The sequence below is a fragment of the Oenanthe melanoleuca genome, chromosome 4 (assembly GCF_029582105.1).
Source record: "Oenanthe melanoleuca isolate GR-GAL-2019-014 chromosome 4, OMel1.0, whole genome shotgun sequence".
Lineage (NCBI taxonomy): Eukaryota > Metazoa > Chordata > Aves > Passeriformes > Muscicapidae > Oenanthe > Oenanthe melanoleuca.
The window spans coordinates 45,692,266-45,836,444 of NC_079337.1; the positions used below are offsets into that span (position 1 = coordinate 45,692,266).

Below are 144,179 nucleotides of genomic sequence, written 5' to 3' on the forward strand. Positions count from 1 at the left end.
TTAGTGCACTTTGCACATTGTCAAAACTGTGTAGGATTAACTGTGGAGTAATTCTGTTTGAGTGCATTGCATGTGAAAAATTCATTGCTAGGTAGGACTGGGATGCTATTTCTAACTCATTGATTCCATCTTGTTGTTATTATAACCATGATTTAATTCTGGCCACAAACAGCAGTTGTTTCAATCCATTTATGTTTTGCATAAGTATTTACACCACCTCAAGCAGGTTAGCAACAGAAGGAGGGCAGACAAATATCTTGATTACCAAGTCCTCTCCCATTCAAGATCAGACATTTTGACAGTTGCGTATTTAAAATATTATTTGGAATTCCTTAGTGAAATCTGTGGAATAGCTATATTAGAAGAAATAGCAATAAAACTAAAATTTTGGAAAGCAGTAAAACTTGTTGCAGAAAAGAAAGAGAACTGGGAAAAAAAACCTTCCAAAAGTTGCATTAGTGGAAGATCTTCAAGGTAGTGAAGTTTGACCTGATTTTTAAAATGGTTATTTGAATATATCTGGCAAGGAGTTAAAAAGGCATTAAAAGGTACTTAAACATATAGCAATTGATGGAAAAATAGTGTCACCAAGACCTGGTGGCAGAACACTCCCCTGGTATTCTGAGAAATCAGCTCCAAAAAGTCAACCCTTCTTCAGACCTTCAGGCACCAATCATCAATTCTCTTAGTCCAGCAACCAAATATCCAGGGAGCTATTAAAACCTAAAATTCAAATTGAAATCCACATTGCAAATTGATCCCTAAACCAACATACCTCATCTCCTAACTCCTGTAGCTCTTTGTTGAACAAGTTCTAAGTGCTCTTTGCTTTCAACTTGTCTGTTTGACAAATACAACCATGGTAAATCCAAAGCAAGTGCACTTAATCTCTGCTTTGCTTGGAATTTTTCACAATTTTTCAGTCATGTTGAAGACATGGTGTACTTGCAAACTTTCTCCAGCTATTTCAGCTGCTCTAATAGACTATCTTACATTTGTTTCCCTCCAAAAAGACATAAGTTGATACAACAGATGTGTTTCTGCTGTCCTGTCTGTTAGAACTGTATGGGGATAAGGATGAAGAATCTGCATGCAGCACAAGATTCCAGGCCTGCAAGCCTGGGCAATAGTTTGGAATCCCACACAAAAGCAGAAATGTGAAATTTCGAACAAGACTAGAAGCTACTGGAAAGTCACCATTATCTAGAGATATGAGGGCCATAAATGGCTCTGTAGCCAAGGATAAAGGACTGAAATGGAAGACTTGCATGACTGAAGTGCTGCAATGATGGCTATGTGCTCTTCAGAAGGGGCAGGCAGAGAGAGAGAGAACTCTTGGAGTACCTTGTGTGTTAGGAAGTGTTTTAATTGTGTGCTATTGCAGTGGTGGTGAGGATAGAATTGTGTGTTTATGGGAAAGGATCAGGGCAAGTCTGTTATAAGCTACCAGGGTGAAGAGGCAGGTGAAGTATTTTGTGAGTGGCTGGCTGATATTTCGTGATTGCTAGCTCTAGTTCTTGTGGGAGGCTTTAACATGCTGGAAAAGTGGTCAGCATAACCTCTACAATGAACTTCCACAGGGTGGTCATTGGCCTGCTTAGGACTCTGGTTCAGAAAATCCCTTGGGAAACAGACCTTAACAAAAAAAGAGATTCAAGAAGGTGGGACATACTCTCAAAAGGAAATATTAAAGGTGCAGGAGCAGGCTGTCCCTATGTGCTGAAACACAAACCATCATGGAAGAAGACTGGCCTGGTTGAACAGAGGGCTTTTGCAGGAACTCAATGGGAAAAAAGAGAATTTATGACCTTTGGAAGAAGGGGCAGGCAACCTAGGAAGAGTTGTTGCATCTTGTTGCAAGGATCTTGCTAGGTCATGTAGAGAGAAAGTTAGAAAGACAAAAGCTCAACTAGAAGTCAATCTGGCTACTGCTGTGAAAGATAATAAAAACTGGTTTTGTAAATATATTAATAGCAAAAGAAGGGAAAAGGAATATCTGTATCTTTTATTGGATGTGGAGGGCAACACTGTCACCAAGGAAAAGGAAAAGGCATGAAGTACTTAGGTATTATACTTATATATATATATATATATATATATATATATATATATACATAGCTGTCATCAGGGATGAGGTGCTTAATGCCTTCTTTACCTCAGGCTTTAGCAGAAAGGCCAGTTATCCTCAGGACAGACAGCCTTCAGTTGGTACACTGGGACAAGGATCTCTGCAGCCCAGGAGGAAGTTGTTAGTGACCTGTTCTACTCAGACAAAAATCTATTTTTTCTGCCCCATTCATTCCAGAAGCACTCCAGCAATGCAGTTATCACTCTTTACTTACAGCTGAGACAACAGGACCTCTGCAATGGAGTGCTAAGGCATATGTGTTAACAAAGAAATGTGGTACCTTCAATAATTTAGGATAATACATCTGCATTATGTATCACATCAAAAATAATGTGTAATTTTAGATTAGCACTTGGTGACTGAAAAAAATTAGCCTGTTCTCAGGAGCAACTCTCAGTTTGTAGACATTGATATTACTGAGGTCAAGCTGTGTTGGCCTGAAGATAATCTATAATTTGGACTTGAGCACATTGCTTTCCCAACACACATACCAGTAAACCATACAGATGACTTTTAAAAACTTTGCTTGTTTTTCTTTCCTAGATATGGATGAAAAACCAAGATTGTTTCAATACAGTGGGTTTTTTTGTACCAGAATGTTTCTCCATGGAAAATTTGACATTATTTCAGGGAGCATTCTTACAGGATAAAAGCTTATTGTGCTATCATGAAACACCTCTAAACAATAAAAAAACCCAAACATTAACAGATCTAAGGTAAGATGACATTAGGTACATCTAATAACACACCCTGCCATTTTATGTTATCCAAACTCTATTTAGATGCTATTTTATCTTCAGGTTTATTTTCAATGCATTCTTAATCATCAAGAGCTTGAACAGGATTATGAACTCATGTGTCCTCAACAGATGTAGTGTGTCAGGTCACAAGATGTCACAAGTCTTGAAGAGTTGTGTGCTTTAGAATAGGCAGCTTATTCTGAGTCCAAACAAGAAATATGTGCTCCTGGCTAACACATTCACCTAAGGTTCCAGCCAGAACACTTGCTGCTAGCAAAAGTCTCCATCAACCTGAAAATGCAAATTGCTTTCTTAAAGACAATTAGTGTTTACTCACCATGACAAAACTGTTCCATGACAGCCAGTTTGACTGGGGACTACACCACTGCTATTCAAGGGTATCTTGCATTTGCAGTAGGCTCTGGCTATCCCTGTCTTTTGTACAGCTATGATTCATTCTATCTATCTACATATGGACTACTGCTTGGCACAATGTGACTGAGAGCCAAAGCCAAGAGACAGCAGGAATGTGTCTTTTCCACTGGTGTGACATTCATGCCTTGATTCTGGACAGGATGGGGTCAATTTTTTGCAGTAGCTGGGAGAGGGTGCCCATACCAGGGGAAAGGGACTCTCTCTCTTCCCAGGAGATGGGGATCCTACCATTTGAGTAAACAGTGTGGAGGATGGATTGGTCTGGTGTTTATTTTAGGGAGCTTTCCATGCAAATTGTTTATTTCTCTGATACCTTTTGTTATTATTATTGTTGCTGTTAGTGTTTTCTCATCTCATTGCTGTTTCCAGCAAATTGTTCTTATCTCAGCCCATGAGGGGGGTGGGAAGGGAAGCAGTATGTGGATTTAGTGAGAATGTTGAATTGGAAAGCACCATTCCTAAGCAGCAATCATTTATTACAAGGGGCAGATCCTACTTTGTTATAGACCCAGCATGTGGAGCTACAACAAAGATAAGAAAAAGAAAAGTCTCCTGTTCTTGCCATGATTTCCCAAGAGAGCACAGCTGGAGTTCAGGCAATGCTCACAGCCAGGCTATTAATGCCAAAACCTGGAGGCAGGACTTAATCAGATGACAACTAACATTCTACTGGAAGCAATTTGTGGAATGAGAAAAGCCAAGCAAGGTTCATGATGGACACAGGCTCTGCAGAATGACAACACTGAAAAGAGTGACTGTCTTCATATCTTCCCTTATTTTTTTGTCTTTTCATAAGATTTTCCATTCAAACCCTACACTTTTGACTAAGTGGACTTTGTGCAACTAGCTCAGAAATTTAATGAGGTAGTTTAAAAAATTATACAAAGTCTCTGATACTTCAATGGCTACTTTGAAAAATGTCTAGGGTGAAAAATATTCAAGTTGGAAAAATGGAAGCAGGGGTATAGTCCTCTGAAAAGAGTCTTTTCATAGCAGAAACGGTGATGCAGGAAGAGCTGCAAATTCTGCTGGAAATAGGCATCCAGATTCCAGTATTGATCTGCAAAGAAATAGGAACTGTCAGAGAATATTATGAGTTGGAAGGGACCAACAGAAGCCAACTCCAGTGCCTGCCCCTGCTCTTCCTCTCGTGAGGAAGCTGTAACTGCAGTGGGGTCTCCCCTCAGTCTCCTCTCCTCCACACTGAGCAGAGCAAGTGACCTCAGCCACTCCTCCTACAGCTTCCTCCCCAGACCCTTCATCATCCTCATGGACGTGTTCTGATCCTGTCCAATGGCTTTATGTCTTTTTTACATTGTGGTGCCCAAAACTGCATGCTGTGATAAAGATAAATGGAAGACAGATCAGGGAAATTCCTCAGCTCTGGGACACTGCAGAACTGCACAAATGGCAGCTTCTGCTCAACACCTGTCATAAACCTGTGGCACACTGAGACTGGCAGCTATTAACACACTGCAGCCTCTGCAATACTTCCTAAAAAGTAAAGGTAAGTCTCTGGTGGACAACGTTTTTCCAGGAGCTAATGAGAATTTAACAGAAAAGAAAAAGATTAGTAGTTTAGAAGAAATATTTTAAAGCAAAAGAGATATGAAACAAAATAGATGAGAAAATTAAATTAAATCAGACTAAATTATAATTTATCAGACTAAGTAAAGCTGTTTTACATGGTTAATACTGTGTGATCACTAAGGTAAAACTTCAAAAAAGCATTCAATGCTTTTAACAGCTACTAGGGAAATCAGAGACTCTGACATAGAGAGTATCATTTGCAACACAGCTGAAGCAGAAGATAAGTATCACCAATCTTGTCAGTGGTATTATTTTAGAAGATACTTTCAAGAGAATGGTTGATTTACTCCAGAGAAGGATCATTCTTAAGAATAGTCATCAATGCTGCAAACCAAAGCAGCTGTTTCATCAGTCTCCAATCAAAAGAGTGAATTGGTATTGATAATCATAACTGATAATGGCCTTGCTCAGAGCATATGATAAACCATAGGATAATTTTTCCACTTTCAAGAATAGTTGATTTCTCTGTTATTCACTAGAATTATCTCTGCACAGCAACATTTTTTTGTCATGCTAGAATGATGAATTTTCATCATATGCAAATGCTAGAATATGCAAGTTGGTGATTAAAGACAGCCACAGAAAAAGAGTTTGTCTAGGAGCAACAGACCTAAGACTAAAGGTCTTCTAGTCCTATTTTCTGGTATTGTTTGAGAGGGAAAATTATTCTTCTCTGGGACATGTTTAAAAATATAAAAATCAAAGCACTTTCATACTGATGATGCAATTAACTGGTTTTGAAAACATACCAAGAAATATGTATTTAAAATATTGGCAGAGTTGTGCATTTTGACACGGTGGAATATGCATATATTATTTAACCTCCATGCTATCTCAATGCTGTTAAATGTTTATATGTTTGATATTATCCACAAATTAGTTTTGATAATCAATGGTATTTACCTTACCTGTCTAGTGAGAACCTGTCATAATAGTCTACTTTTCTCTCAATGATTAAACTAGGTAGCAATGCTGGTTTTAAATGATGTATTCTGATCCACTCCTACAAATGTAAATAAATCTATTGACTTGACAGCTGAGTTTACAACAAGGTATATTGTAGGATAGTTCTATCTGACTATGTAGTAAATATTCAATAACAATTAAAATAATTTGAAGCTCAGCCAGATCTCTGTTTATTTCTCTTGTGAGCACAGGAGATATTTATGAGTGTGATGTATTCAATTGGGTTATTAAACATTTGTTTCATATGTAGTATAGTAACCAATAATCGGAAGATGGAAAAGGAATCTTATGAAAAATGGAGATGCAAAAGGATAAATTTAGTGCAACTTTAGAGAATGTAAAAAGAAGAAAAATACAGTCTAATATGCCAAAAAGCAATCTCTAAATATCTGAGACTTTTGTTACAATTGAGAGACCTAGAGGTCAATTAGTAGCAATTGTAGAAGTTCAGCAAGTGTCATAATATATTGCAGACAGAGTGTTAATGTTCTGGATAGAATTATTTCACCCTTCCTTTGGATTTGCTATGGGATACTGTTGCCAAAAGTTTAAATTGTCATTCTGGAGAAAATGTTTTCCAATTATCAGACAGACCAGTCTTCTGAAGAGACCTTTTTATCTCTTGTGCTTTGCAGATTAAAAAACTTATACTCTAAGGAGGATTGCTCAGGATAGGGTATACTGAAAAGCCACTTTCAACTTTCAACAAAGGCTGAGCCAAGTATCAACCGAATCCTTTTGAAACTGGAAAAAGTACAGACCACAGTCTTTGCCTGCCCCATTATTTTTCATTTTCACATGTCTTTGTCCTCCTGATCTGGCTGGAACAGTAAGTGCTCACAGTAGTCAGGTAGAACAGCTGCCCTGTTAGCCTCTAACAAAATAAGACCAGATAGATAATCAAATAGTATTCTCCTGAGAGCATCCTATAAGCTGTGAAATTATTCTTATTCTTAACCACTTGAAGGGAATTTTCATCCTAGCTGCAGACAAGAGGAATCAGCAAAAAGAAAATATTTCTTTGCTATGGGATTTCAAACTATGGGTGAACATACATTGGCACACTGTGTTGCCATGATTCATACCAGGGTCCTAGTCCTCTAATAATTCACAGTGGCTTTGGCTACATTGGTCCACAACAGCAATAGACCAAGGGAATGTTTGTAGTTTGAAGTTATCTTTCTGTACCTAAGCACTCCAGCCTACTCACCATAGATCTGTCTATACTTCAATTTATTTTTCATTTAATCCTAGCTTAAATGGAGAAGGAGTGTAACACGCTAAATATAAAAGAATATCATCTTACATGCTGGAGCACTTCCCTTTCCCCTGGATGCAAAGATAGGTATAGTCTTTCTTCATCAGTTTTTCTCTACTTGAGATTACTTCCCTTGCTTAGTTTTTAAGTGCAGCTGAAGATGTGTGTGTGTTAGTAATCATTTTAATGAGTAATGTGAGTGAGCAGTTAAATCAATGTATTGGAGATTAAATCCTAATTAAAATAGTGTTTAGTTATGGAAAGTGAGAATTTTATCATTTATTTTCTATTAAGATGTTGACTGTTTCACTGAAAGCAATTATTTTGTGGTTCAAATCACAATATAAAAGTTGTACTGAAGTTAGCATTTCTGCATCTTTCTGTTTTCCTCCCATGGATATCCATCACCTTTTAAAGGCCCCTTTTAAAAAGGTCAATATAAAAATGTTTACATTAGTTTTCTTTATTTTTGAGGTGCTTTTTAAATTCTAGCATTAGGCTACTATGCTGTTTAAGATAGTTTTAAAAATTTATATTAGAGTAAATATTCAGGTAGGATTAACCATGATTATGTATATTTAAAACCACATTTTCTGAACTTCCCTAAGAAGAATGGAACCGTTTTCATTTGGGTTGCAGGTTCTAAATACCATGCATGTGGTTGTTCTTATGTTTGTGCTTACTCAAATGGAAGCACACAAAAGATATGTGTGTACTCTTTGAAATTGTCCCTGTCCATGACAGAGAGATTGGACTAGATTACCTTTAAAGGTCTCTTCCAACCTAAAGTATTTTCTGATTCCATAAATCTAAGATTTGAGGTTCACACAGGAAACTATTTTGTGAATACACAGTTAAGGTCTACATACGCAATTTTGTCAAAATATTGTTTTGCAAACCTACCCTTTTGAAGACATGACAGCAGTGGTCCTTGAGCTCTTGCTGTTCTATATGTTTTTTTTTGGTGAAGGACAGAACACAATAATAATTTGTTCTTCCATCTCCACATGCTGGATAACTTTGCTCTCTGCAGGGTAAGTGCTCCTTACAGAACCACATGAGAGCAATTAACTTCCCTCAAGCACAGTGAATGAAGATGGGCCATCCACTAAGTCTAGGTTTTCAAAGCTCTTATGCACTCAAAATGTATGCAGGCATACAAATCTGGAATCAATTCTCATATGTTCCTGTCAGGGAAATAGCTATAACCAAGAGAAATACAGCAGATGTGGGATGTCAGCTATGGAAAATTACATATGAGTGTTTTTAAGTTCCTCTATGGTCCTGAGCAATTGAATTGTGAAAAATCAAAATGCCCTTCAATACTAAGTATGAAGACTCCCAGGTGAAAAATACAGTGGTATTTACTGTTTATAGATTAATGTGGCAGGTCTTTTCCTCCTTCTTCTGTTGGACTTCATCTTTAAGCATGAAAATTCTTTCTCATGTCCTTTTAGATGAATCACAGTTCTTAGGTACCTTGTGATTGAATAGGTGGTTTCCAGACTGGAAATCAAGAGCTTGTGCTAAGTGCCTTTGCTCCTTTTAGAGTGCATGAGGTTAGATGTATTCTTATGGAATCCAAATCAATGATTAACACTTTTAAGAAATTAGGGAACTGGTGATCTAGTGATTTGGAGATCTTTTACTTTGGATTATCCTATCTTGCACTCAAATCTGAAGAGTAGAGAAAGTTTTCCAGTGAGCTTGGGCAGCATTTAAGTGCTGAGCTGCTCAAATTAGAGCTCCACTTGTTTCTATGGGTATTCCTCTACAGTCCTGGAGAATTTTCAGTTAAGTCTGAATATATGTCTTTGGATTTTCCACTCCTAGGTAGCAGAGCTTACAGCTTGGATGTGATTTTACATTTAGGTGCTTACAATCTTTACCCAAAATTCAGCCCATGAATTATTTTTCTTTTTCCATTTGTTAGCATGTTATCACACCAGATTTTATAATTGATAATCTACACTGTGATGATTTAACAATATGTTCACTTTTTTCTATAGACTCCACCAGTCTGAAACTTTAGTCTGCAAATTTTTGTATTTCTTCTCTTTGAAACCATTAGTTTAGTGAGCAATCAGTTAAATGCAATAATCTCAAGAGCAGATTTATAAGAACTCTACTTTTTAACATGGAAAGCTAATTGCTGACAGTATTCTCAAGCAGTTTCTGAAAGATGGCCTTATTTTCTTTCCTACTGATTCCAGAGCTACACAGCTTCTTTAACAAATTCCTGATAGACTCAAAATGGTTTTGGAAGACAGTGAATTATGAAGCTCTGTTCTCCTATTGATAGACTCATTAAATATGACTGAAGGAGATAAAGACATGGTTTTCCTTTGCAGAAGCCATTCTGGTTTTTTCCTCCTTAGTAATAGTAGTGATGTGAATCCTACAGTTTTGCTTAACTTTGGTCAAGTTGATGTTTCTGAAATGATGCCTAGCAGCTCTGAAGTGACAGGATTAACTCCTTTCTTCACCTCCAAAGTTTTTTATTTTTAAGATGGCCATCTTACTTCCAGCATCAGAAGGTGTTTTTAACTGAGAATTTAAATACTGTTGTTAGGTTTAGCTGTGCCAGTACCAAGCAGATGAGAAATATCTGCAGGCCTCAGTGACTAACTCACTATCTTTTAATGTATTGTCCTGTATCAATATCTCCTTTTGACACCCAGCTGGGTGATTTCCCCAGCTTTTCTTTGACAGTCTCTTTTCTATTTTTCAGTTTTTATTTCTTCATTTCATATTTTCTTCTGATGAATTTTTATGTTATTTTCTGTTCCCTGTTGGCTTTTCAAAACTTTTATACCTATTTCTCATCTAGTTTTTACTTAATCATGGAATAATTTATTCTCTAGTTTTTAGTGGGATGCATTTCTATTGTTTACATGAATGTGCAAGAAAAAATCAGATTTGGGACTACCTGAAATCAGCTTGTCCAGATGTCATCCTTAGTTTTGCATCATTTGAGAAATATTACTGTTGTTGCTTTTAATTTTTTTAACAGTACTTCTATGTACCTTAGTGTTCTCAACCCTGAAATCAAACGAAAAATTCCATTTTCTCACTATTCATGCTACATGTTATTCTAGCTGTAATTTTCCACCTCTTTCACTGGTAGCAAGCTTCTGGATCTACACAGGGGTGAAATTAAGGTTTTACATAGATGCTCCAAACTGTTCAGGTAGAGAGAAGATATCATGGAATCCTGTAAGTATGTTTAAACTTCTTATGCCAAATTTTTGCAGTAGTTACTTTAATTGCAAATCTTTTAGAGACACGGTGGAATTTTATAGACTGGCAAAGAGCATTAATGATTCTGTAAACATCATAATGCAAAGACATAAGCATTCATTGCTTATTTTACAAAATACAGTCAATTTGACAGATCAATTTATAATAAACCTAAGAACCATGGCCATTTTCAGGGCAGAAGGACTTCCCAGAGAGAAAGAGACTTGGGGGTGTGTTGTATTGCACTAAGTTATGGGTTTGGGAGGGCTGTGTTCATTGTTTTGCTGAGGGGGACAGCAATCCTGTTCTTGGAGCTAGTGCCACCAGCTGCAGCAGAGGAGCTGCTTCTGCACTTACTCTGTAATAAATAAATGCATATGCTCTCCTCTGAGCTCATGCCTCTGCCATCATGCTAGGATGCTGCCTGCTGTGTTAATCCACCAGTAAAGAGACCTCAGGTCATTCAATAATATGTGCCTTTACCGTCTGCCAGTACCCCCAGGACTGGCTATTAATTTTCAAGTCGTTGAATTTTCATTTAATGTACTGCAGCTCTCTGAAGCATGGTGAGTTTCTTTAACCATTAAAGCAGCAAGCTGTATATATAAAATAATAACCAGATGATGATGTGTAAAGAAGACAAAACACTGCCTTTAATCGGAGTAACCAGTGGATGGGGGGTTATTTGCATTTCTGTGCAGTGACAACTTGACTCGAAGGATGATGATGATGATGATGACTGTAAACCGGTTTGCTACTTGCACCGAGAGCTCGGTGCACAGGTTACTCCGTAAGTGCCCTATAGAGAGCTGCGAACAAGGGCATAGCCAGGGGTTTGGGTTGGTGCCAGCCTGAAGCCCAGAGAATGAATAAGCGTTGTCTAAGCGCTGGTTCCTCCGGGACGTGCCCACCCGCTCGAAGGCTGCGGGCGCGGAACCCCTGCAGTCCGTCCCTGCCGCGGGTGCGGGCTGTGTGCGGGGCTGCTGGGCACGTCTGGCTGCTTTCCTGGAGAGACCAGCAGGAGGGAGCCGCCGGGAAGAGACAAGAAGGATAAAAGAAACAAACCCCCCATCCCCTTGCGTTTTGCATGCGCATTTCCCAGCGCAGAGCCGCCCGCAGCCGCCCAGCCTGCGCCGCTCGGGGCGCGCAATTCCCGCGGCGGCCCCTGCGCGTCCGGCTGCTGCCTCGGCACGGCTGCGGGGACTGCGGCTGCAGGCTGTGCTCCCGCTCCTGGGGACGAAAGAGCGGATGGAGGATGCTCCTTCCCCGCGGCTGGGGCCGCCTCCCTCGAAATCTCGGTGCCCGCGGGTGTCCGTGCGCATCCCCGGGCGCTTCTGCTCCTGGCTGCGCGTCTCCGCTTGGCAGGGCGGACCTGCTGCCTCTCGGAGAGTCGCCCTCTGAATAGCTTCAAAAATATAAATATTTGAATGTACATGTATAGCTTTATAGCTTTAAAAGTGTATGTACCATTTTTTACATTTTGCCTATATATATATATATATATATATATATATATGGTCCATTTCGTTTCCCTCTTAGGAGAAAAATACCAAATCAATGCCATTCTTTCTCCCAGGCATGTTTCCCTTCTAGTAAAGGAGGCTCCACCTCTGCTAGGGATTGATTCGCCCAGCAGTTTTTAGGATAATTTATGAAGCAACCTGATGAGCCTATTGGGCGAGTTGCTCGGTCCTTGCAGAGTGGTTTTCTACCTGTTTGGGTGTTTTATTTTATTTTTTTCCCCCTTCCCCTCCCCTCCTCTCCCCTCCCTCTCCCTGCCGTGCGCCGGGGGGTGGTGGGATTGGTAGGGTCGCTATTTCCCAGCCTCTCCGGAGAAAACTCGGGCAAGGGAGAGCGCCTGCACGCTCATGGATGCGTGGGGGGGCCCCGCGCCCCGCTGGATCCGCCGCCGCGGGGCCCGGCTGCTGCTGCTGCTGCTGACCGTGCGCCTGGGGAGCGGGTGAGTGCGGCGGGAGCGCCCGCCCGCCGGGGCTCCGCACCTGCGGATCGCTGAGCTGAGCTGGGGCAGGGGAGGGGCAGGGGTAGGGACAGGGACAGGGGCAGGGGAGGCGGCGTGTTGCGCCGCCAAACTTCAACCAACAAAACCTGTCGGTGCTGCCGCTGTGGCTCCTGCGGGCGGCTGCAGCGGGAGCCGGCACCGCCAAAGTTAAACTTCAGCCGCATCCCACTAGTTCTCCGGGCTGGTTGGCGAGTCCAGGCTCGGCTCAGTGCTGGGAAAAGCCCCCCCTGCCGAGGGCGCCCCGAGCTCCCGGGCGGTGCTGCCCGTCCCCGCCGGCGGGGCTGGCAGCGGGGCAGGAGCGCGGCTGGCGCGGCCGCTGCTGCTGCTGCTGTGCGGGGCATCGCTCCATCCCCGCTGCGGGACCTGCCCGGGGCTCCTGCTGCTGCTGCTGTGCGGGGCATCGCTCCATCCCCGCTGCGGGACCTGCCCGGGGCTCCTGCTGCTGCTGCTGTGCGGGGCATCGCTCCATCCCCGCTGCGGGACCTGCCCGGGGCTCCTGCTGCTGCTGCAGCTGCTGCGGGGCACCCATCCATCCTCGCCTCGGGACCTGTGCGGGGTCCTGCTGCTGCTGCTGCTGCGGGGCACCCCACCATCCCCCCTGTGGGACAGGCGGGATCCTGCTGCTGCTGCAGCTGCTGCGGGGCACCCCTCCATCCCCGCTGCGAGGCATCCCTCCATCCCCACCGACGTGCAGCCCTTCATCCCTGCAGCGGGGCACCCCCTCCATTCCCGCAGCAGGGCACCCCTCCATCCCGGCTGCGGGGCACTCCTCCATCCCGGCTGCGGGGCACTCCTCCATCCACGCTGCGGGGCATCCCTCCATCCCTTCAGCAGGGCATCCCTCCATCCCCGCTGACGTGCACCCCTCCATCCCCGCAGCCGGACCTGCCCGGGGTCCTGCTGCTGCAGCGCTCCGGAGGGCATCGGGCTCACTCTCAGCTGCTCAAGTCCCAGAAGTTGGAAACGTGCGTTTTAAGGGAGAGTTAGAAAATTGAGCTCGAGACCTCTGAAGAAACAACAGTTTGGTGCAGCTGTGTACATGTGTTGTTAGTACCCGTAACAACGAAAAGCAGTGTGACGATTCAACTTCAGTAATGCGGAGCTAATGTGAACCATTCCACAGGTTATACTCATAAAAATCACAAAGCAGCACTTTAGGTGTAAATAAAGGGTATTTGACTGTTGCTCAGTGTGTGTTTCTTTTAAATGAAAGACAAAGTTATAATTCTAGAGAATACAAAAATGTGTAGTGTAAGGCTGGCAAAAAAAAAAAAAAAAAAAAGAAAAGAAATGGAAAAAAATCTATTACACATTTTTTTAAAGTCTGTTGTACTGTAGACATGATGATTTATCAGTCTGTGTGAGGTATGTTGATCTCATCACATCTCTCATCTTCAGATGACTGCTGTTATCCTAGTAGAAACACCACTGATTTTTCTTTTCTTAACCTGTATCTTTTAAAACCTTGATAAATTACGGAAATATTTTTCAAAGGCATTGATGAAAATGATACCAGTGCAGCTGTGCATCTTCAGAATGTTTCTTAATGATCATAGTGTACCTCAGGTGTGAAAGAAATTATCAGGTGGTTTGAGAGAAAAGAATATGCATGCTAATTTATGAGTTCAAAGACACAGTTACAAAGGAGGAAGATTAGCTAAAAAAATAATTTATTTTGCTTTGTTTGTCAGACTGTGGTTGGGATTATAAAACTAGGTGTAGATTATTATGTATGCATCTCATTAACGTTGACATTTATAAATAAGTTGATAAGAAGTAAGAAAAAGAGGTGACTTACATGCATTCTTTTGTTCTGTGTTCCAGGACATCTCAAATAAAAGGGAACCTTTGGTATGAATATCCATGTATGTGAATCAACTATTTTCAGCCTTGACTTTTTTGCAGAGACTACATGGAAAAATGGTGTTTAAAAGATTCCCCCTTCCCTCCTTTTTTTTTTTTTTTTTTTTTTTTTTAAGTGACCTCAAATGGACATGTGTTGCAGATCATGATTCTCTGGTATGTAGTGCATTGCAATTCATGGGTGTTTGCAGGGAGCTCAGGACCTCTGGTGCTCTTTAACAGTCTGCCACAAAGTAGGATGGAAACACTATTTTTCTGTTCTTTGGATGTCACTCTATAGTTCCAGCCCAAGGTTCTCCTTGAAGCTCAAACTAAAATACAGGAGTAATGCTTTTTCTTAAGAATAGACCAGGCTGCACCAACTCTGTCAGTTTTTCTAAAACCATTTTGCATGAGCCAGTCTGCCTTTTCAAAACATGCTTTTAAAAGGATGCAAATTGCATCATTTTTAGTATGCATGTATACACAAAGTACTTTGTGCTGAGTATGAGTAAAGTTGCTTCAGCTGTAACAAATTGAGCTGAAGCCTAAGCAAGGACACTGGAAGTTGAGCCCAACCAAGAGTTTATTCTCTTAAGATACTGCCCCAAAAGCTGTTCCATAACATTGCACCAACTCTTTCCTGTAAAGCAGTTATTTACCCTCAGTTCTTCACCTTCAGCACTAACAGATCAGAATGCCCAATGCACTTGATTTAATTTCATGGGTCAGTATTTTGAAGGACTACTTTTGTCAATAGCAGATTTCTGTAGCAGAAATTGGGCTGTGAGCCTTTCTGCAGGATGTGTGCAGGGAAAGAAAACTTACCCAGCACTCACTGCAGTCCTAAATGTTCAGCAAACCCATTATTCTTGTCGAATTCAAATAAACAGATAATTGATAGGCAGTGCATAAGAACTGACAATATAATTAACGTCGTTTTCTTAGTTCCAACCATACAGGTGCGCCATAACTGTAACATTTCTTCTAATTATACTTCTTTAAATGGTACATTTTGCTCAGCATGCCTAAAACTATATTGTAAGCTTAATTTTGGCCATATCTTCTTTTTAGTTTTCTAAGATGATGATTTAAAAGCAATTATAAATGCTCTATTGAAATGCAATTGTCAGCAGTACAAATGCCAACTAATATTTTCTTTTCAAAGTATCTGTTAGGAAAATATATAATACAGCCTACGTTTTCTTCTCATATGAATTCCTGGATCAGAGTTAAGCCTGTCATAACAATATTGGTTTCTTAGTGTTTGATAATAGTGATTTACTGTTTCATTTGAACATCTGTGATGTTTATTCATTATCATCCTCACTGTTATGTGCTTTGTTCATGATGTGACAACAAAGAAGTTGTTGTTCGGCAGTCCCAGTGGCTTAAAATACAGTTTATTTTATTGAAAGTTTGTTAATATTTTCTTTTGTTGGTATAAAGTTTAAAGATACATAAATATTGAGAAATACTTATATTCTTTGCACATAATCTTCTTACAGTGGTTTCAAGGAAACATTCAAACTGTCGATTCGTTAAATAAAAAAAGGCTCTCAGCAAATTGAAACAAATTTTCATTTACTTTTAGCTTCCTGTTTGTTAAATATGCCTGAAGTTAAAAAAAAAAAAAAAAAAAGCACTTTGCTACAAATTCAAGCCTTTTTGAGCTGGACAAAAAAAGTTACGGGTTAGCACTTGTTGAGCTTGTTCAAGTTCTTTTTCTGAACACATAAGTCCGTCTACAAAGTAGATGACAAGGGGATCAGGGGAATAGGTGCTTTTTCTTTGAAGCTCTAGAATAATTGTATTAATCTCTGTCAAACAGAACACCTAGTAGGTAGGACCACTTAAATGGACTGGGTATATGCACTGTTTGAAAGTGAGATGCTTTGGTTTGGGCTATCATATATATAAACTAAAAGAGTCATGTGTGTTGAATTCACAGAAAACCAAAAGTGATCATCTCAAACCCCATTTTTGTAGTACCACTTATGACAGAAGAGAGTAGCACTTTTTGAATTACCTGTATAACTCTTTCTTGCATGCATCCTAAATTGATCATGTGCACAAGTAAAATAATGGTATCATAACTTACTTGGTAAAGAGCAGCAGAGAAAAGTACTAATTATAAATGACTGTAACACACTGACAGGAACCTTTCAAAGGGTGGTGGGAGACAAGGACACTAACTTTTATTTCTTAACTAGTAATAATTTGTACAGAGTAATTCAGATGCAATTGAATTAATCTGAAGGTGACACAGAAGTCCTGATTTTGCATTTTTACACATGCAAACATTTTTTTAAGACTGAAAATAGTGTGGTGAGTTCAGCGGCCTACAGGTCTATGCAAAAAAATTGATTCTATATATATAAACTTAAATAGTAAATGATGGAGCAATGCTGAACAAATAGAGGTAACTAGAGAGACTAGGAAGGTCATCAAGAGTTCATGAGAACAAAGAAGAGGGCAATTTCAGTGATATGGATATGATGGAAATAAATATTTTCTAAAATATGCTTTAACTGGGGATTTTCCAGTCAGTAGGATCTGTTGAGATAATCTGGTCTTATATAAGAATATATAAGAGGCTAAACAAAACTGGAGAATTTACCCTGGCTTCTCTAACAGGTTTGCTCCTTGAGTTTAACTAAGTCCCTGCATACAGATTTGATGAGGAGGAATCTGATGAAATATGATACAGTATTTCTAGTCTAAGGTTTCTCTGGCTTCCAGCCAGTGGATCTCCCATTCCCAGTGTAACCTGCTGCATCTGACTCAGCCACTGGATTCCCATGTCCATCTCTTTGTGGGGAAATCCAGGTCTTCCTTAATATTCCTGGTGCTGCAGGTGCAGGTGCAGACCAATGGAGAAGTGTGGTCTGCATCCATCTGCTTTTCAACAAGAAACCAAAATCAACCAGTCATCAAAACCCTTCCTTGTTCTGATTGTCTCTGCCAAGTTTTGCCCTGACAAGAACTCGGAGCATCTCAAGTGAATCCTGAAAATTCTTCAAGTGAATCCTTAAAATTCTTAAAGGAATCAGCATTTTAGTCAGAAAACAACCTGGTGCCTTTCTCTTTCCAGCCTAGTCTTTCACAACATGTTGTAGAAACCTCCTCATGTCTGGGTGACAGGAAACTCTGGTGGGTTAAATTCCAAGCAGTTGTTGCAGGATGGGTGATCTAGTCCAAAATGAAAGTTCTATACAAATGTGTCACACTTGGAGACACTCTATATGGAAATTACCTCTGAATTGGATTTACCCATTCTACAGTCATGCAAACTAATCTTCAAAGCACATCCCTCGTATATGGAATTTAAGAGACAACTTGATGGCTGCTACATTTTCCTCTCACATAAGTGATCTGAGATACCTACATTTCTTCAGAAAATATTTAATTATTGTTAGTTATATTTTACCACTTTATAGCCCTATCCTTTTTTTATTTTTTTTTCTGAAGAAGAGATACACACAGAATATTGCTTCACTATTACTTCATACCTCTCAGATACCCTCTCACATGATTAGCTCTGGTACTGTTCAGGTTTAACTCATGTTCTTTTTGCTTTCTCCCTTGGTTGTCAAATCCTTTTCTGTGTCACTACATTCATGTCTGATAAGGTGTGAATGGCTAATTCTGTGTTTCTAAATTTATATGCTGCATTTTTTCTTTGTTTTCAGGAAGACAACAGACATAGTGGATAGGAGAAATATGAGGTAGAAGGAGATACATCTCCTTTGGATTAAATTATTTGATGTCTCAAATAGATTGCTGGTCCTTTCCTTTAATATGGTTTTCTTCTTGTCTAAGGCAGTGTACCATGAGATGTTAAGTATTATTATTATTAATATGGTATTATTGCCCAATTTTTCTTTCTGAATAAAGTTCGACTGGATAAAATTTGTATTGGTAAAAATTATAGCATCAACTGTCCATTTAGGTGACACACTGTCAATTTAATCATGCAACTTTTTTTATTTCATTGTCCAATGTTAAATTTGCATGACAGATTAAATTATGTAGATGTTTTCTAAAATAAGGTGCCCTCAGTGTTTTCTCTGGAGAGCAGTTCTTTATATCATCACCATCCAGCCATTGGATATGTATTTGGGTTGGGTTCTTGCTTTGCCAGTGAGGGCACCCAGCTGACAGCCTGTGGGCTGTGGCCAGCAGGCAACAACTCTGACTACCATACATTTCAGTCACCATCTAACAAGAGGTGTAATTCTCCCGTTTTAAAGATATGTGTTGCATGTAATGCACAATAAGTTACATCAAAAAAGACATAAATTTGTGCATAGGGAGAAACAGGAAGCTTTTGATTACATGGTTTAGATATTTCCATTAGTCCTTACAGAGTATATTCACCTTCCTATGCAATTCATTAACTTAATTGACCTTTGGATTAGTTCATAATTGCCTAATTTTACACTAAAATTTCTGTAGAACCTATTTATTGTATTTCTATTGGGATCATGTTGTCATTGCCTAGTTATTGTAGTTGTATGGTTTTTTATGTGATTTCAAGCCAGATTTACTTATATGCAGCAATTACAGTGTGCAATTCAAAGCAAATCTCTGGTCCTGCTGCTGCTTCAGTCCATGCATATTTCTTTGGCTCTTGTGGGAGGAGGATGGTACCTGCTCACATGTGTACCAGAATTTGGAACTATTTCAAATAAGTTTGGTTTTGTGAAAGGTTGTAGTAGATTTCTTGTCACCTGAAGATTTTGCAGGAAATAGGTGATGAGCTGTGTTAGAACAAATGTTCAAATGGATATGTTGAAATACATTCAGCTTGAATAACTGAAAATGCCTTATTAAGGTTTGATAGATCCTCTGAGATGATGGTGATATTTTAAGGTAGAAAAATTGACTATGCAATTTGGTGAATTTTGTAGTTAGTGTGGGATGGCATTTAATTAGGTTAACTGCTTTTTATTGAGGTTATAGTTCTCAGCATACATTTATCAAAGGTTTGTTTTAAGTCTAATTTCACTGTGGAAAGTGTATCTTTGATCAAAGCACTTAGCCCATCAACAGTGTATCTATTCATTTTGGACTTGATGGCAATTAACCTTTCATCAGTCAAGTGCAGATAGTGTGTATTCACACACATGGATTTATGTGAGCCTGCCTTTGTGTCTTGGAGTGATGATCAGTCTGAAACTCCCAGGAGATCTGGTTCTGCCATGGCTAGTGCATGTTTCACATATCCAGAGAAGTTACCTCTGAAGAACACTGTGTGAAGAACACTTCCTTAGCAGTTTGGGGATATTTTGACCTTTATTCTTTATTTACTACCTGTGTTCCTCTTCAGTTATATCTACTTAAGTTCTATAATTTGCTTTGGTTATCCTCTTACTATCTGTTCAAGTCTTCATTTGTTTCCTGCTGTTTGGTCTAGATGAACAGTGGATTATGGCTGTTTACATTTTAATTATTTGATTGCATAGTATGGCCAAAACCCACAAAGAAGATAAAACTTACCAACTGAGAAAATAAGATTGCACCTCAAGTCCTGTGTTCACTTTTGGGCCCCTCATTACAAGAAAAACATTTAGGTGTTGAGTGTGTCCAAAGAAGGGCAATGGAGCTGGTGAAAGGTCTAGAGGTTCAGTCCTGTGAGGGAGAGGGGGTGTTTCTCCTGGAGAAAAGGAGGCTCAGGGGGGCCCTTATCACTCTCTACAACTGCCTGAAAGGAGATTCTAAAGGTGGGTGTCAGCCTCTTGTCTCAGGCAACTAGAGACAGGACAAGAGGAAATGGCCCCAAACGATGCCAGGGGAGGTTCAGGAGGAATTTGTTCTCAGAAGGATTGTTAAGCATAGGAAGGGTCTGTGATGGCAGGTGGTAGGGTCACCATCCCTGGAGGTGTTCAAGAAACAATTCTGTGGCATTTGGTGCCATGGTCTAGTAGACAAGGTGGTGATCAGTCAAAGGTTGGACTTGATGATCTCAGAGGTCTTTTCTAAACTAAATTCTGTGAAAAGACATCATACAACATGTACTGCAAGTTTGTAATCAGAAGATGGAATAATTGCTGCAAGGAAAGAGAAGTGAGAAGTGTATCCTATTTCCTCCCTTGTCTGGGATAGAGTGAGAACTGCTCAGAGCATCAGGAATAAAAATTTTAGCTTAATTTTTCTTGAAGAAAATTTTTTTCCATCTTGAAATATTACTTTTTTACCAAGTTCATATGTTTGCAGACAGGGCTGCTGTTCTGAGGGAGCAGAAGAGCCTAGGGCAATGGGCTGACAGGAACATTATGAAATTAATCAAGGGTGTGCTAAAGTGCTCCGCCTGAAAGGAAAGTCCCCCTCAGCAGGACTGGAGCTGGCTGGCTGGGGAGCAGCAGAGAGACCAGCAGCCTGTGGGATCAGGTACAGATTCAGGAAAGTGACTGTCTCCTCCTGCTCAACCCCTGTGAAACTGCAGGTAGATGCTCATCCAGTTTGGGGTGTAAACTGGAGGGAGCCCAGGAGAGGGATGCCAAGCTGGTCAAGCAGGAGCACCTGTCCTAAGGGACAAGGCTGATCTGGCTGGAGAAAAGATGGCTTTGTGTGGAATCAGTCCCCAGCATTTACAGGGAAGATGGTCCAGGAAACACAGGCAGGCACTTCCTAGCAGTGCATAGTAAGAGAGTGAGAAACAATGGTGTTGCATGCTGCAGGGAAATCTCAACCAGATATAAAGAAAAGAATTGCTAGGACGATAATTAAACAGCAGAACAAGATGTCCAGTGAAGTTTTGGGATGTCTTTCCATGGAATTTTGTATACCAGCTGGATTAGGCAAGCACCCTGGTCAGTATTGATCTTTCTTTGAAACAGAAGTAAACTTCTCAAGATCCCTTCGAAATTTTATGTGAAAACTAATAATTTCTCTGGAAAATTGCAGTAATCAGCTTGTATTTTTTTGTTTTGTTTTGTTGCTTGTTCAAAGTGCTTGCTCTCTATTGTGTAGCACAAAAAGGGGGTTGCAGAAATAGGTAGTTTTCTGCCTCAGGTCTACAAAACTGAATATTTTTGTCATTGCATATGGAGGTAAAGACATGGTCAAAGTAAGATTGTTATACTAATCAAGCTGTATATGTTTGAGAATCCAGCAGCTGTGAAGTGGTGCAGAGAATTACCTGTACTTGGCTAGAAAAATTGTCAATTGATTTCTGGATTGCAGCTTGATAGGAGTAGAAGCAGCAGTTATCTGGTCTGACCACATCAGTGTTCGGATGAACTTTCAAGGAGAGAATAAACTTTGTATTATTTTGTGAGAAGGCTGATGGCTAAAGTATATCTGAGATGCTTTGAGTCTTTATGGTAATTTTGTGAGATCTGTAAAATCCATTTGAATTAATAGCGTTTGACCAGTGTAATTTCAAACAGTATGCAACATTATGTGAAAATTGACTTGGAGAAGAACAATTTGTGTGGATTTCAGAACAAAATTGTTCTCCTAGAAGATAGGTTTAATAGTATCTGTTGTTCTTCTTGTTAAAAAAACACATTTCTATAAATATTCTTTGCAGTCAGATTGTGCCTTTATTAAGCATTCAGAGTTAAGTCTGGTTTTATTGTTCAGTAATCTTGGATTAGCTTTTAGCATATAAATATCACAAAGAAGTTGAAGATTTTAGGAGAAATGTCATAATGCTTTTAAGTGAAGGCATTTCTGGGATTAAATTTAGTTGGACTGAAGTTATTGTGTGTTGTAGAAAATGTTTCATATTTTTCAGAGATGTACTTCAAAGATCTAATGACACAAAAGATCTTAATCCCCTGATGCTTGTGATATGTGTTAAGTTATCACAAGGTTAATTGTCTAAACACTCAGATACATAGGCAACACTTTTTGTCACAGGGAGTCAACACCACAGGTACATGTTTTAATTCTGTTATTTCTGTATTGCTCAGGTTTTTTTGCAACAAAGCTTATTTAATACCAAGTAAACTTCCCTAGGTAGCTGATTCTTCTAATCTAGTGTTCAAATGTTTCTGTGTAGGAACTCTTAATATTTTTTCTGCACTTTTCCTGATAATTAATGTCCAAATCAATCCTTTCACTAAACACTAAGGAAAAAGAAGGGAAAGAAGAAGCAAGGCAGGAAATTATAAACAGCCAAATATGAAATAAGACAATGAGCACCAGGCACTATGTGTGTTCAGAAGAAAAATCAACCTAACAGTATGTGGTAGGTGTACTGTAAAAAGGATATGGGGAATAGGTAAAACATACTGCAGTGGGAGAGAGGAATACACTTTGACACACAAAAGAATATGTCCAAGTCTGGCAAGGCAGAAAGAGTGGGAAACTGATGGAAACATCAGAGATGGAACGGATGGGGGGAAAAGAGATTTTTGTCAAGAGAATATCTAAACCAGTTTAGGAAGGATAAAGAGGAAGGACTACAACATCAGTGGCTCTATATCCCACAGGATTAAGAGAAGTAATGTTTTTTGGAGACATTTTCAGTAGCTGTATTTTTTTGCTTGCACTTACATTTATTTTCCAAAAAAGTTTTCTGCGGCACATAAAGCATATCAGTGAAGACACTGACGATGAAATGCAAAAGAGTTCATGTCCACAGAATTGTAACAGAACTGCTGGCTATGAAGTCAGTCTTGAGAGAAGAAGATAAGTCTTGAGAGATGTTTAAACCGTTCACTACTGACAGCTTGCAGTGATAGTGAGCTTTCAAGAAAGTCTTTTGTGGAAAAATGGAATTGAGTTCTATTTCAGCAGTCATGACTATGTGGTCCTAGGTTTTTTTTGCTATTTGAGAGTAGTATTTGCACACTTGAAGGAGTCCCAGTAATTTCTCAGCTTCTGGGGATACTACAAGTCTATTTGAAGTCTGTGTTTTATCTTAAGAAGATTCAAGAACATATGCAAATATGTTATTTAAATTGCTGACATGAGAGTAATTACTCATTCCTTCCATGTTGAAGTTGCATTTTTCTCTGTATTTAAGGGATTTTGCTCAGTCACAGGCATTTCTTAAACTTATCATCCTGCTAGATGATACATCCTGCTACATCTGGTCCTATGCCTTGGTCATCCACGTGACACATGACTAAGTACCTGCATTTTTATCTTCTGGGCTAGAATCATCACCAGCCTCTGTACAGATGTCTGACTCTGGACTTTGGTGTGTCAGTGACCATGTTTAGCTTTTCAGCAGAGCTTTAGATCTTTTTTTCATGTGTGGAATTTGGCTAGGTCAAGTGAGCTCTGAACTCTTGTTGATGGGGCTATGAAATATACTTCTTTATACAAGCATATAGTGCTTGGTGTCCTGGAGCAAGGTAGTGTCTGGTTAGATGATCTGCTGGAAAACTTCCCTGGCAACCTTACCTGTCTTGACTGACTTGTGAAGGCCAATCTGGTTAAATGCACTATTTTGACAAACCTGTGAAGCAGTACCGTTGCTAACAAAGTAACCTGTCATGTTTACACTTCCAGAAACATTACAATTTTTTTTTTGAAAGTTGAGATAAATAGTTTGGTTTGGTATTTTTTCTTTCTTTTTTTTTTTTTTTTTTTTTTTTTTTTTTAATTATAGAAAATAAAGGTTAAATTGCATTAAATTTAGACAAAGGGCATGTCCTGGGAAGCACAGCCAGTGAATAATAGCTGTCTTATGGCATATTTCATCATTTAGGTAAGTGTCTCTGTGCCCTACCCCTGTGTTGGTAAAACTCCTGAAGCAATTGAAGATCCTCAGGTAAATGAAGTAACACAACTAGCCTTACTGTTTTCATTCACATATGTAAGGCAACAAGGAAAAAAGTGTATTTGTCTTAGCTCATTCAGCATAGAAATTATCTGAAACACTCACTTTTCCTCCTATTTATTTATTAAATAATCATCAGAGTGTTCCTTGTACAGAAGGATCACTATCTCCAAAGAGACAAGGACACTGTGAAGGTTGTCTGAACCTCACAGGTACCAAGAGCTTGATGGATTTGCTTGTGCACAGATTTGAAGCTTCAGCAGAGAAAACTCAGGTTCTCTGACAAGTCCCTACTTTTCCAGAGGTCTACATGTTCCCTGTAGATCAACCCCTCTCAGAAGACTGGATATCCTTTCTTGTGTTGGATAGGAATAGGAGCCTGGGAGTGGAAAATTGATGCTTAGCTATGTTTAAATACTCTCACTCATGCTATACATGTACTTCTGTGTGTAATACTTTGACATGGATGGTGCAAATAGCAGTCAGAACACTTTCACTATATTTATTCATTTTTCTTCCAGTTCATTGCATAACTTGACAGATGTTAATTGCAACACAAAGCTCACCTGACTGGTTTTTCTCATATTTTAAGGAGAACAAAAACCTATGATATTAATGTCAGAAGAGGAGCATGTTGCCTGATGTTGAAAAGACTTACTTAGTCCTTAGTCACTTGTGCCCAGAGATTTAGTAGTCGTGGTAATGTCTCCAATTAGTTGAAGGACAGAGAGCATAATGGGGGCACTTTTTGCCTAATTGCTGGTAGTTGTGTACATGCAGTTTACTGTTGAGTTTATGAGGGTAGCTGAAGTGTTACAACAGCAAGCATCTTAATAAGTTAGGTCTCTTTCTTATTTATATAATCATTAAAATGAGAATTAGCACCTGAATTAATAGATGCAAAGTAGCACTGTGCCATGGAAAAGAAATGTTTCAATGTTTGATGATGTATTTTTGTTCTAAATCATAATCTCTCTAGACATTCTGAAAAAGACATTGAGTGAATCTAGCTGGAACAAATATATTTCACAGTCAATGGAGAGATGATCAAGTATTATGTTCTGTGTATAGTGAAATAACCTTTAGATGAACTTGGAAAGGAGAAGAATTCCTCTTTAATTAAGTTTGCCTTTCTTCTTGGGGCTGTGAAAGAGATGGGAAAGTGCTACCATTAAAGGGGGAGTGGAGTTAATTGGCATTAATCTTCATAGGTTTCTTAGATTTATTTTAATGGCAAAGAAGTAAAAAGGTCCTCAGCCAAAGTTAACTGTCACTAAATAATTGAATGGCATAGCTGAATTTAACATTTTGTTTTCTGATTTGGAAGGAAGTTTTCTGCCTACTGTCTCTCCTTCTATCCCATTCCAAATCCTGGAGAAAATGCTGGAGATACATAGAAACTTGGTAAAAGATTAACAGTTTTGACCCCTCTTGTTTTCTAAAGTGAATGTGTCTTTGTAGAACATGGTCTAGCAAGGTCAATCAGATCCTGATAACACCAACTGATCCTACCAGCTTGGTACATCTGAAGGGATTTTGATCTTTAAAACAAACTAATTCAACCTGTTTAGCATGACAAATTCAGGTAATTCAGGTTCCTAGAAGTGAATATCTACACAGTGCCTGTACTGTTGCCCTCACTAGGTGCTCTTTTGAGGGAGTTTTGTGCAACTCTCCCCAAACCAGCTGGATTGACAATCCAATTTGGCAGGTGGTGTGCTCTGCTTCACTGGAGGGTGTACAAAAGACTTTCTAGATATTCTGGCCACTTCCTTCTTCCATCCAGCATCATTCCTTCTTGCCACAGTCTTGTTGCTGCACATCAGTGGCTGTGGTTTAGGAATCAAAACCGTAGAACTGGGTGCCATCAGCATTTCAGAGATATTACAGTCTTTATTACTCACTTAGTGATCTTGGACACATTCTAAAGAAGAGTTAAAAAAGCAGTATTCAGGTAGTGAGATGAATTAATCTCAGTCAATCACCTCTGAAAAGGAATAGGGTAAGAATAGTTGTTTTCACCCTGTAGATCAGCAATAATTCAGGTCTTCCACATTTGGTTACATAATTGTCTGATGCATGTTGGTTTCTTTGCCAGTTAAGTGAATGGGTTAGTGAGTCACAGGCTCCTGTTGGCCTTGTGTACTAGTAGAGAGGTCAATTGTGTTTCTTTTCTAGTGGTGGGCTCTTTTTTCAGAGTACAATAGATAAAATCAAATTGTTCCATGTAAATGTTTAGAAATACACATTTTAAACCAAGACTTGTCAGACACTAAGTAAAGAAATGTTGCCTCTAATAAGACTATCTTCTTAAATGGATTTATTTACTAGTGTGAGGAAAATCATTCAGATGTTGGGATGGAATTTTTCCCTCTCCCCCAGGAATTGCATTAATAGCATTCTGTAAGCTGTCATTGTATACCTATTTGTAGTTCATAGTTTTAAAATTTAAAATTTATATAAAACAGAAAGTGAAAAAAATGAAAAGTGAAAATTTGAAAAGTGGGGTTTTTTTTTATTTTTTTTATTGTTAATTTAAAATTTATTTAAATATAGTAAATAGTAGAAAAGAGCCAAGTGGAGATCAGGTTGCTCAGAGACGTTTTGCAGCTTCCAGTTTTGGATGTCTGCAATAACCAACCTGATCAAGCCATGAGCAACCTGCTGTGCCCTCAGAGCAAACACTGCTTTGAGCAGGAGGCTGGACTGACACAATTGTCCTGTGAATCTATAAATGAAATAAAGGACTCTTAGAAATGTTAGGATATTCAAGTGACTGAGTTAAGGTATTGTGGCTGTAACTTCTCTCTGGTTTAGGTGGTCATGGCATGACCTCTTGTACTTTCCATTTTGGCTAAATCTCTGTTGTTTTCAATAGCATTGTGGAAAAAACATTAAAGCAGAACAAAAAAGTGTCATAACCACTTCAAATTCTCTGCAAATAACTGGGCTGACTCAGAGAATCAGGTGCCCTGTATTTGTAAGGAACTCTTGCAATTTCACTATTCTTTCTACTTTTTATGGGATGGAAGACAAAAAGAAAAAGGTCAGTTTTGTGGTGGTTATGTCTCTTTCCTTAGAGAGCTACTTATAAATTAACTTTTAACTCCTCATCATCTTAATGCCTTCGGGAAAAGGTTGAGATTTCCTCTGCACTCTGAGCAACTGTCAGCTAATTTATAAAGAAATTAGATGCCAAAAGGTACAAGAAGACCATAGATATATTAAAAAACAAAACAAAACCCAGTGTGGCAACAAAACATGAGAGAGGTGGCAATAGGTAGCTCTGAGGGAAGAAGAGTGTACATTTACAAAACTTAGCTTCATAGTTTTAGTGCTCCCATTAGCAGGATCCTGCTAATGGGAAATGTTAAATATTTAATATCTGACATTTCTCTAGTGTCTATGTAGAGCAGTAAAGATTAGGTATTTTATGGTGCATTTCAATGTAAAAGAATGAAAGCACTGTTCAGGCTGTTGCAGGGAAGCTGTCAGTGAGCCTTGTGTTTAGACTGAGTATTACTTTCTGCTATAATAGACTCTTTCAACTTGTTTGCAGCAAGCTAGGTATGAAAGCTCTGATATCCAAACAGTGCCTTTTGTTCATCCTCTGGGAACCTACTGAGCTGTGGCAAGGTTTCTGTCATACCTCCCAAATGAAGCAGGCATGCCAAAACCACTGAGAGTTTCCACAGCCATGACAGTTTTGATTTTTCATTTTTTGATTTTTTTTTGATTTTCAGCAAGACTTGCTAGTGTTATCCAAGAGGTGATGCAAAGCCTTGCTGTTACAGACTGGTTTGAGGCATTCCCACAAAGGACTGCAATAAAAGGCAGGCATGCCTTCTCTTACTCTGTCCTTTCCTGAGTTTTTCTGTCCTTTCTTCACATGGAACATACCACATGGAAAGTGGTTCTTCTTTCCTGTAGTAAATTTGCTGAAAATTTCCACTCTTAGTTTTGAGGGTTAATTTAGAAGCCCTTAATAAAGCAGTAACATTTTTAATGTTGGTGTACAATGTGAATTGGCACAAAGATAGTAATTTAGTTCTTTTCTTTTACTGGAATTTTGTCCTTGTGTCAACACTGGATCTGATTTATAGGGGCTGCATGTTTTATGTAATTGCTAGACAGTGCCCATCTGTGAGGGTTGGTTGTGTGACTTTTAGTTACTGCTATCTGTCTCATGTACTTTGCTTGACCTCAAGCCTATAGCACTGCCTTCAAATAAACTGCATGAGTAATATAGATTGCAGTTTTTAGTGCTGAAGGAATACTGAGGTCCATACTCATTTGATTGAAATGAAAAGAGAACTACTTTCAGACATTCTTTGACCTTTTGGAGATATCTGAGTGAATTTGCAGATGTAATGAAGGTATTGCAATTTTTAAAAATGATCTAGGGATTAGCTATCTATTGCTGCTTATCTAATTAAAAGATAATTAAAAGGTAATGAATGAATGTGTAATTATTTTCCTTGTACAATTGTTTCATCTTGATAAAATAGCTAGCTAGCAAAAGGTCTGAAAATGGTGTACCATTCCTTTCAGTTAGCTATACCATGTACACATCCAGGTACATAATTGACATATGTCTGCAGCTGCTGCTTCTGCAAATGCTTAGTTGTAGCACATGGATGTAATGTTTGCTTGCTGAAAATGTGAATGAAGTTTAATAAGTATGCAAGTCTAATTTTTTTCACATCATACAACAGAGGCTACTAGGAAGGAGATTCTGTTGATGCTCTTTTAAGTAGCATACAACAGTTATGCTATTATGAAGATTAGGCATCTCTTAGAGATCTTAGCAGCATCACTTGCAAAAGAAATTCATGTAGGAGAAGCTTTGGAATTACATGTTTGTTTTAAAACAGGAAAAGGCTGAGGGTAAGATGATGCCTGCTGTTGCTTTTATGGGTTTGACTCATGGCTTGAGTTTTCTATATGGGTGATGTGTAAATGCCTCTATTACCACTCACACTCTCCCATCACCATAAAAAAAAATGTTGGTAAATATACATGTATTGTAAATAAGGGCCTCCTTCTTTCTTTTGGCACCAGAATGCATTTGTGTTTTCACAAACTATTCTAAATAGTGTTCAATATTTATCTCTTTCTTCTTCAACTCTTGTGTATTCAGTTTCACTGTGTCTTTTGTTTTTCCCAGTCTTGTTGTTTATTTTTTTTTTTTAATCACACAACATAGAGCTGATAAAGCAGATGATGAGGATGATGAAGATCTAATGGTGAATAAAACATGGGTCCTTGCACCAAAGATTCATGGTGGTGATGTAACTCACATACTGGACTCCTTACTTCAAGGATATGACAATAAGCTTCGGCCAGATATTGGGGGTAAGCTCATAAAATGATTCAATGTAATAGAAAATGTGAACTAGAAATGGTGTGCATTTTGTCAAAGATGGAAAAACTATGCTTATTGCAACATGTAAAACTCAATATAGCAAGATAAATTTAAGAGTAATAAAATGCAATCATTTTCTGGAACTAGTAAAAAAAATCTGTTCAATATTAGACTTCATATTCTATTTATAATATTTTTTTTCTTATGAAAAGTAGTGGCTTTGGGGGGCAATGAGCAATCTGTAATAAATCACTAAAAGGCAATTATAATTTACTTTGTTTACTTCTGTCAGAAAGAATTGTAGATATAAACCAGCCATGGTCATTTCAAAAATTCATCTTAAGTCTTTAGGACTTCATTAAATAATTATCCCTAGACATTTTATTCTTACTGTAGGAAATGCATTGTGTGTATTTTGAGCAAATATAACTCAACTTAATTGTCTTTTTCCCTTAACCAAGATTTTGAAAAAAATTTCAAGAGTCTGAAAATATAACTTAGGAGCCATGTTTTCTAGTGGAATATAGGAAGAAAAACTGCATTGCTGTAGATCAAACTTTGCAGCTAGTAGGAAGGCAATTTTGTCTTTCAATAGTCAAAGCATCAATTTGCATATAGCTACTAAGAGTAAATATTTGAAAGAATCTTGTTTTGAAAACATGTAGTACATGAAACCTTGCCAGCTCCTGTCTACCCCTTGCATGCAGGATCAAAATAAGAAAAACAATGTATTTTCTCTGAGTTTGTTTCCTGAGATGTGAAGGAAGAGGTGGAGGACATGAGTATTTGTGATGTACCTGGCACTCCCTACCAAAGGAATGCCATGTGAGTCTGTAAGCTGCTTATACATTAAACAGCTCAACAGCCTAGACCTGTCTCATTTATGTAGGGGAAGAAAAAGATGCAATCTCAAACTGTGCATTTTCCATTGAAAGCTTCTGACAAATTGCTTTCTTTCCCAAACTTCTGTGTTCTGTTTTATTGGTGACTGTTATCTTGGAGATGTTGAAAGGCAATAATTCTCTCCCTGTCATAATATAATCACATGTGAATCTCATAAAGTTTGGTTTAAGTCTTTTTCTTCGTGTTCATTTAATTGAATTACTACAAACATTTAGACAACACAAAAAGTCCTCCAACATGTTTTTCCTTAAATTCTCAATGTATGACAAATGTATAGCTTACTGTTAGTTTTTTTCCCATTTGTGATTATGAGTAAATAAACTTTCTCTTCTAGGATTTCTTCTAATGGTTAGCTTGTAGGTGGGGATGAAAGAAAAGATAATTCTTTTTCTCATCTTTCCCCCTAAAACTTATGAGTAAATGGAGCAAATACAGAGGAAGAATTTATTCTGACACATTGAATGCATTTAAATAGGCATGGAAAAATTTTGATGTAATTCTTGCCTTTATTATATTCTGAGTCGTGATAGGACAAAATCTCAGTCTTTTTGTGAGTAACTCAATGTACAGATTCAAAATATCAGTTCCCAAAAGAAGACACTTAGTTCTAGCTTCTGTCACATAAAATGTACCCTTTCTCTTCTCAAAAGTTCTGTACCAGTCTGACCTTTGCTGTCTGGGGCCTGCTTCCATCCACTATTCTAGAACATAAAGTTCATGAATAATCAGCCAGAGTAATGAAAAAAGGGAAACATTTGGGAATATTCACCTTGTTTTGAGGACAAGAAATGTTAAGTATGATTCTGCCACAAGGAAGAAATTTTGGACTGCATAAGATGAAATTTCTGACTTCAGGTGAAGGCACTGCATTCTGTCCAGTTGTTTGGGAACTGCAGCAGATATTTGATAGAGAGAAGAGCAAAATCAGGCTATAGTTTATTCACCTTAATCCACTTCAAATGGGTAGATAAAATCTGGTGTCAGATTCCTTTCTTCAGTGTATGTCAGTTCTTGTACAACAAGGTTATTGAACTGGATTTTTCATTACCTTTCAAACCATTAGTATCCCACAGAACATTCTTATGATTGAATTACAAAGCTCATTTACAGTTGCAACATTTTTTGTTTAGAACTTAGACTTTTTGGGTTTGAATCCCAGAGCAGAATTTTGTTTTCTTCCTGGTGTTGACACAGAATTTCAGCATCTCAGAGTGAGATAGGAGTTTCATTGTTAAACATGTAGTTAGTTGAGGGAGATGCTAAAGGAGAGCCAAATGAAAATTGAAGCTTTGGAGGCAATACTGAAATTTAATAGGGGGAAAAGCACTCTCATTTTCTGTTTGTCTCATTCAAATAACCATGAGTTTTAGTAATTACTTAACTTCTACCCTTTGCTATTTTTAATAATCTTACTAGTCTTTAACTCAATTTATGTAGTAGGCTTGAGTAGGTTTGGGGCATAAATATTCTAGAATTCTTCTACTCAGTATGAAGTAATAGTAGTTATCAGATAAAGTCTCCTATCTGTGGTATAAATACCTTTAATTACAGATACAACCTTGGAGTGTTGATGTACTAATATAGCAGTATTCTTCTCACTGTAACATTACCTTTTGGCAGCATGATTTTATAACCACTGTTCTAGTTCTAGTCCTGCATCAAAGTAGCTTTCATTTTTGAACTTTCATTTTAAAGGAAGGAATTCTGGCTGCTGATTTTTCACCTCTCTCATCTTAGGGACACAAATATATTAATATTATACTATCAATGTACAGATCATTTTTTCCAGCAGTGATGTGTGTATGGGTGAAACACCACTGCACTATCTGAAAATTTAATTAAAAATAGGAAACAGTCATCAGATATCTAGAAATTTAGTGTGTGTTTTCAATTAACAGAGAAAGGCCAGTTGTCATTGATTGAAATTTTAAAAATGGTGGGAATTTAAGGATAATTGCTCATGGATGTTTTTGGGTAGTTGTTATTGTCCTATAAGCAGGGCATGGGTAAATAATTACATTTCTCAAGTGCACTAATGTGAATAGTCATGTTCTAAGAGATATAAAGGATACATGGAAAATACAGGACTTTCAAATAGAAGTGCTAATTCTCAAAAAATAAAGGTGTTAGAAGGTATTCTGTTGAACAGGTGCTCTTAGTGTAACAGCAATGAGAGTATGATATAGGCAGAACAGTAATAAGCTCAAACTGATGCCTTAAGATTTTTAGATTTTTATATATTTTACATATATATATTTGTAATTTTGCAGAATGTTAATGCATAGTTATAACTTCTAGTACTTTTCCTGACCTCTCCCATAGTTTAACAAATTCTTGACATATACATTCTTGAAATTCTGTTTATTAGTCTAGCAAGGACACTTTGTTTTGCACCGTACACTGTAGATACAATAAGGTGGAGGGCAAAAAGATTTGGGGGAGGCTCCAATGGGGCAGAACCTGGGGGAAATTACCTAACCAACTGTTCTTCTAACTGGACAATATTTGTTAGGTACACTAGTTAAGCAGCCTTATAAAAATTGTAATATACTGTATCATGTGTGCATATTGCCATATTGTGCCACTGTGAAAGCTTTCCATTAAAGACTTGCTTTTACATTATCATTTAACACTGTTTGGAAAGATCTTCAGTTTTATTCCAGGCAGCAAAACAAGTAGGAGAATATCAAGGAAAGATAGAGAGAGACATATTTTAAGAATATCTTCCAAGAATTAAAGAAAATCAAAATACAAGAGCAACATGTAAAAGAGCATATTCAGGGAATGTTGAAGGTATTGGATGTGTGCACTGCATAGAAAATCATGGAAATAATAAAAGTGGTGTGATAGGAGTATCTGCCAAACTTGGATTTCTTTAAAATAGAAGGGTAAAAAATTTGGAGAACAGGGCTCTGCTTTCATAAAAATCACTTTGAAAAAATTCTTCAGAGGTTGACCTGGAAGCCTGCTGTAAAGACTAGGCTGAATTTTCAATATAAGTAGCCATGCAAGTAATAATCTTAGATATGTGATTGTGAGAATTGTGTTATTCCATTAAAAGCTATTACAACCTGAAGGACTCTGTTATTCCTGAATATGGTAGTCACCTAATTTTTTTGCTGCATAACTGCTTTTTCACTATAGGGATGCTTCTTTAGGCAAGTAATGAGCAATTATATAAAACATGCTCAAAGAAAATAAGCCTGGATGAAGTTACAAAAGTGGTCTTAGTTAAAGAGCATAGTAAGCACTAATTAAAAGCAAAGGTGATGTGACTTAGATCTTCATTAGAAAATGAGGGAATTGTGGTAAACTATGGGGACTGGTTAGTGAATTCAGAAAGACTACCATGCTCTTGGTTAATGTACTGAAGTAATGGCTTGGAGGAATGAAAATAGCAGTATTAAGCCATAAAAAGTGCAATGTTCTGGACATTTACAAGAATGATAATTATTTCTGTCAGGGGCTAGGTGTTTATAGAATGAGAATAGCTGATAAGAAGAGCTCTTAAGTGTAGCAAGAAGAGATACATCAAATATCAAAAGCTGAAAACAGAGCCTGCAAAAATAGAGGCTAAAAACCAGGCCTTTGAATATCAGGGGAAACTAGTAAAAAAATTGTCAATGACTGAGGGTAGATTTTTATCACAATGTATTGCCTTATCAGGAATAAACATTTTTCAAAATTTTTCAACCAGAAGTTTGGTCTAGTGAAAAAATATCAAAGTAGGAAATCAGAAAGTGAGTATGTCTCTCTAGATTGGGCTTCCAAACAGGTTCCCTGTGATCTTGTGGGCAGCTGCTTCTTTTTGCTCTTCCTTCTCTGACTCCCTTTCCTTCTTGAATGTGCACTCTGCTGCCTTCTCACCTTCTTGCTTTACTCTAGCCTGCTTCATACTGCCTTTCAGTGCAAATATTTAAAGTGCTCAAGCCCTTTCTCCCCTTGTTTAGAACACTGATGTTCTGCACTTCATACATGTGTTAAATAACCTTCTTCCTAATTGTGGTCTTTTCAAGGCTGATGCCAAGTTTTAAAGTAAAATAAGAAGCAGTCAGGGTAGGAAAATCTTCACAATCTGTTCTTCTCAAAGTATCAAGAAGGTATTTTCCTGCAGCATTTGTCATTTTCATGAACTCTTGTCACTTCTACTTCAGGAACACAAGAAGCATAAATTAATCCTTCTAATTCAGAAGTACATTTCTCTGTACCATACAGAAGAACTAAGGTAACAAAATGGCTTCTTCCAGTCCACTTGAATTGGGTTTCTTACTCTGGACTGTGTATGTCAATTTTAAAAAATTCAACAGAGGCAGATTTTCAAACTGTTCACTGTCTCTTAATACCCTTAATAATCTTTCTCAGAGCAGTATGGAGAAGCAGTATGGAAAAATGAACTAAGTGGCTCTCTAAATGAACTAAGTGGCAGAAAAGTAGTGCATGATGCAAGTTGGAATTTCTTAAAATTGACACAGCCCCCATTAAAAGTGGTGTCGCTGACAGCTCGAAATTTAGTTGTTAATAAAGGATGTCAGTGGCTGGGATATCTATAGTGTGCTCTCATAAGAAAGTTTTGATCAAGAATAATGATATTTTGAATTATTTTAGCAATGCTGGCAGATGATACAAAGACTGTTGGAAAGGGAGTGGCTGCATCTGCAGAGTATTTAACTCCTTCAGCATAACTGGAATTGAGAGTGGGAAAAAAAGGAGGTGGAGGGGGAAGAATCCTGTGAGTTGTACTTCAGGTTGAGAGATTCTTCTTAATGATGAATTTAACATTACTTGAGGAATTAGACAAGGTGTACTTTAATTCATCTACTTGTATTTTGGTCTAGCAGTGGGGCTGATGTTATAAAAATAAATAGGGTAGCAAATTAAAGGGAGAGGATATCTGTTTGAAGAATGTGATGTATATTAAAAGGATTACATTATACATATAACTATATACACACATTATAAATTTTTTCTTACTCTCATATTTCAGTCTGTGCATGAGCTCTTGTGCTGTCTCCCTTCCTTTGTGAACTCTGCAGAAATTGGAAACATTTGCAGCTCAGAATCAAAGAATAACAGAATTACAGAATATTTTGAGTTGGAAGGGATCCATAAGGATCATTGCAGGAAGTACTTATTTCTTCCACCAGGGAATAAATTGGTTTCCAGAATCTGTTTAAATTTTCTGTGAAGCATGCTGGGGACAGGATGGTGACCAAGTGACTCTGTGCTCTGTGGTCATACAGAAAATCCTTTGTGCAGCATCACTGCTGTGTCTTCCTGTTAGCCTTAGGTTCACACCTTTAACCAGATCTGGAATCAGGGAGAATTTCCTCCCAAGTGAGCTTGGCAGGGAAAAGGTGTCTTGGGATATTTAGGAATTGCATCTTTCCTGTCGTTGTGGCTGGCAAAGATGTCAGTATACAGTCTTTCTTTCTGTATATCTGTTCAAATTTTCAGAAATTTGAAAAATCTTCTTACTTAAGATTTTAGGTTTGTTGTTAAACACTTGGGCAATCTCTAAAGTTTTGCTGTACAAAAAAAAAAATTAAATCTGATGACCTAGGGTCCCTCTCTTAGGAAATCAAAATGCCTTTTTGTTTGTACCTTCCCACCTTTTTTTATCTGCAGATTGAAGAGATGCTTATTTTATTGTGTCATATCATAAAAGTACCATCAGAGCTCTATCATTATTATTATCTCTCTTCATTCCTTTGGGTACAAGGACTTATATCCTCTTCTGTCCACATTCTGGTTCTCAAGCATGAACTAGAAGAAAATGCTTGGTAATATAATGAAATTAAAATGCTTCCTCTCCTCTTTAATTTGTGCTTTTTTTTTTCTGTATAAACCAGTTAGGAGAAAAAAATGAGCTTTCTGTACTTCAGGTGTGCCTTTCATGGACACTCTTGGACTTTGTGTCCTTCAGTAAATGCACAAATTAGAGAGTATGTTCTGTAGTGGAATATATTTTTAAAGTTTCTGGTCTTTTGTCTGTGCAGTGGCAGTGTTTTCCCTGCTTTTAAAGTAAAGTAAGTTTGGTAATATTTAACTTTTAAATTACTGTCATGAGGAGCTTTCAATTTGGTGTTTTAACCAGTCTATTAATAAAGCTGATAAAAGAACATTCTTAATCCCTAGGTGTGGTATAGCTTCATGGTTTTTTGTATGAAAAATTGTTCTAAACTTGTTTTCTGTTTAGGATTGTATTTTTATGTTGGAAGACAGTTTTAGGTTTTTTTTGTTTCATTTTTTCCCCTTGCTTTACCTTTTAAATCCATCTTATATTTGATCAAAAAGCACAGGTGGAGATTGCATTATGAACTAAAAAGTTCAAATTGATAATTCTAAAAAGTCACATGAAATAAGAGAGCCAAGTCATATATGATCCTTCACAAAATGAATAAACCATAAATTTAATTATTCTGAATCTAATAAAAGAATACCAGATATTCTGTTCTTTTAGTTAAATAAATTAAATTGCACTAACAATACATAGAGTTAATTAAATATGTAATTAATGTGGTTACTGTTTTGTTTAGTGAGAACTACAGTAATTGAAACAGATGTCTATGTTAACAGCATTGGTCCAGTCGACCCAATCAATATGGTAAGTTCTGATTATTGACAGAAAACATCATCTGCATGTTGCTATGGGTTAATATTGTGAAATAATTATTATCCCATTGAAATAAGTTTATTTATTTTAGTGTATTCTTATGCTGTTATTTATGTTATTTCAGAGCTGCATTTAGTCTCTGTGTTTGAAATTGTTGTAATTTTAAAAATACAGTTTTTATTTTAAAACTGTGAGGTCACATTGAGTACATTGTATCAGGTCCTTTTTTTTAGTTTGCATTGAACATTTCCACAATCTTTGTATATACCTGATTTATCTCTGGCCCAGTTTGATTTCTTGGAACTACTCTTCAGAGCCTAAGAAAAATAACAATTGACACAGCAGTCGTGAACAAAACTATTTTCAATGAAGTGATCTATTGCTTGTTCGGTTTTTCTTCAAATTCGTAGAAAGCAAAATTTGAAATTAACTCTTTTGTCCTTCTTTTTCTATTTAGTTTTCTGTCCTTTTCAGAAGCTAAGAAATGCATCTCTCCTAGTTTGTGGTACACCTGTTGAGATCTGACCTATCTGTTTAGTACCAACACTGAAGTAACAGCACTTATGAGGAAGCTGAGGATGTGATGTTTTCTTAGTTCTCTTAGATTATGTGTTGTATAAAATGGTGGAGGCTTTAGAATGGCCTTTTGGAATGGCTTCTGACCAGGACTAAGATGGGGACTTGCCCTCAGGTAGTTCTGAGTTTACCTCCTTTACTTCCTCCCCACAAAATTGCTGACAGCATTGAATTTACATGGCAGAGAAGAGTTTGTTCAGAGGCTGGAGCATGCCAGTGCAGGGGGCTTCTCAGCATTTTTCTGAGAGTGCAGTAATTCTCAGTTATTATTAAGGATCTTGTGGTTTAGATGTATGTCATCATGTGGGGGTGGAGAACAGTGACTTTCAGTGAGAGGAAGCCAAGCAAGAAAAACCAGTGGTACTTAGATCCTGTGGAAAAAGATACAGGCTATTCATTCCAGCATAATGGTCTAACCAGCTTAGGGCTGTCATTCCCTGGGGCTGTGGAAGGGAACTCAAGTCTCAGGCCAGGACTGTACATAATGAAATGTGTGATAGATCATAAGAGTGGCTGAGTGGGGAACATTTTCCAGCTTCCATGTCTGGTGTAAGTGGTGTCTCTGTTTTTGTCTGTCTCCCTGCTGCAGTCTTTTCTCTTTTGCTTCTCTCTGTCCAATCCTCTTCTGAAGGAACTTACTGTGGAAGCAAACTGTGAGGATGTTTAATGGGGATCTAGCAAGTGGTAGAGACTCCTTTTTCCAGTAACCTCTGTAAGCTCCCCAGCCTGTGGCCAGTAGGTATTGCACACACTGGAACTGAACATGAGAAATGCTTACATGAAGCTGGAAAACTAAAAGTTTTCTAGTTTTAAAGAGCCAGCACATGTCTGGCTCTGCAGAATACCCCTGCCCCATCTCCCATGCCCTCCTCTTGTCCCTGGAGCCACTGGGCAGACATCCAGCTATGGTTCAGCCATGAACCATGACCTCTCATGTGCCCACAGCTCCTTCTGCTTACTCAGCCCAGGGCCTGGGACCACCAGCCATGGAATTGTTGCATGCCAGTTGTTTAGAGGTTTCTCCATGTGTGCTAGAGCTGTCCTAGGGCTGGTGGTGATGTCCTTGCCATGCTGCTAGTAAAAGCCAGTCATGCTGCCTTATAGTCCAAGGTAAGGATTGGAATCCTACTGAAAAGGCAAATTCCTTCACTGGAGAGTGGGATCCTAATAGTTAATAATGGATATTTCTCTCCAACCTTCTGATTTTACTTTAAAGAAAAAAAAATATGAAGCACGCCACCAAAGGGTAATAAGGTAAATATTACTAAGATACAGAAGTTTAAAAACTATCCTATGCTTTTTAAAAATGGACAGAAAACTACTTAGCAATTTAAATCACAGTCTAAACCTACTGTGGCCTTCATAAAGGGGCAATTGGTTTCACTGGACTTGCACTCCAAGAACATAGCTTGTATGAGCATCTAAACTCAGTACAGAGATCAAACCTCTGTAAAAATAAGTAAAACCATTTACTTGAAAAAAATTTGATTAAGGTTTCAAAAAAAAAAAAAAAAAAGGTTTTTATTATGGGAAACAACATTCTCAGCAAAATACATAATACCAAATTTTACCCTGTAAGCTCCTTTTATGTGAACTGTTGATTTCATTAGGAAGGCACTTTCCCTGGAATCAATATTGTTTGAGATTTTTAACCAATAATCCAAAATTTTTTTTCCATTTCAAGGGCTGTCCTTAACCCCTAATTTGATCACTTAATAAGAGAATATGTTTTCTGTGATTTCCAATCTCCATTGCATTACTCATTTTCCAGATACATTAATTCACTCTAGTAAATTATGTTCTTTGACTATCAAGTTTGGATACAACATGACATGATGTAGAGGGTATTTTTTCTGTCAGTAATGCTGAAGCAGCATATCAAAGGAGTATGTTTGTCTGAAAGCTTGAGAGAGCACATACTATGAGAGGAAACAGATTTGGTTTTTTAATTGTCTATTTTCCTCTTGCTATTTGAAAAACTTCCACTTTTATAATTGAGGTCTATGCATGACATTCATTGGAGTTTGTTTTTGAAGGCTATTGTATTTTGGCTTTTACTATTTATCAAGATCTAAACAAAGTTTTAGATTCTGTAGTCACCCCATGATCAAGAAACATTTTCCTAGAGCTTGTGATCTCTTCAGGCCTCTGCATCCTGAGTTAACACTTTAAACAAGTGTTGGATCGGTAGAGTTTTTAATAATACTAATTCTAAAGATTTTTAAATCTGTCTTTTGGAGCTAACCTGTGCTATGCATTATGCAGCAACCATGTAAAATGCAGCTGAATGCACATTTTGGACTACCAGAGTATCAAGTCCAGCCAACATGGACTTGTGAAAATAAGGTCCAGCTTGACCAACCTGATCTCCTTCTATGACAAACTGATTAGCTTAGTAGACAAGGGAAAGGCTCTGCTCTCTCTAGACTTCAGTAAAATATTTGACTCCACCTCCCACAGCATCCTTCTGGAAAAACTGGCAGCTGATAGCTTGGGTGGGTGGACTCTGGAATGGCTGGCTGGCTGGTCCCAGAGAGTTGTGGTTCATGGAGCTCAGTTCAGCTGGTGGCCAGTTGCTAGCAATGTTCCCCAGGACTCACTACTGGGGAGAATTCTACCTTTATTTATCATTTGGATGAGGGGATCAAGAGCACCCTCAGTAAATTTGCAGATGCCACTAAGCTGAGTGGGGTTGTTCATCTGATCAAGGGTAGGAAGGGTCTGCAGGGAGACTTGGACAAACTTGACCAATTGGCCAAGGACAGCTGCAGAAAGTTCAGTCAGGCAAAGTGCTGGGTCCTGCCCTTGGGTCACAACAACCCCAGGGAGTGCTACAGGCTGGGGGAAGCATGGTTTGGGAGCTGTTCTGCAGAAAGAGACTTGGGGGGCTGGTCAGAAGCAGCTGAGCACCAGCCAGAGTGTGCCTGCTGCCTGTGCCAGCAGTAGTGTGGCCAGCAGGACTGGGCAGGGATTGTCCCCTGTGCTCAGCACTGCTGGGGCTGCAACTTGAGTGCTGCAGTTCTGGCTGCCTCACTTTAAAAGGGACATTGAAGTGCTGGAGCATGGCCAGCAAAGTGCAGTGAGGCTGATGAAAGATCTAGAAAACATGTCTTAGGAAGAACAGCTGGAACTGGGTTTGTTCACTCTTGGCTCAGGGGGGATCTCATCACTCTGTAAAACTCCCTGAGAGGAGGTTCTAGTGAGGTGGAGCCCAGTCTCTTCTACTGTGCCTACAGTGACAGGACAAGAGGAACTGGCCTCAAGCTGAGACAGTGATAGTTAGATTGGATATTGAAAACATTTTTTTCACTGTTTGGATGGTCAGGCAGTGGAATAGGTTGCCTGTGGATGTTGTGGAATCACCCTCAGCAGTCACCTGGAGGTGTTTAGGAGTGTCTGGATCAGATGCTGGGTGATGTGGTGCACTGGTTTAGGAGCTACTGTTCTGGCTTGGTGGTCAAACCTGATGACCTTACAGCTCTCTTCCAGCCTTGATGATTTGTTGATTCTAAATGCATTTTTATGATCAATATCTTGATCCTCAGTAGCTCTGCAGTGCTCTAGGGATTTCTTTACAGAGTTTAGATATACAGTGGATAACCAGAGCCTATTTCTACTGTAAGTCGAACACTATATAAATAGAATAGGCTTTTACTTTCCAAATTTCCAAACTAGGGCCAAGATGAAAAGCCACCATTGTTTGGTGGTAATACTAGCAGTAGAGTCTGATATATGATCCATGCTACCTGTTGGCCTCATCAGCTTTGCCTACCCTGTACTCATCCCTCAAACCTTGTGTATTCATAAATATGCAAAATTTTGTGCTACTGATGCCCCAAGCTCTCCAGGGGAGAACCACATCAGCACCACAGCTCCTGTGTCTTGACAGGGCTGTTCAAGTGCTCAGTTCAGTTGGCTGGGAGAGGCATGGCACCCCTCCAAGACATTTCTGCCTTCCTTTAACTAAGAGATGACCTTTTCTTGTCATTTCTGTTTGATCAAAACTCTTATGACAACAAAAGACTGAAACCACAAATGAGAGGAATTTTTTGAGTAGGAATGCAGGTGCAGCTCCTTAAGTAAGAAACAGAATTGGATCATTCTGTCAAAACTGAAGAGCAAAGAGATGAGTTTATACTTCCACTGTATTTGATGTATATTTACTCAAGTTTCATATAGTAAACAGATAGAAAGAAGCAGATTGTTTCTATAGAAATTCACAGACATTGTGACTGATTGACTAAAAACTAAAAGAAAGTGCTCTACCAGATTGTTTATATCTGTCTGTATAAAACTAAATGCATATATAAATATACAGGTTTACAGAAACAAAATGATGTTTTTAAATTTCTTTGCTTTTAAAAGAGTTTCTAAATCATGATTTAACACTTTGAAGCATTCTGATATCATTTCCATTTTAGTGTGTTTGACAGCTACTATTTTTTATTTCCCTTCCTGTGAATGAGATGATGCTCTGTATTCCCTTTTTGTATTTATTATTGGAACTTGCTGTTGGAAGGCCCAATCTGAAAATTCCAGGATAGATTTTTAGGACTGCACTTCACTAGAGTAGTTCAGTTTTCTTGTTGTTTTCCAGCATTTCTCTGCTATGGATAATAGAGCTTTTGTAACATACTCTTTGCTTACTAACCATTGAATGCTACTCTGATCAGAGGTTGAAGCCATACTTTAAAGCCTACCACTCTTATTTTTAAGAAGAGAGCTGAAACACTTAGAAAATCAGATACTTACAGAGTATTCAGTATGCTACTTTGGTAGGCAGACTGCATGGCCTGAACATTGGTAGGATACAATATTCTTGTCATTTTGCACCTTTTATGAATTTATGTAGAATGTGCTTGTGGTGGATTTTAATTATCCTTTAGTTTCTAAATTCCAAGTCACTTTCTAATTGCACTAACTAGCTGCAGATATTTTACTTTTATTTTTTCATGGTATCTGGGTATTAATGGGATCAGCATCCTAGTACAGATTGCTGAACATTATTTCACTTATGGAGAATACTTTGTGGCCAGGTGCATCACTGCACTTATTCTGATGGTCACTAAATTTGTACTGAGGGTTTGAACGTTTGTACTCTTACTTTATAATGCAATTTAATTTACACAAAATACACTAAAATATAAATAATCATGATCTGAAGAAACATTACCTGAAAGTACCCTGAAATCCAGTACTTAAAGATACACATACTTTCTGTGCATTATTCTAGTTTATGCTCTGCTTTTGAATAATATTAAATATTGTTTTACTCAATGATTCTGGATTCAGCAAGGCCCTGATCCTGCAGATACCTAGTTAATTTACATGTGTGAACACTGACTTCACATGTCACATTGATTTAAGGATTTAACAAACACTACAGAAAAAAATCCAAAATAGGAATTGTCTAAAAGGAAATGTCTCTCCCTCCTTGTCTGCTTGCTACACAGCTGTATGTCTAAATGAACACAGCTCCATACGAGAAATAATACACAAGACATCAGTGCTACACAAATGCTGCAATAATAGTAATATTTCAGGACTGGATGAACACTGCTTGATAGGTCTTGTCATGGTTTGTGAAATGTACCTGAAGCTTATCCTGGAGGTTAGAATTGCTTTCACTTTTGAAGAAGACTGTTTTGAGGAGAACCACTGTCTCTGTGAGATTTATACAGACTGACTGAAAGGAAGATAATGAGGGAGCACTTTGGCCCATATCTGAGAATTTATGAGGTTTCCTAAAGGTTGTGTGGATTCAGTGTGCAAGCAAGAGAAAGTTTTGCAAAGTCAAGTATATGTGCTTTATTCAAATTGGTTTAATTCTCTTTCAAATGGCAGGAATTCTCTGATAAATTTGTTCATAAAACAGGACAAAATACCAACATGTCTTTGAATAGTACCCGTTTCTTATTGCACAGTATCTTCTTTGAGAGAAGTTAGAATTATATTTTTTTTTCCCAAGGTACACTTTTATTTCAATTAGGGAAGATAGATTCCAGTCATTGTGGAGCCTGTCAGCACTGCAAGTGATCATGGCTAATTGGCTGACTCAGATGACTCTTTGAGATTGATGGACCCTGTTCCTGTACAGCAGCTGAATAAATATTTTTTCAGTAGCCTTCAGCATTGTGGGGCTTTTTAAATGGAATATACTTAAAAGTCAAACCCCCAAAAGTCATAAGTCAAGTTCTGCATTTCTTTTGTTACCATCTCTAGAAACTGAGTAATACTTCACAAGTACAATTTCATGGTTGCTCTCTCTTTTTTTTATTCTCCAAAAAGATTAGCTTTAATTGATGAATCAGGTTCTTGCAGTTTGGTTGCTGCTATTGTAAAATAGCTCTAAGCTTGTGTTGTTCAGGGAGAATTGGCCAAATACATGCAATATTCTGCTCATACCATAGCAATTCCCTTGTTGGTCCAAATTCCTGTGATCAATTTGAAGGGAATGGTGAGAGGTGAGGGAAAATGTAGTTACTGTACAACTGACAAGTGTTTCTGTAGCCTTCTGAAAACAAAGAAGAGAACATACATTAAACTTTAACTCCCAACTTTAAACAGCATTCAGTTTTTTTTTCTGGTTTTCAGGTGCAGTTTACCAATTGTCCCTTAATAGGTATGATGCCAGGAGAGGTACTGAAGGTTCCACACAAGCCACTAGGAAAATCTCTGCTCTTAGTTGTAAAATATGGCCTAATTCCTATGTGCCATATAATAGCAATGCTATTATGTAAGGGTGCAGTCTTTTTGTGCTGTGGTTGGTTCTTAAATCTTAGATTAGTTCATGCTTTGGGAAATACTGGTTTTGTATTGTACCACTGCATCACTCAAGCCACAGCTGGCAAGGTTACATTAATGATAATAATCAATATAGTAATAGTACTACTAGTACTACAACTCCTGTTTATTTTTGCTTCACTGCCCTGGTTTCAGTAGAGTGTGCCAGCACATGGATTGGGAATCCTGCTTGTTTCATCTCAGACTCATAGCATTCACAGCCAGAGCAATAACCAAACTGCCTCTGAAGTACCTGAGATTTCAGACCTAAGTGCTCTGTAGTTGCATAGGGCTCATCTGTGATTCTGTAATGTGTTAAAGAAATTGCTGGAGTGCCGAGCTGTGGATGAGAACAGGTCTAGGCAACAATTCTGAAAAAGCTTTCTTTTTATCTGTGGTCAGTCTGCCAGTGTGCTGTGATAAAGTCTTGTAGTTTCTTGTGTTCCTAACACTTGATCTATTTAAATGTTGATGTGAATTTATTTCGTAAAGGTTTTCTTTTGTTGCTTTTGCACAGTATATCTTCCATGATCACCTTCTCTTCTCCTGTGCTCAGTTCCTTGTAAATTTTCATGCACAAATTCAGCCACCTTTTTGTGCCATTGCCTGCTATTCTGTCTCCTTTTGTCGAGTTTAAATTCTGTCTTGTGTCACTCATATGTGTTCACAGTTGTTTTCTTAGCTCAATATGGCTGAATCACAGCTTTAAAACTTACAACTTTTCACCTCTTACACACTCTCAGTTGCTGTGAATAATCATTATTCTGTGCCATTGAGGATTGAAATCTAAAACTTTCTATGATGTGATGGATCTTAGAACCAGGAGTAGGGTCTCAGTTTTATTCTTGCAAATTCTGAATGCAAGGGATTTTATATTCCTTTATTTTTTAAGCTGTCACATGAAAACTCTTGTCCAAATTCCTGTGGTTATTCTAATGTATTTCTGTAACCTTTCCAGTTGCAGCTTGGCTCCACTCATATCATCTAGAGATGTCCTATAGATAGAATTTTCCACTTTTTCTACTGAGTTATCTGTTGCTCAAGTTCTTCTTTTGTCTTCTCTTTCATTGGATCTCACACATAAACTGATCCCTTTCACTTTCAAGGCACTTCAAAACCTGTCCTCAGCGATTTTTAGTTGTTTTTGTGGGTTATTTTTTTTTTCCCTCAAGAGGCCATTTCCTGCCTCAGATCTTGCTAGTTTCTGCTCCCATACTTTCAACTTTTTATATCAATTTCTCCCAAGCTGCACTTTATGCTTGAAAGAAACTTCCTATGAATGTCTGCATAGCCAGTTCATTGTTTCTCATTTTGTTCCTGTTTAAACTTACTTTTCCTTTTGCTTGTTTCCCATCTTTTCCCCTCTGTGAAGGTTACAAAATACCACAAATAATTTAAGCTCGTGTTGTCCTAAAGTTGCTACCTGTAATTATGCCCCTGTTGGCTTTCCAAATCTTGACTTTTATGTTAAATCCAAGTCATAAGCTCCTTGCAGATGTTATGTATCCTGTATAAGCAATATTGAGTGCCTGCATAGCTCAGTTGTGATCTGAGATGAACTAAATCAAGAGTAATGTGATTGTAAGTATTGCATAGCACTTCATTAAAAAGATAAAGGTATTGACTAGTGTTAAAGCTAACCCAAACAGCACTTTACTCTTCCTTTTCACCACAAAGCTGCCAGACTACTTGTCTGCTCTGATTTACATTTTATTGTTACTTCCTGTGCCCTAAAATCCTCTCCAAACACTTTCTGTCTTCTTCAGCTGTGTTGTGCCCCTTGGCACAGCTAAGACAAGATACATTTAATTTTTTGTCTGTACCTCTTATCTCTGTGTTAATACTGGGATTTGGAACCATGGCAGGAAAACCATGTACATTAAAGACCAAACAGTAACTGTGCAATTAGTCTTGCTTTGAAAACAGTTGCATCATACTGAAGTCAAGTATTCCCTTTAATTATGCTGGGAAACTACAAAACCTTGTATGCTTGAGTAATGTATGGCTTTGTTGTTAAAGCTGGCTGTGGTTCCTAATTTGGCTAGAGTGTCTCTAATCACAGGAAGGTAAATGTAGCTGCTTACTTTAGAAAGTACAGTCAATGGAGCTGATAAATTACTATTGACAATCTCTAAGCCAAATCCTTAATCCATTTATTCCTAGTTTTTTGATATATATGTATTTAAATATGTTTGGTGGTTGATTTGTTTTTATTTTTATGTGGGTGTTTTATGTTTGATTGGGGTTTTTTGTTTCAGTTTTTTTCCTGGTTTTTGTTGTTGTGGGTTTTTGTTTTGTTTTGTTCTGAGTTCTCTTCTCTAGCTTTTTCTAGAGTTTAATGTTTGTTCATTAGAGCTACTGACTGAAATATTCAATTTTTCTTTGAAAAGTAGATCCAAACTTTTTACATACTTTTTACCATGAGAATGTATATAGATTATGTATATAACTTATCTACTTCCTCTCCTTATGGTCTCCAAATGGCCAAAATCTAAGCTGATGAAATAAAAGCATAGATTTTGCTGAAGTGCTTTTGTTAGTTTTCTAGCTAATCTTTTCACTACTGGCAAGATTTTAATGATAGTTCATAATCTACAAAACATTGAAATAAGTCTTGCCTTTTATTCATATGGCTGCTTGCATCTGTCAATTTGCATGTTCAAAATAAGGACTAGATTAGCACAGATGCCACATTATGATGTGAAGAGTGAGATTTTTTCAGAATTGTGACTATGTAGGTCTTGCTGTACTCCCTTACCTTCTGTAGATATGATTTGCCATATTTCCACTTGCCCTGTGCATATGTTCTCATAGCATCCTCCAGTGTGATTATCTGTTCAATTATAGCAATCTGACTCACTAAAAGACTCTGGAAGCAGAGGTTATGCACTGCTGCTCACTGCATTTCCTGCAGCCCTCACCTCTTCCATGGCTGCAGCATCATTAATGTAATGTAAATTAATGTAAAAACAGGTATGTGTCAGAAGCACTGTGGTTTGTTGGATCTATTAGGTTTCATCCTAAGGTCAGTTAGTTCAGATTGCTTTAGAGAACAAACTAAAATGGTTTACTAAACCAAGCAACTTTACTTTTTGCTTTGGTCTCAGCCATGGGGACTAAGTTCTGAAACCATCATTGGCTCTGAATCAGCTCAAAAAATCTCTTTAAAGGGCTTTAAAAGTAGCCTACCAAGGAGAGTAGCCACATTTTCAACATTTTGCTAAGAGTGGTTATACATCAAGGATAGGTTAAGTATTTTAATAAATTACTTTATGGCCCCTTATTGATGTCAAAAGAAATTTGAGTGAGGGAAAAGGTAAAGGTTACCAGTGTTTATTGGCAGCACCCTGGGAAGATGAAGATAAATTGGCTAATGCTTGATGCTTCATTTTGTGCTTACCTCTTAGCAAAATATGTGCTTACTGCTTTTGTCTATGATTTTTTTTGTTTTTAAAATCTTTTCATCAGAATACTAAATTGATATTTGGTATTAAATCACATCTCTTATTGTGGAAACATATAGACTGGTAGAGTGCTTTCTTTAGTTTCCCCTTCTTAATTTTTTCTTCTAAAAAATTTCCTGTCTCACTGACATTGAATTCCAGTTTAAGGAATTGGAATGCTGAATAGAATGATAAAATAACTGACTAAATTGAAGTCATGTTCACTTGTTAGTTGAACTACTTTGAGGGGCTCCATATGAAACAGATTCCAGAATGTGCCTTTAGAGGAACCTTTAGGTGCCCTTCATACAAAATTTTGAATCTGGAAGAAAAACTGAAAATGAAAAATGAAATGTTTTTACTAATTTTTCTATGAAATTCACTGGTCATTAGCTGCATTGTAGGTCTATAGCTTGCAACAATTTTTTTAGTTCTGAGTTTGGTTTTGGGACTCTTCCTTGATTTTCTGTTTGGCCTCATGAGGCTGGACTACTTTCTCCTGTTCTCAAACAAAATGTGTTGTATTTAATATAATCCAGCCAGCAATTTTGCTATTTATTACTGGCCTTCTCCACAATTCTTTTATTGTGGAATATCAGATCAGTTGTTGGACTGTCAGGAAAAATATCCAAGAATTCTTTTTTTCTTATTTGCTAGATTTTTTCCTGTCCTTATTGACATTCTATTGGAATTTGTGTGATGCAGTTTATAATGAGAAACAGTTGTATTAGATGATATCTGACTCTCTTTCTTTCACAACTTTCCTGTAAAAAAACCAAAAAAACCAAAGCAATCCACTGACCTGTTTTCAAGGCTGACTGTAATTGAGCATTCATGACAATGAAACATATTGAGGATTCTATTTGTCCCTTTTCAGTAGCTGTTCCTGCTTTGTTTGAAGTAATTGTATTTATACATTAAATTTCTTCCACCCAGGCTATGAATCTGTTTGTCAATTGTCACAGTTTGTGTCCTGCGTGGCCCTTTAATGGTAACCTCTGATTAGTTCCCAGCCTTTGGAGTTTGTTACCATCTTTTAGAGAGGAAAAAGATGGAGGAGGATTGAAGTTATCTGTAAATAATTAGGCAGGTGGGCACTTCATGCCAGCTGTGAAAAAAAATTACTCAGCAATTTAATCAAAAGCCAAATACGAGCCAGTATGTGCCATTGTTCTTGAACCCTGTGAGGCTAAATATTAATAAAATTGCATTCTGCTATGGCTGTGACTAACACAGCCATAGATGGATTCCACTTTACTCTGCATGGCTATTTCATCATTAGCTTAATTTGAAAGAGAGAGTAGTAAACCAATTTTTATGGTTGCAAAGTGGCATTAAATGGTGAGTTTCAAGAAAGACGAGTAGAAGTGACAAGTGTTAATTTTGAATTTTTTAAGAAAACAAGGAAAGCAGAATAGTTGGCTAGAACGATTTGTTGCACTAAAAGGATATTGTATAAATCTTGCTGTTGTTGTTGTGTGGTTTATGCAATTCTAAAAAAAAGATAGGGCTTTTATTAAACTTCTTTTAGAAATAAAATACTCTCAGAAAAGACAATATGGTTAATTTTTAACCCAATTTTTAACAAATTTTAGAGACTCAGATTTACCCTCATTAAAAAGAAGTGGGAAATATTTTGGGCTTAAAATGTGATCCCATGTAAGATGCATTTTGTGAAGAATATGTGCCACCTCAGGATACATGGACCTTCGAAAAGATCACAGGGAGGCATAGGAAAAATAGATATGTTGTAGAAGCATGTAGAAATGTCACCAAGGCATACGGTAGAAGTGGAATAAGTGTTCTGGGGTGAAATCAGAGCACTGTCTCTGGGTCCCTGCTGAACAGGGTGAGCTGCTGCTGCCACCCACCATGTCTTTCAGGGGGGATGAATGGTAGGATTATGGATTATGGATTATGGATTATGGATTATGGATTATGGATTATGGATTATGGATTATGGATTATGGATTATGTCTGTAGTTGGCTGCTTCCAGAGGGAGAGGCAGAGAGATATTTCTGAGAGCAGAAGTGTGAGCTTACAGATGGAGGACAAGTCTCTTCAGGTGTGTTACAAGAGGCCAGCACTTGGATCTCATTTGACATTCAGCAAGACACTTGGAAACAAGCAGTTACTAACTTTTTGATGTTAAATTATTGTGTACTGGGTTATTTTTGAACAGTTTTAAATGCACCATGAAGAATTGTTCTTGGGGGTTTTTTGTGTTTTCTTTTTTTCCAAAAGTTTTCTAAACAACTCCTCTAATAAATAGCATGCTGGTTTCATCTGGGATAGAACTAATTTTCTTAGTAGCTGGTGCAGTGCTGCTGTTTGGGTTTAACAGGAAACAAACTTGCACATTTAATACAGAAATGTAAAAGAAGACAAATATCTGAGTCTGCTGAGGCTATTCCCTTACTTTTTGTCTTCAAAATAATCTTCCTTTTTTATTTTCATTTATTAAGATGGTTGATATTCTGTGACAAGCTGTGTTTTTTTGCTTGGCTGCATGTGCTACTGTGAAGTAGCTGCTTAGAGTAGCACCTTCAAACTCAGACAGTCTTAATTTTTTGTACATTTCATCATGTCTGTTGATTTATCTCATTTCTTTTTTTTTCCCTCTCCTTTGTACTGTAAATGCAATGCATAAATCTTTGTTCATTCTGTTCCATTAAAGCCCATTAAAACACTTCTCTTGTGAACTGCCTTGAGCTCTCCTTTATACTACAGCAAGGCAAGTTTCATTTTCAGTTGTAACAACTACAGATGAGCACAGAAAGCTGAATTTTAAGGTTAAACAGTACCAGGGTTTTCACAGGTATCTGAAATTCTGTTTACAGAAAAAAAATAAAAGATCAAGGACTTGTTATGACCTGCAGAATCTTCCTCTGATGGCAGTGACTCTCAAGAAATATGCAGAGCTTTAGAACAAGGTCACCTTAAAAATGCATTTTTAAAGTCTTTTTGTTCTCTCTCTCTCTCCACTGTTTGCCTCATGCATTAGTTGTTCACAACCTTTGAAAAACACTGAGTTACCACAGTTCAGGTGGTAATTCATCTGCTATACATCACAGAGCAAGAGAAAACCTCCCTCTAGCATATCTGTTTCCTGAACTTGCACTTCTCCCATCTGGTGAGGTGGGAAAATTAAAGAGATTAAGACAGCCCTGGAATATCTGCCATGGTACTTCTCAAGGGTGATGTGCCAAATTTCTCAAACTTTCCTGAGGATGGGTGGTATCACTTGCTGAAATTAGTGAGGAATCTCTAACTTGTACAGTTGGCTGATGTGATTGCTTAAAAGGAAAATGAACAAAAAATCCAGTCCAATCAATGAAGCCTTCAGCTTTTATTTAAGACAGAGTTGATTTGCTGCACTATGCATTTTTAATGACCACATAAACTAGTACTAACCTCTTTGGCTCGAGCAAGAGCACAAACACTGTCTCTTCCTCACTTTCTCCTGTCCATTCAACCCTCCTGTCCATTCTCCTGCCCATTCAGAGCTGCTGCTTTACCCCTTTGCCTGAAGTGCAGCTGACTTGATTCTTCAAAAAGCAGAATTCTTTTATGCATCTGTATTCCTCATCTCTCTCTAATTTTACTGTGTCAAGAATTACTTCATAAAAGGGGGATTTGCTTTTATTGATTTATTTTGTTTTTCACCTGTCTTTTCTGGCCATAAATCTACAAAGGGATTTGATATTCTATTACAGGAGTTTCCTAAAGTGGAATTTCTTTTGGGAAATTTCCTTTTTGATTATGATTATATAAATTTTTGTGTGCATGTTGGTAGGTATACAGAGCAGATGGTAACAGCTAGTTCTGCAAACTATCATGTTTGACTTCCACATAGTCATGAATTCTTCATAATCTGAAATTTCTCGAAAAACATTAAATTGTGTGTTGAAAAGTTTGGGGGAAAACATAGAAAGCTTGCTTTGTTTGGTTCTTACAAGATGTAGAATATCTGTTTTGACAAACATAGTCTAGCCATGAAGTGCTAAGGTTTCCCTTAACTTTCTGTCCAGGGCCCCCAGAGGTGATTGCACTGTGAGCACTCCCATCATGTGTCTTCTTGCTGAAGTAATCAGTGTGTGTCAGGGGAGAGGAGGTAGGGGCAGAAGGCTGTGGCATCTTTTGTCTCTCATTCTGGGCTCACTGGCTGCTGGCTGCTGGCAAACAGTCATACAAAGGAGAATAGAGGAAGTTTGGATTTATATATGAGTCAAAAACCAGCTGGCTTGCAGACTTTGGTAAACACAAACATAGTTTTGGTTGTTTCTCTGTTTTTAGGAATACACTATAGATATAATTTTTGCCCAGACTTGGTATGACAGTCGTCTAAAATTTAACAGCTCAATGAAGGTGCTCATGCTTAACAGCAATATGGTTGGAAAAATTTGGATTCCAGACACTTTCTTCAGGAACTCAAGGAAATCTGATGCTCACTGGATTACAACGCCAAATCGCTTGCTTCGAATCTGGAGTGATGGAAGAGTATTATACACTCTAAGGTGGGTTTTTATTATCTGGGTAGAAAAAAACCAAAACCCTGTTATGACCAGGAATATGAAAATGATGAATATGAAACAAATTCCTGTCATCTCTTTTGTTATGGACCAAAGGAATTTGCAAGGAGTTGATTAAACAAGAAAATAAAAAAATATCATTTGATCATGAAAACGATGAAATTCATGGTATTGAAATATAATGCAGAGATAATTGCCTAAGGACAACTGAAGGGGATAGCAAATTTTGGTCTCATTTAGATACATGCAAGATTTTAAAAAGGATGTTGTATAGTATAAAACATCATGGTGGTCTGTCACTAATATACTGCAGATAAAATTTTTTTGGTCTAAATACTTCATAGTAATTTCCACTAAACTAAATTCTGTAAGTAAAATATTAAATTTTTCAAATAATAAAAGTTATGAGAATTTTGATTAAAGCTAAGGCCCCAGTCCTGCATGTACTTCTTAACATTTTTATGCTTGCAATCTATTAAAATCAACAGATCTGTTAATCCAAAATAGGCATGAGCAAACATATTGGTGATAATTCTACTTGGCAAATGGGAGATGCCTCTGCTGCTTTTAAGTTTAAGGCTATCTTTACGGATTTTTTAGTCACTTTTCAAACAGTTCTTGAAAGGCTGTAGTCTACAAGAAAGTATTTTAACATCATCTCTGTCATATTTTTTAAATATGCCAAAAAAATCTTATAAGAAGCCAGGAGCTGATCAGAAAGTATTCCATGCAGTGGATGCCATTAATATGATTTTGCTCTTAAAAGTTTATTTATTTATTTATTTATTTATTTATCTATTTAAAACAAAAAGTGGCACTTTTAATTGGTTTCTTCTCAATCATTTATGCTGTGTTCATATGCAGTCTACGTTGTATGAAAAACTTATAAATTTCTCCTGTATCGAATGTAAGAAGAATTAGAATGATTTACAAGGATTCTCTTCACTGAATTTTTTCTTAGTATGCATCATTTGAGAGCATACAGAAATCTCTGAAGAGCACTTTTTAAATGGTTTATTATGCCAGTTGGTGTTTATAAAAGCCTCTAGAGAGCCCCTTCTGTTGACATGCTAATTTTTTTTCTTTTTCTAATTAACAATTGTAGAGTCACACTTGGACTTTACCCTTCCATTGTCCATTCATTTTGAATGCAAAATTTCTTCTAAAGAGATTCAAAGCAACAGAAGGAAATAATTATGAGCAAAAAAATCATGTGAGCCCTCACAGAGCAATAGGTTAGAATTACAGTATCAGAGTAAGAGAAATAAAGTGCAACGAGTTGGTAACAGAACAGCAGAACAGGTTTTCACCCAGCACTGCAACATGAAACATCTGTATGGGTGAGGATATGGCCTGAATTTGACCTAAGGTAAAACAACATTGAGAGGTTAATATCTTGCTTATTGAAGGAACAATAATATGATCTGACAATGCTCCAGGTTAGTGGGCTGCCCTGTGCCAGCACTCTTTTTTGTAATTCAGGGAGCAGACGTGGTGAAAATGTTGATCATCCTTAGTGAATCTCCTCTGAGGGCAGCCCATGGTCTCTCCATTGCACCAACAGTGATTCCAGATCTAGTTGTGGTGCCTTTAACACAAGGCTCCGCTTGTTTTGTTTTTATTTGAGTGTTTAACTACCCAAAAATTGAAAATGGAAAGTAAAGGCAATAAATGCATAAATCATAGTTGAAAAATTTGAAAAGCATGTCCATAGGGATGCAAGTCCTCTGCTTAAAAGTTTGGGGAAGGGTCTTTCTCCCTCTCTCCCACAGTGTATGGTAAGAAAAACACTTTTCCTTATAAAACTTTGGTCAGGTCATAGTGGCAGTTAGTGTAAATACTTTGTTCAAAGGCTTAAAGACCTATCTGGCAGCATGTCCCACAGTCTTTTCCCATCCCTTCTTGTCTAATATATAAGCATTGCACGCACTCAAATATGAGAGCATTGTGTCAATTTTCAAAGTGGGTTTTAGAAGACATTCTGACTTTCTACACAGTGTTGCCAACAAAGGAGGAGGTGTTTTAAATGCAAAGAAGTCAGTTTGGAGTCTGGCCCCTTACTTTGGCTTACTAGTGAAAGGTAGCAGAACTGGGTTTCGCACTTATTGCTTGGAAATCTGTGATAGCATTTTCAAAAGCAGAAAGTGATTTTGTTCAGAAAATTGAGTCCTAAACCAGTTCTAAAATGTTTATAAGTTGTGAATTATTTGAATGCCTTAGACATTAAATAAGTAGGAACATTGCTTACTTTTCCCTATCCAAATAGTCTGTACTAGAACTGCTTCCATGAGTACAGAGCAAATCCAATGTCCCCCATGATTTTTCACTTATGTAGCCATCACATACAATGATGCCAAATGCAATTTGACTTGATAAAAGTGTTGTACAAAAACTTTCTTTATGAGCTGTCATAAGCTCCTCTCCTTCCCCTATCTTCAGATCTCGTAGAGGGGCCCCCAAATCAATTGAAATGCTTGAAATGGCTTGAAATAAAAATTGAAACAACACAGACCCTCAAGTTGCATGCAATAATAGTTTTGTTCTTTGGTGGTAATGCTGGATGTTATTTTTCTGATACATGTGAGGCTATTCATAATATCCATTAATTGGCAAAATTTACTTCTATGAATGTTCTTCACTATGTAGTCTGAAGTATCTGAAGTCTTGAGTATAACCTATTTTTTCCCCCTTCCTTTTCTAATTAGGTTGACAATTAATGCTGAATGTTATCTTCAGCTTCATAATTTTCCTATGGATGAACACTCCTGTCCTCTGGAGTTTTCAAGCTGTACGTAGTAAAACACTTTTTTGTCCTCTTTACATTCAGGCTTTAAATTTACTTAAATTTTGGCATCAGGAAAGCAAATGTTTACTTTTTAAAGCCTGTCAGCAAAAGAAAGAACTGACCATTCATGTTTTGACTAGATTTATTGCATTTAATACACTAATGTACGAGTTGAATCACATGCATTTTTTGCAACTTTAAAGATAATGTTATTACTTAGGAGTCTAATACAATGCCTATTCCAGTTAATGGAAATGAAAAAACTTTATTTTCTTATTCCTGCAAGACTTGACAGATTTGAATTAGTTCAATATGGTATACTTAAAAAAAAAAAAAAAAATAAGATATATCTTCTTCAACCTGCTCCTGTAAATGCTGAATGCCTTTTCTTTTGAGTGGGACTTACTTTATATGAACCTTCAGGTTGCATTTTTTTAATGCAAGCTATGTTAAAAAAAATCCTAGGGAATTCTGCTATTGTAATCACAGAGTCATTAAGGTTGGAGAAAAACTCCAGGATCACCAAGTTCAGCCTAGGACTGAACACCAACTTCTCAACTAAACCACAGCACAAAGTGCCACGTCCAGTCGTTTCTTGAGCACCTCCAGGGATGGGGACTCCTTGAGCAGCCTGTTCCAATGTTTCACAACCTTTCAGTGAAGAAATTCTTCCTGGTATTCATCTTGAACCTCCCCTGTCCTCTCATCCTGTTGCTGGCTGCATAGGAGAAGAGGCCAACTCCCATTTTATTACAGCCTCCTTTCAGGAGATCATCCCTAAACCATCAAATTATCTCCTATTAAGTGTCTGTACTTTTAAGCTCTTTCTGATAATTTAATGATAATGTAATGACGTTTATGTTTTAATAGTGATGATTCTGAGCCAGTTTTTTATTACTGGAGTTTCAGAATTCCATGTAGATATTTTCTAAACATTTATATTTGCACAGTTTTTGATTGATCTAACATTTACCTAGGCTTAAAACCATATATTTTGTGGTTCAATTTTAAGTGTATCAGGTCTCAGATCCACTTTATGTATAGCCCTGGTTTAGTTTATAAGTAACTTCAGAGATCAGATAACATGCTTTGGTACATTCAATGGCTGAATGTTTGATTTGTTTTGTTTTATTCTAGATGGCTATCCCAGAAATGAAATTGAATACAAATGGAAGAAAACCTCTGTTGAAGTGGCAGATCCAAAGTACTGGAGATTGTATCAGTTTGCATTTGTAGGGCTACGAAATACAACTGAAATTTCCCATACCTTGTCTGGTAAGGAAAAGTGTTAAGTTTTATTTTGTGCAATATCTATTTAGATCAAGACTAACAGATGAAGATACAACTGAAAACCATATTAGAAGTCATATAAATGTTTTTTCTTCTTCTTTTTTTTTAATTTTTAGGTGATTATATTATTATGACAATATTCTTTGATCTCAGCAGACGTATGGGATATTTCACTATTCAGACATACATTCCTTGTATACTCACAGTTGTTCTTTCATGGGTGTCATTTTGGATCAATAAGGATGCAGTTCCTGCCAGGACTTCTCTGGGTAAGAATGTCTTTTTCAGCCTTGAAGGATCCCTTGCAGCAGGGAGTAAATTAACCACAGTTTATTCCCCTTTAGATTGTGACCATTGGTCATTCTCTTGAACTGCAACATTGGGAGGAGAGAATCCTGCTGTGGTTGCATGGCAGGGTTTAAGGAAGATATGCTGAGCACGGAAATCTTGATCCAAGTCTTGGTCTGCTCTTGTTCACATGAATACATCTTTTCTTCTTTATGTTTTTTTATCATCTCCAGGGACTGTCATGTGGCAATTATTAGTCTGACACTTAACATCATGGAAAAAAATCAAGTAATTACTACATGAGCAAAAATGGCGAAAATCTGGTTTAATTTTTTTTTTTTTGTTGTTGGCATAGAATTTTTGATTGTTTTTTGCTTGTTCGTGTTTGGAGGGGTTGTTTGTTTGTTTGTTCTTAATATAATGATTCAATTATTCTTTTAGACCCAGGATAGGACAGAAAATTTGCAATCAAATTTGCACTTCAAGCAGTTAAGCCTATAATTCACAAAACCTCCTGCTTTTACTACAGACAGTACTGAAGCGTGTTACAAGTTCTAATACAAAGATAATTCTGTGTTAGTGTCATCTTGGCCAACCTGTTTAGCATGGCATCAGCCTGCTGAGTGTGACTGTTCAGGATTCATGTGCTGCCTCAGAGAAAAGCTGTAGTCCCCACATAAAGCCTGATACAGGTACAGGGAGCACACAGGACACAGCTTTGAGCTTAGCAGGACAGATGCATACAGCAGAACTGGTGACAGCAGACCTCTTTTGGGGGAGAGGACAAGAGCTGAGTTGTATCCTAGGAAGTTAGAGATGTGAGTTAATTTTCATCATCAGTTAGAGCGTTGTGAACACACTATTCCCACCCTACAAGTGAATCCACACTTGAACTCTGCCTTTCCCACTGAAGCTGGGACCACCAGCAAGCCTACCAGATTAATGGGTTAAGAGAGAAAGAAAGCAAAAACCAGCATGGCTCAGTAGCCTAATGAAAAAATAAGGGAAGAAAATCTAAGTCTCAGACTTTATGTTATTTGAAAATGCTGCAGAGTTTAGTGAAGAGAGTCTAAGAACCATGAATAAATAAGTGAAATTTATTTTTGATAGTTTTAGACCTTGATGCAGAAATCTCATGAGATTTCTTTGACTGACTAATCATTGAACATCATTGTGGATTCTGACTAGTTATAATAGAATAGCTATAATAGGGAAAAAAGTGTTCTATTAGTATTCTTCTAGTTCTGTATCCAGCTTTTTCTTTTTACAAAGCACTTTTTTATGCCATGAACCTAGATCTCTGACGTCATGGTTAAGTTGAACTCAGTACTAGCAGTACTAGCCTTCCTCTACTTGAGATGAGATGCAAACATTTGTATTATCTTATTTACAGCTCCCAGCAGGTAGCTCTGAATCCTTTCTTGTAAACACACAAATGCCATCACTTGACAGATTGTAGGATGCATTTCTTGCATGCAAATGTTCTGGAGAAGAAGAAAGAGGGTACCTGCCAAATAGACAAAATTTTATGGAAAGATAAATTAATACAAGAAAGCCAAAGCTAAGCAAGGTTTATCATGGCAAGGAGCTGCTTTGCTGTTGAAGTTTTGCTCCCTGTGACAGCCCCCATGCCTTTCACACAGCAGACAAGGCTGGAAAAACTCCTGTCCCTTTTTGTCCTCTCTGAATGGAAGTCAGTGCAGGGAATGGTGGGTGCCATCTCTCACCCGGAGGGGTGCTGGAGTCTGGTACACTGAATAGACTTTTTCTCTCTTATGTATTGGAAGATCCTGGAAGATTGTGGTTTCCCAGAGCAAATGATTTGAGGTGATAAAAATGTTTAGATATTTAGCTATACAGAGAAATACTAAATTGATTTTCAAAAGTATCTGGTGGGAGTGAAGCACTTTTAAAGAACTCTTTGGATATCTGTTTGCCCTTTTAGGCATGTAATTTCATTGGGAAAACTCTTGGAAAAGCACTACTGCCTTCCTGCTGCAGGAACATCCATAGTGACCAGTGATTCAATGTTTTGATTTTTTTTGTTGTTTGGTTTTGTTTTTAATAATCGTGTGCACATAAATAACAATTTATTTGTGTGTTCAAGTATAGCTCTCCAAAGGTAAGGTCACACTTTAATTTTGGACTACTGTGTAAAAGGCTTTGCATCTCCCTGAAGCATCAAATATAAGAAGAAAGTGTTAAAACCTTACAAATCCTAAGCTAATGAAGAGTGGTAGAGTTGAGATTTTGAACACACAGCTATTAAGGACAGTTTGTTCTTTTAATTAGCTTGTATGTAAGTGGATTAAGGGAAACATTTTCTATTACTTAAGACACAGTGTTGAAAGCATATCTGATAATTTAGTGAATGAGACCAGAAAACCGTAAATATCATCAAATTTGATCTTCTATGTCTTCTTCAGAAACAGACAGTTGGAAACATTATCCATTTTTTTGTGTTTGTCAAAAATTTGAAATCATTGATAAATAATATATCTTTTATTTCTGAATGCATAGTTTAAAACATTTAAATTTTTCGAGCTAAGGGACTTCCTTGTGCTTATAAAATTTTCTCTGCTTAGTTGTACTGTTTTTCTACTGTATTTATGTGTACATTTTATGTCAGATAATATGATTACTTTTTTGGTGACAGTATAGTTTGATTACCTATTCATTTCCCTTTTTCTTTCTTTTCTTTTCTTTTCTTTTCTTTTCTTTTCTTTTCTTTTCTTTTCTTTTCTTTTCTTTTCTTTTCTTTTCTTTTCTTTTCTTTTCTTTTCTTTTCTTTTCTTTTCTTTTCTTTTCTTTTCTTTTTTTTCTTTCTTTCTTTCTTTCTTTCTTTCTTTCTTTCTTTCTTTCTTTCTTTCTTTCTTTCTTTCTTTCTTTCTTTCTTTCTTTCTTTCTTTCTTTCTTTCTTTCTTTCTTTCCTTTTCCCTTTCTTTTCTTTCTACAGGGATCACAACGGTGCTGACCATGACAACACTGAGCACAATTGCTAGGAAGTCACTCCCAAAGGTTTCCTACGTGACAGCAATGGACCTTTTTGTTTCAGTTTGCTTTATTTTTGTGTTTGCTGCCTTGATGGAATATGGCACCTTACATTACTTTACCAGCAGCAGAAAAGGGGACAAAGGAAAAGAAAAGAAGGCAAAATCTAAGCCATCAGTAAGTTTAGTCAAACAAGAAAAAAAAAAAAAGAAATACAGAGTTGTTTTTTTTTTATTGTAGCATTCATTTTGAGAGACTGCTTATTAAGTAGAAAAGCTAATGTTTAAAGATAATTAACACTAATTTTTTTTTTCATTTTTTTTGCAGTTGGGGGCTTGTACTAATCTTGTGTAAATGCAACTAGTGAGCAAAGGGTTTAGGTGATTTCACATATGTGAATGAGGACACATGAGCCTAAGGTGGAGATTGGTTTGACATAATATTCCATGCCCTTGGTGCTTCTAGAACTGCCCAAGAAGTGTGTGCCCATGGAGATGGTTCTGTAGGGGCACAGTGCTTCTGAAAACCTGGCAGAGAACCACAGCTAAAACTGCCCAAGTAAAGATAATGTGAATGGATTGAAGGTATGAGGATTTCCTTGGATCTGCATCACCTAACTTAAGTCTTACAAAGCTTTGCAAAGGAAAAAAATGCTTATTATTGGCCAGTATTCTAAATCCCACTGCAGAAATTCTATCTTAATTCTTTCCTAAATTGGCTTCTATGTTTCTTTCTGGTTAAATTAACTTTCTGCTTTTACAAGTTGACGTATTTATGGTAAAGCTCCACACATCTCAGGATCAAATATTATTCAATTTTAAGAGGCTTTCTGTTTCTGCAGTAAGCATACTGCAATGTCCAAAGAATTTAATGTTGGAAGTCAGTTCAAATATTTAAAGGTAGTCTTTATACTTCCTTCAATTCTCTCCAATGTTTTCTTACTTTAGTTTTGTAAAGCCCCTTTCCAAATCATTGCATCAAAAGATGCAGGAGCATTCCTGAACCATAATACCTCTTGCCATTTCTGGATGAAGGCTGAATACCAGCTCTGTGTGAGGTAAAACAGAAATTGATATGAAATTACAGAAGCAATGGCAGATATGGAAGTGCAGAAATCCTGTTATGGACCATATCCATTCTGCAAATCATGCCAGCAAGAATTGATGCACGCATTCTGAGCAGCAGTGCTGTGGGCCTTTCTCTTATGGGGGCACTGTGAAGCTGATTCCAGGGAAATGAGAGCCCTTAGGATTCCCTTGGTGAGCTGTTCTAAGGGGATCAGCTGTCTATTTAGGACAAGGCTAGTGGTGAAGTGTTAATATTTCCCCGTGCTGCCTTGGTCAGACTTCACTCTGATCCTCAGGGAATCCTGCACAGCCAGGAAAACTGGAAACCTGCTTCCTGTTAGTGGCAGAGATAAATGTGGGCACAGAAGAGGCAGAATGCAGGCTTTGGCAAGGGCACAGCTGGGTTATGAGGCTGTGGGGATGTCCCAGTGCCAGCACAGCAGGGTCAGTTTGGGCTGGGGCTGCAGTGAGGTCTCAGCAATGAGCAGGGAGCTGGGCAGGGCTGCTCCTGGCATGCACAACTCAGAGAAGGTGAAAATATCAGGAAACAGTGCTTTATTCAGACCAGGCAGAAATTAAAGATCAGCTGCTGACAAATCAAAAGACACTGAAGTAGTTTGCCAGTATGCTCTATTGAATGAAATAATGACACTCTGCAGAATCTGTTCACACGTCACCCATGTGTGCAATAATCTTCCAAGTGCTTTGAGATTTTCAGTGCTTATGAAAATTTCAAATGGAGAATAATGATGAGATAGAAACTATGAAACTTACTGAAAAAAATGCTGGAATTTGCACTAAGATTAAAATTAGCAATATAATACTATAAACACTGTCCAATTGTGTTTTACTGGGTTCTTAAACAAATTATTTCTAAGAAGTTGAAAAAAGAAATCTTTTTGCACAGAATTCTTTAAACAAGCTATGGTTATAAGACCATAAAAAAGAAAGAGATTACACTAAAAAAAGGGAGAATTAAATTTAATGTACTTAGATGCAAGGATTCTTATTTGATAGGAGTTTCTCTGGTGATGTTTTATAAAAAGCTGTGACTTTTCTTGCTCCAAATAAATAAAAAAGGAATCTAATTATTTAATGCAAAGTAATTCCATTACAAATACTTCTAGTTTTTCTTTTTTTTTTCTTTTATTTTTCCCCCTTTATTTTTGTCAAAGACTTCTATTAATTCTTTTAGTTTTGTAGTCACAGATATGTAACTCAAAAAAAACAGTTTAATTTTAAAAGGCAGTTAAATTCCTTCTGAAAATTCATTTAAAAGTGATTTTTTCCTTGGGAAACTTCCCTTGCATAGATCTTCTATTTCTACTGCAAAATACAATAAATGGTAACTATTCCAGGAACTGGTGCCAATAAGCCACAATGAATGATCTTATGAAAAAAAAAAAAAAAAAAGAGATTTTACAAATAATTTCCGTAGTTTTATCCTAGAAAATATGTGCTGGCATCATTCAAGAAAGGTAGTATGAATTGGCTTATGCAAATCCACATTAGTAAGGATAATGAGTTTGGGCAGGAAAGATTAAACTTAATTAGTTGTGGATCTTGTTCTGATGATCATTTCACCTGAAATGAGTGTATCAACTATGCCATGTTCTCCAAAGACAATGGCTTTCTTTTGTACTTAGTGTTATTGCAGAATAGATGGGGTTTGATCCTATCAGAGTGTATTATAAATGATCTCACAATACATGAAATTTTATCTACAATTTCAGTAGGCATAACCATAAAAACCAGCATGTAATTTTATATCTACTTGTTGTGGGTGTATTGTTGTGTCATTTTGGGTTTTTTTTTTCAATTTCTGCCAATTTATATAAAGGCATTTTTGTGAGGTGTTGGTCTTTCTTCCTCTTTTCCCTCACATTGCCTCTTACACACATTTTATGTATTTCCTGTAGGTAGCTAAGCCTACAGGATGACTGTGTCTGCCTCTCTCAAGCCACCTCTTCAAACTTGTAATTCAGTAGCCACCTCCAGTCTGTGCTGGTGATGAGAACAGTGGAAAGCAGTACTGTAATTTTTTCCTTCTCCCATGGTGTTTCTGTTGAGGATTCCTGTTTTATCCCACAAGTAGAAACAACTCATGCCATAAATCCTACATGGGCAAAACCAACAGTGAGAAAATTTTTTGTAAAACCAGAGTAGGTGTGCATCAGAAAGAGGCATCTTTCTCTGTTTATTTTCAGCAGAATAGAGATTTTTTTTCTTAAGTTCAGAAAAAAATTGAACTAATTTTTCATGTTTTATAAAAATAAGCCCTCTTTGCAATGCCTCAAATTAGGATAGAAGCATGGAACACCTGTTTTTTAGTGTTGCCAGTATTTTATCATAGCTGAAAAGAATAATGAGGTCCTTTAGGATTATAATTAGCTCCATAGGTTATGATGTATAATAAGTTTTGAAACAGCAGTCTGTGTGAAACTTTCTCTGGTAAAGACACTTATTAAATAAAGCTCTTTGAAAACATGGTGGATACTGCACTGCATTAACACCATCTCTTGGGATATTGGGTAAAATGCCCCTGAAGAAAAAGAATGTCACCTTAACAATGTAGAGAGATCTGTGTACTGGCCAAAGTAATTCCCAGGAAGTGGGACTTTAAAGCACAACAAGAAGCTAAATGGTGGCTTCCAACTTCCCATATGTTTTCATGGGTTTTCATTGCTAATCATGTATAATTGGTTAAGAGAACTTAAATATCCAGTTAGATTTTCTCACTGCTTCCTTTTCTGCTGTTTTATATCCTTACATGACAAAATATGAAGAATGTAGAAAAGAGAGAACACAATATAAGAGAAATGTTAATGTAACCCTTCTCTTTGGTCTGAAGATTTTAGAAGAGATGCTATTCCATAATATTCTAAATGTGGGGTGGGGTGGGATGGCATGGGATGAGGTAGACTTGAAAGAGGATCATGGAATAGCTTAAACCAGTCATGAGATTTAGAAAGAGAAGATAAAGGATAGATGAAAAAAGAGAATATCTTTTGAAACAATCAGGAAAACATGGATGATGCATATAAGACTGTGGAGAAGCAGAGAAATAGAAAGGGGAAAGGTGGGTTGTATTATTGAAAGTAAAAGGAAGGTGGAAAGGCAAAAGTCCCAAAAAAGGGAATGGTAAACACTATATGTACTAGGCGAGAAGCCACCCAGATTTTTTCAATGAGAATTATTAACATATCACACTGAGTTTTTGTCAGATACAAGAAGCCCACAGAAAGTGAAACTAAGAATTAAGAACTGAATTAATCAGTGACTTGAGTGGCATTCTCCTAAGGAGTCATGTCTTGGATTCTAAAGGAGGGCTCTGTTCAGGGATTTAACATCTGAGGGTAAGGCAGCATAGCCTGGCCTGATGTGTCTCAGTCTACTAAACTTCACCAGTGATGCTGCACTAAACCCATTAGCTTTTATATATTTGTGAAAATGCAGCTTCCAGGAACACATTCAGTCTCCTTGTAAAACCTGCACAAGATGGGAAGACCATCATTCCTTTGTTAGTGATGATTATAGCTTGTGGACTTGGTTGTGACCCAGTTGTCAAGAAGTGAGTGACTTCAAAATGTTTGTCTGTGTTGTGTAGATGGGATCAGCTAACCCTGTCTGTGTAACTAATTATCTACTATTCCCAAATCCCAGCACAACCCAATTTTCACTGTGCCAGGTAAAAGTCGTTCATGATCCTTTGCCTGCATGTGCTAATTACATGCAGCAGTTCACAATTTTCTAAGCTCCCCAAACTGTTTTCTTTAATCTAAGAATTTCTATCTATTGTACTGAAGGTGATTATATTGCCAGGGAAAGCCTATGGAATTACTTAATGTGAGAATAAAACCACACAAAACTGTATTTCCCTTTTTTTTTTTTTTCTTTTCCTTAAGAAACCACCTGCAATTGCTGTTCGACCTGGATCAACACTAATCCCAATTAATAACATTAATCATCTCCCTGAACGTGATGATGATTATGGATATGAGTGCCTAGAAGGAAAAGACTGTGCTAGTTTCTTTTGTTGTTTTGAAGACTGCCGCACAGGATCTTGGCGAGAAGGAAGGATACACATCCGCATAGCAAAAATTGACTCCTACTCTCGGATCTTCTTTCCAACTGCCTTTGCATTGTTCAATCTCGTTTACTGGATTGGCTATCTTTATCTGTAAATTTCAGAGGTTTGACAAACTCAGAAAACACATTTCTGGTTGAGTAGTCATTAATACTTTTAACTGAACAAAGATTAGAGCTGGTCCAAAATGACTCAAATTGTTTGTATGCTTTAAAAATTCGAAACAATGAGAGGAAATACGATGATGTAGTCTCCCTCTTGTGATCAACTGTAGAACTGATACTGGTATTTTGAAGAGAATATTTTAAAATAAAAACCCTGAGAATTATCTTTCCTGAACACACATACATATATTTTTTTCAGCTCTAAGAAAATGCAGAATCACAGGCTATGCTATTTAGCTGAACCATCCTACAAAAGCTCTCAATTTTAATCCTAAATGACAATGCAGAAGGATTTTGTAGCATCTCTTACACCTTTACAAAGAAAGCCTTAATTAAATGGGATTAATTACTCTCATCTATTTCATCCACAAGGTGATGATTTTATTAATCCCTAATTTTAAAAAGTTGAAATATAATATTTATCTTTTAAATCAGCCATTTTTCTTTCCAGTATGTTAAAAAGTGTGATTAGATGATAATTAATCAGTTTAGATTTATACAGAATGCAGGTATTAGAGCAGCAAAGAATGGATATATCAAAACACCCAAGGATAATTCTGAGCTTGTCTTATCCTGATCATGGATACAGACTTGTGGCTTTCAACCTTAGATTACATTTATTTCTGTGCTTCATTTCCTGTTACTTCAGTGTCATGAGTTCCCTGAAGCGGTCCAAGATGTCTACAGATTTCAGAAATTCTTTTCCAGCTGCCATTGCTTGCTCTTTTCATGGAAGACAGCCTGGTGTTGGCCAAGATTCTGACCATTAAGCATGATGATCTTCACATACTCAGTGCTGGAGAAAAAGTCATAACGCTGCATTTGGACGGATTTGTTCCAACAAAAAAATTTGTTCCAATTTGGAAGGCTGGTAACAGTGCTATAGTCAATGCACTCAAAGTCACTGTGTTAACTCCCCAGTCCTAAGAGTGCAGTGTGTGCTCTGGTCCACTTTCATACAGCATGGTTTTGTAGATTCAGTTTGTCACTGCACATGCCACTGACTGAGCCAAAACCAAGTGGTGTTGATGTATTGACTGTGTGGTATGGATTGCTGGTATTTACCTTCTTGATACTTGCTTGTTTCTAATGGAAATGATGTGTTGTGGAGGGGGATTTAAAATAATCCTTATGCATTGCAGAACCTTCTCTAAGATGGGATACATCCCCCCCCAAAATCACAGGACCAGTTCTCCATCCTTTTTGTGGTGAGAACTTTGGTAGAAATCCTTCAGTAGTGGTTTTTCTGGACTAGTTTCTTGTTGCTGGCTACTGCTGGCTGGCAACACTTGGTATCTAATTTCTATTTCTAAATCCATTGTCTTCATTATAGAAAAGTGTAATCTTTCCTCCTTTCTCAAAAAGAAACTGGTCTCAAGTGATCTTGCAAAAAATCACTGTAAAATTAAGATATACATTAAGTAAAAGTCAGCATTACACAGAAGACCTTACAGATCTTTAAAGAGGATTAATGGGATTAGCATTTGGCTGTAGGTAAGGATGTTCAGTACTAAAGATAAAGACATGATTAATAGCTAAGTGTAGAAAATGCTACATGAAAGGCTGCCCTCCTCCCCCCAAAATTTCTGTTGAATATGCTCCCACCCCTGAATTTCTCAGATAAGATTACTATATTTATAGTCTAGTTGGTACCAGACATAGTAAGATATGATATACAGTACACATTTCAGAGGAAATGTTACTCCAGCGTTCAGCCCCAAATTCAATGGAGAATGTGAGATTACGTGCAGTTGTACCGGAAGGAAGTGTGACAGAAGATCCAATTTTAATGAACACTTTATTTCAGTATTTAGCTGATGAAATATGAAAATTTGAAAGAGTCTGAAGGCCCAGATGATGAGGATGGCTGGCATTATTTGTGGAATGACCTTTCTGAGTACCAAGCTCTTCTGACTGTTGGACTGAGCAGAGAAGTGGGGTACCATTAACAAAATTACCTGCTATAATTCACTGGTCTTTTAGAGTCTCACTTCATAAAATGTTCAGTCCAAAAGAAACATGTCAGTTTTAATTCCGCAATGTAGGTTGATGCCTTTTGACAGCAAGCTGAACACATTCCTCTGCAGGAGGGACGAAGGTGGCTTCAGCAGTATGTCAGATATGTGCTTGAAAACAGTCAGCTTGATGTGCAATGCAAGGCCCAGATTTAGTGAGTTCCTGAGCTTCATTAATTCACCTTTAAACAAAGGAAACTTAAAAGAACTTGGCACTTCACAAGAGGAAATACAAATTTCACAGCCTGCTCTCCCCTGGCTCATCTAGTTAGCTGTTTCTATTCATGTGGTTGTCAGTTGCCAATCAGCCTCCAGTGACTGAATTGGAGAACAGAAAACATTCAGAATTGGCAAGGGATGGATAAGAAGTCTTTCATCTCTAATTTCTGTGGAACAATGTAATGGAGTATTAAACCTATTGAATGTTATGGTTGTTTGGCTTATGGATACATTTGCTTCTGTCTGTTGACAAACTTTTCTGTGTACTTCATTTGTTTCTGATGAAATAATTTCAGTTTCTCATAGCACTGTGAGTGCAAATAGGAATGAGAAGGCAGTGAATTGTAACATGGAATGTAATAAATGTATTATTTTAGTCCTATGTATTTTCTTTCTAATCTGCATGCAAACACTTGATTTCAAGAAATCTAAGCGATACTTTAAAAAATGGCAAGAAACAAACAGTATAATTAATTGGAGTTATTGCTGCAATAATTTTTCAAACTTACCTGGATAAAAAGTTTGTTTACTCTTAGCTGGGATCACATTTTTTGGGAGTCATATTATTTTGACCATCACTGCATAAGCACACACTTAAACATATTCCTAATTAGTACTGTTATTAGACCAGAATTCAGAAAAGAGAGTGCTTATGTACTGTCATAAAGAGTGATGCTATCATGAATTGATGCCATTAACACATGCTTAATTTGCACTAATTTCAATAATGAGTGTTCAGTAGCTCAAAAAATAGAACATTAAGGATGTGAGCCAGAGCCTTTTCAAGAAGAGATTTTCTCACTGAAAGAGAGGGACATAAGAGGAGAAATTGCTGTAAAGGCAAAGTGGAAAAATTTCTGGGAAAACTGTTTTATACTGCACCTATCTTTGGCATCTCTTGAAATGTATTTTTCAAAAAAGAGACTTTTCCTCGATATTTCTGTATTAGTGTTTACCACTTGTCTGTTTCAGTGGTGAGTACAGAGCAGTGTGTTATTTTTGGTAAGGTTCTGTCTATGATTGTACCTCACTGATCTTCAGTGCATGTCTTCTGTGTCTGAATGAATCTGTTTTATGTGGTGGCAGTGCAACCAAAGCATGAACTCTGGGTGATGTATTTTGTAGTCACATGTTGATGTGCTTCAAAGACTTTAACCTTATCCAGTTTTCTGGCATTCAGAGACATAGGATTGTGTAAGACTTTGAAGAAAAATCTCCTCAAACAGTATTTTTATAACTTTCTATTCTTTATTTGGTATGGTAGTAAAACATTTGTTCAAAATTGATATATGAACTGTGCTTTGTAATTTGTGAGCATCTTACAATTGAAAGTGAACAGGAGTATCCTGGATTTAAATATCTATCTGTCTAAAGTAAGATATGTTTCATTTAATTGTATCAGTCATAATTTCTGTCTACTGTTTCCAAATAGCTGAGAACTAGTGCAAATACATTTTTCTGTTAGCATAATTATTTTTTAGAATTCATTGTAGTTTCTCTCAATTATACCTTTAATGTGATCGTTCATGTTTATGAAATAATATTGTATTTTTTAGTCATTATAATAGATACAGAAGGTAGAAACTAATCCAGAATTCCACAGCTGAAAAACACAAAGCCAGGAATCAGAAAGAATTACTGTGCTTCTGTTCCTGAAAAAGCTCAGTGGATGTCCTCGTGCCTCATGAATTTTCTGGAGGGGAGGCTGACTCACAGGAAGAGGTAGAATAGACTCCAGAGTGTAGAAAAGGCTTTTACATTGGTTCATGCAATGAATTTGGTACACAGGTGGTTCAAATGGAGGAAAGGAATATATCTGTCCTCCCTTTTTCAGTGATCTCTTGTTTCTGCTTCATTTCCATCAGCAACATCAGTTCTAATGTTCCGTTGCCAGATGAAACAAAACCTGAAAATTATCTTTATTTCGCTTTCAGTTAGTTAATATTTCACACAAATGGGTGGGATCATCTGACTGAACACACAAGATTATGACCAAGATTTTCTCCCAGGCAGGTGGTGGGAGTTTGCAGCTGGAGGCTGAAGGATGGCTTCATGTGATGGGCATTTTTCATTCAATTGAGAATCTACACTGCAAACTGGTGGGAGGAAAGGAAGCAATGGTATGAGGGAAAGATTGATAGTGGCAGTGATCCCAGGATCAAGTTACATGGATCTGAATGCCTTATACTTAGTCCATAGGTTTCTCACTGGCATTTGTGATAATGCCCTTGATTTCTCTGCAACATAAATAAATATTTTTAATGTTTTAAATAAAAAGGAAAATATTGTGTATTTCCTATATGTTAACTACAGACTGAATGAACAATTGAAATTTATCATGAGAGAATATTCTGGTGAAATGTCAGACAGAAAACAGATCAATGAGAAAAAGGTTTTTTTAAATCTCCATTTATTATTAGATGTTAAAACCGTTTTTAAAATTACTGAGTATTAATTAGTGCAATAGGCACTGGGAAAGGCCAAGTACCCAGTCTAAACTGCTCTTAGTCCCCTCAAGGGCTAAAATATTTGAGAATATAAACCTGACTCAGACTGCACTCAGTTATCATCCCCTATTTCCATCAGGAAGTGAGAAGAATGAATTGTGATTCTACCAGACATGAGCTAGGATAGCTAGGGTGCTCCAGGAAATTGGATTCTGGTTAAAAGGAAGGGTCATTTCTGCCTGAGACTGTAATTGAAGATGGATCTGTGCTGTGACTTCCACAATGATGGAAAAGCATCCCTGCAATTAATGTTTATTTTTGCACAAAAGCATTTCCAGGGAATTGACTGTCCTGCTATGAGGCACTGAGGTGTTCCCTGCTTGGTATGGAAGAGTTTTGGTGGCACTCCTGGGCAAGATGTTTAAATCTTGTCAAGGGGATCAGTCACAGTTGCCTTTTGGATGTTATGGTGCCAGTGAAAAGCCAAAAATAAACTTTTGATTTTACTAGTAAAGCTCACTGAGAAAGGCAGAGGGGTAATGAAGGTTTTAGCAGAAATCTCAGGTGGCCCTTGGAGACAGGAGATTGGCTAAAACTGAAGCAGACCAAATGATATATCCCTTTTTTTTTATGGTGTGATATACCACAGATGGGTCCTGTTCACTAGTAATATATTGATTCTGAAAAAAATCTGAAAGCCCCATGGCATTTTAAGGGGGAAAAAAAAGTCTGTAAAATTCTTATTCCCCTTCCCAGTGACAAATCTTGCTTTGCCTGCAGATTTTGCTCATGGTACATCAACCTCACTTAAACTACATGAGGAGAGCCATGGGGATGTAAGACAGAAGACCTGCAAAATGTTCTACCTTGTTCTTTCTCAGTTCCTTCTCTTAAGGAAAGAGGTTCAGAAGGGTAGGCATATGGCATGTGCAAATGAGGACAATTTTTCTACTGAAAACAGGGCCTGAGTCCCAGTGACAGGATCAAAGGGATGAGACTCACAGTAATAAGGCTTGTCTTGTAATTCTTTGTAGTAGCTACTTTTCCATATATCACTGCAGGCTACATGAGATTCAAAATATTTTTCAGGTTGGAAGCAACTCTTTTGTGTGTTTCTGGCTTCATAAAATGTCTTCAGTCATCAGGGTTTGAGCCTTGCTGGATTCAAAAGGAAAGCTTTCCTCTTGAAGTTTCCTTGTCCAGGCATTGCAGGTAGGAGATGCCTTCCTGCCAAACATTGGAAAAGTGATTTTCAGTTGATCCTGCTAAGAGAGACTGGCTCTCTGGGATGGCATTGGGATTCCTTTGTCATTTAGACCTGAGAAGGTTGAAGGCTGCTAAAAGCAATGACCATCACTGCCTCCACAGAGGATGTGTTACTTTTGCCAATTTGATATTTGAAAACAAAATCCAAAGCTGCTACTGTGGGTGGGAAATGAGGATGAATCACCATTTTACTACAGACATATATTTCCTCTTGAATTGTTCTTCTTCCTTACAAAGATGAGATATAGGAGTCTTTTAGTTTGTGAAATATTCAGAAAAGAGGTGATGGACACTTTAAACAGTAAAGCCACGTTAATCCATCTGCCCAACAATGGCCTAAGACCAGTAGAAATGAAAACACCTAGAGTCCAGATTTTCCAAGAAAGATGAGTGTGGAAATTTGTGTATTTATAGGCCCAGTGTTAATATACAATCTCTGTTCATACTTTAGTCACAGAAAAAAATCTTAATGGTTTGTGCATCTTCACAGTATCTTTTGTATTTCTCTCTGTTGGCCACTACAAACACTTGGACTATTTGTCTGAACATGTTGTGTTATGATACCTTCAATTAAATTTAAATTCAATTGCTATAGAATATACTTCAGAATCTGGTAATCTCATAGTGATTCCTATATTTTAAAAAATCAAATATTTTTACTTAATTTACTTAAACAACTAATACTGCTATAACTTATGTTTCCCTACATTAAAGTTTTGTAAACAATTGCAATTTATGGTCTAAACCCTAACTTTACAAAAATATCTTTGAAAAATAACACTTGTTGATTTATGATGTGTCTCTGTATTTATTATATTGAGGGTCCAGTATTCAAATGCACCCTTAATCCAAATCTCTGTCTCGGCATCTATAGTTCACATAATGTTTCAGTTACTCAGATTTCATGCCTTACTAGTACATCCTTGTTTTTTATTCATTGTATAAAAAAATGCTGATATTTTTAACTACCTATGTGAATATTTATAGTGTGCATTTAATTTGATACTGTTTTGGCATCAATGGACAGTGTGGCAATATTATGCATCAGTGTTCCTCTTAAAGTTATTTATTAATGCCCTTGTGGATAACTTACTGTAAGAAACATCAAACAGAAGATAAATTTTGTAACTCTCTGTGCTGCTTCTAAGGTTTATGTATAAAGTAGATGATACTGAAGGAAATTTATTCTTCCATTTCAGTTTTCCTTCCAAAAACATCCTCAGTTGGGGTATTATTATTATTATTATTATTATTATTATTATTATTATTATTATTATTAAAATTCTACTTAGTTATTTGGTACTTTTCCAATAGTAATTTTCCAATAGTATTCATCCATTATTATACTCAATTACCTGGAAACATGAAGGTATCCTCACAGTCTATTAATGTGATTAAGCCATAACATCCTCAACCTCTCCTAAAATGGCATAATCTTTTGTGTGCAATACCAAAACTAAAGCATTTTCAGGTATTAAATTGAGTTTTACTCACTTCTCAATTTTGAAAAAGCCTGTCTGCTGGGTTATAATGACACAATGATATAATCTTTTTTATACTTGACATTATTAATGAGCATGGCTGAACCAGAAGACTTCAGAGTTGATAAAGAGATGATGCTCTTGGCTAAATCCCATACACAGCTAGAACTTCGTGGGTGTTATAGAAATTATAATGGCAATGGCAACAACATATATACATGTAGACTGGAAAGAAAGATATGAAAACTTATACATCAGTTTCTGATTGTCATTTTAACAAGCTTCCTCCTGCCAATAAAACTTATGTTCTAAATGTGACCAAAAAGGTCTTAAGAAAACCCACTTAGTTTTGTACATTTAGAATGTAGGAGTGGTTCAGAAGCTTAAAATGATTATGGCTTTGTTTGATGGGTCTTGTAGATTAAATTTTAATTTTACTCCTTTTTATTGAAGAAGAAAGAAGAGATAGGCAATGATATCACTAAAGGTAAATACAGCTTTTATATTAGATGAGAAAATGGCATCTATATGAATAGTATTTCAGACATACATATCTGTAGGTAGGAGCAAATTTTCTCTTTTACATCAGCATTTGCAGAGTAGATGGATTCTGTTTTCCATTTTCAGAACTCTGTTGGTATCATGGTAAAAGATTGACTCAGAGTTTTGCATTTTTTAGTATACTCTTGTTTTTTGGATGCCTCCTTTTCTGATGTGCAGTTTAAGATATGAAAGGAAAAAATTTGCTTTCCAGAAGTTTAGCCCTTTTTAAAAATTATCTCTTGGGCATTCAGTTTCAAGTACTTAAAAAAAAAGTAACTAGGCATCACTGAGTATTTTTAATAAATTAGATTGCTATAGAATAGTGCAGAAAGTTCAATCATAGTTCAAGGCTAGAATTTTGTAGTCTTTGGGGGAATTTTCTTTTTTTTTTTTTTTTTATTTTTTAATTTTCTTGACATCTTGGGAAATGTGAAAGCAAAGAGAGGGATTTCATCCTATGGTTTCTTGGTTTTGTTTTGTTTTCAGCAACATAGCTCTTGCAGAATAGTGTATCAGCTTCTAAAAGCTGATTTTATTGAAATGCAAACAAGACTTTGAGACTGGTAACAATAATACTAGCAACAGGCTCAGAAAGGAGATGCTTGTGGCCTCATTATCAGAAGGGGCTTGTACTTGGTGGCACAAGGCTTTGGAAACAATTTTTTGGAAATTTTTTCCAATTTTCTTTGGAAATTCTGAAGTAAGATTATGAGAAAGAGTTGGTTTATAAGGACCTCTAGAGAAAAAAATCTCAGAAACCTTTTGCCAGGAAACTAACAGTGGTTTGAAGGATAGGTTTAATAGTTCATAACTCTACTGTGAGTGTTAACATCTATCGAATTTTCATATAAATGTTGCACTAGTCCTTGTGCATTGAAAGGAAATGTGCTTGCACCCTGGTGCATGGCTCATACAGATGTTACTGAGATGTAATCTGTAATCTTCTAAATGTAAAACTCTGAAAGCCATAGTCTTAAAAAAAATATACCCCACCATTGAAAAACGTGTGTTCTGTGCAAAATAAATAGATTAGATATTTGTGCTCTGATGTCTCTTAAATTGACAAGAATCAAGAAAGTTTCAACACTGAATTTTGTAAAGCAGTTGTAATGCATTGTTTTTACTGTATCTGCTGTGAAGTTGATTAGTTACACTGTGAAAAAATAAATAGTGCCTGGCTACTTACTTTCTTATGCTATTTATTTTCTATGTGCCCTACATTCTTTTCTCTTTAAGACAATGATAACAGAAAATAGTTTTATACACTGCTCTGATATACAGCAATCCTTTATTTGCTTTAAATTGTTTCCTTCCCCTCCTTCCTTTCCCCTCCTCTTTCTTTCCTTTGATAATAATGTGGAAACAGCACCAGTCATTCCATGGAAGAAATAAAGCTCTGGAATAAAATTCCATTTTATCAACCTTTTTTTTTTTGGACCACTTTTATAGCTAACCAGTATGTCCTGCTTGTAATTGCCAAGAGGAGAGGTCTTGCTCTCCCACACAACTCTTTCACTTCAATTTGGCTAATTCCACTCTCTCTCCCTTTCCAAAATCCCTCATGGCCATGATGTGTGGTTCCCTCTTCTTTGTTCTGTCATTTTAGGAAGTCGTAATGCTCTATTAGACATTAGTTGTAATGCTCTATTAGACATGCTTCAGGTCAAGGAGAAGCTCATGCTGAAGCAAATATCCAGGGGAAAATCACTCCTCATTATTTTCCTCAAATACATTCTGTTCTCTGGCCTGACTGTCCCACCAGAGGATCTGCCTGTAAATGTTATCTTCCTCATGTACTCAGCCCCAGAAAACATTTTTAATGCATTCTAAACTGACTGAGGAAAGGTGATGAAAAAGGGATTCAGTCAACCTGAAAACCCTGGGAAAGGGGTCAAAGATATTTAAAGTCTCTGGTAGCTCTGGAAAATGCCACAGATTTCTGCAGCCTCTTACACATCCTTTTCAGATTAAATTTAGAGATCCCTACATTCCCTTAAGCATTTTATGTTCTTTTTTCTCTGGTAACTACCTCCAGTATCATGTCGTGACAGCTGTTACTTAAATTATTAATATATTTTTCTTTAAGATTGTTGCTGTTCTGTCCATTGTACAAAAGTGGAAAGAGCTCTGGTATTTCATAAGAATAAACCTCTGAGTGCAAAATGTTTTGAAAGGTGTTTTAGGTCAGGAGAATCAAACCTCTAGCTTCCACAGTGCTGTTGATGAATGAAGGAATTAGGCAAAGCCTTTATGTACAGACTTCAAAGAAAAACCTGTCACCTGGCAAAGATTTTTCAGTATTATTGTCAATAGGTAATGTCAATAGTTATACATGCCTGTAAGGACCTAAAATGACTTTATTTCTCATGAAATAGGCAAAGTTTATTTTTTTCTACCAAACTGAGACTACTATGACTTGGGGTGACACAAGCCTTGCTGACTGAAAATACTAATTGTCAGTGCAGAGCCAGAACAAGAAAGTAAATTTTAAGAATTCCCAACTATTTAATCTTATTAATAAATAAAATAATATTTTATTTTGTAAGAATTGTAAACAAATGTCATAATAAATAAATATTACTTCATAATATCCAGTTTTATTATTTGCTAATGATATCTGCAGTAGAAATTAAAAGAGACATTTCCTCACACACCATGAGCAGTCAGACAATGCAGTGTATCAGCCTCCTGTTGTGAGAGGAACACTTCAGGGACTTTTGTCTGGTGTAAGTCATCTGATAAGAAATAGAAAATTAGCAGTAGATCTTTTTAACACTCTCCTAAGGTGGTCATAAGACAAAAAGGACCAAATATCCTTGAGAATGATTTTGTTTAGGTTGTTATTTACACGGTCCTGCTGTTGGGGTCAGTGGGCTCTCAGCAGCAGAGCCTCTTGGATGCTGGGGATTCCTTACAACATGTTTGGGCAGATAACCTGGCCAAAATTCACACTTTTGTAAGCTCCCTGCCAGCTGCACCTAAAGAAAAGGGGGCACCAATAGCTCAGCAGTGACCTTATTTCCCTGCTCCTGACTGCTATTTTCCATAAAGACCCCTACAAGAAGCCCTGGGGGCTAGGATCAGAGCATGAATCAAAGGTTAGATATGATCCTTAAGACTTGGAATGAAAGCTGCTCTTTTTCCCATACTGACACTGAATCTGCAAGGCTCAAATATTTTCTATTTTAATGGAGATAAATAATTTTGTGTGTCTCGGTTTGTATCTATAAGATGTCAATAATGCTACTCATAAAGCTGTTAAAAATAACATCAACTTAATGAATACAAAGTACTCAGCTTTTTTTTTAGTAAAGGACCTATCAGAATACTAGAACAAATTATATTTTTGAACTTAAATTCTGAGAAACATATGTATCCCCTTAGTCAGAAGTATACTGATTAAGCAGATGATTGATATTTCTGTGTCTGGAACTTTTCTAAGGTAAATAAATTAGTAATTAATGAAGAACAATCCTCAGAATTTAGCAATCAGGGTTCTCCTCAGGAAGTAATCAGGAGCAGAGCTATCTGGCTAGTAAATTCTGAATCTGAAAACTCTTCAGAAGGAGATGTGAAACTAAGAACTCTGATATCTTTCTGTTATTAATGTTAATACACAAGAGCAATTTTATCCTCCTTATCTGCTGCCTGTTTTGGGTCTGTTGCTGATAATAAAGCATGCTATCTTAATAATGGGCTTACTTGTAGTTTGCCCCATAGGCAGTATTGGAACTCTAAGACCTTCATAGTTGCAGTAAATTAAGCTGTAGTCACAAGTACAGTTCATCACTGCCTGAGGATTGAATGAGTGGGGAAAAAAAAATTCTGTCAGCCAATAAATAAAGTTAATAGCAAAGTTTAGTTGCTGTAGTGAGATTGCTGATCTAATTTTATTTGAAAGTTGACAGGACCAGAGTCTCAGTGTAAGGCAGCATTTCTCCTCTGCAATCAATAGAACTGATTTACAGCTGCAACTGCAGGACCAAAATTATTTTGTAACTAAGAGCTATATGTTCTGATGTGACTGAAAAGTATAAGCAGTGTTTTGCATCAAAATATTTGGTTTGGAATTACAGCCTTCTCAGCACATAGTAAAGTCACAGTGAGATCACATGTTCATCATTCAGACTGTCAATGAGCATCCAGCACTGTTTCCATCAGAAGCTGCTACTTAATCCATGCACTCAGCTGCACTGAGCACATACATTTGTGGCTTAACAACAGCCACCTCTGCTGAGAAATTAGTTTGATTCCCTGTATTTGGAATTTCTACAGCAACGTGCAAAAGGGCTCTGAAATATAATTTACTAAAATATTTTCACCATGTAGCATTTGTTGGGCTTGAGATTTTTTGCTACCTTCTGATAACCCAGAGTGCTTTAAAATTCTAACATAATTATTTATCTAAATGGGAAAATCTTGTTAGAGACAACCTTCACATTTCCCAGCAGCAACAATGAAGATAAATGTGAGTGCGTTATCGCCACAGCATTCCAAAAAACACATTAAGGGAAGTGATACATCAAAGCTGACATGTCCTACAGACTGCCAGGGATTAGTGGTCAATAACTGGGCAGCAGGGCCAGAGGAGTGCAGGCAGCCATGGCTGGTGCCCTCACTGTCAGAATCAGTGCTCTGAAACAAAGGCAGCAGCCAGAAACTTGCAGAAACTTGGAAGTTGTGCAGATGTTAGAAGTTTTTTTTCTGGACCTTTGCCATGTGTGGCCACGGGTCCCACTTCAAGCCCATGTGCTGTCATGTCCCTTAGAAAGCCCCTGTGAGGGGCAGGTGACCCTGGGCACACACAGAGGCTTCCCCTGCCCAGCTCTCCTGAGCAGCTCCAGCTCTCACTGTTCTCCACTGCATCCACCTGAGTCATCCTCCAGCCCTTTGAGTGAAGCAATCAGATCCTCCTGAAACCCTGGAATGAGAGGCCTCTGTGCATGTGTGTGTGTGTGTGTGCATGTGTGCATGTGTGTGCACACATTTTGGGTAATTGTTCTTGTCCATGTGACAAGATGTGGTAACAATATTCCTGGTGGGTACACCAAACCTCTGACCTGTTAAATTACATTGTGGTGTCTCTGCTGGTGACCCCTCTGAATCTGTTAGTTTTGGGCATTGGCTTTAATTGTGCATTTGACTTTTTTCTCTCTGTGAGTTTGCTTTTATTTGCTTTAGTGACAACTCTGCAGCCTTGATGTCCTGAAGCATTTCAGTTTGCTCCTCTTCAGGAGCAAACCTCTTCATATCTCTGTTTAGCACAGAGCAAGTACCATCCTACTGCTGCCTTAGGAAACAGGGCAGGAGCCACTTAGTGATAACTGGATGAAGAACATTGGTGCAATTCCACTTACTGCAATGTTAGAGGGGGCTTAATAAAGAGGAAGAGCAGTTCTTGCATGGACAAATAGTGACGGGATAAGGGGCAATGGTTTTAAACTTAGATTGTATGATAAATGAAATTCTTTACTCAGAGGGTAGTGAGGTACTGGAATAGGCTGCTTAGAGAGGTTGTGGATGCCCCCATGGAAGGGCTCAAAACCAGACTGGATGGGGCCCTGAGCAGCCTGGTCTAGTTAAAGGAGTCCCTGCCTAAGGCAGAAGGCTGAAACCTCCCTGATCAGTGAAAGAGATCTTTCAGATCCCTTCACCCCTAACTGTCTTGAGATTCTAGGATTTAATTGTACTGGAGAGAACACACAACAGAAATATCCTTAGCTAACTTCTTCAGATTGGAAGGTAGGTTTGCTAATGCTGAAGTGTTTTTGCCCAATGACTCTGCACTAGAGACATGCTTACTCTGTTACAAGCAGTGTTTAGAGAATATTTTATACCATTGTGTTGAACAAGCACAGATTCTTTATTCTTATACAGTTCCCTTTTTCTAAACAACTATTGATGTTAACAACTACTTACTTAAACAACTAGAAGTCATAAAATAATTAATGACTTTAAAAGAGATGTAAGTTATTGACAGTCCACTATTGTAGAATAGCCTACATGGCTAAAATGCACCATTTATGATATTAGGGGCACCTGCTACAATTCAACTTCTGATACTTAATTAAAAATTAATAAAAGTCTGTGATGTTTTCACATTATTTTTAATAGATTTTTCCCTCCATTGGTTTCTATTTTGACTCTGTAAATATTTTTTGTTACCTTCAGTCCATTATTCCTGCAGGGTCTAGCATCTGGTGATACCATTGCTTCCCATCTCTCACTTGCATTAGAGAGTTTCATGATTTTGCACTTTCATGTCCCCTCTTCCTCTCCCTAATTCCACTTTCCATTTGGGAAACTCAGGTGCAACAGCAGAACTAGTACTCAAAAAATTCTATCAACCCATACAGTGATGCTTGCATTGCATTTTGAGCCATCAGCCAGGTAGATAAACAGCTCAACATTTTGGGCACACAAATAAAGTTCAAAGATAGATAAACAGACAGGATTGGAGAAAGAAATTAAAACCTACCACTAAAATAAAATTTAAATCTTTTAATTCTTATTTTATACCAAAAAAAGCACCTGCACAATCTCATTCAATCCTTGCTTCTCAGAACATGACAATGAGGGATAAAATGGATGAGCTCAAAATAAAATTTGGAATGGCTAGAGGAACTGATGTGAGTTCCTCAGGACCTATTGGCATTATTAGGAGTGCTATGTCATGCTCTGCTGAGATGTGCTTTCCTGAGTGTTGTGATCCTTGTGTCTTGGTTTGAAAGAGAGGTGTCTGCTAAGAGAGGAGCCTCTCTTGAAATGGAAAATGTAACCCCTCTCCCTCCAAATTATTATAATTTTGAAATTAAGGAGCTCTCAGCCAAATATGGGAATAGGAAGAGCAGTCCTTTACTAGGAAAATTAAAATAGAAATACAGTAATACAAAAGAACCAAAACACTGACAGAGCCAGAATACAACCTGACACCCTGTCAGTCAGTCAGGGTGTTGGCAGCAGTCCCATTAAATGGTGGCTGCATCCTCCTGCAGTGGCAGGTGTGGTTCAGTTGAAGCAGTGCTCTTGTAGAAGGTGCAGTTTTCCTCTGAAAGTTCAGTGATGGTGTGGGAAGGGTCTGGTTTTCCTCTGGAATCCAGTGGAAAAGGCTGCTCTGATGTTCAGTTTTTATCTAGGTAGAAAAGGCTTTTTTCCTCCCCCTGGGTGGAGCATCTCCCAATGGGATGATGTAATTTTATCAGTCACACAGTGGGACTCAATGGCCCATTAACAGAAGATACATCCCTGGAGGAAGGATGGGTTGTGGAAAAGTTAAAGAACATTGCCCCACCTGGTTTTAACAGATGGTGATAGATTACATACTTTTGGTCACATCCTGCTTTGCAACCCAAGACACTTTGGTAAAGCGGTGCTAACACTTCTTTCCCAAGGCTGGGTGTAGCTGCATCCTGACTCAGTTCTGTGATCAGAAAGAGAAGGGAGATTGAGACAGGACCCAAAGAAACTCTTCTGCTTATCTGGTGATTTCTGTGGGCAGGAGGCCCAGGTGGACCTGGAGGTCCAGACCAAGGCTGGTGGTGTGCTGCAGGCATATCTGCCCCATGTTGCATACACAGCCTCAGTGATCAAAGCCCTGCTTAGTGTGAGTCTTACCAGCACCTCTGCTTAGTGCAGCAGGGAAAGAAGAAGCTTTATAAGAGTCAGACTTCACATTATTCCCCCAGTCTCCTTTCTGCTGTGAGAAAGGCAGTGGTGCTGTCTACTAAAAGACTAATGGCTCACAGGCAGGAAGGAGAGTATTCTCTTTTTTCCCCCACCAATCACACAGTCCATATTGGCTTTTTTCAGGAGTGGTTGGTGCAGTACTTCAGAATGAAACCAGAAATGAGTATCTCAGAGAATATCTATATTCTTGCCTGGTAAAAAACCTGTAGTGTAAATTTGGCAGAATACCTTCTGGCCACTGCTATCAGAGAACACAAAATCATGTATTTTACCTTTCTCCAGGACAAGCTGTGGTTTTATATATGAGCTTGCCTCAGTTTTACCAGCTCTGCTGTTTCTTCTCTTAGTGTTTTATCTTGCTTGTCACCATTTCACTTTCAGGCAGGTTCACAATTGTACATTTTAAATGGATTGCAGCAGAAGAGTAAATGAAAATTTCTGTATTCGAGGCTTTTCCCACCCTTAGAGGCTCTGGACCTCATGGAGAAAGCAAAAAGCTTGCACCAAGCAGAGATTAACCTTTATTTGCTTTGTATTTCTAAACTTTTTTGTGCTCTCAATTAAAAATATTGCCTTTGAAGGCTTTCCCTCATGAAAAGGATTATTGCTTGCCTGAGAAAAAATAATTAGCTGATAATTTAGCCTGAAAATAAATAAACCACTAGTTCATAATTCATAATACAACAGGAAAATTATAGTTGCCTGTGAGGTAATCCAAAACTGCATTCTAATAGCCATTATCCCCTCAGGGAAAAACTGTGTGAAGGCCATGTTTTACCTGGAGATACCTTCATTGGGAGATGGGAGCTCCTTTTTTCTACCCAGACAAAACTTTCCAAGAGCAGTCTCTTCACAGTCTCCTTCTATAGGGGAATTTCCTAGAAAGAGGAAGCAATATAAAGCAGGAAGATTGAGATTCAAGCACTGAAGGAGATAAACAAAACTATAAATGTCAGAGGAAGATGCTCTACCTTTCAGTGCATCCTCAGATGATGTACCACCCAGAGTTATGGTGAATAAAGTTAAATCCAGTCAGCAGTGGTGACCAGGGGTGTTCCCCAGGGCTCACAGAGGGACCTGGACAGGCTGGATTGATGGGCCAAGGGCAATGGTATGAGGTTCAAGAAGGCCAAGTGCCACATCCTACTCTTGGTTTACAGCCCCAAGCAGCACTACAGGCTGGGGGAAGAGTAGTTAGAATGTGGCCCAGTGGAAAAGGACCTGGGGGTGCTGGTGACAGCAGCTGAGCATGATTCAGAGTGTGCCCAGGTGGCCAAGAAGGCCAATGGCACCTGGTCTGTGCCAGCAGTAGTGTGGCCAGCAGGAGCAGGCAGTGACTCTGTGTTCAGAACTGGTGAGCCCATGCCTCACATCCTGTGTCCAGTCTGGGCCTGTCGGTACAAAAATAGACACTGAGGTGCTGGATTGTGTCCAGAGAGGGGCAGCAAGGCTGGTGAAGGGCTGCAGCACAGGTGTTGTGAGGAGGGCTGAGGGAACTCAGGTATTTACCTTGGAGAAAGGGAGGCTTGGGGAGAACCTGATAACTTTCTGCAACTCCCTGAAAGGAGACTGTAGCCAAGCTGGAGGCAGTCAGTTCTTCCATATAACAAGAGGACGAGACAAAATGGTCTCATGTTGCACCAGGGGAGGTTTAGATTGGATATTATGAAAAAATTCTTGATAGAGATGTTTGTCAAGCATTGGGGCAGTCTGTCCAGGCATAGGGCTTGAGTCACCATTCCTGAAAGTATTTAAAAGGTATGCAGAAGTGACACTTGAGGATGTGGTTTAATGGTGAATGCAGGGGGTTGATCTGGGCTGGATGGAATGCCTCGTGCCTCTGTGGGGAACTAAGCTCACCCAAAATTACCAGGTTTTTTGGAGCTGTGCTTCTAGACATGGATTTAGCCCAAGCCTGGTGCAAAACATTTGTAGAACTAATTAGGAACAGCAATCCATTCTGTGTGACCTGAATGAAACCATCAGCTGGGTTAAGTCTATGCGTGAACTGAAGATAAGAAATAATGGAGTCAGGAAGAACTGTTTTGGACCTTAAAGAGTTTACTTTGAACTTAAATGGAATTGCAGTCTCTTTGGGCACTAGATGATTTTTTTTTTTTTTTAAATTCTGCTGCTCACAAACAGAAAAATAAAAGTATGAAAATAGAATATAATTATTAAGGAAGACTTCCTTTACAATTGAAACGTAAGTGTTTGGATAATCATGTGTATAGTCCTGCTGAAGATTACCAAGCTGGTTTACATTGTGTCTTGATCATATTATAGATTGTTTCAACCTTTGGAAGTGTAAAGAAGTTAATTAAAGAGAGACCTGAAGGGAAAGAATCTCAACTGCTATTGAGGCTTATCTGTGGCAAGGTAGTATATGAAATTCTATTGAAAATGCCTTACCAATTAAATTTTTAATTTCACTAGTAGAGGACCTGTTTGTCAAGTAGGTTACAGCTGCTTGGGACTGCCTCTACAGAGACAGGATGGCTGAGTCATACTTTTACTGACTTACCCTCTGGCCAGCTAAAGATGTTTCTAAGGCAGAGTGCCATCCAGAGGGAATTTGGTATGGATACTAGCTTTTCTTTGGGCTGTGCTAGAAAAACAATCTTGCTCCTTCTGAGGTAGAAAGAGGAACATGCTGTACATCTAGAAACAGGAGCTTAAGAGAATTGCTGCAATCTCATTATGAAGACATGTGACTTTAGCAGATTTTTCCTATATTTCTGTTAGGAGTCTTTATGAGATTGAAGCTGGAAACAAATCAAAACACAGATATTTAGGCACTGTGACATTTACACAAGTGAATCAAGCTGTAAGGATATAGTTTTGGAAAATGATGGCTCTTGTCATTGCAGCATGGTCAGCCTTAGTTACTGATCTGCAGAACAGCCTTCCTGACATTCTATTTCTGTCACTTGTACAGTGAAAATTCTAGTAAGCCCCCTTTTTTTTTAGTGGCCAATCTTTCACAAATTCCTTGCTATGCCTGAAAGTTACTTTGAGAAGTAAACTTTGTGAAGGTTTTTGGAAACATTTTATTTTGTATTGTTAAACAGTAATGACTGTACTAAGAAGACCACTCTCACTCTTGAAGTCCTCTGGGACCCAAGGATGGATGTTTGTAGAAACCACACATTCCTCATCACAGGAGGTTAAAAATAGATCATTTATTTTAATGAATGACAGCTACAGTCTGAAAGTACAGTTTTAAATCACAATAGAGATATTTTTCACTGAATGTCAGTGATTTAAGCAAGTTTTTTAAAATCAGTAATGAATTACAAATTCTGCAAGTATAACAGAGTTTAGACGTAAATTCTGAGAGTCAGTAAGCTGCAATCCTGTGACCAATTTATTTATGCTTTTCGTACTATTAGATCATCCTAACTGCTTGAACAGTGTTAAAAACAACCATTAATATGAATACTGCTAGCAAAACTTTGCAATGGAGTCTGTTAAGTAGCTAAATTTTTCTTTGGCAAGAAGAATATAATTTATACCCCCTAAATAATTTTTCAGACCACATTGTTTTGATTTCTCCCTGTAGATGCATGGTACTCATCCTGTTTTATGCAAAAATAACATCTTTCATGAGACTGAATATTTACTGTTTCAAAGTTCTAGCCCCTTGATAATATTTGCTATAATTATTAAAACGTAAATGCAAAATTGCTGCTGTTTAGAGTACACCAGCAGGGAAAGGCCAGACTGTTGATCAGCCTGATGCAGAAACATGCTGACAGCAGAATATTTATTTACCATTTCTAAGTCCTAGTCTGCCCCAAAAAGTGTCATTTGTTTTTAGCAGTGATTCAAGCTGACATTTGCCTTCCATTGCATTACATTAAGCAGTGTTATGGTCTAGAGAATACTAAGGTATGTAGGTAGAGCACACAGTTTTAAACAGCAGCTCTAAATGAAAGACATGCCTAAGAAAAGGCCCTTGATGTTTAGCACAGCTGTTGGAGGAAGGTTGAATGGAATTTAGTCTATAAAGACTGGAAGACACCATTTCAGAAAGATAAGTGGTCTCATCAACTCAACCAGAGCCCAGAGCTTCTTTCTGAGGTGCTCAAGCTGATTAAATCTGCCTGAGAAGATGCATGCAGGCAAAATGGTTATTTCCTGAAATCCCTGCTAGTGCAGTCATAAACATTGTCTCAAATGAGCCAGCACCTTTTTTTTTTTCAGTTTGCTATACATTCTTTCAGCCATAAATATGACCAAACCCAACAATACTGCTGACTGAACTCCCAGCTGATCTCTAACCAGACTTACATATTTACATTAGTCTCAACAATCTAATAGAAGGTGAAAATTTCTTTTTCCTTCAATGCCTTGTTCCTTTCTTTCTTTGGAAGATGGCTTTATACTGAGCAGCTCTTGTTTTTATTATTTACCCCTGTGTTTACCCTTGGATAGATATTTAAGAAGCTCTAGCATGAGCTTTAGGGAATCCAAAATAGTTCTGTGTACCAGGTAATGTTACTCAATGGTAGAAATATGCTTAGATGCTGAGAAATGTGTAAATTTAGTGAATTTCTGTAGGAAAAAGATCCAAATCAGCTCAATGGACGAAAGTTAATATTCAGCAACAGTTTAAGCATGGGCCAAGTCTGCTCATTCAGAGCTTTGTATATGAGATTATGTCAGATGAGCAAGAGCTACGTACACACATATGGAAACTTGTGTGACAGACTGAGGAATATGGAACAGGCTTTCTACCTCTTGTACATCTTCAGCTGATGACCTTGCTGAGCAGATCTGTGAGCTGAAGGCAGTGCTTTTTGCCTTTCTAGCTACTGCTATCACCACCTCTGATCATCATGACCAACAGATCTTTGTCAACCTCATTCTGAGAATGACCTAAACAAAATAAGTCAGAGTGGTATTTCTACAGCTGAACTTCACAGCAGAAGATTTGAATGTGTATTAGAGTTTCCTTCCTCTCTTGTTTCTCCTTCTCCATCCCCAGATACATTTATTTTCTGTCTCCATCTCCATTCACATTCTGCTGACTGGCAGACTGATTCTTTAACAAAATTTCTTTACTCTTCTGATTGGAAAGGTGGCATTACAGAGGATTAAAACTCCCAGAGCAGGATTCATGCAGATTCATGCATTTAGTGATTAAATCCAAAATTGTGACCTCAAATTGTATCTCTAATCTTGAATCTGTCTGAAATCACTACGACTTAATTTCTGTCAGTAAAAAATATATTCTTAGACTGATGATATATGTGTGCAGCTCCACAAATTTTATTCCCAGATATATTTTCAAAAACCAGAATGTCAGAGGACCACAGCATTTCAGCACTATGACCTGTATATTAAATGTCATCAGATAATACTTCCTACTTCTATTTAGGAAAGGAGCATCAGGGGAGAACTGATGATGCTGGAGAGTCCTAAAACTATATTTCTTTTTCAGGAGGCCTAATTTATGTCGATTTAAAAGTCTCAGAGATTAAAGGTAACAAGAACAGAGTAACGACTCTGAAAAATAGTAATGAAAGTGTTCTCTTCAGCCATTTTAAGTGTAGGCTAGCATACTGGGTTTGAAACCTAGACTGTTCTTAACATTTTTTTTTTGCTTTTTAGTTATCTCTGCCACTCTCATAGTGCCCTCAACTCAGATGTGTATTTGGGACTGCAAAGCAAATCTTGAAGCTTCTTCTGCAATAGCTTTTATTTTGGAATACAGCTACCTGAAATTATTGGCAAGGTGAAGTGCAGCCAGGCTGTTTAGAATAGAATGTTTCTGGCTGAGATAAAAAAAGCTGTATTTAGCTCCCCTCAGCTGTGAATTCTGTGATTCTGTGATTTGCCTATCACAAGTTTAGGAAGGCAAAACTACTCTCTGTCTCTGATTATGCAGAAACATCTTTGCTGGAACTGAGCTGCAAAGACCAATTGGTTCCACAGAGATTCATTTGTGTCTACCAGGATACAGATAAAGACAGCTGATAGAAAAAAGACAAGAGATGATATTTAAATGCATATTTCTGTGTGCTTACTTATTTTCAATTATTAAAAATAATAATTGAGGATTGTAACTGCTGGAATGACAATGGTATTGTTATTTAATACTCCCAGTGGCCTTATATGAATCAATTTCATTTCACTTTGAGTTCTTCTTAGTAAGTTCTTTCATATTGGTACCTATTTAGAACTTCTCCTCTGTAGTTTGTATCTGTGTACCAACAAGGCAAGTTAAGAAAAGAAAGAATAAGAATTCCTGTAAAATTTGGTATGCTACATTGTTGGCTGTGGAATAAAGACATAAAACAGTAAGAAAAATTTGTGATTTTTACTATCTACTATTTGGTATAAAAATGTGTGTTCTAAATTTACTTTAAGTCAGGAGCAGAGCCTTTTTATTTTAGAAAGGCAAATGTTTTGTCTGCAAAACAGACAAAAGTTTCTAAGTGTCTAAATTCAGTACCTTAATTTCTTTGCTCCATGACATTTGCAAAGAGCAAGTGGTAGACTTGGTAATAAGCTCTAATAATTCATCATGGTTGAAATTACATTATTTAACATCTCTGCACTAAGAAATCTACTAAAAAAGAAAAAAAAAAAACCTTCAGTGCTGCTCAGAATGAGCAAAATGCATTTGGTATGCAGCAAGTATTATGCCATGGTACTAACACTTTGAACTTGATTCAACTTTTATTTTCCTGCAGAGTATTGCTTGAAATTCAGATGCTTAGAAAGATGGTCAAGAGAAACAGAGGAGCACACATTTGTGCCTGTCATCCTACTCTTGTTCCACAAGTAGTGGTTACAGGGCAGCTGAGAATAAAACCAAGCAGGAGAATAAAACCAGAATTTTCAGAGAGAGTTCTAGGCAGGATGCCTTTAAAGCTCTAGTTGTATTAGTGAAAGAACTGTGAAACAGAAAGCTCTCCTCAGATGCTATCAACAGCATCTTTTAAACTAAATTTTAATAGTTGATATAATTTCAGTTTACTATTGACCATTAAATTGCTGATGTATTACTTGCAGAAAGTGCTGGGCCTTGGGGTGGAGGGGTAAAAGGTATATTGTTTAGGTTCTTTAAAAGAAGAGCAGTGGCCAGGTTCTGTACTCTGACTAGAAAGCAAATGGCTAAACTTCATGGTCCAAGCTGTCCTCTACTTTGCCTTGGCAGCTCCAGTTCATTAAAACAATGTTTTCATAGTGATCTATTTGAGTCAATAAACCTTGGTACCAGTAAAACACAGTATTCATTTTTTTCCCTCAGCAATGCTTATTTATGGCCAATCAGACTGCTCTGCAGAAGGTAGATCCATGCTAATTACATGCTGCCCATTGCAACTATTTAAAGTTTCCTGTATTAATATTAGTCTGGTTGAAGTCAGCTTGTTAGCAGACACATAGTCAGAGGCATTCCAAGACCTATGTAAGTCCCAGGAGGTGTCTGAAACATATTTTTCTCTGACTCAGTTTGCATTAAGCCCCTCTATAAGCCACAATTTCAAAGAGAAAAGGTAGGTCTAAAAGCATTCATATATAGAAAATAAAATTTTGAAGTACTTTTAGGAAGCACAGCATAATCTCTTGCTTTCTTGAATTTTGTTGCTAGTTCTCTTATATTCCCCTGTAATTTAAGAATTTAAATTTTTTATTTTTTATATTGGGACTTGGCTGATAGAAAAGCAATTAGCAATTTGCATTGTTATATGACAATTATGATTAATATAAATATAAACTTTAGGTCTCATGAAAAGGACAGGAGTGGCCCCGTGCAAGTGAAACTGGTGCTCTGTTGTTGTGCACTCTAGAAATGGACAGCATTTGTGAAGGTGAGCTAGTCCAGATACATATCATAAATGTGGCATAAGTGAAACATTAAGTAAATGGGTTTTTTTCCTGTATTTTATAAGGGATAAAGATCCAATTTTAAAAAGTTTTTATTGTTTTAGACTTCAATATTACACCTTTAAATACAGCTTGTATAGCTAGAGGTGTTTATCCTGATAAGGCCAGAAGAACATCAATTGAAATAATTTGCCTTTTTTAAGTGAGCATATCCCATTGATTATACACCAACAATTATGCAATACAAGGAGGGACAATTAAACTCTGTAGATCTAAGCTATTTTATTATATTGAGTTGTATTATGTGGTTTGTGGAAAGAACATGACACATTTAGTGTAGTAATAACAGTTTTCCAACTCACAAGTCATTTAGATAGAGATAGATCTAATAATAGTCAGCAAAAGTGGCTTTCCTGAAGCTTATACTCCAGTTTCACTGCCTGGAGTTTATGAGGAATGGCATTTCAACATCCTTTTTCATGGTCTTTTCAGGAATGAAGTGGCATCTCATTAAGATAACTGGAATATCCTGCAATGGGTAGATTATGGTCATTTCTGGGAGGCTACAGGTATGGAGAAGTTGTTCTCACATTTTCTATGCTTCATACTGAGAAACTGAAGAGTGAAACTTGATTTTTTTTTACATTTCATTACCACCCTGACAAAGAAGCACACCTGTCTTCATCATATGCAAACATTATGGGCAACTTTTTGATGTTCTCATTAATACCTTATCAATACAGGAAAAAGCAAAGAATAAGCATAAAGACAGCTGAAGGAATACGAAAAACTGGAAACCACACTGTGAGCCAGATGTTCCTTGCCCTTAATTGTGAGGTCTTGAATAGTAGTTCTCCTGGGTTATTTGCATGACATTGCTTGGATCACAAAGTAAGGAAAAGAACTGGAGTCACATTTTCATGGTCCTGTTTTCAGCCAGGACAGGATTAATTTTTTGCAATAGATGTGAAGGGTTGTGGGCAGGATCCTGATGTTATTGTATACAACCTCAACCAGGGTGGGGGAAAGGGACTCTCACTTCAGGGGAGAAGGGCATTCCTTCAGGTGGAGAAAATATGGTGGGAGAGAGCCCCTGATTTACCCCTTTCAGGTGAAAAAGGGAGAGGAAAGACTAGAGCAGAAGAGAATAAGTTTGTGTCTAACAGCAGAAGATTGGAATTGAGCTTGAAAAAATGGGTATTTGTTTATTTTGGGGGGCTTTCTGTATAAATTGTTTCTTTGTCTTATACATTTTGTTATTAATTTTTTTGCTGTTACTGTTCATTTTCTTATCTCACTGCTATTTCCAATAAATTGTTCTTATCTGAACTCATGATCTTTGCCTTTTGTGCTTCCAGTTGGAGGAGGAAAGGGAGATGAGTGGAGGTTATAGTGTGAGTACTAAATTGGAGAATACCATTACAAAACCATGACACTTGGTCATTAAAAATCTATAGAAGTCACAAGTTGGAAGTCAACAGAATTGAACTTCCAAGGAATGGCCATCAGTATTCTACAGTATCAAAGTTACTGACTTGTGGGCAGTAATTGTTTGGAGTATGTTAATTTTAAAAAAGAAAGAGGACCAGGATTCATTTTTCATGAGGCACAAAAATGTGCCATGAAAGAATTGTTTCCAACTGCTCAAGACTTATAAAGGAGGGGAATTTTCCAATAAAAAATTGGACTTCTTTTTATCTTTCTGTAGGGAGAAACCAAGAATTTCTGAATTCTTGCTCTTTGCTCCCTGCAGAGACACTGAACTCTGTTGTTCAGGTTATTGTAGCAAGGACATAATTGTCACTATTTCCAAATATAAAGCACTTTTTCATCCTTATCCTCTCCCTTCACAATCCATGGATATGTACATCGAAGCATTATGCATTGTTGTCTTGAAAAGAAAAGAAATAATAGATAAATCAAAACTTCTTTATAGAAGCACATGAAAATTTTTCTTCTTACTCCTTTGGAAGTGTTCTTTTCTTATTGAAAGACACAAGGCTGGTGAACACAAAATGACCCTTTTTATGAACCTTTGTAAGGGGGGTTTGAAACCTAAGATAAAAATGTTTCATTCAGATTCTTCATGTTAGAGCTAATCTTCACAGAGTTATTGTTTACTTTTTACTTCTGAGATAAAAGCTGTGTACACCCTTGGAAAAAAAATTACTGCAGTCACTTAACAAGTGTCCACTTACCCCACTCTAGAAATGCAGATTTTTCTCAAACAATATTTTTCCACAAGCAAGCACAGGAGGAGTTACTCTAGGTAAAATCATATACTATCTTTTTCTATTCATTATGAAGGGAAAATCAATGATAATATTACTTACCTGTTTTGGTAGAAAATGGCTGTCCCCAGAAAGTTAAATCATCCAGTCTGATTGCAATAATTAATGTCATCATGATAGATACAACACTTGAATTTCATTAGACTATGCATTATGTATTGTCTAGAACACTATAAAAAATTAAATGTGCAAAGATTGTGATTTTTAAAAAGAAATGTGTCTATATGCATATTTATATCAAGAAGTCATACAGGAAAGAAAATTATAAAATTGTTTTCCCTCATGAATTGAAGCAAAATGCATTAGTGTTTCTCCCTTTAAGATTCTTTTTCTATTTTATTTTTGCTGTATGAAAACACCATGAGTGCTGAAGGTTAAGATACCTCATTTACCTCTTTAACTTGAAAAAGTGAGATGAAACACTACAGTGGAAGAGAATAGGTTTGAATCCAATAGCAGATCATTGGAATTGACCTTGAAAATATTTTTAATGCATCTTTGGCTAAATTTGTAATTATTAAAAAACCCCAAATGATTGCAAAACCCAGATAGCCAAGCATCTATTGCAGTGATATTTTTGTCTACAGATTTTTACAAGCTACCATGGTAGCAGAAATATTTTTAATTTGCTTTAATAGCAGCTGTAGTTCTTATTATCAGGCAGAACATGTTCCATTTCAGTTCAAGGAAATTTTGGGGTTAAAAGATCTCAGAGGAAATAAAATAATGGATATAGGGGAAAAGAAAGGTTTTGTAAGATGTTGTCTCCATTTACAATTATTTTAGATTAACAGAAGGGTCTGAAAAGCATTTGTCCCTGAGAACCTCTCAGGGTTAGCCATATTCTAATAATCTTGGAGGTGATACAAAACAGCTCTTGTCTATTTACCAGTTTGGTTTTATATTAGAGGAGTGCATTGAAGCCACTTTCATTCCTCTCTACAATGCTCATCAAGGTGCAGCAGGTGGTAGCAAGCACAAGGTTCAATTCCAAAGTGCAGTCCTCAAATTCTCCAAAATGCTAATACAGATGCATATTGTTTCATCTTTTAGTGTGTGCTGACTAGATCTTGTTAATGATGCTCTGTAAAACTGGGCCATGTGGGTGTTAATTTACCAGAAAAAAAAATCTGCTAATCCTTTCATAATTTTATGAGAAGGCAAAGAAAACTCCACAAAATTAAAGGTTCAGTTTTTCTCTATAGAAGGTTAATTCATCGTGTAACTGCCAAAGATATGAAATAAAGTGCTTTGAAATCTATCTTTACATTTTGAACATTTAATGAACTTGTCACTGGCAATTGGAGACAATCTATAGTCTGCTGCTCCAGTAAACCACACTATTTGTGAATCTATGTGAAAATTCCTACTGAACTCATACTTTAAGTGTTGAATTAGCAAACTGTGCTATTTCTGAATGAGACCAGACTTACATCATAATCAACACTTTTTGTGCCTCTGAGATCTTATTGAATGTGAACAGAATTGACAGTGGTGAATTTTTCTATTCAGAAATTAAGTCTAGCTGCACCCAGCCCCTCTGATCTCTGAGGACTAGCTGGAAAGCAAGAGCATTTATTTTTTGCCAAATTTCTGTGCCCTAAACAAAGCAGTATGATGAATCATCTGGACTCTCAGGATGTCATGAAACTGTTAAAACTGTTCTACAGATAAGACATGCATATTTTCTAAGGCTGATTTTTGCTCTTTTATCCTCCTACTAGAAAGCCCCTAAAAGCTTGAGTTTTGAAGTCTCTGCTTCACTCTAGGCAAATCAGCATGCCTTCTAAAGCCACAGGCAAATGCCAAAAGTTGATTTTTATATATGGGATTCTGACTAACAAAGTTGTGAAAATGAAAGTCCTCCAATTTCTTGGAAAAAGCATCTTTCCAAGTTAAATACAAAGTTTGGGCTCAGCATGTTTGAGTCAGTGCCAATCCCATTCACTATGGTGCCTCCAGAGGCATTGTTTATACCCAGGAAGATAAGCTGGCAATTAGAAGCAAGAAAACAAAACTGCCTAAACCAAGTGTACACACATTTCATACTCAGAGAATAAAAAATGTTATACATAACTTAAGTTGAAAACTGTTTTAAGCTTCCTTTTTTCACAGAGGCTGTCTTGGCAAGTAGACTCAGTAAAATATGTCAAAGAATTATGTTTTCAAGCACAAACCCAAAGTTTTTGAATCTACAATGAATGGTTTCAAATGGTGTGGAGTCTACAAAACTGATATGGTTTTCCTCTTGTAAACTTAGCAAAACATTCTCAACAAATAACAAATAAAAGCTTCATAAATATTTATTGGATTCTTGGTGCAATGTTACAATTTAAGTGGCAATATTAATACATGCTTTTCCTACTGTTTTCTACTGACTGTATTAGAAACAAGACTACTAGACATACCAAAAATAAGGCATAATGTTGTTTTGATGAACTAGGTGTTTCTTCAAAATGAAGCTAAATTTGGTGTATTTCCAGTTGATCTGAAGTTCCAGCAAGCTGGCTAAGCTGGCTGATTTCCTTTGGGTGATGAGGAAATGGTAAGGTTTGTCATAACTTTGGAGTATGGCTGATATCATTAGGGACTGGAACAGAGGAGAGGCTGAGACAGCTGGGATTGTTTAGCCATGATAAAGTGGTTGGAACTAGAATACATATAAGGTACCTTCCAGCTCTAGACTTTCTATGATTCTCTGGTTCTATGATTCTATGATGTGTAAGAGCTGGAACTATCCAAGGACAGAGTCAACATGCAAGGTTTTTTTTTTCTGCCTCTGTGTCACCAACTGTGACATAGCAGAACTTGCTGCATGCTGAAGCAGAAACTGCTGCCTGTGGCTTAAGAGCAGGTCACCAGAATGCCAGCATGGAAATGCAGCACTGCCTGAAGGAGTTTGTTCTGCTGTTACCACACCAGGGCACTTCCAGTCATGTGCAATTGCCTACCTTCTCTGGTTGCCTCCTTGCCTGGAATTATCATCATTTGTGGCTTGGCTGCTTTGCTCTGCATTGTGTTTTTTGACACCACACCTGCTCATGGACAAAAGAAGACTGTCAAGAAGTTCAGGGAACAAGGAAAGATTGAACGTCATATCCCTAGTGTAACTGCCAATGCAAACACACCTCAAGAAGACATTGAATTTGATACAGATGATTTACTAGTCAAGGTGGAGAAGATCAGTCCTGCCCACAATGCAGTGAGTAGCAGGATTTTAATTATTACTATTATTATTCTATTTAATCTTCACCATCATAATGATCAATTTTCTTTTATTTGGTTGTTGATGTTCAATGCTCAGCTTAAAGTGGAATTGAACTCTATTTTTAATTCAACTTGATATGTAGGGCAAACAAGGGGATCCCTTTACAGAAAATAGTGGAAATTAATAATGTTCATATAAGTTGTTTGTAAAAACTATGAGCTGATATTGAGATGTCGTCATATATTGTTTGTAGATTGAGCCTTTGCAAATAGTTCATCAGCTTTGAATTCAAAATTGGTATTTATATGTCTCTGAATATGAAGGCAGGCCTGACAAGGCAGTTTGTGTATTTAAAGGCAATACATTTATAGCAGATGTAAATACCCAGTGCTAGTCTCATGTATTTTTATGTGTGTGTACATATATATATTTACAAATTTATATCATATATTTGTATATATATGCTAGAACATGGCTTCTTTAGATAGAGAATTTAATATTTTTGAAGTGCTTAAGAAGACAGGTTCATCTGCTCCTTTTAAGTATCCTTCCAAAAACTTGCTGTATTTTTCATCCTTTTATTCTAGTTGTTCTCTGTATGCTACTAGTTTATGTCTGGGGGAAAAAAAAAGTATGGTGATGTTTGTATTGTCAATATTTTGTCCAATTTTGTATTGTCAACAGTATGAATATTAAAAAAAAAAGAGCACTGTTTATGTTTATGGAAAAGTCTATAGCTTTTAAAATACAAATTCCTTTGGACTTCATCCATCTGCACCATAGGTTGCATCATCTGTTGATCTGATTCCTTCTTGCTCAGAGTTCCATAGAATGGAAAGAATGCAAATCTGTAAATATTTATTTATACATACATATGTGTATATGCACAGGCATTTATATATATATATGGGTAGTAGGTGCTGGGGTCTAGCAGTGTTGATCAATTTTTTTAAGCATCACCTTCTAAGGGGACAATGGCAGGCAATTCCCAGATGTTGGAAGCCAAGCAGACGAGGCAGAAGGCATCACTTATGGCACAGAAGGCATTGTTTCATACTGGGTTCCAGAGATGGTGCTCATAATGAAGCTGTCTTCTCTTAATGGGCCTACAGTGTGTAAACTTTGAATGGTTATAGTTTGTAGGTAATGACATTTTCTATAATGGTGCCCTGTAAAAGATAATGATGAAGTTAAATCTTTTCACTTTTAGAACCATCTGCGGTAATGTAAGTCCTTTAGACAAACAATAGAAATACTGTTTCTGGTCCATTTGAAACTGCAGAGAACATTATGAAAATGAACAGGAGAAAATTATTCAGCAACAGTAGATAGTAACTCTGCAAAATAATCTGACTTTTCTGTGTTTATATTCTGCAGAACTCTGTAGATAAAAGAAGGGGGAAATAGCCTGGCATAATGAAAGTGGGAATAACTTGTTTATTGGTACACCCTATCTAAATATTTTCCTGAGAAGTGCAGAGCCTGCAAGAACTCTTTCTGGTCTCTATGGGGTTTTTGGTATGTGCAAAAACCGATTTGACAGAAATCCAGTTGTGGATTGGAATTTTAGATGCTAGCACAGTATTAATTAAAGTACATAGAATAACTTTGAGCCAGTGATCAATCTGTCATATTTTTGCTAAAAGTAATGAAGGTGGGGAATATAACTGCTGTTACCAGTACTTACCAGGTGTTTGTCCCTTATGAAAATGAATGCTATTATTTCCTTTTGATTAGAAGTGTAACTATTACCATGTTTTGAGAATCAGTATTGAATTTCAGTAAGACAGGTAAATGTTATTCTTCTGGGCCATTACTATCAGAATAGTGAGATGAACCTGTTTTTATTAAGACCTTGGATTAACCTAAGTTCATTTGTTTTTACTTATAAAGTGCCCAGAGATCTTTCCAAAAGAGAGGTTTGTGCCTGGCAGCAAAGCATGGCAAGTAGAACTGATGACTGATGCCCAGGAAGACAGAAGTTCAGATGAGCAAAGTTATGTTTTGACTTTCCAGTACTTGCAGAACACTTTACGGATCTTCCTGGAGATCATTTCTGGCACTTCCCACAAGAGAGGTGATGTGGGATCCACCACCATCAGCAAGAACAGAAAGTCCAAGTAGGCAGCAAAAGCCATGCCAAGAAGGCAGCAAGAATGAAGTGAAAAAGAGAGAACCTACCCTGTTTTTGATTTGGCAACTTTCTTTGCTACAACATTCAGTGCAAAGAACCTTCTCTCCTTTGTCACCTAAGAACTAAGTTTGTGGGTGTGTTTCTCACTCTTTCATTAAAAATTCACTGTGTTTAACACTCATACTAGATGTTTGAGTTTATTTATAGCTTTTTGTGTTTAAATGTGATACACTCACATTGTTGGTATAATTGAAAACCAAATTCATTATTTTTACAGTGCAGGGAAAACTCTGGGGTAGTAAATGCTTTTGTTTTACTTTTCCATTTGAGTACTAGACATACTGATTAAAAACAGGATTTTCTCTTGGTGTTAACAAATCTGTCTCCTTCTATTAATTGATACCTGGAGAAAAATTCCCACTGGCACCTGTCAAAAGGGAGAAAATCAAGTAACAAGTGTCCTAGTAAAATAGCTGACACTTATTTTTAAGCCTATGTTTACTGCTCTAACATTAAGATGACATGCACCTGTTGGTATCTACTTGGATATACTACTGCTGTGTCTGAGAGAAAGGGTTCTGTATTAGCTGTGGAGGTTTGCTGCCAGTAAGTAGTTAGGCCACTCAAAGAATCACCATTAAGGGAGAACTTTAATAGAGTTTTGTAGCAAGGTTCAATTTATAACTCTTTATAACTTACTACATTGATGAAGTATGCATGAGAAAATCAGATTCAAATCAGTTTAGAAAGATTTTCACAGATGCAAGATATTAAGGGTACAAAGGGTATGGATAAAAAATAGTAAGGGTGCTAAAGGGTTTAGCAGCACTTAATCATCGACTAATTTAACATTTATGAGGTGAGCAAGTAGAATTTGCTACAATTAAAACAGTGAATTATAGACTCATGATAACCTTCATACCACAATAAATAGGCACACACAGGCAAAAAGAAGTCTACATCTGTATGTATGAGTGTAAAGATACCTACCAAAAATTCTCCTTTTTTTTAGTGAAATACAACAGATTTCTTAGCATTTCTCAACAGGCATGGATTGCACCTCCAGTGTGTCTGTGTATTTTATCAGACATTATCAGCAACAGTCTTTGGAGTATGGCAAACCTGAAGGCTGATGAGCTCTGAGAGGTGTCCCATTCAGAGGAGTCACTGGTGCAGCCCTCTGCAGCCCAGGAGAGTTCAAAGGGTCTCACTTAGGACCAGTGCTCATAGGGTTACTAGATTGTTGGCTTCAGTCATCAATAATCTTCTGTTCAGGGCAAAACTCAAGCTGGTAACTACTGTAGTTTTCAAAATTCCAGCAGGAATGTTGCTGTTCCCCTTGGGCTACTTTCCAGGTAAGGAATGTTGCAATGCTGTTATTGTACAGCTGATTATCCTTTGGCTTATCCACTTATCCTTTGGCTGATTATCCACTTTGGCTGGGCAGCTGATGTTCCTCTTATGGTCAATGTTCCATCTGTATCATGTAAGACAGGCTGATGGTCAGAGACACTTCACCACCCAACTGGTACAGAAAAGGGGCTGTTCAACACTCATCTGATTCAGCCAAGGCTTGTTAGGAGCTCCTGAGATTGCAGAGCTGGCCTGAAGATGAGGGGGAAGCACCACTACAATCTTAAGAGACAAAGTGGCAAATAGTCCAGATTATAGTTTGGAAGAGGAATGTGAAGGGGTTGAGCAACATTTCTGTGGTTTGCAGATGGCTTGTCATGAGTTCTGATCTTGCTCATTCTCCAAAGCCTGGTTTTAAGCCTAAGAGTATAAATTTAATTTAACTCATTGTTTGGAATATTTCAGTAAATTATTTAATTATGGGCCAGATTTGTAGCTGGTGGAAAATGGACACAGTCCACTAACTTTAGAGAAGAGGCATTTGACCCTGTTACTTGAAGCTGTGCTACAATGCATTGATAAGCACAGAGAGACAAAGGTGTGAAGGGAAGTCAAAGAAATACCAAAATTCTCGTGGTCTTACTTTTCAATTTACCTGTATGAAATTACCATTCAGATGCCCTGTTAAGTAACTGGAAATTCTAAATGTCTGGTTAAATGACTACTTGCAAATTTTGTTTTTTAACTTTATAAATTTGGGCTTCTGTTGCATTTTCATCCTGGCTGTGTGGAGAATGAAATTGGATTAGAGAAACCTACCAAATGTGTTTGTGTGAACTAGAGACAGATGACAGGAAATTTATATCTACATTAGAGGCTTAATTTCACCTAGTTTTGTGTAGAGGAATCAGTATTTCCTTGCTATACATGCCACTGAAATTTTTGTTAGCAAGCTTGAATAATTCAGACTTCATTGCCTCATTCAAAATAAGACTTTGCATCCCCAGAAATCCATTTTCTCTCTTTGAATCCTATGAAAAAAAAGATAAGGTTTTACACTGGGGGTCAGAGCAGTGTTCTTTTGATGTAGCAGTTTTACTATTCAACCAACTCCAGTTTTGAAATAGCATGTGAATTTCAGGAGTAGTGTATAGTCTGTGAAATTCCAATTTGCTATTTGCATAAATTTAAGACTGCTTTTGATAATGCAAGAGTGCCTCCCACTAATTCTGATGTTCATGATGAGGAGGTGGCCTTTCAGTGTAGGAAGTCTGCTGTTAGGTCAGACTTCATCCATATTTGTCTTCTTCCTGTCAGGGGTTTTAGTTCTTAAGTATCTTTTGAGTGATTTCAGATTCCAACTTTTGTGAAAAGAAAAATCCATGCCAGGAATATGAAAGGATCCTTGATTAAAAATCTCATTTTAAAAATAAAGGTCTTCTCAGATGTCTGGGAAAGTCTGGGAAAGATACTATTACAGTTCTTTTTGTTTTCAGTAATCCTTGGGAAAACTAGTTCAGATTGATTGCTGGGTTATTTAAGTTTTGGAGCTATTAAAATAGATATTGCTCTGCAATTTGTTTCCCTTTAAATTTAAAACTTTTACAAATATTAAGAAATAATACTTAATGAATTAATAGTGCAATAATGAATTACTTTTTTCCTCCAGAAACATTTTGGAACTCAGCGAAGATCATGTCTGCAAAATTTTAAACAAGTATTTAAAACCATTAAAGTCAGTACACACTATTTAAAAAAATTATTCACTTCAGTCTCAGAAAGAAGTTAAATAAGGAATTTCACATTACATTATTTCATTTTTATGGTTGATCCAACCTACCAAGCCTTCTTAGACCTGTGGTGCTTACCTTGTCAACACTTTACCACCCCACTTTTCTGTAGCTGGAGAAATACTGTTTGAATGTCTTACCCCAGTGCCCCAACCTACTCAGTGTCAGTCATTCATTTCTCTTCCAACAGCCTGACAGGTGTCCTGGTATCTCATTTTCTTTAAATTCCCCCTTTTGCACTTTTTCTTTTCCAATTCTTACTCCTTGCCAGAAGCTGTCAAGGAAAATAAGGTGTCTGATCATAGAATTATAAAATTGCTAAGTTTGGTAAAGACCTCTAAGGTCATTTATTCCAAACATTAACCTCATGCTGCCAGGTCCCCCATTAAACCATGTTCCCAATCACCACATTATTAGTGACATGACAGTTATGCACTTAGTATGGTGCAAAAGTTCAAAATTTGTTTAGTTTTTTTTTTTGTGATTCGTTTGTGGTTTGTTTGCTTGTTTTATTTTGTGGTGTTTTGACTTTTTTTTCCTACCATATCTTTATTTAGATATGCAAAAGTTTTGAAACTTTCTGGACTGCACACAGACTTCAGTACAACACTTGTCTCAGAAGTGTATAATATAGTAGGTATAACACCTTCTTAAATCTTTTTATGTGAAGAATCCCATGCTGACTCCATAACTGCTTTTGTTAACTTAAAAGTTTTTTTGAGGGGAGGTAGGTGGAAATGTGAAGAGATGAGAGGTGGTTCTAAGTGCTAGCAGTGAATGATCAAAACCTCTTTGCCACCTGACACATAAGGAAATGGTGATACAGTTTCCTCCAGTGTGCTGACATATTGCTGATTTCCTTATGCAGCAAATGAAAATTAATCACTGGTGGCTGAATATCTTGCTCATTCATCAGGATGTGGTTTGCAGAGATTGCCAATTTGGACTGTCAATTGCCATTTTCACTGTCTATGAATAACTAGATCTTAGAAAATAAAATAGTAGCTTACTTTTACCCCAATAATATTATAGTCACCCAATATTAAAAAAAAAAACAAAAACAAAAACAAAAAAAAAAAACAAAACAAAAAAAAAAAAACAAACCTGTTGGTTAACCACAATTTGAAATAGCCCAGAGAAAATGAAATCTAGTCCTTAAAGACTCTTCTTTCAAGATTACAGCCTTTTTAAAAGCAACCTATTTTATTCTGGTAATGTGTCAATATTTCCCTCAGAGACTTCATGCTTCATTTTTCTTTCCTTCTCATTCATTCAATAAATGCAGAGATGAACACATAATTATGTATATATGATACATATATACAAAGATATAATTATGTATGCCATAAAAAATACTCATAAGACCCTGAAAGATACCTTGATGTGGATAATTTTAACAATTTTATGGAAGTTATGCCTCCTTTAGCTCTGATTATGAGTGATAATGGTTGTTGTTACAATAGATGAAAATATTGAAGAGGTTAATCTAATGAAAAGGAAAGGTTATTTAATGAAAGAAGAAATGAATTCTAGGGGTTTAAGACCAATACTAGTAATAGAAAGAAAAAACACTGAATAAAAACTAACCTGTGACAAGGGAGTAAAAGTGGGTTTGTTGCTTTACCAACTTCTCAGAACTAGCACATCCAGATTTAACCTCATTTACTATAGCTGATCCACAGAAAAAGATTCTCACTAGTAGATGTATTTAATCAGAATCAAATAGTTTCAGAGAGGTTTTCATCTTTGCAAATCTGCAGAACACAGGACTTAGGCTTTTCCTCCTGTCACAGGTTATCCAACCTTAGCTCTGACTTGGCTCATACACAGTGCAAATACTGCCCTCTTTCCCCACTGTCCCTTACTGCTCTCAAGCTTGGTAGCAGGAACTTTGCCAGGATGCTAACAATCTGTGCAGCTCTAAAAGGAATAGCAAGATTATTTCCAGTCTAAATGGCAAGTTTCACCAGCATAAAGCCAATATTAGGAGTGTTAGAATTTTCAAGCTTTGGTTTCCCTACTAGGTATGTATCTCACTATTTCACAGAACACTTTCTTCTTATCTTCCTCTGATTAATATTTTGTCTAATTCTCAAATAATTTAAGAATTGAGAGAAGGGCTTTTAAAATTTTTTGTTATTGTTTAATAATTTAATTTATTTATTTAGAATTAATTTATTTAATACTTTTATAATTTTCAGTTGAGTTTTTTTTTAGTGTTTTTTCTTAGAGGAAATCAGAACAACCTAGACAAATTTTTGTCTTTGACCTTTAAAATTTTTTAAATTTTAAATGTGTCACAGAAAGGTACATATTATGCTGACTCCCTTGAAGGCAGGGAGGCCCTGCAGAGAATATCCTGCCCAGTCTAAGAGTTGGGTCCAGTGATCCTTGTGGGTCCTTTCCAACCCAGAAAATTCAATCATTCTGTGATTAACCCCTGGTACAGTGCATTATCTCTCCTCTTAGGCAGCTGAAAGATGACTAAGTAAATTTAGCTAGCAGCAATTGCATAGTCATGATTTGGATTTGGGCAGTTAAAGCATTTTAGTAGGGTGACTTCATCAACTTTTTCTCATAATACATCTACATTTTTGCTGAATTCATGACATATCACACAATTTTACTCTTCCATGGAAGAATAGTTTCACCCAAATTAACCTGAATTCACTTATTAATGTGTTTCCTGTCAAATGAGATGAAAAAAGTGTAGAATTAGAATCTCCTTGTAAAACCTCTGGAATCTGTAAATCTCTAATGGATTTTAATGATACTAAAGAACTTGGATAATGCAACAACACTACAGATTTTACTGCTACCACTTTTTCTTTGGCCTAAATATTTTTGTTCCATTTCTCTCTATATTTCCCTAAATACCAGAAGGTAACATGGTAGAAGGTAGAATAATTACTTTCCTGTTAGTTTGTTCATTCTGGAGAGAAGCATTCAGAGTAAAATGTAATTTCATTTTGAAACTTGACTATCAAAATCTGAGGTCTGATTTTTTTGTGTAACTAAGGTTGGTAAATTGCACATTAATTCAGCTTTCACAGAAAGCTTGGCTTTACACCTTGGGTAAACATCAAATCATGTTCTTAGACAAAACCTGTAATAAAATAACTTTATAGTTTTCATTTTTAACAAAACCTATAAGTGATTGCAATAAAAATTGCAATAGAATACAAAAAATAAATATAATAAAAGTTTCCTACTTCTACTTTAATTGGTGAATGGGATTGTCCTTTGTTTGAATAAAAAATGGGATGCAAAACACACCACCACTCTCCCCATGGATATGCTTTTGGCCAGTGCCTTTTCTTTTTCAATTGCACATCAGAGTCTGCCTCAGGGTTTGAGTAACAATGACTTAAAGGTGTTTGCAAGGTGAAAAAAAGATTCTTTCACTTATTGAACCTAATGGGAAATTTTTGCCACAGTTAGAGAATTTTTTAAAAACATCTTTCCTCCTGTAAAGTTCTAATTGTTTCTGTCCACAACACAAACCTGGCTGAAAGACATAATTATGCAGTAAGATACCACTGGGTAGCTTTGTGATTCTGTACAATGGTATTTTTAAATGTAGTTCAAACTAGAGTTATTTTTATTCAAATGTCTTCCTTTGTTGTGTCACACTATTATAAGTAGCATTAATATTCAAACACAATGTATTATATTTAATTCTACTACAGGGATAAATCCTTATAAAGACTGAGTTTTTAAAAAGGGTTGCCACTTGTCCTGCTCTGTGCTCCAGTGAGTGCATTTTCCAGTACATGGCTGTACAGTGACCCACATATCCTTGCATTTGTTCACAGTCAGGGAAAATCATCTTTACATTGCAGCTGGGGAAATTGAGCTAAAAAGCACTGTGGCATGATGAATATGGAACAGCAGAATTTAATTTTGCATGCCATTCTTACCTTTGTTACATTCACATTAAAAATAAAAAAACCCCACAAAACTAAACAAAAAGAAAATAACCCCCCAAAATCACCAGGAGCTGTCTACATCCAAATAGGACTGACTGTGGACACTGTCAGCCCCCATAGGAAACAAAGGAGAGCAGGAATTTTAATAGGATACTGGAAGAGTTGTGCTCAAAACTAAAGGTAGTTTTGGGCTGCAGTTTCATCTGGTTTGATTTTGAACATAATTTTGAGAGAAAGGAAAAATTTCTTTAAGCTTGGGACCTCTCATGGAGCTCAGATGTGGCTGCTGACTGATGTGAGGAAGAGAATAATTTGTAGATGTGGTGCATCATTAGGAATGACAGTGAGTCAGTGTGTAAGCTCTGGTTTCTGGCCACTTAATATTTGAGGCAGATTTGTTATGCCTCCCAGAAAACACAATTTATCATCCTTTTCTTTTCTTTTGGTTTTTTTTTTTGCATAAAATAAGTACAAGCAAACAGCACATTGCTGGGAACAAGCCAGTCCAGAACTTAGAATTTTTAAACTCATAGAACTGAGTGATAAAAGCAAGTTAAATTAGGCAGAAAATGCTGCTGATAATTTGGGCCGTGTAGACTTGATAAAATTAATAAAGTTGAAATAATCTGAAAGCCTTTAGGTTCTGAGCAGAGGCTTTATTTTCCCCATGAGAAAACATTATTTCCTTTAAATGTAATTAATCTTATCAGGCCACTTTTGGTTGCAGCTCAGTTACACCAGTAACATTAACTTGTGAACATCTGGAACAATTATTCCTTTTTCTTGGTTGATCAGTGGGTAGCACAAACCTAAGGGAGGTGTTGCTAAAGACACCAAGCATTATTGATTATATACTCTACCTAAGATGCCAGAAGCATGTGGGAGGACTTCATTGCCATACTGCTCTACTGCAATAAGCAAACAGAATTTAGATTTCATCCTTGGCAAGGGAATTAGCTGGAAATTTAGAACCTACTAGGCTGTAAGAGGGCTATTAGTAATCTAAAGTGAAATATTGGTATTAATTTAATTAAAATTAATCCAAGGTACTCCTTTATTTTAGATGATGTGCGTTGTTCTGAATATCTGCCTCTCCCACACTCCTCCCTTTACAAAAAGACAATGATAAGGCTAGAAAAAGCTGAGAGAGGGGCAAAAAAAATTTCAGAGGATGATCAAATAGACGGAATACTTTTCTACATGGAAAAGTAGGACCCCTTGCTTAGAAAAGAAATAGTGTAAAAAAACTAGGTAATAACCTGTAAAAACATACAAGTCATGGCAAAGAGGCAGCTCAAAATTTCTTCTGATAAAAGAGCAAGGAGCCAGATGAAACTATTGAGATTCTTATGCAAAAGGAGCTAAAGGAAGTGATTCTGTCCATGATGGGTAGGTGAGATGTGGAGCTCCATGGCATGACATGCAGTGACTCTTTAAAGTTTACATGAGTGCAAAAAGCCATTAGGCAAATCAATGAAATCCAAAAAGACTATAAAATTCGAGCATATATATTTTCACAAAGTACCTGATCTGAAAATATTGGAGTCTGCAAGAGAGTTGGTCCCAGTATTTTCCCCTGACATCTGTTCTTGACCACCATGTTGGATAAAAAATATTAAGAAGAAGGACTTTGCCTGGATGAAGATATTAATTCTAATTTCAAAATATTAATCCTGTTGCAAGAAGTCTTTTTGGGATTAGAAAACTATAAAAAATACTACAATCATAGAATATCCTGAGTTGAAAGGTCCCAAAATGATCATCAAAGTCCAACTCCTGGTCCTGCACAGGACATGGCCAAGAATTACAACATGTGCCTGAGAGAATTGTCCAAATGCTTCCTGCATTCAGACATTGGCTACTCCCCTGGGGAGCCTGTTCTATTGCCCAACACCCTCTATGTCCAACCTAAACCTCCCCTGACATAAATTCAGGTCAATCCCTTGGGTCCTGTCACTGGTCACTGCAGAGAGAGATCAGTGCCTGCTCCTCCATGAGGACACTGTAGACTGCAAGGAGATCTCAGCTCAGACTCCTTTTCTACAGGGTGAACAGGCCAAGCAACCCCAGCTGCACCTCAGCTTCCCCTTTCACCACCTTTCTTGCCCTCCTTTGGAAGTCTTTAATATCAATATCTTTCTGATATTGTGGTGACCACAACTGCACACAACATTCAAGGTGAGGCAGAGTGCAGAGCAGGGCAGGACAATCCCTCCCTTGCCTGGCTGTGATGCTGTCCCTGATGTCCTCAGGACAAAGCTGACCTTCCTGGCTGCCAGGGCACTGCTGACTCTTGTTCAACTTGCCATCAACCAAGACCCCCAGTCCCTTCCTGAGACCAGCAAAAACAAAGCCCTGAGAACACTGCTTCAGTATTCGAGACACCTGCACTTCTACATGAAAGGGGAAAATAGGTCATCAGACTTGAAATGCTAATCCAACAGCTTTCCTAAGTTCATAATTACAACTGAGGAGCAAGTATTAATAATTTAATACTTCAGGTAAATTATAGGACTGTGAACTGAATTATCACACAATTTTTTGCTTTATTAGTAATGAGGAGCATGTTTAAATCAAATGTTTAAGGCTTAAATGTGGCATTGTTTTGTGAGACATTTCAGCTTAGGACATCACTGGAAAAAGAATTGGTAAGGGAGATTGTCCATTCATTATTATTGAAGAATCAAAACCTCCATTTCATATATACACCTGGTACTTTCTTCCCCACCTCTACCATATGCTGTGTTTGAAACTTTAAAAGACAAATTTTCCTTTCAGAATGTTCTTTGACTCAAAGAGTGCCTGCTAGGTCACACAAGCAACCTGGGTAACATGCTGAAAGAAGTGTGGGGTTCTTTTCCCCTTGAAAGCTTCACAGCATTCCAGAACATAAAACATGATTCATTCTTCCCTTTGCAAATTTTAATTAGACAGATCCTCGCTATGTAATGATGAGTTTTACCCTTCCTGCTACAATTCATCCTTGCTGATGCCTTGCATTCATGGAAATCTCATTATAACCCTTCTATGTTTCAAATCTGGTTAACTGTCATGGTACAAGCCCCAGCTGCTCCCCACACCCTCCTTCCCTGGTGAAATGGGGGATAGAATCAGAAAGAACCTAGAAATTATAGGTTAAGAATGGTTTAGTAATTGAAATAAAATTAAAAAAAAATGAAATTAAAATAACAGTAATAATTATAATAAAAAGGAAGACAACACCAAAAAAAAAAAAAAAAAAAAAAAGAAAAAAAGAAAAAGAGATAAATAAAGTCCAAGATAGACAAGCCACACCCAATACAGTCACCCAGCACCTGGAGATGGAGAGCAGGTCCATCCCCAAGCAGTGACTGATCAGTAGCTCCTGGCCATTCTTCACAGTTTATATACTGAGCATGTCATCCTATGGTATAAAATATCTCTTTGGCCAGTTTGGGTTATCTGTCCTGTCCATGTTCCCTCACAGCTTCCTGTCCACCTGCTCACTGGCAGAACATGGGAGACTGGAAAATCCTTTACTTCAAGTGAGCACTACTTAGCAACAACAAAAGCACAAGTGTGTCAACATTAATCTCATACTAAATCCAAAACATAGCTCTGTACCAGATACCAGAAAAAAACCTAACTCTATTACCAGGAAACCAGGACATTAACTCAATGCAACAAGCAAGAAAAAATCTTTGGAAGTGATTCTAAATTCTGAAAACTTAGAAGCAACGTAATTTCAAATGAGAGCATGCAGATCAGCATCTCACTGCAACAAAAAGATCTCTTCATGAGGATGTGGGGTTGATTTCAGAAATTAAGATTTTGGCATTAAGAAGAGGCTATTAATTTCAGGCTGACTACAATAAATTGTTTCAGAATGAGCATTTATTACTTCTGGGAATAGGAAGCACTTTGTATTTATTTTATGCAAAGCCTGAATGAATGCTTGTCCCTTCCTGAAGACACAGCACAGAAAGAAAAAAGATGTTAAAGCTGTCTAAAAGCAAGAAACTCTCATTTTCTTGCCAAGGATTCATGACTGATTACAAGTAATACCCTGTTTCCTGTTCTCTTGCAGCCTAGGATGCCTTCCAGGATGGAGCAAGTATATGCAAGAAGAAAGACAATGTGCATCATGTGCCAACCATTCTGGCTGACACAGCAACCTTATGGCAACTTCTCCCAGTGCATTTTCCATTATAGGTTTCTGAAAAGGCAGAGGAAAGATCCAAGCATTGTGTAAATGGGAGCACTGGGGTCATCTGTGGTTCTAGTTCTCTGTGAGTTTTGTGTCCATTTCTACTCCCAAGTAACTGCCCAACTAACCTGATGTAAATTCATTTTTCACCCATTAAAATCTTGGTGTAATATTGAAAGGATGACACTTCAGAGACCATATCTATCTTTTTTCACTCAACAATCTCCTGATGAATACTTTTCTACTCTTGCTCTTTTCATGATTAACAAATATATTTTATATTTTAGGTCATTATCTCCTGGAGAAAGAAAGAGGCTTTACTATTAGGAGACATTTAGGCAAAATGAAAAGAAAGGTTCTGATAATCTAGAATGAAGAGAAAATGTACCTGTCATGCATTGCTACATACAGAAATAGAATTGTGCTGGGTATTTTTGAATAAATGAAAACTGCAGATAATACTGAAAGTTTTACCTAGCAAACCCAGTGTGCTTATGTACATAAAGGTATCCTTCTGTAGCAGCTGCTGGAATGAGCAGAAAGTATATTGGCTTTATATTCCAAATTACATTATTTATTGGAATTTTCAGTACTGCTTGTGGATTAGTTGTAAATATTTCAGGGTGTAAAATTTTTAATACAATATATCAGTTGCCAAAGATTTTTACACTATTTTAGTGGTGATTGAAAATTACTTGAGTTAATAATCTCTAATTTTGAGGCGGACTTGAAATAAATATTTCTGTAATGGTCCATTTTATATGGACTACTAAAGAGGAAGATGCACAGTTGTTTTTTGTGCTTTTTAAAAGTAGAAACATTGTTTCAGTCTTAATATAACTTTAATAATGTTGCTATGGTAATGATTTTAGGATTGCATTTGCTTTTATCTTGCACATTCTAATTCAGAAGTCAGCGAGGATGTCTCTAAGCTTGTGAAGTTTTCTAAAGATCAGACCTGGATCTATAAGTTTGAATCAAAGCACCCACCAATAACAACTATAATGGGTTGGTTACCTTATTTTCTTCTGCTTTCTCTTTACGTCATCCCTTTAGAGAATTCATGAAAAGTTTTACACTCTACTATCCTTGTAAGGCTAGTACACTTAGACTTATCACCTGAGAAATCTGTCATGTATAAATTAGCCTGAATAGCAGCTATATAATTCAAAGAAAATTCTCTATTTAGATCAACAGTCTTATATATAATGAATTAGAATTGCATTCAGGTTCCTCAGCATGGAAAGCAATGTAAAAAGAGTGTTAAAAATGGACTACTGGAATTTATTGATTTTTTCTAATTCATCTGATTATACACATAATTTCTTGATAACAAATATTGCTAAAGTTAAACAGAGATTCAAATAAAATATAGCACTCTTTAATCTAAGATATAAAACTCACTGCATAAAATTTGAAATGTTCTGATAAAATTTGTCAAACTTTCTTCATACTTTTGGAGAATAACAAATCCAAAATTGCACCTACAGCTGGCATTACTCACTAGTGAGATACACCACGAGGCACAAGCCTCCAGCCAGCACTGAGCACAGCCCTCTGGGACCTGCCATTCAGCCATTGCTCCATCCTCTGCACTGTCCTCTCCTCATCCAGCCTGCACTTCCAGAGTTTGCTAATGAGGATGTTGTGGGAAACAGCATCAAAAGCCTTGCTGACATCAAGGTTAACATTCTCCTCATCTACCAGGCAGTCATTCCAGGATATTGCATAGGTCAAACAATACTTTCCCTTGCTGAATCCATGTTGACTACTCCTGTTAACCCTCTTTTCCTCCGCATGGCCAATGACACCCAGAATGATTCCACCCTTTTACCAGGGATTGAGGTGAGGCTGGCTGTCCTGCAGTGTCCTGGGTCCTCCTTTCTGCCCTTTTGGAGACTGAAGCGTCATTGGCTTTCCTACACTTCTCAGGCACCTTTGCAGTTTTCCATGACCTTTCAAACATGATGGAGAGTGGCTTATCAATAGCATCCATGCATGTGTTCCATGGATTTGCTGTTATTGAATTTGCCTAATTGATCTCTAGCTCTGTCCTGCTCTAGAAAGGGAAACTCTTCCTTCCTCCAGAGCTTCCTGGTCTCCTGGGGCAGGGATTCTTGAGGTCCAGACTTAGTGGTAAAGGCTCAAACTAGGAAGGCACTCAGTAACAACCTTCTCTGTGTCCATCATCACCAGGATACCAACCTCATTCAGCAGTGGGCTGACATTTTCTCTGGTGTTCCCTTTCTTACTGATGCAATTGAGTAAATTCTGGTTGTCTTTGTCATTCCTTGCAAGCTTTCTTTCCAAATGGATCTTAGCCTTCTTTATCACATCCCTGCATACTCTGAAAATATTCCTATATTTCTTCAAAGTAGCCTGTCTCTTTTTCAACATTCTGTACACTTCTGTTGGAGTTTTGCCAGAAGCTTCTTGCTCATCTATGCAGGTCCCCTGACCCCTGATTTCTTACTTACAGATATACAAAGATACTGAGCTTTAAGGAAGTGAAATCTGAATATTAACTACCTCTCTTCCACAGCCATAACCTAAAGTGGAATTTCTCAAAGTAGGACCATCAAGAAAACAAAGTTAGTTCTGAAATCTGGGGTTGTAATCCTACTTACTGCCTTCCTTTTTGCATGCAGGATCCTGAACACCATCATCAAATGATCACTGTGACCAAGACTGCCTCCAACCTTCAAACACACAATCAGTCCTTATTTGTTAGTACAAGTTCCATATTAAGTTCAGATGACCAGTAAAAATGTCTTACAAAGTGCCTAGTGTCAATACTTGTCATGAACTAAAGCTGCCTTTGGGTGATTACTGTCTCTGTGTCTAGCTCTAGGGAACAGGAACCTTCAAAGTTTTCTCAGAAAGTAAACTGCTCTAATAGAGATTTTCTGAGTTTGAGTGTTTCTACAAACTGCTTTTGAATATCTGCTGTTTTTTCTGCACTGGCCAAGGTTGACACTTTATGCCTGAGTAAGATAAGAAAGTGGTAGTTCTTGAAAGCTAAAAGTATGAATATAAATTTCAGAGGTATCCAGGTGATTTACAGTTTGTGTTCACAGACATTTAATCCACAGAAAAGGAGGGAAATAATTTATAGTACCACTTTCTTTCTGGGCAGCTTCTAAATTACATCAGAAAAGCTCTTGTAGATTGGACTTGCAAAGGTTAGCTCTAGGCTAGCAAGGTTAATTTCCCAAGGCTTCTCTAAACTCACAGAAAGGAGATAACTTAATCTAGACTGGGACTCAGCATGGGACTGCTCATCACAAAATGACATTTTCCAGTCTTGGAGTTCGAATGAAGAAATTATTGTGGTGTAATCATGATGCACTAATTGGGCCATGAACACATTTAAAAATCTATGTTTTATTTTCATCCAAAAAACCAAATTCTTATTTAAAACTGTATTTTGAAATTAAAGTTGACATATTTTTCACTGATTCTGCCAGAGACTTTGTATGTTATTTTGTTGAGAAGCTCTGACAGGCAATACTTCTTTACTATTGGGATTATTTGTAAAATGTAGGTGCTCCAGTTTCCACTCTTCACTTCTTCTAGGAAGAGTGTATTATTCTCATTAGACCAAGTTCAAGCATTCCTTTGTCACTGTGAGAGACTGAAGTGTTGCTGGTCAATGAGTGGATGAGCCACTTGCTAAAGCAGCAGGAGCTTTGCTGGGATGAGCACAGGAACAGCCCAGGTGCAGAGGGTGTGAGCGCCAGGGGGTGACCATGACAAAACAACCTTTGTTTAGCAAGAAGCTGGAGCTTGAGACAGATAAGGGAAGAGGCCAAAAAGAAGCAGATCCTGTGAGGTGGATTAATATTTTTTATCATGCTGATGTCCTTCCTTGCACAAGAGGCTCAGTTGTAAAAGTCTTGCCCTATCTATCTTGCCCCGCACTATCAGCTGGGGAAGGTATTGGAACATTCACATTATTCATCCCTTCTGATGGGGCATAACTGGTTCAGCTACCCTGACATGAGAGGCAGCTGTAGCTATCACATTTTAGATGCATCATATACTATCAAAGACTCCCCAGGGATGCCCAAACTAAATTCTGGGAGGACTGCCCATGATCAAGACAGCCACAAAGATGCAAAAGACAGTGTAAAATTCCTCCCAAGGGGAGGTACCTGTGTGTTTCCACATAATCAGAGCATATATTAACTCATTGAAAATTGTGTTTCATAGGCTTTTCCCTATGGCTGATGGGTCAAGACTGCAACCACAACTTCTGACCAACAGACATCAAAATTGCAACAATAAAGTCTTGTCACTGGATGCCTGAGTAGCAATATCTTTCTACTCTTTTCTATTTTTTTTCTTTTCCTCATACATTTTCTAAAGTAGGCTTTTATATTGGTATATTACTATAAATAATAACAACAATAATGGCTACATACCCCCTTTCCATTACAACCAAATTGTTCTAAAATTAACCCTATACATGTATATATTTATAAACACTGATCATTTACTGTTGTTTCACTCTAACCTGCTCCACGGAACTATTTACAAGAACCTGAGTCACTCTGGCCTTCAGGTGCACTTCTGTAATGGTCAGAAATAAACAGTTAAAAAGCCATAGGTGTCATCCTGTAAAAAGGAGACAGTGTTGCCTATCATATCTGTAAAAGCAGAAATCTTTCTGCTTGGAAACACACAGATGAATAAATGACTGGGGATAATTACATTGCCAGCAGCTGAATTTACCATGAACTTTGTCAGCCAAAATGTCATTCATGTCTCAAATGGCATAGTCAATTAAACCAGTTATAAAATATGCAGCAATCGTTAAAATGCTTAATTTTCAACATTTTGTGTTAAGTACATTGTTAAGAACCAATGTTTCTATCCCATGTAGTCCTTTGGAAGGACAGGATAATAAGAAGAAAAATGGTAGCAACACAACTTCTCATGTATCCCTTCTCAAATGAAGCTTATCATGAGAAACAATCCCAGAACATCTTATATCCCAAGTAAACCCAAGCTGGATAACAATTATTAATTTGATAAACCATTTAGAAAGAACAGAGACACATCTTTATTATCTACCATCTGTATGAAAAAGCTACAGCTGTGTGATTAGGGGTTGTAACAACAAATATCTGTGGACATTTGACATTAAGAGACACTTAGCAAACACTTGACAGCTTATTAAAGCTGCTTTGCTAAGATGGATAAAGGCAAAGGCATTCCTAATTAAAGCAACTGTCCTTAATTATCCTCTAGCTGCCTGTGAGCAAGATGTCCTGAGGGACAAGGATCTGGAGATGGGTCATGTCAGATAGGCACATCACTCAGAAGAACACATACTTTCTATAATTCATTGTTGCCTGCCTTTGTACAAACTAAAGGATATTCCAGTTTGGGCTAGCTCTAGAAGACAGGTATGTAGGCACAACTTTTGCTTTTGTTGTATCAATGTAACATACAGGTCAGTAAGATATGGGCTTCTCCCATCACTGTCAAGTCATATGGTGATTTCTACATTTAAGCAGTGGTAAGCTCCCTAAGCACAATAACTTTATTTTCAAAGTGGATCTGATCTTCTTGTCAAGCACAAGAGCATTACAGATTGATGATATTTGAAATACAAATGGGACCAAGGTTTGTGTCTGTTCTTGTGTCAAATTAACCCTCATCAGCCTCCCCCAAAGACCTGGTGAATACCCTTTAAGCATGCTCTGCTGATCTTCCCAATTTGAGATGCACAGGGACTTGGAATACCTAAATCTAGAAGGATCAGGAGGATATTATGCAGCTGATCTCCAGCTATCCCTTTTCTGTGCCCATTAACTGGTCTGGCTACTGTTTGACTTCCAGAAAGCCAGTCTTAATGGGAGAGAATCAAGAGAGAAAGAGGAAATCTATCACTTCCTCTGATAATTGTTTTTCCATTCATTAATCAATATTAAAACTCTGTGTATTTTCATAATGTATTTGTCCAGCTTTAGCTTCCAGACATCTGGTTTTGCATTTCTTTCTCTTATAGCTCACCAAGTGCCTTAACAGAGATTTTCTCTGTAGGACATTGTGAAGCCACTCACATTAACTGCCATTAACTTTCTTTTGCATAAACTGTAATGATTCTTTCTATCTCCCTCAGGATGACATTTTCTTTAGCCTTTGAATACTTTTCTTCACCCATTGTGATTTCTCAGTAATGTTTTTCTGTAGTGTGAACCCCTATTGCTACTCATTATGATTGTGTTGGTCTTTTCATTACTTAAGGAGAAGTGAAAATCACTTTGCTGTTGTTGCTTTGTAATCCCAGTTATATATCTTCTTTCAAAATAATTTAAAGATTTCAAGTTTTTAAAGCATATGTTTTTCACATTTTTTCAGTACATACCCAGTATTTACATACCCAGTATATCATACTCTTTATGTGTTGCTTTGTTGGCAGCTGAAAAAACTGCATTCAGTGTGATTGAACCTTGTTTATCACTGTAGGAATATTGCCCTGTCCTTTTACTTTGTCTCTTCTACTATTTATGAAGTGACCACCCATTGTATTACCTGCACAGCTTATATGTAATAACTGTCTGTGAATTCACTGAGTACACTTCAAATGCAGTTGAATACCTTTGAGTTGTGCTCTTCTGCCTCACTTTTAATTAATATTTCTCCACAGCTGTCAGGTACACTTTTCCTAACCATCTATGTTCTCTCACAATGTTGTGCAGCACTAACATTTTAGTTGAAACACTGAGCAATAAGGTTCATATTTAAACAAGGTGAAACATTCACAGCAGACAAAATAATTTGTTTGGAAGGGTTTGTGTTGTCAAGACTTCTCAGTCTCCTCTTTCCCCACTGATATAACTCTGAGTTATCCCTTTCTTCCTCTATCCCTTCCTGTATCTCTTTTGGCTGATCCTGGCAGCAAAAACTCACATTGGTACCAGGCTAATGATGGTGAGAGCCATTCCACCTCTGTCAGACACAAGTGCTCTTCCATTCTGTTAGTCTGACTAATTTTTTTTTTTTTTTAATATCTAAAGATGTAAAGCAAATAGTCCCTCCTTTCCTGCCTGCACTAATCATGCTTGTTTTCTGTAAGACCAGATGGAAGAAGGTGTGCCCTCTGATTTTCTTTGTCTCTGTCCCTAGCAGACCACAACAGGCTTCTGTCTGCTTCATGAACTTTAAAGGCTGCTTCTCTTTCACATTAAAATACTCTCTCTAGCTTCCTAATTTTCTCTTTCCACAACACTTTCATCGTCTTCCTTCTTTCAGTGTTTTCCATTACCCCTTCCTCTGTTCCCTTACATTTCTCAGTAGGCTAGACATAAATGCTTCCTTCAGCAGGATTTACAGTGGATGTTTCTCCCTGTGTCTGTACATTTACTGTTCCTCACAATGAGTCCTTCTTGATATCTCAACTAGGAAAGTAAAAAACTAAAATCCCTGCAATGAGCAATGCCCTACTCCCATGAACCTCTACTAATAAATAAGAATTTCCTTTTGGTGAGGTTGAGGAGATGGGAGAAATCTGTGACCACTGCATTCAGCAAGTATTTATTAACAAGATCAAAGGCACTTTATTGCTTTTTCTTACCCATTTGAGATTAATCAGTTTATTATAGTGATCTAGGAAAGTTCCAGCAGAAGAATGTATTTGTATTATCTGCACGCTGTGAGGATGATGATTTCTAATATTTCTCCCTTATTCTCTCTCCTTCTTTCTTCACTGCTAATACCTTCAGCTATTTTTCTTTCACCTCAGGAAGGCTAGAGTGGGAAAAAATGGAGGGAACACAATGTTTAGTAAACTCTGGATCAGAAAATGCAAAAACACATTAAAGAGTTTTCTGTGTCTGTGCATTTTTGGCCCCACTTCCTTCTGAAATTTCCTTTACTTGGGGCAGTCAGTGACTGCCTAAATTCGCCACAAAATTTGATTTGGATCTTGGTTAAACTGAGCTAAACAAGAATTGCACTTCATGGTATTAAGTCAGGGGAAACTTTGGGTGGCTGACATTAGAATTGGACTTTTACACGGTACAACTTCAGATTTTCTGTTAAACTGATTAGAACAACTTCCTCTGAATTCCTGTAATCCTGGGAAAATCTGCAGTTGCTACTGATAAGTAATTTTTTTTTTAAAACTTTACTTTGTGTGTCTGATAGGATGACTGTTCTGACATTATATTTCATGTGAGTTCTTTGTGACCTTACCCCTACATACCATGAACCTACTTAACTTTAATTGAATTAACAAGTATATTATTCAAATTACTGTTGTGGAAATCAAGTTTCTTTTTTCTTTCATATTATTTTTCAATCTATAAGATTAGAGGGTCCTTTTCTGGAGTAAATATAGATTCCTAGTACCAGGCAGGAGGAACATCAGTAATTTTGCTATTTGGATGTGTAATGCATTTGAATTGATTTCCCATTGCCTATATTTGAGTCACTTGGGCTCATGTGCAAAAATTTAATGAAAGCCAATATATGTTCTAGACCAGCATGATTAAAAGCAGTACATATATTGAAAGATATTTGGGTTAATATGTTAACATAAGTTTAATTCCTGTGCTTTTGTTCCAAGTTATGACCCAGACATCTCAGACGTGCCACCAAACCTTAGATGTGCCTTTCCATACCTTTCTCCTCAATAGGTTTTATTTTGGTGTCTGAGAATATTTCTGTTCACTCACAGAACTACTCCATTCTGACATCAATGGCATTTTCATCTCTCAATTCTAAGGACAGTAATATTTCTTTAAGGAGTAAGTGACATGTTTTTCTCACTGGAAAAAAGCCAAGAAGAGAGTTTACAATGTGGTTTTTCTTCTGAATTACACTTTAGATAAGTGCCTAAAATATTATTAAATTTTCTGTGAAGTATAGATTTTCCTTCAGATGTTGATTTCAGTTATTATGAACTCATTTATGATTAGATTTTATATATCTAGCACTAAAAAAAGTAAAAACTCATACAATATGAAAGAAAATAATCTTAATCTGAAGCTTTCCTTTAGGAAAATCAATATTTAGAAAACTTTCTGCCCCTTTTTTAAAAAAAAGAAAAAAGAAGTTTTTGTTTTGTTGTTTTTTTTTTATTTTATTTTATTTTTTTATTTATTGTTTTGTCAAAGACTGTGGCTGAATTTGAATTTGATTATTTTTTTTTTCCTTAGATTGAGAAAGTAAGAGCTCTTGTATACCTCTGAAAGAAATCTCTTCTGATTTTTTTCTACTTTGTTACAATTCATTTTAAGTGATATATTTATGACCACAGTATGTCTCATTTCTGAGCTGTAATTTTCCATTTTATGAGTCGATTCTTGTCCCAGATTTCATACTCAGCAAGATCAGATTATCAGAGTTATGAGATTACTGAATTAAAGCTACTTGCTTTCAGAACCTGAAAGTCTCCATCCTTCATACTTTTCTTTCATTTAAAAAAATTTAGAAAATTCTATTTGGACTCACTTGATATTCAAAGTAATTTTTAATAACAGGAAAAACTTTTAATGGTCTTTAATTGCAAAGTGCTGTTCAGCTATATAGCAATCCAGCCTGCCCATTCTGTTCTAGCAGAACTAAAATATTTTCTGTAATTTTGAAAGTCATCTGATGACTGAGAGAAGTTATTATGTAAAAGAAGATCCAGTTTTCAAGGGCAAATTTTAACTTACTCTGCTGTCTTAAGCAGATCATTACTTGGACAATTATCTAGAAGCAAAGTAATTCTCCTTTGGCATTGATTTGTGGATGGAACAACCTGCTCACCTGATTTTCAACCAATGATATTCTGCCAAATTTCAAGCCATTTATTTTTAACACACCTCCTAATAAAATTACTATGTGGCTACTTTTAAAGTAATCAAACAGTCACAGTAAGTAATATCATTACTTATTCAGCTGTACTTAAATAAAATATGCTGGAAATATTTTAATACTTTATGTACTTGGCCAACAGCAATTATGGGAATTTCTTCACAATTTTTGGTTTTTTTCCACTTATAGGGTAAGTTCCATTTCAAAATGAACAGCTGAAATAATGGTACTTCCAAATGTAAAGGGGAAAAAAAAAAAATCTAATCCTCTGTCCTGTGCCTAAGAAGGTGCATACATAAGTTAGTTACCATTAACAAACAAGCTTTGAATTTTCTGAGCTCTGCAACAGCCCACTGAGGTATAAAAGAAAAGGCTTGAGATCCATGCAACAGGCTAGTTTCTGGTGAAAGTGTCACTAAAATGATTTTCCCATTAAAGATGTCCAACTGTACTGGTATCAAAACTGTACAGAGACAATGACACTTCTAGGGCTGTTGATTCATAAGCAGTCTGGAATCCTCCTTAATTTAAACTACAAAGGGTGATATTTCAGATAAGGCTGTATAGTAACTTACCATGTACAAATGCTGTTCAGGGGAAATACTAAAGATGAATAAACCAAAGGCATTTTCTCCTGGCTAAGACCCTTCCCTCAGATGAGAGGAGGCCAGGCTGAATCTCTTCTATTTAGCTGTCCATACAAGAGGCATGGTTTCAACAGGAAGAAATCTTCACACTTTAGTAACTTCATTAGTATTTCCATATTCCTAACTTAATTGAAAATAAATTTTTGAAAAGTTTTGTACTAAGAAAAATCTAAAAATCTTCCAACTAAACCCACTGGTGGTTTTTGCCAGAGAATGGTGTGTTCATAAAATAACTCTTCTCCTAATAAGAAGGAGGAGGATTATCCACAACCACTATTACCATCAGTACTTTTTTTTTAATTAAAAGCAGTATTGTGGCTCATCAGTAACAAGTGCTATTTGACCTTATGTTTGACACAGAAAGTGGTCCAGTGATCATTGCTACTTTATTGGCTACATGAGGAATTTTTCTGCACAAGACCATGACTCCCAGTAGCAGTGTTAAGTGATTTTAGTTGTGCAAAATAGAATATTCTCCAGTGCTGTCTGCTCAGACTTCTGGTATCAGGGCAGAACCAGCCATTTCTTTTTTTTAACAGGCTCAATAACATAATGAGATTCATGGGCAGTGCTGCCATATGTCCTGCAGAAGCTAGACTATGATTCACTGCAATACCTACAAAAGTGTCAAAGCAATTTTCTGGAGATCACCTGCTTTTCCCAGAAGACTGAGAACCGGTTCTATATAGATTGTTTGCATCACTTCACAAATCTGAAAATTTTCCACCATTTTTCTCCATGACTAACATCTCTTCCTCTTCCTCTTCCTCTTCCTCTTCCTCTTCCTCTTCCTCTTCCTCTTCCTCTTCCTCTTCCTCTTCCTCTTCCTCTTCCTCTTCCTCTTCCTCTTCCTCTTCCTCTTCCTCTTCCTCTTCCTCTTCCTCTTCCTCTTCCTCTTCCTCTTCTCCTCTCCCCTCTCCTCTGGAAAAGTGTGGTCAGTGGACTGTTTATGGGAGGCTGACTTTTATTGCTATTAGTCTAAAGTACTTGTGTTCTTTTTCATGTTTCTGTGTTATTGGAGGCAAGGACAAAATTATCTTTGCATGTAAGATTAAAAAGTGGTGGTATGTTTTTATTTGATACAGGAGATTTTCTAGAGTATTAGAAATGCTGAGAAAGGGATCTCCATATTTATAGATTGTATTGTTTCAATTTATCTGACAACCCATGACAGTTGGTTAGCTCAAAACTTTATACAATCTTGGAGTTGTAAGTCATCCTTTAGATGTCATGGGCTCAGATCACTGAATACTCTGATTTGCATTTTTTATTTTGTTGGTGAATTGATTTGTTTCATGATAATTATGTCAACTGTATGGCAAGTATGAAATTTTAGGAGAAAAAGTGGTGAAGAATTCATCCAAAGTTTATGCTCTCATTTAAATACTAGTGTTGGCTCCTAGGCACATTTAGCACTTTCCCTAATTCTGCCAGTCAGTTCCAAAGTGCTGTCTACTCAGCATAAGCAGAATTAGTGAAGTGTTGATAACTTTATTGGGAAACAAAAATAAAAAATCACAAATATAAGTTTAGTTTGCTCTTACTTCTAATCTTGCAAGTCCTGCCATCTCTAAGTTACATATGAGTTGCCTTAAGTGCTGTTCAGTCATTAAACTCAGATCCAAGACAGGGAAATGGAATGTTCAAGTAAGGATAAAAAAAAAGGAAAAACATCACTCTTCCTGTAATTTCTGCTTATTGACTCCTGCTTCCATTTGCCCCATGAAACTCAAGCAAAACTTATGGACAAATCTAAACTTTTAAAGTATTAACATTGTGAGTCTCTGTTCTTTAATTCAATTGGGACCATATATTGAAATTTTATAAAGTGTTTTAACACTCTTCTTGACTGTAAATGTCAGAATGAACTGTATTCTCAAATGATTTACAGAGGAATGTATCAGACAGCACAATTAACCAAATTTTCTTAAGATTCATGTCCAAGCCCCTCTATGTACTCACAAAGGCAAGCTTTCTTTAGGATCAATCATCCAAAGTAACATAGGTGTGAATGTCTCTCTGCAAGTCCAAGATATTCAAAACTCTCTCAGTGAAACCAAGGAATTAACCTTCTCAAAAAATATGTTGCTGTGCTAAATCATATGCCAGATGATTTATCTCCAAGACACTACCCAGAGTATTCAAAAATAAATAATCAAGTCTAAATGGAGCTGAAACCCTAGAAACTCAAGCATATAAAGCCATCATATATTAGTGAAACACTTTCTCAGAGAAAATCTGAGGAAACCAAATTCTAAATCTGTTTGGAATCACTCCACTAATTAAAATACATTACAATTTCAATACTTTCTTCCTAATGGCAGATTGATCAAGAATTTATGAAGGGTTGCTCAGATTGAAATCACTACAACAGTATAAAGTCTTTGCTTCAGCTCTTGCTTCTGTACAGTATTATTTTTTTGTCTTTTTCTTGGTTAGCTTTTATCTCTGTTTTCTTTTGTAGAGCCAGAATTAGGTTAAACCCCATTAATGACAATATATCTAGAGCAGTTAACTGGTCAGAATGAGTTCAATGTTGGAACATTCTGTATTTTACAATTGTTAAGGATTTATTCTCCATGGAACTGGGATTTTCTTGGCAGCTTGCCCAGGTACTCCAGCACCTCACTGCAGAGAGAAGACATCTCAGCTTTATTGTGGTTGTTTCCTGTACATTGTGGGCATGAACACACTGCTCAGAATGGCATTTTCTGCAGATATATTATTTCTGATGTTTTTTAAAGACATTTCTAGGGTTAGCTACTCTATCTCCCTGGACAGAAATGCTTTTCTCTTATTCAGTTATTTTAAAATCACTCTTATTTCAAACTGTCTTCAAGGTAATATGCATCACAACATTATTAAGATTGCAATAGCTGAATAGACAGACTTGTTACAAACATTTATAAAAGTCAGAGATGGTGGAATGAAAATTCTTACTCCTTTATCCATGTAACTTCACCAAGTCTTTTCTACTTCCATTTCATTAGGGGTTCTTTCTTTCTGCAGACCTTAGATCTCTGATTATGTCTGATAAGGAACTTCTTGAAGTAGAGCAACCCTAAATTTAAAAAACCCAACTTTGCATAACAAGAAGGTCTCATTCTTGAAATCTATTCAGGTTAGTTTAGTCTTTCTCCATGAAACTTTTAAATTTCTTTCTTATTTGCAAGACTGTTTTGTCATTCCTCTCAATCAGTGTCAGTTCTTATCCTCACAGGCTTCAGTATTTTTCTGAAGCCAGATATAATTTCCTGTGTCTGACTGATGGATTAACAGCCTTTTGTCTCAGAAGGGATCAATTCCCTTCTTTGATAACTCAAGATGTATTTTTAGTGAGAAGTGTCTTTTCTGCTGAATCTTATATTTTATAGAAATCTGTACTTTAATGAAAATACTTGACACAGAAATCTAAATAGGTGAATGGATGTAGCTCATTAATCGATTTTAATTAAAAAAGAGGCATTATGGTAGGTAGCCTGTTCAGAATGGCTTGAGTTGATTAATCTGCTAAATTTTCTTTTTTAAAAGGCCTGTAATCTCTTTGTGCCATTCCCTCTTTCCTGACTAGTAATGTGCTTCTGAAAAGAACATCTGGAGTCCTGCAGAAAAAGCCCTAAATAAGAGATACCTGGAGATCTGGAAGAATGGGCTATTTTTGGGGGAAGGACCCTTAGGTAAGGCCTCTCTCCATGAGCAAGGGTTTGTCCAAGGCTTCTAGTTTTGTACTTCTCTGTGAGGGGATTCTGCACTGAGTTTTAAGAGTCTGAAGACCTAGATTACAATAGAAGAAACATTGAAACCACATTATTAGTTCAATTGGTACAGTCTGGAGAATAATTTTCCATATCCTTGTCTTCATCTGTGGTAACAGATGCAAAGTCATAGAAACCCACCAGCAAGGTATTATTTGGGAATGGATAGACTACTGTTGATCAAGTTCATTATAGCAAAGAGAACCTACATTTGTTCACAACTGAGGGGATTTATGGGTGGATCCAGTATTCACATATTCACCAGGATAAAACTCTCACACACTGTAACTGGATAGTTACAATTCAAGTGTGAATATATAAATATACTTGACAAAGTGTTTGATGTCTTGACTGATATTTTGAATTTTCTCTTTTCCTCATTTCTCATGCATGACTAATTTAAACCCTGATTTTATATATTGTTAGTTAGATTGTTTGGATTTTTTTGTGAGATTAATTTCCTCACTAACTTAAAAAAGTTGCCATAGTTAAATTACTTTTTGTTCAGAATTCTCAAATGAGGCCAGATGCTTGAAAAATAAGCCTTCCTTAAAGGCTTTAGTTTAATTAACAGTGTCAAGTATGAGAACACTGGGGAGAGGAGGGAAGTCCACTGGTTAACCTGGTGCAGATATTAGCCTGCTGGATTTCCAGAAATCATTTGTGTCCTGAGGAAGTTTCTGTCTAGATCACAGATGACTTTGGAAAGGGATACTTGAATTTCAGTTTGCTGTTTTATATGGTAAGAAAATAGATTCTGGTTTTTAAAATGTATTGAAAGTAACTGGTCCATACTGTGGGTAAAAATACCAGTTTGGCTTTTCTTGGCTCTTGGAGAAGATAGTTTTTAAAATAGTTTAACAATTAAAGGGAAAGGGTGCAATTTAAATCTATTTTTAAATCAATACCAATATGTACCTCTATGTTTGGTGTTTCTATAAAAGTATATAAAGAATCATTTGACATTTTATTGATTTTATTTCCTTAGACAGGGTGAAGCAGCTTGAGATTTTTGTACATTTCTATAGAGTCAAAGTCTCTGCTTCTGTTTCCTTAGTGAATAATTTCTCCTTGGGAAAAAATTATTAGTTTTCTTTAACCAGTTTAGCTGTATTTTATTCCTTTGCCTAGCCTGCCTTGGTATGTGCCACCTTGGTATATATGTCTTATATATTTTTCTGTTTGCTATTGTCTAACTTGCTATTAAATACAGAATATTTCATTCTACTATTTTGTTTTCCACTTTAATCTGTGGACAGACAGCAAGCTGGAATGATTTAAAGTGGACTATGACTTGTGCTGGGATAGCAGCCTAGGGAAAGGGAAGCTGCATTCAATGAAAATCCTCTCTCTGATGGAGGCACATCCTATTGAGGCTGTCTGGCTGTGATCATCCAAGTGACAGAAACACTAAGCTGTGTTTGTGTAACTCTGTCTCTGGAAAGTCAGATGAGTAAGGCTCTGGCATTTGCTCTCTTGCCAGGTGTGAGGGGTTAATTTTGTCTGGATCCCAGGTGTCTACCAAGCTACTCTATCATTTCCTCTTCTCCTGTGGGCAGGGGAGAGGAAATAAGATGGAAAACAACTCATAGGTCAAGAAAGGCAGTTTGCTAGAGCAAAAGTGGAAGGCTGCATGTGCAGGGAGAAAAAACCAGCATTTATTCTCTATTTCCCATCCACAAGCAATGTCCAGCCACCTCCCAGGGAGCAGGACTTCATCTATGACAAGCTCTGCCCCAGCCCCAGCCATGGACAAGGCTGCTCTCTCTTACACTCAGTCATCAGCCCTAGCATGGCTCAGATCCTTTTGGCAGGACAGGGTCTCCATCACTTCTGGTTGAAAGTGTGTTCCCAGCTTCTGAAATATTTTGCCTTTCAGCTTTGGGAGGAAGGGATTTTTCTTGCTCAGACAATGCAATATTACATTATACTTTTGTCTGATTTACTTACTTGCATAGTGATTTTTTAAAAAAATCCATATTTGTTGACGTTTAATAATTTAACATCATACATATGCTTTTCTAAATTCACATACTTATTTTTGTATTCTGTTATCAACTGCATGCATATACTTTTCATTTTGAAACTCTTCCATGTCTTGATTTGTCAGTAGAGGACTTATTCCCTGTGCAGCCATGAAATGCATGTATCCAAGGTTATTCTTTCCACTTGAAAATAGCAAGCTTTGATATAGCTGCTGGAGCTAGGAGACTTCTTAATTTTCTTCATCGCTGCTCTTTATGTCCCACATCATAACCATAATCTGTTTATCTAAGGGCTAATTGGTTTTCACTTTCTCAGAAGCAGCATGTGTATGCATTCAACACATAGACCATTTTCTACATAAATTGCTTTAGCAGTATTGTATATTGACTCATTGAGAGTATACTGAGTTACACCAGTATATTCTTAAATTCCACATGCCTAGACAAATGGAAACTCTGGGGAAGACAAATATATGCTTTGTCTAGACATTCTTTATACTTGGAAATTGAAACTGGTAACTCTGCTGTATTTCATTTACATCTCTGTGCATTTGTTGCATATTGGATGATATATGCATTCACACACAGAGACCTACAAACTGAGAGGCAGAGCTTTTACCAGCATTAACTTAAAATTTTAAAGCAGAAGATTTCCAAGGACTAGGACAAAGGATTTTTTCTGAATTTGTAGATGGAAATGGAAAAACAGTGAAACTATTGTTTGTTCAAAAGTTCTTCTGGACCACAAGCACACCAGCTTCCTTAGGATGCATCCTTGGAGCTTTATAGGACATGACAGGAGCAGACAAGAGAAGTGGTCCTCACACTGGAGCAAGGAATTGTGGTCAGAACAGAAGAATCAAGAAGGGAGAATAAAAGGAGCATTCTGTATTCTGAGTTTTCTACCAGAATTTGAATTATCTTGGGAATAAAGACAGGAAATTTCAGTTTGAACTTTAACTGTTTTGGGAATTGCCAGGAAAAGTTATTGAAGGTGAGAGGAAATGTCATTGTAGATTGAAAACTTTGTCAGAGATAGCATCAAATATGTAGCACAAGCAGGCAATGGTATCAAAACAAGAAAACCTTGGTTTAAATCAAGGGGAAGAAAGAAGAAAAAAATCCCCTGACAGAAAAGAAAAAGATTTGTGCAGGTGGAATTTTCTTTTCAGCTGCTGAACTATATGCTTGTAAAGATGTGCTGTCTTCCCCTTGAACAAAGGCACCTTCAAAAAATGCTGCACAGGTTCAAATGAGTATTTGTCTCATACACTGGAAGAAAGAGGCAACGTGTCCAGCAGCAATGGTGTGTTCATAACAGCACCCATAAGGTTATAAAAGCATTTTATTTTCATGCTGTTCCTACAATGAAGCTAATGCTTTCCTGAGGGAAGGAATTTAAGCTGGATGATGTTCTTGGCAGACACTCATAAGACAAAGACTGACCTGGGGTTACTGTGAAATCTCTGAAACTTCCTGGTGAGAATATTGTCCAAAGATGTGTGTGCACACTGCTAAAAGGATAGCACACATGTCTTAAGACTTAGGTGGAGTTTTATTGCTCCATTTCTCAATAACAAAATGAAATATATCACTAATGTACTAACAGCCAAAGAGGAATAAAATAAATTTGCATGGCAGAATAGGTAGCAGAATGTGAATTATCTCCATGGCACTAAAGATTTAGGCTCAAAAGTCTGATAAATAGTGATATTTTATGGATTTCATCTCCAGCAAATAATTTTGCTTCTTGCTGTGGCTTTATTTTCTGCCAGGTGGTCGCTTTCTTAATATGTTTGAAAAGTGAAAATAACTAAATAAGATATTTAGATAGAAAAAAACAGTTTTATTAAAGAAAAAAAAAAACAAAACAAACAAAAAAAATCCCTACTTTATAAAAAGAAGGACCAGATAATTCAGGAGAAAAAGAGGAAAAATTAAATTTTAAAACTAAAAAAATATTTTATTTGCTAATAGAATTACAGTTGTGCAAGTGAATATGATCTGGTTTCATAAAATGAAATAATCTGCAAAAATGATAACCCTTTGTCTTGAATTCTGTTCAGCTATAATTGCCAGTGTAAAAAACCAAACAAAAAAAATAAATAGAAATATTAGCATGGGTCAAGGTTCTTACACACATTATTCTGTTTCTGGAGTGTTTGTGAATATCAATCTGTTATTCCATAATTAAATAGTTCTGTCTTTTTATTGCTGTATTGCCTTTTGTTATTATTCAATTTTCTTACTTCTTTTGAACTGAATTATTTTTCCTCCAGTGATCAGTAAAAATGTATCTGCATTATTCATGGATTTTAAAGTTTTTAAAAAAAAACTTCCCTGTGTTTTAACTCTTGTTTACACACAAAAGCACTACAGGTTTTATCTGAGCTACAGAAATAAATTTTAAATCCTAATTTTGTAAAGTTGTGGCCGTAACAACTTTAATCACATTTGTTAAATGATTGCAAAATCTTGTAAAGATCCAAATTATTTCATTAAGATCTCCCCTCCTTCCAATAATTTTGCTGTTATTTTCACACCAAAAAATGTGCTTTTCATTAAAATCTGTGTTTACTTGTGGAGTGAAAAAAGTATTGCAACTTTCTGTTACTTGGTAAATGTGGAAGAAAAATATCTTTGAAAGACTATTCCTGAAATTTAGCTTTTTTACTGTTATAGCTGGTTTTTTTGTCACTGACATCACCATCACTGTGGTCATACCATATGAAATACTCCTTTTCTCCTGGATACACAAAGTTATAAATTCAGGAGATGGCCAGTACATTTTTATAACTAAAATGACTGGTAATCCAGGTCTTTGCTCTGTGGTGATCGAGCCTGTTGCCAAATTGTGTCTTTTCCCAAGTGCTGCCAGGAAATTGCTTTATACCACTGCAGAGAGTCCCATCCTGTCTTTGTTCAGCTGGTCAGGAAGGTCTCTCTCCTCACCCCAATCACCCAAGGAGTGAAAACCTCCCCTTTCACTCCCAGGTAGCTTGGAAGCATTACACAATTCTGGTTCCTGCCTAGTGTACAAAACAACTGGAAAGTGACCTTCATATGCCCACTGCCAGAAAAAAAATCCTGTTGAAGGAATTATTTGAACTGAAAAGCAACAGGAGTTGCATGGAATCCATGTGCTGGGCACCAAGGTTCATATCACATTAGTTTTTGTCATCTCTGTCCCTTTAGAAGAATTTAAATATATTGATAGCAGTAGCATCACATGAAAATAACTTGCTGTTGATACTTGCTGAAATTTCTGGAATGGGCAAAATTTCCAGGAGTCTTGGTTTTATAATTTGCAAGTTGTCATGTGGGGTTTTCTTCTGAATGCAAGAAGCAGAGGATGGTAAAAATGGAATGTTAAAAATGTTAAAAAGTAGCCCTACTTTAAATTGATGCCTCAAGGACCAGAAGAGCTCTTATAAAATGTGAAGTCTGGCTATTGTTGTTTTCCCACTGTTTGCCTTGACACTAGTGCTGTTTTGCTTCATGCTTTTCCCATCTGTAAAACGAGGTAACTCTTCCTCACATCCATGTTATCCACAGAACCTCAGGTTGCATCTCAATGATTCATCCTGACAACATGCATACATCTCATCTTTGGTGATGTAAACCTTCTCTGAATGTGTGAGATCTTTTCTGCTGGATGACTCTTCCTGGTGGGCCATGCTGCTCATGCTCTGGGGGTTAAACTCCTTTTGGAGCTGATTGTTCACAGCTGTATCACTTAATTACAGCCTATGCTGCTAGAGCTTCAAAGCTAAAAACAACAGAAAATAAATTATCTGATAGCAATTTTGGCCTGCTAATGGCCAAATGTGTAGCTAAATTAAATTTCTCCAACAAATTCAAATAAGTAAACAAATAATGTAACAAAACCTATCAAATGTAATAATGATGTTAGAATGGAAACTTAATTAGCTTCTCTGTTATAACTGTGATGCCAGACTTGATCACACTGATTATTCACTTATAAATCTTTCAACTATAGTATAGAAAAGTAAATACTACCACCCTCAGTTCCTTTGACCCAGAAGAAGAATCCAGATCAGAAATACCCAAGAGCATGGGTCTGTTTTCAACATAGTACTTCAGGGAAAAGAGCTTCAGTTTTCTTGACTTTATGTAGAAGACTGGCATGGAATCTAGTGGAAGGAAAAAAAAAAAAAGTTATTGTTACCTAATGTCTCCCTGTAAAAAAGGTTTTGTATCCTCACTCTGTCTATTAATTTGCAGAATAGCATATGTTGCACTGCATAGTTGTTGTTAAGAGTGTTTAATGTTTAGAACAAGAAGTACCTTCTTGCACATTTTAGTGTTGAGCATGATGTCCTGTCAGAGACCTGCTGCAATTCTCCTGTTTTGTTGTTAGGCAGATTGTTGGGATGCCTGTCCAATCTACTCTTGAAGCTCACTAGATATTTTATGCAAATTAAATACACCATTAAATAATTTGAAGCATGAGGCTACTGCATGTACTCACAGCTCTACTTGCAAGGAAATGGTAAAAAAAGAAGACTGATGATGTGTTGCTGCTACAAAAAAGGCTCATTCAGATAATCCCAGTTTCCCTGGAAGAGCTAAACCTGCATGATTCACAATAATTTATGGGAGTAGGGTCTAGGAAGATGCTAGGGGCTGAATTTTTTGCAGGAGTTTTATTCAGCACCCATAAATTACATTGCCTTTGTAGTATACCACCTCTGATTACAAAATCATATCCCTGCTTTCTCCCAACAGAGATCCTCATGGTTCTCCATTAAGTTTCTCTGTCTGAGTCCTGCTGAATTTCACCTCTCCTCCTGTTGCTCTGAGCCTCTACCTCACATTCCCTACCTTTCCATCAAGACAAAAAGGAGACAGCTATTTCCCCATCTCTAATGAGCCCTGAGCAGAATGATTATTGATCATAACTGGAGTGCCAGTTTGTTTGTTTTGTGGAGAGGGTCTGACAGCTGCTTAGATGATTTGTCAGGAAAAGAGTACTCATTTGCATGTAGACATGTGCCATAATTTCAGCTGTAACAGCTTCACAGTGTTCATGAGAAACTGTAAGTTTTTCATCTGATCCTCAGGTTCTTCCTAGACTCAGATGGCTCCCATATAAATGTTTGCCACTTCAAAGCTAAGCTCATGCTTAGATGCATTTTCTGTTCAGGTCCTTAGTTAAGATACAGCAAAAGATTCTAATAAATGGAGCCAGAGTGGGGAGTTTTAATCATTTATTGATTGTATGAAGTGAGCTATTTTTCATTGGAATTCTGTGTGCATAAAGCCTTTGTTTAGCAGAGAATGATACTCCTGACAGAGAAATCATTCATTGTTAAATAAACAGTGCTTGCAAACTCTTTAACATTTACTTGTTGGGGAATCCTTTTCCGTGAAATATTTCTTAATATGTGTGATTTTTCAACAGTCGTTATTCTGGTTTTGCTCTTTGCCTTTAAAAAAATATATAATATTTATTTAATTACATTAAAATTAATTTCATAAGCATTAAAACATATGGTACTTTGACTTCCAACAAGTCCAACAAGTCTATAGTATCTAAATATAATCATAAATATTCCAACGTGACCATTTTTATTATTTATTTGAATATTGAATATCTTTTAAACTCAAATGTATATTTTGTACAATGTCATTATCCACATTAAGTTTTGATATTTAACATGAAAATAAAATCTCAGTTGCTCTCTATAGGCACCTCTGAAATGAACAGTTTGCTTCATGTTACCAAGGAAACAGATCTTTGCAAAGATATAAGGCCACTTTGATGTCATTGTAAACCACTAAAGTGGAAATCTTTAGTGTTTGTCAGCCTCTTGAGAGTAAGCAGTTTGCTCTAATCAAAATGAATATAAAATTATTCTGAGCATGTAGAAATGCAGTATTCTTGAAACAAGCATGCTCACTAGTAACCACACATCTTTTTTTCAACAATGATTCAGGACTACAAGAAATCTGATTACACTTTATTGAAAGATACATAGATATGTAACCCTGCATATTCCTGAGCAGTTTTGTTCCTGAAAATTTAAATTGGCGCACGTAAAACAGGTTGAAAATGCATTATTCAATTCAGCTGCATATTGTGAGTTGCTCAAGGGGATAAAACATGTTTATTTTTGAAACTCACTAACAATAAAATGATTGGAACATAGGGAGGGGGGAACCCCCAGTGAATAACTCCTGCAGTTCAGGGCTGCACTGTGAATTCAGAAAACAAGTCAAATCCCTTTGTGTGAAATGGCCTCACAGGCATTTCTGCTCAGGGGGTGAAATGACTGACTAAGTCACAAAAATAGTAAAAAAAGATCCACAGGGAAAATAAATAAGTCTCATTTGAAATATAAAACCCTATCTCTGTGAATATGGAAGGTCACTTTCTGCTTATCTTTCATTTAGAAGCTAAATACAATAATAATAAAATCCCAGACAAAGACAGATAGCTGTTTAAAGCTTTTCAAGATGATTCTCTGGCTCCAGGAGCTAGAAAGGAGTACCCATAAACATATGTTAAATCAACATTTTGTCATTGCAAATGTGAAAAATTAGCATTACACATTGACATCTCATAGAGACCCAGAATCTTTTTGCTTGACTATGGAAACAGCTGGATTCATGATAAGGGGAGGAAGGGGGAAGAGAACAACAAAGCTGGAAAGAACTTTTGGGGAATGGGTGAGGGAAGAGGAAAGTAAGAGAAAGAACAAGGAAACGAATGGCAAGGGAGAGGAATGAGGCTGTTGATGGCATAGCCTGAAACCATCAGCTGCAGGAAGCTGGGAGACAGGGCAAGCATCCACAGAGGAGATGCAAATTAGAGCCAAACAGCACAGCAGTGGAGTCAATTAAAGGTACTGCCAGGAAGTGGTGGGAGTGGAGAGCCCTTGCTTACCAAGAGGAAATAAATGGCTGTACATTGTTGGCTTTTTGTTGTCACGTGCTCTCTCCACTTTCCAACCTCCTTGTTTATTTGTTGGACATAATGTAGGGACAGGACACTTAAACACTTCTCACTTGAAGTGCACTCTGCTAAATAAACACCAGATTACCTCTGTCTGTTTAGAAGACTGTAGGCTTTTGGTTAAGTAATGCAGTTCATCTCTTCAGTACTATCAGGAATGGTGTCATTGTACATATCATTATCACAGTCTGACCTCACAGATAGGTTAATGTCAGCCCCAATACTGCTTAAATTCCTTAACTTTCTATGAAAATGCTATTCAAAGCATTTACTACTTCATTTACACTCCAAAAAGCACAAAAATGTTATTGATATGCCCTCTTTTGTTAAGGATTATATATATATATATATATATAATATCATTATATATATCTATATAATATATATATCATATATATAATTAAATCATTATATACATACATATATATACACATATACATATACATACGTATATAATCATTATTTATATCTATAAAATATATATATAATAGATATAATTAAATCCTTATATATATATATACATATATATACATATATACACATATATATGCATATATATACATACATATATATATACACACACATATATATATATATATTTCCTGTATATTCTTTCAATATAAAAACCAAATAAATAACTTGATAATATCTGATTAATTTCTTTTAGTGAGCTGGAACAGCTATCATTTTCTAACAGCATAATATAAACAACAAAGTTCTGAACCTATAAAACATCTGTACATTTAATCCTAGCCATATAAAATTGCCTGTATACAGTTTTTCTATGAAACAAAGGAAAAAAACTGCTGCCACTCTGCTTGGCACTGATAAAATGCATTTTAAATAGCATGTGTTTGATATGTCTGGTTCAAGAGGTACAAAAACCTATGCTAGTACATACAGGAAAATATCTGTTTTGTTAGCCAATAAAAACCCCTGCTCCAAGGATATATATTTATTCTTTATAGAAAAATTGGGAGTGAGAGATAAATGGCAAAGAAGGAGAATAAATATTCTCTAGGTCAATGGTGACATAAAAATAGGAAGGAACTGTTGATTTTGAAAGATCTTAAGCTGTAAATCAGAAGGATGTTCCAATTATGAAAGGAAAATATTTCTAAGTTAGCTTTCCTACAAGCATAGTGTGACAAAATAGAGGATGAATTTTACAGTTTATCTTTGGTATTTTTCTTACCTGGATTGTGTGCAACTGAAAGAAATGCTCTTTGATCTGTAAAATCACTTTCACCTTTTTATTCCTATTTAATATAAGAATCTGATTGGAAGGTGTGCCAGAAAACTGATGGGTGATCAATACCAATCATGTAAGAGAGTCAGGCTTTATAAATGCACACAAACACACACAGTCTGCAATGTCTGCTGCCTGAGCATCAGATATACACAAACTGGGCTGGAAACATAGAAATATGAATTTCAACTTGTGAAGTCACATGGATACCATGAGGTTTATGTGTACTGAACATTAAATACATAAATATTGGCTGGGGCTTACCCCATTTTAGCTGCTTAAAATTTAGGTATCCAGACTAAGTCAAGGCTCTTTTTGAGTTCTGTGCAGTCAGCCCTGGCAGCATACACATCCCAAATGCCTTATACACCTATTTTATAGTGAGGTTAATTCTTTTCTGTTTATCTAACCACTGGCTTAAATTAAGCTTGCAGTTTTAATTACTGTCATAAATCTGCAATTTCCCTTTGGAAATTGTAAAAGGAATTTTTGCAAATCCCACATAGAATTTAGTGGTGCTAGTTTATATTTAGTGATGATTTCTCCTCTAGGTGCTCAGTTAATATGCACAGTGGGACACAACTAGATTAAAGAAAATCTCTGCAGAGAATTAGAGATTCTGGACATTTGGGATAATGACGGGACTGACCTACAACTCCACACTACCTGGTGCAGGCAGCAGGTTGGCAGCTTCCAGGGATGAGCTGAAAACTTCCTGTTAATAAAGATGCAGGCCAGCATAAATCCCTAAATAGCTCCACCCGAGTCAGCAGGCAGTAAACCACCTCCCATGATGAGTAGAGTCTCTTGTGACATGAAGTGTATCACATGCATCTGGGTAAGGAAAAGTGGTTGGAAGAACTTGCCCCTGTTGGGATGACAACACATATCTAAAGTTTACATTTCCACCTAAAGCTGGGGGAAGGAGGGCAGTGCTAGGAGCAGTTCTTACAGCTCTGCCTCTATTCTGACAATAAAATACTGCCAGCCAGAGATGATGCATGTGCACAAAACTATCATACAAGGTATTTCATACTGGTGTATAAAGGTACTTTTTCTCTTGGCTAATACAAACAGTCAGTGTATTTTATAGGGGAATACTGGTGATAATAAAGGGAAAACAACACTTGATAGGGCTTGCACTTGATTCTCCTTGCAGAGTTACAGTCATATAACTGTCAATCACCAACCAATAGCTTTTGCCAAATACATATTGCAGACAGAATTCAGCTTGCTGCTTGCACAGAGGTAAGTCCTAGCTCGACCACACCACCCACTGCAATTAAATTCCAGAATGCAAAAGTATTTCTTAAACACCAACACTAAAGCCTGTGAATTTTAAATACAGAAAATAATGACAATGCCAAGGTTCCTGCAGATTTAATGACTCCACTGTTCTCTATCTAGTAGTGTACTTTGCTTTTAATGTTATTGGGGTGTGAAATAGGTTAACAGATAAGTTGTTCCACAAGACAGACTTTCCTAGGTGGGGAAAAACAAAGTAGAGAATCTCAGTAATGTACTAGCAGAGCATCATGCCAGCTCTTTTGATTCTTTCAGGAGAGAAAAAAGAAGAAAGAAAGAGAAAAAAAGTAAGGGGAGAATGGCAAAATTATACTGGAAGTAGGAAGTAATATGCATTATACTAACCAAACAAACTTTGTGCTGAAAGATTAGAGTACAGAATATCATGCAGAAAGAATCACATGACATTAAGAAATAGAATAACTAAAAGAAGATAAATTTTAATAAGGATTAATAGTACTAGGAAATTTGAATAGGGTAATAGTGAAGATGCAGTGCCTTGTGCATGAAGATTTTTGTGCCAGCAAGAATTTCTGATACAAACCTCATTGTAGGAAAGCCTTTTCATATTGATATCACATACAAGAGGGAATTTAATATTACTAGTGACAAAGTTGAAACTACTGGTACAATGAGGACCAGAAAAGGAAAAACATAATAATAGAAATCCAGTGACATAGAGTGTGAACAGAGAAATATAAATGATATAGAAATGGAGATAAACGAGCCAGGAATAAAGATAAGCTAAAAAGACACAGCAGGTTCTTAAGATAGTTATATGGTTTCATCTTCTATGGAAAGAGTAGGAAGCAATAAGAATGAAAAAAACAACCAAACAAGAAGACTGTCTTTAAAGATAAGCTTTGTAAATTAATGCTTTCATAGAGCAACATTCTGGACAAACAAATGACTAAATCTGAGGATTAAGGATATCCTTTCCAATGGCTCATTTGTATTTTGAGAAAGTTGGAAAATACATTCTTACATGCAAAGATGACTGCAGCTTTAATCAGCAATATGTGCACTGCACCTGGAGAATTTAGTGAATATTTTAAGGTACCTGAGAATGAATCAAAGACAATTCACATGCTTTGTTATCCAAAATGAGATAATAGAAACCTTGAGAACAAATTGCAACCGTGATTTTTGAAACTATTCCTGGGACATGGTCTATTTTTGCTGTAGTATATAAAGCAACAGATTCCTACAACAAAAAAAACTCAGCTCTGCTTAGCTGGAAGCCTTCTTATTTCAGATGAACTCTCATCAAAATCTATAGGTGAGCTTAGATAAACAATGTAGAAAAAACAGTAATAAACAATGGAGAAATGAGGAAATGAGCCTATGGAACAGCAGCTGATTTTAGCTGTCTCCATGGTGTTTCAATTACAGTAAAAATCCTGAATCTTCTTGAAAGATTAGATGTTTCAGCAACAAAGGTCAGATTTTTATTAAAATCACATATAATTCACAGTCCAGTTGAATTGACAAAAGCTACAACTTAACTTGAAAAATTAGTAATTGAGCCATTGAGAATGCTTGGATAATTCAGGAAAAGTTCACTGAGCAATAGAGACACCTCTAAGTCAGGTCTGGTAAAGATGGCTTGCTTTCAGTGTAAGTTGTTTTACAAAGGTCAGAATTTGACAAGGATTTGAAGTGAAAGGCTAAAATCTTAATAGCCTCATAACATATCCAGCTGTAGTAGAGGGTACATATTCCCAATTTTCAGAAGTGCAGTCCATTAACACCATCAACACTTATACCCTGAGGGGACTAAAGGAGATGGCTCTGATTAGCCTGCCCCACACTGCTTGTGGCCACATCACCTCCAGCCCCAGGCCAGACCCTCCTCCTAGAAGAGCTGAATACATCCTCTTTTTGCTTCTACTTCCTTTTGCTCCTGGCTGGGCCCTCTGTTTGTGTGCTGGACCAATATTTTGCCATGTCCAGGGCTATAGAGACAGCCTCTCACTCAATCAGCTCTACTGTCCCAGCACAGCCTGACCTCAGGTCCCAGAGCCCAGCCTGGAGGAAGCAGCTGGCTCTTGTTGCTCCCTGTGCTGTAGCACATGGCTACACCTGAATTAAAACAAGAATACAAAACAAAACAACAACAACCTAAAAAAAAAACAAAAAACAACACCAAACCTAAACCAAAACAAAACAAAAAAAACAACAACCAAACAGAAACCAAACCAAACCAAACTAAAAACAACAAACCCAGAAAAACTCCAAAGAAATCAAAGTCATTGGAGCTAATGCTGCAAGATGGTACAGCTTCAACACCTGCTTGTCTCAGAGAATCACAAAACCACAGAATCATCAAGGCTGGAAGAGACCTTCAAGTTCATCCAGTCCAACCATCAATCTAGTATCATCATAACCACCCATAAGCCAGATCCCCAAGTCTGAATGAGTGTTGGGACAAGCCTGGGTAAAGTGTTAATCAGATTGAAACTGTTGAGTTACAATTTTGAGGTTCTGCAAGAAATGTTAATGATAATTTTTCTTTAGAATGGTAATTAATTTTTGGTTTTTTGCTTGTACCTCTGTTTTATCTTTGGCTTCTATGAGTATTAAACCAGTGCCATATCAGTGCCACAGTGAAATGTTATTTCATATTTAAAACATTCCTGTGAACTTAAAAAATGGCAAAATTTAATAATTTTCTCTGTTTCTTCTGTAACCTTCACAACCCTGCTAGTGAAAAGTATATAAGTTGAGTACCTGTGTCATGAGGTTGAGACCAAACATTTAAAACTCTGAAGATTTTACAGAATACTCTACCTTTAATAACAGCACTGCAAAGGTTTCAGTCATTCATCAGAGTGTTTTGGTATTGGACACTGAGGAATCATTTAAAAAAAGACACTGAGAAATACTGGATAGGTGATAGCAAGACATAACAGCAGAATTACCTTTGTGAAATTAGTGTCAACAGCTGTCTTAGCAAATCATACTCATGTCCCATTTTGAAGTGTCTGGGGACAAACTGATTGAACAGTGTGGTATAAATATCATGGTGGGAAGCTGGAAAATTCACTCTGGGCAATGGAGGAACACACCCTTTATATCTCTCCAGTCTTTTTCTCAGCACATTATAGCTCCTAGTATGTTCTTGACTCTTCTCAGAGTTAATTATGTACCTGTAGAATGAATGGCTGCTAGTAAGGACCAGCAACAAAATCTCTGTCACCTCTCATTGTTGGTCTCTTGATTTGATTCTAAGTGGGCTGGCTGTTCTGAGCTGACCTATCCTGCTGGCCAGGTTACTGTGTTAGGCTGTGGTTGATATGAATGGTAGCTGACTAAAAATTAGTAGGGACATCAGGAGGACTTCTCCATAAGTGAATACTAGCTTTGTGGTTTGTTGTTGTTGGTTCTTTTTTGTATCTTGTTTTGTTTTTCCTGACACACTTGGGATGTCTGGCTTTGTGTTTTAAATTGCTGCAGTGAGTGAAAATGCAAATAACTGAAATGCAGATTAATCAGCAAAGCCATAGCAGAAGGTGAATTAAACTAAAGATTTTGTGCAAGTGCATTTTCTGGGCATTTTTCCTGGTAGGAAGGGTAGTGGCAGTTTGTTTTAACTAATCGTATTGTTCATCAATTCTCATGTTTCTAGCAAGAAGACAAGTGAATTGTGGCTGATTTATAGATCTTTAGAGAGGCCCGAAGGTGCAACCTTTAATTTCTTTTCAAGTTCAGACATTGTCTTACAGCTTTGAAATGGTTAGTGCTGCTGCCTAAAAGATTTTAAACAAATTTGCTGACTCCCTAGATAAGTCCACTGCTGTTTTGAAGCACATTGTTTCCATGTCCATGTCCATGTCAAACTGTTATCTGTTATTAGAGTAATAGGAGGAAATGGAAAAAAAATAGTTGGAAATTTTGGAAGCTGTCACATTCATCATTAATTTTGATTTATTTACTTTTATTCTGGAAACATCTCTGTAAATGGTAGGAAGGAGAAGTCAGAAAAATGTCAGGTCCTATCAAAAAAAAAGAGAAGATAATTAAACAGGAGTAAGGAGATGAAAACAGCAATTTAAATGCCAGTACAAGTGACAAGCTTGTTAACCTGCACAGTCCGTGAAAATAAGAACAATTGGGATGGGTGTAGCAGTGGAGGTGGAAGTAACTCATTCAAATTTTGAGCAAAAATATAGAGAAGAAATATTTACGTCTGCAAGTAATACAGGAGCTCTTCTGTACTCTGTCTACCAGTATGACTCCAATACACATGTGCACCCTTAGATAAAACATTTCAAAGAACAGTTTTTAATGATAGTCTAACCCAGGTTTTTGGAGATGTCTTGCTTGTTTTTTTCAGCTCTGGGTTTAAATAGCTGTACTTCTTACAATGTTCAAGCTGGCTGGTTGAAAAGTAGTTTCAGGTATGGCTACTGAACTGTTCTGACAGGAAAATCTTTACTAGGAGGATTCCCATTAGGTGCATTAGCAAGGAAGTTTCCTTTTTAACTTTGGAAGTGTCAGACAAATATTAACTATTGCTTATAAACAAAGTAGTACACAAGTGGGAGGAAAAGCAGAATACCTTCCTCTGTCTCATTACTAGAGGAAAGTTAGAAATTCACTTTTTTTACTGTTTGCCTTTTCAAAAAGTTGAAAGTGAGCTGAAAAAACATTTCTAAAGTGGCTATGAACATGTCTCTGTGAACAATATAGTCCAAAATTAAAATAACTATTTAACATTTAATATAAAGGTCAAACATGAAAAATAGTTCAAATGTGCCCATTCTATAGCTCAGTTGGAATGTGTAAGGAAGGCTGCTAAATTTGGTTTTCCATTACACAGAAAATAAAAAATTTGAGACCTAGTCCTGTCCCCAACTTGCTTCAATATGAGCCTTTCTATTAATTTCAATGGGAATTGGATCTATCCTACTCTCTAGGCCAAGCAATGATACCAGTCAGTCTTTAAAACCATAATTTATTCTAAAAGCAGCATGCAGAATGTCACCAATGAAGCATTTCTTTGTGCTCAAAATAGTGTGTCTTTTCAGATGGAAAATGCAGAATTTGCAGACAGAATCAGCATTAGACTCATGCTTGTGTTAATTCTTCTCACTTCTAAAGATGTTAGCTTTTAATTGGCCAGAGTATGCCATGGGAATGGGCAGCCAGACTCCCTGGTTGTTAGGATAACATCTGTCTTTTCAACTTGCTTTGGCAAAGGAAGCATGCACAATTTTTTGTTATTCCAAAAGCCCTTGAAGCATGAAGAACACAAAGTTCCAGTGAACTGGAACTTCTTCCTTCCACTGATACTGAGAATAGTTGATTTATTTTCTTATCTTTTCTTTCCTCTGTCATTCCCTGATTATTTTTTTTCTTCCCCGTCTTTGGCCATTTTGGTGCAGCATTTATCACAGAATGTCAGAACAAGCTGATTTGGAAGGCACCCTTAAGGAGCACTGGATCCAGCTCCTAGTGCTGCACAGCACAGCCCCAAGAGCCACACTCTGTGCCTCAGGGTATTGTCCAAACACTTCTTGAACTCTGTCAGGCTTGGTGCTGTAACCACTTCCCTGGGGAGCCTGTTCCAGTGCCCAAACACCCTCTGGGGGATGAATATTTTTTTTAATATCCAACCCAAACCTCCCTTGACACAAATTCAGGCCTTTCCCTTGAGTCCTGTCACCAGTCACTACAGAGAATCAGTGCCTGCCCCTCCTTTTCCCCTCATGAGGAGGTTGTCAGCAGTGAGGTCTCCCCTCAGTTTCCTCTTTTACAGGATGAACAGAACAAGTGACCTCAGCTGTTCCTCATATGGAGTGGAGGGAATCTTCTCTTCAAGGTTCTTCACCATCTTTGCTGCCCTCATTTGGATGCTCTCTAATAGTTTAATATTTTTTTTATGCCATGGCATCCAAAACTGCCCCCAGGAGCCGAGGTGAGGCTGGCCCAGCTCAGAGCAGAGCAGGACAATCCCCTCCCTTGCCTGGCTGTGATGCTGTCCCTGATGCTCCTCAGTTTCCCCTCCTGGCTGCCAGGGCACTGCTGGCTCACATTCAGCTCACCTCTGACCAGCACCCCCAGGTCCCCTTCCTCAGCACTGCTCTCCAGCCTCTCATTCCCCACTCTGTAGATCCAGGGTTGCCCCAGCCCAGGTGCAGAACCCAGAACCTTCCCTTGTTGGACTCCATATGGTTGTGATTGCCCAGTCCCCTGATTTGTTGAGGTCTCTGAGGTATTTTCTGCCTTCAAAGGGAATCTACAGCTCTCCCAGTTTTGTATCATCTTTGCATTTGTTCTATTCCTTCATCCAGGTTTTTATGAAGATATTGAAGAGCACAGGGTTTATCAAAGCCCACTAGCGACAGGTCTTCATCCTTACATCATTTAAATTTTAAAATTAAAATTTTAATGAAGTTGAAAATACTCTTTGCTCCACAAATAATGCTGGCATGCATGTATGACATACTGAAATTACCATTCAAGCAAGCTGTTTGTATATTTCTGTGAGTGTGATGCTTTAAAATCACAGAATATTATATTAGCTTCTAAAATTTAGAGGTAAATAGAAATAGTGATGTGAAAAATGATACTTAATACAAAAGCAGAATGCAGATGGCTCTTCAGCAAAAAGGTAGAGGTAATGCCACCCAAACTGCTGGAAGTTTTGATCACTTCCAAAAGATATTTTGGGATGTGTTTTAGCTGCTTATCATCCTCCCAACTTCAACACTGGGCTGGTCTCAGCTTTGACTACCTGCATTATTAAGGAGCAGCAGCCCCTCTGAAACCTAGAGGTCAAATCCCTGAGTGAACAGGGATGGCCAGAAAAGCCCTTCACCTTTCTTCCAGCATAATTTGGATGTTATCCAGACCTTGTGAAGGTCATTTTCTATACACTTTTTCACTAAAGAACAAAAGGTGAGAACAAATCCCATGTACTTCCAGCTGAAGTACAGTCTAAGATGGGATATTTCAGGTGCAGAAATACCTTTCAAATGTACACCTCCAGAAGCAACCAAGGACACTGTTCTTTATGGTATAATGTTATTACATGTGACATGTCTTTGACAGACCCCTTTTATGTGCTTTTAGCCTATGGCAATATGTTATGGAGAGAAGAATTCACTGATGCATCCAGGAAAAGAAACCCAATGCATAAAAAATTGAAATGACAAGGTTGACAAGGTTATTTTGTAGCTTTTGTTGCATTATGATAATAGCTAACAAACTGGTATACTACATCTAAAACTTCTTAGGATAACAATGCCTTTTTCTCTCATATTCTCTTCAGTACATTTCAATATTTGCTTTAGAATCTTTTTCCTCTTCTCCCAGTAGAGTAAAATGAAGCATTTTGTGGTTTGTTCTCTAAATACCCCTCTCTGTGGTGTTGCATTTTGTGTCCTCTGTTAATGTTGGCAGGTTTTTTTTGTTTGGTTTAGTTCTTAGATTGCTTATTTGTTTATGTTGCCATTCTGTCTTCTAAATCCAGGAAGGGAAAGTACTACAGAAGCAACTTCCAGGATATTTCTCTAGCAAGAAATGTTCTTTGTTTTTGTGTGTACCTACACACTTCTCCTCCTATGAACCCACTGCAGTCACTGCTGTGCTTCCTCTATCTTCCCACTTCAGAGACCTCAGCCAGCCTTTCCTAAATAATACTTGACTAAAAATGGAAATATACATGATCAGATCCTTCCCAAACTAGGTTTAATAAGTGAAGAGGGTTTGTGACCCCTTGAAGATGTTAACTATTGCTGTGATTAGATCTTTCTATTTTTATTCTTAATAGGAAATTCCTTTTCCCCCCTTTCTTTTTGTTTTTTTTAATACACTATATAAAACCATAAAACGGATCAGCCTAGATAAAGCCACTATGAATGGATATTATTCACTGAATTTTATGGGCCATTTAAATAAGCTTGCTTAAAATATTGCTAACACTTTAAACTAAAAAGTTACTAGGGAAAAAATGTCAATCTCCAAAATCACATGCACAAAATCACAGGCTCAGAAGATCTATTGGTTCCTTTCTTCTTTTTTAACAATATGAAAAACCTCTTCCATGCAAAACAGTATGGAACTAGCTAACTCTAACTAGGTTCTGAAGCACTAACACATATGCCATATCTGTCTTCTGCCTGTAACATTTTGTAAACAACTGTGTTTGATGTTTGCTGTTGTTTCTTTGATCTTGTAAAATCCACCACAGAGATATGAATATGTTCAACAAAATCTGAGAATATTTCTTTTCTAGTTATGGCAGTCACATTGTACCATTAGATATTTGTTTCCCCACTAATGATGTAGCATTTCAAGTGATGCATTCTCCACAAGGGAATCAAAATCTGATGGCAGATTTTGTAGTTCAGTGGTAAGATCAATAATTTCTCAAGGCATCATGAAACAGCTGTACAATGAAACTGCATGCTCAAAGAAAACAAACTGGAAGGATTATTTTAAATAAAGCTATAAAAAGTCTTGATCATTATCAGAAAAATCTATATCTGTTTCAGAACAATCTGCATTCCTTTTCTGTGAAAAATACAGACAACACTGTGTATCTGTATTAAAATATCTGATAGTTTAAAATATTTCATACTCACTTTTTGTACTCACATATGGTATGTCTTAACTTATATTTCAGTCAACTAAGTAATTTTCTTTATATAATGTGGTTTTCTAACCTAAATGTGTTAGATTTTTGTTTTCCAAACATCCACTACTGGTGTAAATGGTAACACCAGGAAATTCCCCTTTCTATTATGCACAGGGTTGTATGTGTGGATAATGCTCTGAAGGTAGGAGGAAGCATGCTGGCTGTTCAGCCCAGCTGTGGAAATCCTGCAGGCTGTGTGCCCTCCTTCAGAAACCTTGAACTGAGCCTGTAATGTCTGCAGGGGCTCACTGTTCCACAGCCTGCTGAGGAGCTGATAGGAGGCAGCCAGAGGGGGGAAGTGAGGCTGGAGCAGTAAGAGGAAGACTATGGGAAGCAATCAGGATATTTGCTCTTCCTGGACTTGTGGAAACACCAGGGTCCCTCTAGCAGGAATTGTAACTGGAATTCATGGCTGCTTGTTTTTTTCTGACTGAGCAAGGACTATTAACACTGCGTGTCTGTGCAGCACACTGTACTGTTTAAGGGTGAAAGCCAGAGAAATTTCAAAGAATAGATACAATTTTAGAAAGACAAAAATAATTTAGGTATATCTCAGCAGAGTCTCCAAATGGAAGCCTAATTATTGACAAAAATCTTCCATTTTTTTTTTCAAAAAAATGTGATGTCTTTGAATCTTCCCATTTGAGAGTTGTCCAGATTCTTTGTCTAGTTGTTTGAATGGTTTCTACAATAAAGAGCTGGAAGCACTGGTAATTTTATGTAAAACAACTATTAAAAAAGAGTTCTATGTGGCTTTTCTATGCAGCAAAGGATAGTTTGAAGTAAACAATGGAGACACGAGCACTGGATCAGCTCCCATCCCTGAGACAGAATGTTGTAAGAAATTAGGAACATAATAAAGATAATGATTTATAAATTAAAGCCTAGCATCTACAAGCTTTTTTAAATGAAGTATTATGTCTGAGAAATTTCCAGAAGAGTTTAGAAGATATCTATTTTTCATCAGTACATTTATTTCAAAAATGAGAAACTCTAAAGTGGAATTCAAACAGAATATGCCAGCATTGGTCTAATGCTTTTAACTTTGGTTTAAGTGCTTCTTATTTGAGGAATGGAAATAGGTAGCAATGGTGAACAGGATTTTGATTAAGCCACTGGGGCTTTCAAGCTTGCAAGAATACAGTTATTTTTGAAGGAGTGGGTACAAATTCTCTTATAAGGTCTGGTGAACATCTTCAGATTTGGAGAAAAAAAACCCCACAATTTCTGTTATTCTTTATGGGAGATTTCACAAGATATAGCTAAGCAGCAGTGTCTCAATCCTTTTCCTGAATACAGAACTAGCTCCTTCTGATATAGTGGTCTCCCATAATGAGATATGCTTAATGTTGCCTTTAGTTCAAATGTTGTCAGCCTGAGGCAACTGCATGAGGCGGGAGAATTACACTGAATAGAGATCAAATATGATGGTGGGGTTAACTTTTAAAAATTTGTGTGGAGGATAAGGTGGGTCTACCTTCACTGAGAATTATTAACTTAAAAAAAATGACTGCAGAATGAGGTAAAGACACAGGTGATGGCAGCCAAGAGAGTTTAAAGTGGACATCAATCATGCAATACTGAGTGTGCAGCTGTAAATATTTTGTTCCCATATACTGAATTGCAATGTGGGGGAAACTATCTGTAATGAAATTTCCCTAGTGGATAATCTCTAGGTTATACTAACAGTGTATTTGTGCAATGGGGCTGCAAGCAGCCACTGGGAGCTCTTACCAACCTTTGTACACATTCATGCTCTCCTGAGAGTGTCATCACCTTGGGCTGCTATCCAACAGTTTGTGTGAGAATAACTTTGTGCTCTGTTGGAGCAAGGAACACCACAGAAACAGCAGAAATGTTTGGTAAAACTGTGCTGGAGCATCCAAAGGGTGAAAGCTGTGAAAATTTGACATGTTTGCTAAATAGGTCTCCTCTTGTCTGACTCAGAAAATCTGCCTACTGCCGCAGCATAGATGGCACAGACACTTCAAGGATGCTGTTAGTTTCTCACTAAACATGGAGATACCTGCAATTTGCCCAAAGGAAAATGATGGTAGGAAAATGTTTAACCTTCATCTATGGTTCAGCAGCAGCTTTGGGGATCTGCTTTGATTTAGCAATGATCTAGGTCAGTGTATCTGAAGTTGGTGGTATTCAAACCTTACACACAAGCTGTTAATTATCTTGTGGCAATATTTCTTCACACTGGTATTATAAACAAAAGGGGGCTTAGAAATGCATGAGAATGTCTGGAGAAGCTTGGGCAACTTTCATAATATCTATGACTGATTTGAAAGCATTTAAAATAGCAAGCAGATTTTAAATTTAGTAAAATTATAATGCTTTATATTTAACTTAACAAAGGATATATAATTTGTGCTGGTGTCATAAAAATAATTTTGCAGCTTATTTTTAATATTACATATAAGTAGATAAAATATTAAGCACGTTTTGGTATTCTGAATGAAACAATGTGAGATGAACCTGCATGGAGATCACATAACTTGTGAAATATAAAAATTTAATATCTCCCAAATCAAGTCATCCCCAACACTTGCATGTAAGC

The 144,179-nt window shown here is 37.1% G+C and overlaps 1 protein-coding gene across 1 annotated transcript; it reads left to right on the forward strand.

The window, feature by feature from the left end:
- Window positions 1-12,134: 12,134 nt before the first annotated feature.
- GABRG1 (gamma-aminobutyric acid type A receptor subunit gamma1) lies at window positions 12,135-67,457 on the forward strand. The gene is made up of 9 exons (XM_056489783.1): window positions 12,135-12,317; window positions 29,168-29,316; window positions 36,766-36,833; window positions 51,942-52,162; window positions 54,883-54,965; window positions 56,100-56,237; window positions 56,369-56,521; window positions 59,497-59,708; window positions 64,504-67,457. Exons 1-9 carry the CDS (start codon window positions 12,226-12,228, stop codon window positions 64,780-64,782), a joined length of 1,395 nt encoding a protein of 464 aa, XP_056345758.1. The 5' UTR covers window positions 12,135-12,225; the 3' UTR covers window positions 64,783-67,457.
- The last annotated feature ends 76,722 nt before the right edge of the window (window positions 67,458-144,179 follow it).

Bases quoted from the DNA above. Each gene is read 5' to 3' on its own strand.
- GABRG1 (XM_056489783.1), top strand. From the start codon at position 12,226: ATGGATGCGTGGGGGGGCCCCGCGCCCCGCTGGATCCGCCGCCGCGGG. The intron at 54,966-56,099 runs GTACGTAGTAAA...GTTTTATTCTAG, and splicing joins TCCTCTGGAGTTTTCAAGCT to ATGGCTATCCCAGAAATGAA. The intron at 59,709-64,503 runs GTAAGTTTAGTC...CTTTTCCTTAAG, and splicing joins AGGCAAAATCTAAGCCATCA to AAACCACCTGCAATTGCTGT.